General features: G+C 38.9%; 2 protein-coding genes across 4 annotated transcripts; one reads left to right on the forward strand and one right to left on the reverse strand.

Annotated features, from left to right (window-relative positions):
• Positions 1-19523: 19523 nt before the first annotated feature.
• Positions 19524-119705, reverse strand: LOC136843686 (SET and MYND domain-containing protein 4-like). Of its 3 annotated transcripts, XM_067112250.1 has the most exons (17): positions 118973-119444; positions 113726-113910; positions 110764-110863; positions 110276-110413; positions 104053-104227; positions 103322-103475; positions 96500-96655; positions 95984-96154; positions 94467-94614; positions 91717-91885; positions 90407-90512; positions 86134-86207; positions 70704-70816; positions 70185-70374; positions 36208-36354; positions 19948-20089; positions 19524-19653 (listed from the first exon to the last, which is right to left on the reverse strand). In XM_067112250.1, the coding sequence occupies exons 2-17, from the start codon at positions 113893-113895 to the stop codon at positions 19560-19562; spliced, it is 2247 nt and encodes a 748-aa protein (XP_066968351.1). In that variant the 5' UTR covers positions 113896-113910; positions 118973-119444; the 3' UTR covers positions 19524-19559. The 3 variants fall into 3 exon arrangements, with proteins under 3 accessions (XP_066968351.1, XP_066968350.1, XP_066968352.1); XM_067112249.1 differs by lacking the exon at positions 113726-113910 and having other exon boundaries at positions 118973-119705; XM_067112251.1 differs by lacking the exons at positions 36208-36354; positions 113726-113910 and having other exon boundaries at positions 118973-119506.
• A 5000-nt stretch (positions 119706-124705) lies between these two features.
• LOC136844019 (uncharacterized) lies at positions 124706-125080 on the forward strand. Its single transcript, XM_067113031.1, has one exon. The coding sequence runs from the start codon at positions 124706-124708 to the stop codon at positions 125078-125080; it is 375 nt and encodes a 124-aa protein (XP_066969132.1).
• The last annotated feature ends 13163 nt before the right edge of the window (positions 125081-138243 follow it).

The raw sequence follows: 138243 nt of genomic DNA on the forward strand, positions 1-138243 counted from the left end.
ATCAGTCACATTATGTGCCTTCCTCAGAAATATTAATCATATACAAAATATATATATATATATATATATATATATATATATATATATATATATATATATATATACCTCTATATATCTCTCTCCTATATATATATATATATATATAGTATATGCGAAATTTAAGCAAGAAATAAAATACAATAATGATTACAGTTATTTGAATAAGCTAAACATAAATACAAGTCAGCAGCCACTTAATGTTAGAAGGTGATGGTTTCTCTGTTGGTAAAAGCATTTCTGCTTTGGTTTTCTACGTTAGTTACATCAGCTGGCTAAATGGTGAAAGAATTCAGTATTCAGAGGATAGTCAGGTGAAAGAATTCCAGTATTCAGAGGATAGTCGGGTGAAAGAATTCAGTATTCTTGGGGATAGGATCGGGTGAAAGAATTCAGTATTCCAGAGGACAGTCGTGCTGACGGGAATGACATTTCAATGATTCTTTGTTAGAAGTGGTTTATTTATAATCAATTAATAGCGTTCAAATGCATGGACCCGAAACGGGACTTTAGATTTTCCAACATCTTTTGCATTACAGCAACTGCACACGTATTTACAGACTACGGATAACTGTAACAACCGAATGCTTTTCATCTTTAATAAGACTCATAAACCTAAAGAGGATAGAGTTGCCTTTCTTGAGCATCGCGGGGTTAGATGGTTAGATGAATGATCAGTGTCGTTCCGACCTTCTAATTCAGACAACTTTTATCGACGACACCTTAATTTTAAATCTAGTCACTTTGTTTCCCGGAGCATTTAAACTTTAATCAGGCAAATAGCGACAAAGAAAATTAATATTTATAGATGTACAATATGGTCTCGAATGAGGTTTTATAAACCAACCTCTGGAATCTCTCAATAAATTTCCACCTTTCATAAATAGCCGGCTTTGAAAATTTAATAAAAACTTTAGTAACAAGGGCATTGCATATTTGTCCGGATTATTTTAATGTACGTTTTTAATTTGATTGTATCAAGTGATCCTATTTCTTAATGGATTCAACACTAAATTCCCCGTCATGTATATTGGCAAAAAAACTTTAAAATTAATATCTCTGCGTCTTCCAGTGTTGATAATATTCATTGTTCCTTGCCTTACACAGATAACGTTTCTTCAAGTCCCAGAATCATCAAAACCACTATAGAATTTGTCTTCAAGTCAGTCTCAAAGTTATAAACTGGTCCAAAATATAAAACAAAAAGTTTTCAAGTTAAAAGATAGTGTACCCAAAGAAACACAGTTATCTGTGGTCTATAAATAAGTTCATAGTTGCTGTAAGGTATTTTATAATAGAAAACTGATTGCATGAGCCTATGATGCTACTCTCTTAAGTGCTGTTCCTTCTCCACGTCTTAGAACTGTGGTTATGTAACTGAACAGAGATCTGGCACGTAGCTTTGGGTCATAAAACTTAACCCTTCTAAAACTCAAAGTATGATAGTCTACCCAGAACACCTTTGCCTTTGCATCCTGATTTACATTTAAATGGCACAGTTTTAATGTCAGTGACTTAATATTCTAAGTGTAACTTTTGACAGGAAACTGACTTTTGAGAAGCATATATACAATATGGCTTTTTCTGTTTCTCAAAAAGTTGATACCTTCCAGAAATGTTTTCGAATATTTCGTGACGAAGTTATTATATCTTAGTGTTTTAAGTCTTTTCTTCCTCAGTGTGGTCTTCTGGTGCTGACTCTCATGTGAAACTCTTGGATAGAATAATGCTATAGTCATGTTTATTTTGCCAAGTCTTAATGTTGACTTGTAGCATAGATGTAAAGTGAGTTCATTGTATTTGTTGCATAAAAAGCACTACAGAGACAAACATCCTCTGCAGCCTTCTTTACCTGACCTAGCTGTTTTTGCTTTCAACACTCAGTAGACTGTTGCAGGAGTGTGGAGTTTATGTTTTATGTTTAATAGTATTAGGCCTAGTCAGTTTTATAAGTCTTATCTCGGCTACAACTAAATGTGGACAAATTTACCTAATGTAGTTGTGGAACCTTCTGGTCTCCAAATGTTTAAGAAAATAGCAATAGCAAATTCATTCCCGCTTTCTGCTGACCTCTGAATTCAGGTGTACCGGTGTTATTGTCTTTCCCTCAAATTTATTTATTTATTTATTTATCTATTTATTTATTTATTTATCTATTTATTATCTTTTCCTATAACTAGTCTCTCTCTGTAGGCTGATTTCCCTTTGGATGACTTGGGTTTGAGTTATTGACTGTCCCTAAGGGTTTTCAGGTGAAGATTTAAGGAAAGAAAGAAAAACTGAATTTTCAAAGGATTTTCAGCTGAAATTTAAAGAAATAAAGAAAGAAAATCTAAACACCAGTTTCTGGTCTCTATAATTTGAACATAAGCCGATCAATTTGAACAAACTACATATCTTAAAAGCATTTGATGTCATTCACAAACTTTCCCATTAACGACCATTCTCGAATACTGACTCTTCCTATTAGCGAGTCAGTTTACTGACACGCAAATCCCCACAATTGAGAAGCTATTTGCCATCAGAGAAAACCCATCACTTTGCAGCAATGAGTAGCCAGTCGAATTGTTTTTCTTTTAATCCTGTATCTTTCTTTAATCATTTAAATAACTTTTTATTGCATTTTATTGTATTTTATTCCTCTCTTGACTTTCACTAGTACAGGTTAAACAACATTGTTCAATTTTAACAATTAGTATCTAGTTCTGATTTTCTTAATTTTTTTTCTCTTAATACACATATGTATGTCTTTACCGGTAGTCAGCTGGAGGTTCATGAGTAGGATATATGGCTACTCTTTCAAATGGAGTTTGTGGAGGGATATTTCCCAAAGGGTACTTTTTATCTGTTCTTCCTTTGTAACAGTTGCAAGTATTGCAGCTTTTCACATGGTTGTTAACATCTTTACATATTCCTTTCCAATGGAAGGATCTTTTTACAGTCCTGACATCTCATCCTGGGTGAGCTCTTAGGGGATCATCATGCATTAATTCAATGACTTTACTACTTAAACTTAGGTACTAGCTTTGCATAGGCCACATCTTAAAATGATCTAAATGGATCAAGTTCCTGACACATCCAGATTAGTGCATCACCTATTACATCCAATTCACCAATGCGGCATCCAATCCTTTTACTTAATTCTAATTATCATTGTTGATCAAATTTCCTTTAGTTCTTCACAAATTGATAGATTTCTTTTAAATCTTCAACCTTTGCTTGTTCCCTTATGAAGTTTGACATAGAAAGCTCTTCTGTATAGTGCATAGTGAACACACTGCTTATAGGTTCACTTGATTTTAATCTTGACTGATCATATTTATACCGATTCCTTGAGGAGTGTATCTCGATAATGCGTCTGCTACCTTATTCATCTTCCCTGGAACATATTTTAATTCTATGTCATATCCTAGGGCAGTCATAAATCAACTAGCTCTATGTCAGGAAAATTTAGATTCTTGAGCATTTCTACTGCAGCAGAATGATCGGTGAAGATAGTTATCTTACAACCAAATATGATATATCTGAAGTGCTTTAAAGCGTCTATTATGGCTACAGACTCCTTGTCTGTTACTGAGTAGTTTTCTTCGGTAAGTTTTAATTTTCTACTGCAATAAAAAGCTAGCATGGTATTTATCACATCATGTCTTTGTTATGTGCTCCTGTACAACAGAGCTTCATCTATTTACTTAGGACGAATTCGCCTAAGTCTGGAAAACTAAGTACTGGTGAATGTGTTAGTCTTTCTTAAATTCATCAGATGCATTCTGTTGCATGGTTGTTGAGTGGAACAGATGGTCGCAAAATTCCTTATATACTTCCGGTAAAAACCTACTAATCCCAAGAATGACTTCACATCTTCCCTACATCCAGGTGTAGGATACTCTTTAATTGACTTAATCTTTAAGCCGTTTACTTCCACACCTCTTTCACTTAGTGTGTGTCCCAGATAGTCTATTTATCTTATAAGAAAAGTACATTTCTTTAATTTCAACTTTAGATTTGTTCTCCTCAATCTCTTTATGGCTTCTCTAACCAGCTTTATATGTTGTTCAATGGTATCTGTGGCTACTATCAAATCATCTATATAACAAGGCACACATCTTTGTAGTAAAACCAATCAAATTTTATCCATTAACCTCACAAATGTCACTGGGCTTGACATAGACCAAAAGTCATTCTTATGTACTGATATCTACCATTACTAGTGGAAAAAACAGTTAATGATTTGTAGAACTCCTTGTAGCAGATCTATTTTAGTAAAATATTTCTTGGATCCAGTGGATCTGATAAGATCTCTCATGGATGGCATTGGAAAAGGATCATTTTCTGTTATCTTGTTCAACTTCCTGAAATCTACCACTACTCGGTAAGTTTTGTCCTTTTTTGGAACTAGCAAGATTGGAAAAAGACCACGGAGATTTGGACGGTTCTATTATTCCTTCCTTTTCCATTTTTTGTTTTGGTAATTTGTGGAATATCTATTCTATGGGTTATCTCATCTGTATTGCCTAGTGTGTCTCCATATATGGCAACTATATCCTTACACTCACTCAGTAGCTCTATGAGTTTCACTCTACCATAACCTTCTTTAATATTTTTGAAGTGACTCCATATTTTAACTCTTCTCAGTTCTGTTTCATGGGTTGAATTTTCACCCTCTTTATTGATTGATGCTATAGTTTCCTTGTCTAACTTCAATAGGAGTAGTGTATGCATCTATAGACCTATTTCTGCCTTGTGTTAACATAATCTTCCCTCCTCTTTTATAACCTGCAAAGCTATTTTACCCTATCTAATTTCATGTAAGATGGAGGAGTAATATACTCCATTTACTTGTGATCTTTCTGTAAGCGTAAGAATTTCCTTCCCTTCAAAAATTGTATTTACTATACATTCTGTCTAAGCGCTTTCTCCAGGTTTAATTCTTAAATCTCTTTCTGATTTCAAGTAAGTTTCTTAATGAGAATTCCTGCTGCATATTTGATACTTTTCCTCTGTATTTTCTTTCTTTAGAATGCTTTTTAACAGAGAGTTTTGTTGAGTCTGTTTTCTTCTAGATGTCTTATAACCCTTTTTAATCACTAATTGTTCTCTAGTTAGATAACCAATTAACAAATTGGCAAATGCTAAATGTATTCCTCTTACAACTAGAACCTTCTCCTTCAGTGAAACTCTTCAGAAATTTAAAAAGAAAAATAAATTTGCCCACTATCTTGATTCCATTTTTCGTGAACTGTGATAGTACGGTCTAAAGTGATTCCAGAAGTGAGAAAAATATGTTTGATGCCTTTTCACAGGATGACTATTTAAACCAACGAATACGGGTATATAGTAGATTCATCTCTATGTTAATTTTACTAGTGTTCGTGACTTGGCTTAAGTCTAACGTTCGGTCTTACCATGAATTTGTAGGCTTGACTCCTGGTCGCCGTCTAAGCTGAATTCCATCACATACTTTTTCAGCTTGTCCTGAGGTCTTAATATTAAGCCAGGTTGACATGGCAATACCATACTCCTTCAACTATACGTATTTAGGTCCAACCTACTCCATCCTTTCAACAATTTCTAATTTCTGTTTAAGTGTAAACATATTCCTCGCCCTCTCAGGACGAGATGGAATATACACAATGCACAGCACCACACACAATACAAGCAGGACATGCAATGCTACAGGCACTGCAAAAGAAATAAAGGCTCAGGATATAGCATCGAGTACACAATCACACCGACTAGTTCAAGCAAAAATGTGCTAGAGGTTGTCCTCGATGGCACCTTCTTCCATACACTCTTAAATTGATGACGTATCCATATCAGCCAATAAAAAGCGATAAACGACGTGACATTTCACGACATGGTAAATGACATCAAGCTCTGAGCTAATAGCAGTCGCTAAAGCTAATTCTTCTTTTCTCTCTACCTCTTTTGCTCTGTGTTTGTGTGTGCTTCTTAGGGCAGTACTGTATCATGTGTTGCTTTTTTTTGTTTGCTTGATTTACTGTTATTTCATTTTTAATTACCATAAAAATATTTAAAATGTAAATTTGCACATGTAGGCAAGATCTTGTGCTATAAATAATAACTGAAGCCTTGGTACACTTGCCTCAAAGTATTCCTTTACCCCTACCCTATGTTTTATGAAAATGGTATGGTGTAACGCAGCAATAAAGCCAATTTGCTCTTGGCGACGGACGTGAATAGTCGAGCTATTGGTATGCCAACGCTCATATTTTCTAAATACTATTGTAGACAATATGTTGATGATATACGAATAATAGTTCACATTACAAGTGAAATGAGTTGTTAAATAAATAGAAAAACAGTATAGTAACAGAGTAATAAAAACAGCAATGGTAAAAATCTTATTCAGTCCTGATTAATCATATATTGTCAAACTTCGTTACATTCAGGTGTGGCAGGCGTTTGCTGAATTTCAGAGCATAATTATTTGAATGGAAGTACGCTTTCGATTTACATAATCCACCAATTTATTAAGTAATGAGATTATAAACCGCAAATTTCAAGACCTATAAATATAATTTCATAAAAGTAATTACGATATAAGTATGATACGAAGGTTTGGGGAAAAATTAATGGGCAACCGGATGTATACAGTACATCCAGAGTATCACTCATATATTTTTTTATTTTCCTAGATGGAAATTTCTCTGGGCGGTAATTGAACTAGAGTCACCCGGTCTATATAGTATTGTTTAATAATACATATGAAACTGACAGGAAATAAACCCAACCATAGTTCAGTCTCTCTCTCTCATTATATCTAAGTACTGAATTCATCGGTGGGCAACCTTATCTACCACTGACATAAAGAGCATTAGGGTGGTTAAGGTGTGTTGTTACCGCCCTGAGAAATTTCCATCCAGGCTGCTCTCTCTGGTGAGACGTGGCTCGAATAAAAAAAATATGTATGAGTGACACTGGATATACTTGTTCCTTTATGCAACAGGTTGTCTATTAATTTTTGCCCACACCTTCCATATTATAACCTGTCAATGGCTGTCATAATTGCCTTTATGAAATTATATTTTATAGGTCTTGAAATTTGCGGTTTATAATCTCATTACTTAATATGCTGATGGATTATGTAAAACGTTCCATTCGAATAATTATGTTTTGAAACTGACCCCCAATACCTACTGAACTAAAGTTGGACTTCAGCAAACGCCTGCAACACCTGAATGTAACCAAGATTGACGATGTATGACTAATCAGGACTGAATAACATTTTCACCATTGCTATTTTTATTACTCTGTTACTACATTATTTGTCTATTTATTTAAAATCAACTCATTTCACTTGTAATGTGAACTATTATTCGTATATCATTAACATATTGTCTACACTAGTGTTTTAAAAATATGAGCATTGGCATCCAATAGCTCGACCACTCACGTCCGTCGTTACAAGACAAATGGCACTCATTGCGGTGTTACCATATCATTTCATAAAACGCAGGGTAGGGGTAAAGAATAACGAAGGCAAACTACCACCAGTAAGTTCACCCAATGCCATCAGATGAGGGAGTGCGTTTGTACATACTCTGTGCACATAATTTCGTTTATGTTTTGGTTTGTAAAAATTAAAAAAATTGAAAATACGGTAAAAATACAGTAGCATAAAATATAAATAAAAAAGGGAATGAGAGTGTATGTTACTGTACTTAAGCTTCGATGTAAACATACCTCAGTTATTGTTCTCTTTTCTCCCTCCCTCTGTCTCTCTCTCTCTCTCTACTATAACTCAGTACTGTACATATCCTATAACAATATATGAATTACTGTATCATAAATATAAAAAAAAACATGAAACCAAACAACCTCCAGGAAGTTAGCCGATGCCATCAAATAAGTGCATGCCCAACACACACGTTTGCCTTTATCTTTTGGTTTGTAAAAATAAAAAATAAAAATTAGAAGATACAGTAACAATATAAATGAAACTGTAAAGCCACCTACAGAGCCGTCAGTGGAGTCTCCATCGAACGCGTCATTCGCTAAGTCTCTGCTGAGCAAGTTTTCTATGTTGGCGTCCCATTTTCTTCACCTATACAAAAAGTCACGCCTAACGTGCCAGGTCAAGTGATTTCAGTCATTTAAACTTTGTATGTATTTGTTCACCTGTTGTCCATTGTGTATCTTGTATTTCTTCGTTCCACTTGGTATCAGATTATATCCATGTTTGGAATTCCGTCTGTTTTTATATTGTAAATTGTACTTGCTCGCATATTATTGTTAATTATTATCGACCTCCGGGTCACACACAATCTCATTGTCTTTGACATAGTCTTAAGTCTGCCGCTCTATAATGCCTGGATCTCGAATAAGCAGCAGTTCTCTTTTACCCTCTCGTTTTTACCTCTTACGGTGGTGGCCACGGAGTAGTCCTGGAGCCATTAGCGGACCCATACGGCGACTCAGTCTTGTCTCCAGGAACTCACTCACGCCCTTAGCGGACTAACGACGGCGCTGTAACCAGCGTTTGGGCATGCTGACTCTCGTCGGCAAAATCACCAGCGTCATTTACGGACTCACACAGCGCGCTTCCAAGTGCATTTGATCGTGCCGACTCAGTAAGAGGGCAGGAGGCGAGCATGGGCGCCAGACATCCCCTCCCTTGTGCAGTTAACCGCGAACCTGATGGACATGCCGCGCCCATACTCTGGCCGGCAACACAGTCACGGGCCGCCCTGTCAGTAAAGCTACACGCCCGTTCACACAGGGAACCGCGTAGCTGTACAGGGTTGAGAGCAGTTCAGGATAGCGGACCTTACCGACAGTGCTGCAGGCTGACACAGTCGCCGCGCCCTGCCGGTATATAAACTGTCCCATGAAGTGTCGCTGCACCTCACATACCACATCCTGAAAGAAGGCCCTCCTCGAGACATGCTCCCTACCAATCGCCGGCGGGCATATAGCCATCGACCTGCCATCAACCGCAGCATGATCTGAATGCGGTGGAGTCATCAGGCATGATCGAGGACCTGCTCTCACTCCCAGACTTGACGGCGGCAAAAGCAGCAGAATTAAGCGCAATACGCGCGAATTCTACCTTCGCCAACTCACTCCAGTCCACTTTTAGATTCCTCACCCCTACACCATGCCCCTCAACGTCCTCATCCAACGGCAGCACCTGACGAACTGCGTGAGAACGCGGAGTGTTACCAAGCGCCACACTTCAGTGAACTCCATCAGCAGGAAGAAGCCGCGGAGCAGGAAGTCAATGTAGTCACCCTTGGGAGGTGACCACCGCCCCACAACAAATGGGTTCCCTGGGCCTATGCCACTACCACAAGTGGTTTGGCAAGGTGCCAGAACTGCCTGCCGCCCTGTTCATTTGCCCGTTCAAAAAAGCGGGGAGAGTGATACGGCCAGCAGGACGAACGCCATATTGACGAAAAACCCAGAATCACTAGGCTTCTACGTCCAGCGTAGCGACTTTGCGTCCGGCCCAGGATGATGCTGGTGACGAGGACCATTAGATCGATACCAGCATCCAAGGAGGACCTCAAGCAGGAACCGGATCCGGCTGCCTTCCTGACGGCCGCCAACGGACCCCCCATCCTCTCCTACGGCACCAGGCCCCTGTCGATCTCCATCCTTGGCCGGAGTTATTCCTGGGACTTCGTCATTGCGGACGTAGGGACCCAGCTCCTGGGTGCTGATTTCCTTGTGCACTTCGGGCTGGCAGTTGACGTCGGGCAGGAAGCGCCTCCTCGACACCGACTCCTGCCGGTCCCTCCCGTTGGCAACGGGACCCAAGGCGCCCACCATCTGAACCGTCGCCCACTTACCGGTATGCTGGCTGCTGGCGGAGTTCCGGACGTGTCTGGCGCCTTCAGGAGGCCAAAATGCGTGCAGAAATGGAGGCGAATGAGATCTGCGAAGGCCTCCAGTCCGTGGGCCTCCTATCCACATGGTGCCGAAACCGGACAGCTCCTGGAGACCCTGCGGCGACTACAGGTGTTTTCACATCGCAACGGAGCCCAACCACTACCCCCTGCCAAACATGCAGGACCTCATGGCCTCCTTTCACGGGGCCAAAATATTTACTAAATTAGACCTTCTACAATCATATTTCAGGTACGCAATGGCGCAGAGGATATACCAAAGACCGCCATCATCATACTTGCTTTCCGGGTCCCTCGCGCTACATACTCCACCTTTAGCCTGAGGAATGCGGAGGCGACCTTCCAGTGGCTCATGGACAGCATCCTGGGGACCTGAAGTTCTCGTCTGCTGCGTAGATGATATCCTCATATTTTCCAGGTCCACAGTGAGCGCAGAAAGCCATCCGGAGCGATCCTGCAGCACCTGCAGGAGAACGGCCTCATCATGCGTTTCGAAAAATGCACCTTCGGCGTCCAGAAGGCTGACTTCCTAGGCCACGAGGTATCCCCAGCAGGTGTCCACCCGCTCACATCCAAGGTCGCAGCCGTCACCAGGTTCCCCACCCTCCAACTCCGTCAAGGCCGTCCAAGAGTTCCTTGGGATGGTGAACCAGGCGGTTCATCACCGAGGATCGCACACCACGGCCCCCTGACGGAAGTTCTCCAAGGCCAACCAAAGTCCCTGTCGTGGGACCCAGCCAGCAGCAGGCCTTCTCCTGACGAAGGCACTTCGCCGAGCAACGCCTTGGCACACAGGATCCCCCAGCGCCCCCTCCAGCTGACAACGGACGCCCTTAACGTTGCCTGTGGTGCTGTCCTGGAGCAGGTCATCAACGGCGTTCCCAGTCCATCGCCTTCTTCGGCAAGCTCAACGCAGAGGCCCGCTACAACACCTTCGACAGGAGCTCTCGCGGTGTACCAACGCCCACCCCAGTCGGCGTCAGTTCCTCCTGGAGGACACCCTTCACAATCTTCACGGACCACCAGCCCTTGGTTCGCTTCACTAAGCGGGAGGCGCATGGTCTTGAGCAGCAGCGACACCTCTCAGCCGCCGCGGTGCTGGCCGTCAGGTACGCCCTGGCAAAGAAAAATCCTGTAGCGAACGCCCTCTCCAGAGTCAAGATGATCGCGGTGCAGCTCGGGGGTAAACTAGAAAACCTCGCCGAGAACGAATCGCGGACAGAAACCCCAGCCTACCGCACTGCCGTCACGTCCCTTAAGTGGAGAGGGAACGTGGCCCTCACTGGCCCAAGTCTCCTCTGTGACATCAGTAATGGCCAGCCCTGCCCCTTGGTTCCAGCCTCCGCCACCGCCAGTATTCGACATCATTCGGCCTCTCATCCCTCTGGCGGGACAACAGCGGCTATCAAAGTTCGTCTGGCACGGGTCCTGAAAGATGCCAGGTCCTGCTTGGGCGAAACAGTGCCTGCAGTGCAAACCAGCAAGGTGGGACACGTGCACACAGTCTGGGGTAGGCGGTTCAGCAGCCAGAGCGGCGCTGGCCATCCACATCGCCGTTGTCCGGGCCCCCTTCCCCATCCAGGCGGGTCCAGGCTCCTGACGGTGGTAGATCGCTCAACAAAGTGGCCTGGCGGCACGATGCTGAAGCCACCGCCAGCACGTGCCGAGGCCCTGCTTTCCAGTTGGGTCAGCCACTTCGGCGTCCCGGACCACATCACAACTGACAGGGGCCCCGCTTTCCTGTCCAAGTTATGGTCCACCCTGGCTCGGCTGCTGGGGACAACGCATCACACCACCACGGCCTACAACCCGGTGGCCAATGGCCTCAGTCGGCGGTTCACAGGTCCCCTGAAGCGTCTCATGGCCCTTCACGCCAAAGGATTGGAAATATCAGCTGCCGTGGGTCCTCCTCGGTTTTGAACCACCCCAGGTTCCCGTCCGCGCTGAAAACCTCGTGAGTCCTCGTGGTCCCGAGCGGGCTTTGTGACAGGTCGCCACAACCCGTCCAGTGCAGAGGCTTTGCGATGTGGTCGGCAAGTTCGGCCTCCTGCAAGCGTACGCCACCGACAGGTCGGCCACTGCACTGCCGGGGCTGGCATCCCACCACTCCGCGTCTTCGTCAGAATAGCGCCCGTCCACCTACAGGGCCCCTTCGTGCTGGAGGCGGAACAACAGGCGTTCCTGCTTGCACTTTCAGGAGGAACGATTGGGTTTCGATAGACCAGGTAGCCGCCTTCCTGGAGGAAAGCGCCAGATGTCACGCAGAGCAAGCCCTGCCGGCCACCCTTAGCACGCAACCGGACCCCGCGGCTTGGCGGGCGCGCAACGCCCAGAAAAAAGAAGGCGCCCTCACCGCAGTCAGGCAGCCTCACACACAGGGTGCTCCCCCATTGTCCTCACGCAGCCGTGGCAGCCTTCAGCGCCCCAGCAGATGTGCAGACTAATCAGATGTGTCCCGTCTTGGGGAAGTGTTGCAAAAAGCCACCACAAGAGCCGTCAAGCGGGTCTCCATCGAGCGATGTCATTCGCTAAGTCTCCGTGAGCAAGAGTTTTTCTATGGTGGCATCCATTCTGCTTCACCAGGTCACGCGATTTTAATCATTTTAAACTACAGCATGTATTTGTTCACCTTGTATCAATTGTGTATCTTGTATTTCTTCGTTAGCGAGCATCAAGATTATATCCATATTGGAATTCGTCTGTTTTATATTGGAAATTGTACTTGCTAAGCTGTATATTATTGTCAATTATTATCGATACTCAGGTCACACACAATCTCATTGTCTTCATGACACGGCGTAGTCTGCGCTATATAAACTGCCTGGATCTCCGAATAAAGCAGCAGTTCTCTTTACCTGCTCGTTTTGCACCTCTTACAACTGCACTTGGCATAAAATATAAATAAAACAGTGAGGGAGTGTGTGTGTTACTGTACTTGGGTTTCGATGTAATCATATCCCAGTTATTTCTTTCTCTCTATATACTGTATCTCAGTATTGTAAATATCCTTTAATAAAATATGAATTACTGTATCATAAACATAATAACAGGACACAAAGCAGGCACTCTTCACTCATCCAACACAGCATCCCCGCCCCCTCCCAACTAGGGAAACTGTTCCCCAGCTCCACCCACCTTCCAAAAGGATTATTCCAGGGGCCGTATCGGCGCATGGTCACGAGATGTTGCTTGTGGCCGCACCAAGTACAATCAATATAAAATGTGGCAATAAGGTTTCATCCTCCATAAATGGCTTAATTATAGGTACCTACAAGAAATGTCCAGTTACAAGTAATCTAAAAAATAAAAACAGAATGCAGACAATAAATTTTATATTCATCTTTTAGGTATGATTTAAAAAGAAATTCTTGTGCAGGCAATCAGTTTACTATTCATTATTCAAGCAACAGTCTTGATATTCATTTTTCAAATAACAGTTTTGAAAAAGGGAATTCTGCCATTATTCTCTCTTCTGAAACCTCAGCTAACTTCGAATTCATATCAGTCAACATTGCGATATTTATTCTTGATGAAGTGTGCAGCAATGACCTCTCACAATAAGCTGTTGTTGGAAATATTGACAATAAGGAATGCAATAGTGGCAATCTCTTTAAATGGATCCAAATTATGTAACTTTCACCAGAATTTCTCAATCGTTGTGGTCTTTTCATCATTGCGTAACTCTAACATTGAAAATTTTACATTCTGCCCGTTAATTGATGAAACACCAGGAAAAGACGATAATCTTATTTGCATTAATTTGAAATCATTAGCCTTCATTTCTTGAAAAGGAAATGAAACAAAAGACATAGCTTTAAAACTCTCTAATTCTTCAAATCTTGAAGCTCAGTAATCATAGTATGGTGATTCCCTTATTTTAGTTTTGCATGTTCTTAGTTTTACACCGCATCATCTGAAATTTCTCTCAAATAACTATCTAAGAAGGGAATCTGGAGAAGTCATTATCAATGACCTGTGAGGCAGGTCTTTAGCCGTGTTTTAAGTTTTATCAATGAAACATGGCATCAACTACTGTTAAGCTCCTATTTTGTAGCTGCTTATTAATAGAGCTAAGCCTTGGTAAAAAGTCTTTCAAAAATAGAATAGAACATCTAACATTATCATTTCTCAAAGTTTCTACTATATCATTGTGTTTCTTGGTCAATGCATGCAAAACCTCATCATATAATTCACAAAGGCATGTAACACTATGATCAAAACTTAGCCATCGAACATGATTGTAATTAAGCAGCACAGTACATTACCTTCACATAGTGATCCGAAAGAATTAAACAATACATAACTGGTGTTTTGTGCACGATAGATACTTTCCTCACGAAAATTCAACATCATCAAAATGCTTCGATAATAGTTTGTTTAACTAGAACTGTGATGAACAATGCAGTGGAGCTAAATATTTCACCTTCTGAGTCTTTACTACTAAATGAAACTGAGTACACCATTTCGTTCACTTTCATAACAGCACCACCAATGCGGTTGCAGAACACAAATTGTTCAATGAAACACTCAACTTATTCCAAGCTGTCTGTGATTGCTTCATGAATATTGACTGCATTAGCCACGTTCTACTCGTGATGTCGGAAGCTCAGAACTTCTCTGCAAAGTCTTTTCGGTCGACGTCATAATATCTTACACATATCAACATCTGATTTGTTTTTGTGATATCGTTGCTCTCATCCAAACACAGACTAAAAAATGGGCTTTTGCTAAGTGATATGCTCACATCCTTGCTTATATACATCCCAAGTTCATCCATTCTTCGCTGAATGGTGTCATTGCTGAGGGCCATATTACGAAATACTTTATTTTCAAGTTCAACTGCCATGACAACCGATTTCAAAAATTCACCTTCTGTAAATGGCTTCCTATGTTTCCCTTTCAATGATCCCAAATACAACTGATCAGCGGTTGTCAGAAAAGTAGCAAGTTTTCTTTTTCGACGAGCAAAATCAGTATTGAAGACGTTAAGAAGTTTCTTTCTCAAATCTGGAGTACAACACTTTTTTTTACTTCTTCGTCATGAGTTTATAATGGCGTTGCATTGCATATGATTTAATTTGTTTAATTTCTGTACTGCACACTACAGTTCCTCTGAGCTTCTCTGAATTTTCATGGAACGACAAGATACATTTCTTCCCATTCTTAATGGAATTTTTTTTTCTTCCAAAAAAGTACGGCTACGTTTTGCTTCTGGGAGACAGTCATCCGAAGTGGAGGGGTGTCCTTCAGAAGTGGAGGTCTTGGTTTATTGCCCTTGGAAAAAAATTTCTGATATCCATTTCAGAGATGCTTTGGGGAAAAGTAGTGACAAAGCAAATCAACTTTCTTCAAAGCAGCAGCTCCAAGCTCAGACGGCATGTCACGACTCCCCTGAACTGAAGGACCGCGTGTCAGCAGTCAATGCATTGAACAACTGGAAATCACGATTTCAACCACCAAACAGGTATGATATGCTTTTGCAAACAATGGACCAGGTGTATACAGATTAAACGGTCTCTGGTTAAAGTTAGAGATAATAATAATAATAATAATAATAATAATAATAATAATAATAATAACTAATAATAATAATAATAATAATAATAATAATAACAACAAAGCGTCAAAGCATTATGGACAGCGTATCACGACTCCACGACACTGAAGGACCGTGTCATGCGTATAAAACTAATACGATTTTAACCATCAAACGGTATGATATGCTTTGTAAACAGGACAAGTATTATACAGACTGAAACCAGGTCTTTGGTTAAGTTAAGAGATAATAATAATAATAATAATAATAATAATAATAATAATAATAATAATAATAACAACAACAACAAAATTAGCTCTCTCTCTCTCTCTAATCTGAATTCTTTTTCCATTGGATGACTAAATTTCCCTTGGTGGCCGCACTTGAGAACCACTGCTCTGCACAGACTTGCTACCCCTCCTCTTCCACGGCGGCCAGCCATCCAACCCAGCCCCTACATTGGAAACTTCTCCAGGCCTCGCTCCAGGGGCGTTCCTAGACGCGACCCACGGGGCCCGGGGGGCACAGTCCCATTTGGGGCCCCTCTTATGGGGTGGGAGGCGTGCGAAGCGAGCAAAAGCAGCTGGGGGGTCGGGGTGGGGGGGTGCTGTAAGCTCCCGGGAAAATGTTTAGAATATGACCTATTGTAGGACCAATTTAAAGGCGCTTGTAAATGCAAATTTCAGAAATTTTATTTCTTAAAACTAGGTGTACATTGAATAATTGAAGATCCACTTAATCCAGTTAAACATAATGATAAATGGTAAAAATAAGGATAACAGTAATGTACTCTGATGGCGATATGATGTGGAGGGAGTTAAATGAATCAATATTGCTGGAAGAGACTCCATTATGTGAAGGGAGGTAGATCAGAGTGAAGGGAGTTAGAACCGAGTGAATGGAGGTAGAACAGAGTGAAAAGTTAAAACAATGGAGGGAAGGTAGAACAGGGGAAGGTAAGAGAGAGGAATGAGGGGAAGGTAGAACAGTCAAAGGGAGGTAGGGCAGAGTGAAGGGAGGTAGAACAGAGTAAGTGGAGGTAGAACAGAGTGAAGGGAGGTAGAATAGAGTGAAGGGAAGGTAGAACATAGTGAAAGGGTTCAAAGGGAGGTAGAACGGAGTGATGGGAGGTAGAACGGAGTGATGGGAGGAAGAACAGAGTGATGGGAGGAAGAACAGAGTGAAGGGAGGTAGAACAGAGTAAATGGAGGTAGAAGTTAGAACAGAGTGAAATGAGGTAGAATAGAGTGAAGGGAAGGTAGAACAGAGTGATGGGAGGTAGAACAGAGTGAAGCTGTGAAGGGAGGTAGAAAAGAGTGAAGGGAAGGTAGAACAGAGTGAAGGGAGGTAGAACAGTGTGCAGGAGAAGGTAGAACAGAGTAAAGTGAAGTTAGGGAGTTAATTTAATATTGCTGGAAGGGAGAAAAGGGAGAAGAAGGACCACAGACCGCTCCCAGATTATAAACAAAACAATTTGTCAATTGATTGTGAGAGAACTCTTTTCCTATTGTTCTTACAGGGCGAGTAATTGGTTCAGCAAAAACTGAAATGTATTTTTTTATATATAATTTGTTTTTATAAGCAAATGAGCTAAGCTAGTTCATTGTGTATGATACCTATATTTTAAATTTCAGAAAAAATATATATTAATTAAAAAGAGAGATTTGGACCATGAAATGTCTTCCTAGCTTGACTTTAAAGCAGTAATCTCATTTAACTCTTGGATATTTAATGAATAGCCCACATAACCGCATTCCTTCAATACCATAACTCCTTTCTCTCTTTACAGTGAGAGAAAAGCACAGTAAATATTTAACATTTTATGCAAATACCCAAATTTTAATGAATGGTAAATTTTAGAAACTGGAAACATTGGGAATTGTCTCTCGTCATAAACTGGAAACATTGGGAATTGTCTCTCGTCATTGATCTCATTACATCCATTCTTTAATTTTTAAGTTGGTTTGTTCTCTAAAATGTACTTTTTATTCTCTGACCAAACTTACAAGCCAGGTCTAAGACTGAGTGGTGTAGTTTTAAACTGTTCAATAATGGTAATGAACACTTTCATTTGCATCCATTTAGCAGATATTAGAGTACTGTAATTCATTTTTATAGTAGATGATCATTGGATGTCGGCTAACTCTTGGAAGTTGATTTACCCTTTTACCTTTCGTAGTTGCTTATATCCGTTCTTGTGTTTTTACAACAGTGCTAAACGTTTTCCTAAAATTATTTTTCTGGAAGCTACTTGTATAAAAAAAGGTGTCAATGAGTAATAGTAGATTTTAAGCCATTTTAAATGTCTATAAGTGTAGTAGGTTATTTTAGAAAAATAGTTGTATAAATTGCATATTTTATTTTAAAATATACCACTATCTGGCACTTCTAATTTTCCCAATTATTGCAGAGTTCCTGTTGTGCTATGTAGAGCTGTTTTTAACAACTAGATGAATGGTTATGTTGTACCTTGTTCATTAGGTTACTGAATATTTTCTCTACTATTTTCAGCAGAGTATAAACTAACTCTTCATGATCTTTTATATCAGGAGAAGAAATCGGGGTCATCGTAACTGCTGAACATGGCAGCAAGATTAAGAGAGGTTAATAATTTTGTTTTGCTGTGAGCTAGCTGCAGTTATATTTTGGATGTTATACATTTAAAGGATATCAGGTTTAATGGTAAGATATGTATTAATGTACCTTAGAGACTGAAATAATAATGTTTGCTCATGTAATAGAAGTAAAATGGTTATCAAACCATTATTCTCATTTAATTAATACTCATAGCAGCACAAGTCTTGAAATGGAGAAACAAATCCACAGTTATGTATGGGTACAAAAACATTAAAAATAAATTATACAGAGTTTTCGGGAATCTGTTTGATTCCTTTTTTCAGTCGAACAGATCCCTGAAATCTCTATAGATTTATTTTTAATAAATTTGTACTCGCATAACTGCGGATTTGTTTCTTCATCATTCTGATTTATTGCAAGTCAGAGAATGATTTGAGTGGTATTAAGCTGTTCTCATTCTAATAGAATGCAAGTTCTTTGGTTAAAGTACCTTGTGTAATGAATACAGTACCAACATTTTTGTACTTATTTTAAAAAGTTTTTTAATGCAAATCTTGCCACTATATTTGATTTGATGGCAGCTCTTACATGAATGTTATAACTGTTTGTAATCTGTGTATGTTGTCAAGATACATTATAAATTTACACTGAATGATCATTGAGTAGTGAACTGTCAATAATGCCAGATTAAAATTCTCTACAATTCAATTGCATTTAGTTGTTGGAATGGAATGGAATATAAAATTTAGGCTAAAGGCAAAGTGCTAGGACCTGTGAGTTCGTTCAGCGTGGGGAAATTGAGACTAAAAGGGTTTAAAACTTAACAGGAGGAAAACCTTGCAGTTGCACTATGAAGGTATTGTTAGATGGTGGAAAGTAAGATGGAAGAAATTTACTTGCTATACATAATGGTGCTTGTGACTCAGCAGAATGAGCGAGGTTGTTAACTCACAAAGGCAAGACTTCATTTTACTTTAAAGTAAATCATTGGAAAATTACTTCCAGTATCAACGTGAACATATGAACATGCCAAGAGTTACCAGGTTCATACATGTTCTCTTTCTTCCATACTACTTTCTACCCTCTCGTAACAATTGTTTCATGATGCAATGGTGAGATTCCCTTCTGTTACACCTTGAAAACCTTTCTACTCTCAATTTCCCTTTCAGCATTGAATCATCTCCAAGGTCCCAGTGCTTGGCCTTTGACCCAAATTTTGTATTCCATTCCATTAATTGACTGGTTTATTTAACTCCTTGACCATACACTGGTCAAATTTTCAAAATGGATTTACTCTTGAAACATTCAACACAGAGTTATCAGAATGCTCCTTTGCATGTATTTTACCATCTTTATATTTTAGTTTGGGTTAAATATTGAGAAAACAAACTGCCTAATTTCTGTACATGTGGACATATTTTTTTGGCATAATAAATTTACTGTAGACAACTGATGTTATCATACATTACAGTTTGTAAATACAATATCAGGAGAATAAGACAACATTGAATTATCTAAGTTTAAAAGAAAAAATACAATACTTAGAGTCGTAAGTATTTTTTCCACAGTGGTCCATAATTTATGGTAAAAATCTTGTCAATCCTAGATGTCACCATGTGGAGTTCACCATTAAATCTGAAAAAAATTTCCATGTTTTATCACAATGCACCTAAAAGTTGAACATTTATTGTTTACAATTACTTTTAGACTGAACAATAAAGATGCTGTTACTGTATTAATGTTTATATAATCTTATAATCTTTGTATCTTAATTTTACATTCTCGTGTCAAAGTAAAAATTTGGAGTAACTCGTGAGTTTCTCATTCAAACTGGAGTACTGTAGTTCTTTCAATTATCTCTCTCAATTATCTGATATCTTTTATTTCCATTGAATATCATTTAAGCATGAAAGGGAAATTTTCACTCACCGGTCATCTTTGGCAGCAGCTTGTTCCAAAACATCAGAAAACTTCAGTAACTCATGGCCTAGCTCAACACTTTGTGTTCCATAACGATACTCCACAGACCGGACACATTCCCTCAATATATCACAACAAGCCACAAAATCACCTGTTTGTGGAGAAAGTGTTTAGTCACCTCCAAATCAAATTTAACAACAATTACATGTTAGAAAATAAATTGTGAAAACTCCAAACTGCTGTTTATGTTTTGGGGGCAATAAAAAATTCCCTGTATTCTAATTAAACAATTGCTCTACAGATTCTTTTGCCTGGTAAAAGCAAAGAAAGTGGCCAATTCAAACTGATGTATGCAATTAGTGGCAATTACCTAGGGAGGGAACACCAATGGAGGAAAACAGCAACAACAGCCAGCAATATGTTTCCAACCTTCTGACTTCTGCCATCTATGTTAAGTCAGGAGGTAAATCCCCATGACTGAAATAGTGTTGAATGAGGAAAATTTTCAGTTTTGGTTTTACTAAACACAGGTACAGGACTTCCTGTAATTCAAATGTCAAACTATACTTACGTCCCAGGTATTAAAAAAGGATATTGATAATAAAATGAGCTGTGCCTGGGCAATCCCAGGCCTCAGAGGTCTGGAAAAATGAAGTTTTCATAATAAAACTGATATTGTAATACTTACCTGAACACCAGAATTAGCCCTGGTCACCTACCAACCCGAACTATATCCCCATCGCTTTTACCCACTAAGTGGGTAATTAACTGTCAGCGTTACCAACACTTACAGGAAAATCTTGTCCAAATGAGTTACCTGAAGTACCGTTGGCAACACTGCTGCAAGTCCTGGCTGAGTGAGGCCGAGATCCCGAATTGCGTTATTCATTATTCAAATTGAAGTGGGGAGGAGGGTGGGAATCATTCAGGTGTTCAGGTAAGTATTACAATATTAGTTTTATTATGAAAACTTCATATTGCAATACAGTACACTCCCTGAACACCTGAATTAACCCGATTAACAAATAATTAAGGAGGTGGGATCAATCTAATTCAGCCCGACCTGCCAACAGGGAAAGCAGGTAACTCATTATTCACCTACTCTGTATAAATGAATGTATCCTCACCTGGTTATCCGACTCGGCAGGTGAGAATGCCTTTAGAGAGAGTACCCCCAACATCAGTCTCATGTCTAGGTACTGTCTGAGTATGAGCTACCTCTCCTGTGGTATTCAAACCTCCTCATGGATAGAGAGTAGCAAAATAAAAAAAAAAACCAACCTGTCATGTGGCTAATCACAGCCTCCCATGAGTAGTGGAGAACGACGAACCTCCCATGTGGCTAATCAAAGCACTCTCATGTATGAAGGGGTATGATGAACCTCTCATGTGTCTAATCAAAGCACTCTCGTGTATGGAGGGGTACGATGAACCTCCCATGTGGCTCATCAAAGCACTCTCATGTATGGAGGGGTACGATGAACCTCCCATGTGGCTAATCAAAGCACTTTCATGTATAGAGAAGAAGTTGAGTGCAGGATCTTCGAGTTCTTCGCCGCCTGTTGCCGCCGATGTCTACGCAGAAGAGGTTGAAGAAACCAAACCTGTCCACTGGATCTGCCTAACTTCACAGTACTAACGCCAAACTTAATACTCTATGAACCCCAACCAACAGAGAATCCAAAGTCCCTTAGACTACATTCATTACTTAAAGTTTCCCCCACCCTTGACATTACTACGTAATTATAAGATCGAGTTGGATGCCTAGACGAAGAGACAGAGAATCCTGCAGGAAAGTTGAGAGAGAAGAAGCCAAAGGAGGGAAGAGGGGAGAAGCCACACTCGGAGTAACCACCAGGGCGCCTAATGCTGACATTGGACAGATGGGGAAGGTACCAACCAGACCGAACTAAAAGGAGTTTCGAAGGGAAAGTTACGAGGTACCGAACCCAAGGTAACAGAGGAAGACAAATTACCAGCTATCCTGGAGAATGGAAAGGCTGAGGAAACTATCGTTGCTGATACACTGAACTCTGGTGCAGGCGAACTGCCGACTGTCGTAGCATCCGAAAGAATTGCAGAGGATACATTACGGTTAGCAACCCGTAAAGAATGAAAACGAGTTGCTGACGCCTCCGCACACACCTGAGAAGCAACTAGATCAGATGCCTGAAAAGCTACAGGATTCGCAAAAGGTGATAAAGACGATGGATCCCTTAAAAGTACCCCTTCCCTTAACCCCAAAGAGATAGAGGGAGCTGCTGAAGCTCTAATATCACAGGGTTGAACCAAGAAAAGCCTTTGCTCTGCTGAGTAAAAAGCCAAGAAAACAGAATGAGCAACAAAGACCCCGAAGAGCCCTCCGAAGAGTGGACTGAAAAAGAAGAATGAGAAGGGCAATGGAAAAGGGCTTAGAAGAAAATGGGGAAAAAGGGAAAATTCTGTAGCGGCCCAAGAGGCCATAGATTTCAAAGAAAGAAAATAGACTGGTTCTGTTCCCCCCGCCCCTGATAATCTTGATAGACATCATTATCAAATTCAGAAAATTCTTTAAGACATGATCATGAATATTGGAAAACTCGATCGCCAGAATTACCACCATCGCAAGATGAAAGAAATTCTAACCCCTGAAGGAAAAGGAACCTTCAAAGAAGGAGTATTCAAGGAAAAACAAAACAAATTCAGAACCAGATACTGTACATCAGAAACCAAATCTGAACGACCCTCCATGGATCTGGAAACCTTTTGTTGCACAGAGCACAAAGCAGGAAATAAAACCGATGATTGATCTAAATGAGAGACCTAAACATTAGCGACCCCAACCAAACCTGAACCTAAAGACGACTGCATGTTCAACTACTCTTCCTGAATACTTCCCAAAGTAGAATTCCTACTTGTCTGAGTGATTCCTAATTCTAAATCCACCTAGAACTTACGCTTTTAGAGGGACGGGGGGAAATCTACTGCCAACACTGCCTGCTCCGTGCCGGGGGGTGGCGGCAGATCCTACCTTCGAGGTTTGTGGTTCTCCATGACCCCCGACACCCGTTAGGGCTGGTTCTGGAACAGGCAGGGGGGCTGAAAAAGAACGATTAGTATCTACAACACTAGTACTACTATCCTTATCTCTAGTTTCCATTAATTTAGTCATAAAGCTAGAAAAAAAAATAGACTAGACATACTAGCTGGTAACTTGTCCTCTAACTTTTTGAATAACTCTTCCATCTGATCTACTGACCAACACTTGCTGCCTATCTGACTGATACTACACTGCATATTCCTACATAAAATACAAACAGAATGTCGATCGTGTTTGAGGGTACTCATCCTCGCTTGCAGGACGTGTAGGGCCGATGAGCATCAGCATCTCCAGCAGCAGAAGGATCTGTCGTTGAAGATGTAAACGAAGTGGAAGTATTGGCACTAGCAGACGGCGACGTCTTCTTGATTGACTTATCCAATCAAGTCCAAAGTACTGATCCCAAAGTCAAAATTGGGAGAGAAGTTCCAAATTCAATCAATAAAGTATCCATCCAGGAGAAAATGCGTTGAAAACAGTCCAAATCGTGATCTAATGTCCAAATTCTTAAATGGGGGTCGGGTTAAATGACCAAAAGTTCGCCTGATATGGGACACACCCACACAGCATGGCGAACAAAAAGCAATTGGGGATCTCGGCCTCACTCGGCCGGGACTTGCAACAGTGTTGCCAATGGTACTTCAGGTAACTCATTTGACAAGATTTTCCTATAAGTGTTGGTAACGCTGACAGTTAACCCTTAAACGCCGAGCCTCTATTTACAAAAGTGTCTGTCGTATGCCGGCAGCGCCTGGAGTTAAGCGCTGAGCGGAAAAAGTTTTTAAAAAATAACACGCTTAGTTTTTAAGATTATGAATTCATTTTTGGCTCCTTTTTTTTGTCATTGCTTGAAGTTTAGTATGCAACAATCAGAAATGAAAAAAATATCATATATAAATATTGGAATATATGACAGCGCGAAAAAAAAATTTCATATATAATTGTATACAAATCGTGCTGTGAGCAAAACGGTTAAAGCTAATGAGTTATTTTTTTTTGTTGTATTGTACACTAAATTGCAATGATTTTGGTATATAACAAATTGTAAAACGATCAAAGCAACACAGAAAATATTATCACAAAATGATGCATGAATTGTAAAACGGACGTAAAAAAAGTTTTTTCCAAAATTCACCATAAATCGAAATATTGTGCTACAGACTTCCCGTTTGTTGCAAAATGACGGTAATTGATTGTATATTACTAGGCCGTAAGTGTTTTAGCTTACAATTGCAGTTTTCGACCATTTCAGTCGAGTCAAAGTTGACCGGTCAAATTTTTTCTATTTATCGTGATTTATATGAAAATATTTCAAAACTGATAAAAGCTACAACCATGAGTTATTTTTTGTTGTATTCTACATGATACTGCACACATTTTCATGTATAACACTTTATGTAAGGCCTAATATAAAATGGTGCGAAAATTACGACAAGGTGACTAAAGAAATTCTGAGATTTTCAGCCGAGTTACCGCGTGCGGGCGTAAGGAAAAAGTTTCTTTAAAAAATTCACCATAAATCGAAATATTGTGCTAGAGACTTCCCGTTTGTTGCAAAATGAAGGTAAATGATTGATGGTTACTAGAATGTAGAGTTTTAGCTTACAATTGCGTTTTTCGACCATTTCGGTCGAGTCAAATTTGACTGAAGGTTGAAATTTTGGCACTTATCGTGATTTATATGAAAATATTTCAAAACTGATAAAAGCTACAACCATGGGTTGTTTTTAGTTGTATTTAACATGAAACTGCGCACATTTTCATATATAAAACTTAATGTAACAGCTAATATAAAGCGGTGCAAACATTACGACAAAAGTGACGAAAGAATTTCTGAGATTTTCGGCCGAGTTACCTCGCGTGGACATAAGGAAAAAGTTTTTTCAAAAATTCACCATAAATCGAGATATTGTGCTAGAGACTTCCACATTGTTAAAAATGAAGGTAAATGATTGAATATTACTATAATATAGGAGTTTTAGCTTACAATTATGTTTTTCGACCATTTCGGTCAAGTCAAAGTTGACCAAAGCTTGAAATTTTGGCACTTATCGTGATTTATATTAAAATATTTCAAAACTGATAAAAGCTACAACCATGGGTTGTTTTTAGTTGTATTTCATATGAAATTGTGCACATTTTCATAAAAAACTTTATGTAATGGCTAATATAAAACGGTGCAAACATTACATCAAAGTGACAAAAGAATTTCTGAGATTTTCTTTTGAGTTACACACGGACGTAAGGAAAAAGTTTTTTTTTTCAAAAATTCACCATAAATTGAAATATTGTGCTAGAGACTTCCAATTTGTTGCAAAATGAAGGTAAATCATTGAATATTACTAGAATGTAAGAGTTTTAGCTTACAATTGCATTTTTCGACCATTTCAGTCGAGTCAAAGTTGACCAAAGTTTGAAAATTTGGCACATCGTGATTTATATGAAAATATTTCAAAACTGGTAAAAGCTACAACCATGAGTTATTTTTCGTTGTATTCTACATGAAATTGCGCACATTTTCATATATAAAACTTTATGTAACGGCTAATATAAATAGTGCAAACATTACGACAAAGTGACGAAAGAATTTGAGATTTTAAATATATACAGTTACTATACGAGGGCGTAAGGAAAAAGTTTTTTCAAAAATTCACCATAAATCGAAATATTGTGCTAGAGACTTCCAAATTGTTAAAAATGAAGGTAAATGAGAATATTACTAGAATGTAAGAGTTTTAGCTTACAATTGCATTTTTCGACCATTTCGGTTGAGTCAAAGTTGACCGAAGGTTGAAATTTTGGCACTTATCGGGATTTATATGAAAATATTTCAAAACTTATGAAAGCTACAACCATGGGTTGTTTTTTGTTGTATTCTACCTGAAATTGTGCACATTTTCATATATAAAACTTTATGTAATGGCTAATATAAAACGGTGCAAAAATTACAACAAAGTGACGAAAGAATTTCTGAGATGTGTCGCTGATGCTCTGTAGTGCGAGAAGAAAGAAATTCGCGCATGCGCGGCTCGGTAACACTTGTAAACAAAACAACAGCGTGATCCGTGAACTCCCAGCATCCCTCAAGGCGCGTGATTTAAAATCTTTCGCAAACTAGGCATATAATTATTTTCCCGCGAATATTTAAAAAAACTTTTTGTAGTTGATGTACCGTACGTCCGCTCGGCACCCGACGTGCAATTTTAGTCGACGTACGATACGTCCAGTCGGCGTTTAAGGGTTAATTACCCACTTAGTGGATAAAAGCTATGGGGATGTAGTTCGGGCTGGTAGGTGACCAGGGATAATTCAGGTGTCCAGGGAGTGTATTGCAATACAATAACTAAATACGGAAGCAGGTTGAAAATTTCAGCTTATAGAAGTGGATGACAAGCTAATAAATTTGGCACTGAAAATTTTCAAGTGATATGGTCAGGAAATGATGGAACCATGAGATGTTGAAGGGCTACCAGCACCTCCGAGCAATCTTCCCTAGTTACAATGTGGCAAAGGTTTATTTGCATTACAGAGAGCTTGCCTTACTAAGGAGGTATCATATATGGCATAAGGCTTCTACAGTAGACTCTGATTTTCCTAATTCCTAAAAGTGCAATTCTCATCTGAGAGTCAAATTAGCGTGATAAATCACTGCTCACTGACAGAATGACAGCCATTTTCAAAATGACAGTAGCAGTTATTTAATAAGTGCAGTAATCCACAATGAAACTTAATAGATATCCTCCAAGTGTGAGGTTTAACCTTCTACAGCCTTGAGTAATAGCACTGAAAATGTTAAATGGCAGCCAAGCTTGAACCCTTTAATACAATAGTTTTGTAGAACAGTCAGAAGTGGTTATAAGTCTGTGGAGGGAGACTGTAATGAATCATGGCATACCTCACAGAAAAGCATCCATATCTAGCTATCAGGGAAGAAAGTCACTGAACCAGAATAATTATTATTATTATTATTATAATAGTTTAACCAGACCACTGAGCTGACCATCAGCTCTCATAGGGCTGGCCCGAAGGATTAGGATGGAATGACAAGTCTAGGCTAGAAGCCTAGCACTGGGACCTAATAAGTCACTTGTCAATGATGATGAATGAAAATGAAATTAAAGCTGTAAAAGGTATACGCTTTCATACTGGAACACACTCACACAATAAATACATTTAAACTCATGCTTCCATACATACTCACTAAAAAGGTATATAAAAATTCAAAATAAATTAGGTAAAATCATAAAATTTACTTGTTTTAAAATTCATTATTCTGATTTTTTTTTTTTTTTTATTTTTCCAATTAATTTGCAGCTTCTCATAAACATTAAAATGGGTGCTATTGAGAACGTTGAAGATTCTGACAAAATTTCTTCTATCGGTCTATTTCCAAAATTTGATAATCGCTGCAGGTTATATTTTGAACATTCACACAGTATATGCTTAACTGTTACCAGCACATTGCAATCTGGGCATTTGGGAAGAGGGCCACATGGACTGTTCATTAAGTGTCCATGTGTCAAACGAGTATGGCCTATTCAAGACGTGTCAGAATTACTTGTGCTTGTCTTTCTCTCTGATATGATGAACTCCATTTTCCAACACTGGATTTTATCTGTTTTAATTTATTATTTTCAGGTTCTTCGTTCCATATATTTTGCCATTTTTTTACAAGGACTGTTTTTATATATCTTGTATAGTCACTGATAGGGATATCTACATTTGTTCTTGTCATGTGGACCTTCTTTAGCTGCTTTATCAGCCTCTTCATTTCCCTTAATCCCTACATGGGCAGGGATCCAACATATTTCAATATTTTTTCCCTTATTATACAATTTATGGAGAGAGAACTTTATATGTTGTACAATATTATTTTTTTTATTATAGCTTTGAATAGCTTCTATAGCACTTCTGGAGTCGCTATAAATTACAAAATTATTATATGAGACTTCTCTTATTATTTTTATGGCTGATACTATTGCACATAACTCAGCTGTAAATACAGAAGCTTTGTCTGGGAGAGAGAACTGATACGTTTTGTTTTGGGATACTGCGGCATATCCCACTCCGTATTGTGACTTAGATCCGTCAGTATATATTATTATAATGCGGACCTTTTCGGATTATATGCTCTGCTGCATGTTGTCTATGGTATTCTGGAGTATATGAATGATTTTTTTGATAAATATTTCAAGTGTGTACAAATTCTCATTTTATTCATTGTCCAAGGAGGAGGCGATTTTATTATTACAGGTAATTGTATATGTATATTTAGCGACTCAAACAATCTTGTAGCTCTAATTGGGAAAGAAGGTGGATGATTGTTTATAAACACATCTCTTAATCCAAATAATTTTTGGTTGGAGAATCATTTGTCTGAATTCTCAGAGCACTCTTCATTGTTACTAGCTCTCTATGGAGAGACAGAGGTAGTTCACCACATTCAACTTGTAAAGATGATGTTGGTGATGATCGAAAAAGCTCCTGAACATATTCTAAGGCCCTCATTATGAACTGGGTCTACCGTTTTCAGCGTTGCGTCTGATGCCGAGCCATATATTTCACTTCCATAATCAACGATAGACAGCACTGTTGCTTTATACAATAAAGTAAGGGTATGTCTATCGGCTCCCAAAGTAGTGTTTGATAGTTTTTAATTAGGTTTAATGCTCTTTTACATTTTGATTTCATATATGTTATGTGGGCTTTCCAGTTCATGTGAGTATCAAATACTAATCCTAAAAATTTTGCTGTTTGGCCAATTGGTATACTATGGTTTCTGATTTTCAAGTCTATTTCTTCTCCTTTTTCCACTTTTTATTTTTATAAAACATGATTGCTTGGGTTTTATCTATGGAAAATTTAAAGCCTACAAATAAAGCCCATTCATCTATTTTTATTATGCTTTTATTAATGATTCGTTCTGCATGTTTTATTCGAGATGCTGAATAATATATGGCAAAATCATCCATATACAGGTTACTTTTAATACCAATAGGTAGATTATTACTGATATCATTGATTGCTAAAGTAAACAGCGTGCCACTAAGGACGCTTCCCTGTGGAACACCATTTTCAAGAGGAAATGTTCTAGACAGAACATCATCAATTCTCACCTGAAAACTGCGATTTGTCAAGAAGTTTTGGATAAACATAGGTAAATGTCCACGGATGTTATTTTCATGTAACGTTTTTAATGTTGCATACCTCCATGTAGTATCATATGCCTTTTCAATGTCAAAAAACACGGCTATAGTAATTTGTTTTCGTTCAAATCCTCTTCGTATGTGATCTTCTAAGTTAGATAGAGAATCCAGTGTCGATCTGTTACTTTGTGATCCAAATTGAGTGGGAGTCAAAATTTTGTTTTTTCGAATGTGCCATGTTAGTCGAGCATTTACCATTTTTTCTAGTAATTTGCATAGACAACTAGTTAAAGAAATTGGTCTGTAATTGTTTACATTACTGGGATCTTTTCCTGGTTTGGGGATAGGAATAATTATAGCTTTACGCCATTCATTAGGAAATAAATTTCCAAGCCATAAGTGGTTATAAAACTCTAATAAGTATGCCTTTGCCAAAGGTGCTAAATGGCAGATCATTTCAAAACAAATACTGTCACCTCCAGGGGCAGATTTATTGCTGTTCAACAATGCAAATTCTAACTCATCCATATTAAACTTTCTATTATAATAAATATCTTCTATGGTTTCAAAATTTATTGTTATTAACTCTATATTATTTTTCCTTGTTCGGAAATGCTCATCTAAATTTTTGCTAAACTTTCACCTATTACATTACTAATTTCTTTAGGATCAAGCATTCTTTTCCCATCTTTTATTATGGCATGTCTAGGTGGTTTAACATGGGTACCATTTATTTTCCTAAATTTTTCCCATATTTTTTGTATGGGAGTATTATTAGAGAGATCTGATACATATTTTCTCCATGAAATGATTCTTCCTTGAATTACTTCTCTTTTAAATTTTGCAGATACTTTGTTATATAGAGGTTTTAATGTATTAATTTCTAATAATAATATAGTCAGTTTTTGTAAGTTTTCTTCTAATATCGGTAATGATTTATTTATTTTACTGAATTTTCTATTCAAATTATCTAATCGTCTCCTAATTTGGTGTTTTACTTTTATTAATTCTGTTAGTTTTTCAGACCACCATGGGACTTTGTGTTTTGTTGGATGAGATTTGGATTTTGGTATTGCTTTATCAGCTGCATTTGTAATGAAATCAACAAGAAATTTATTAGTTTTATTGTGGTCTTTTGAATATTCAAATGGTGGGATATCTCTAGTGTGGAATTCATATTGCTCCCAATCTGCTTTATAAATGTTATATTGAGGGACATGCTTGGTGGGGTTATTTTGTAAAAATGAAATTAATATTGGGAAATGGTCACTTGTATGCAGGGCATCAACTGTATTCCAATCTAATCTATCTACTATTTTTGTTGTACATAGAGTTAAGTCGATTGAGGAAAATGTTCCATGTGTTTTAGAAAAACATGTGTTGATTTCGTTGTCATTTATGCAGCAAATGTCATATGAATCTATGAATTCTTCTATTTTACTCCCTGCTCTATTTGAGTCTGTACAATTACAGTCCCACATCGGGTTGTGGGCATTAAAATCACCTACTATTAATATAGGTTCTTTGGTGTTATTAAGTAATTCTTTAAGTTTGTCTAAGTCATAATTTTTATTGGGTTGGTTGTATAAATTATAAATTACATAATTATCGTTTTTATTCGTATTCTGATACTCGATATTTGCAGATCATTAAAGTTTACAGGTACTTTGTCATAACATACTTTGTTATGTACATATATAGCAGTACCTAAATTTCCTTCTTCTCTCTAGATGAAGATGTTAAGGTATATTTACCTATTGTTGATATTGTTTTGTTGACATGTTGTAAACATAATATCATAGGTTCGTATTCTTTTTAGTAATCGTTGTATTTCTCCTAGGTGTAATCTGGTCTGCAGACCATTTACGTTCCATTGTATTATATAGCTATTGAAAATATTTTATTATAACGGTCGAGTTTTACTCTCTTTTTTTGTATTATCAATTTGGATTTTTTCTAATAATTTTCTTACGACATTCATTTGTTTTTCTTTATAATATATTAAGTGCTCAACGCACATGCAACCTTTTTCATGGGTACTCAAATCTGTGGTTTCTTTTTTTCTATATTTCATAAAGTTTCTTATAATGTTTGTTAAGCCATCTTTTGTTATGTTTTTGTTATCGTTGCACAATGCAATGAAACAATCATTACATCCACAAGAGTTGTCATGTATATTTCTTTCTTTATTTGTTCTTGTTGTGTCAATTATTGGTGATGGAGTAATCTCTTCTCCTTTGACATATTCATTGTTGTCTAAGGTATGGTTGTCTCCTACTTCTTGGTATTTTGGATATCTGTATCCATTGGTTTTACTATTATTTTAGGAGATAATGGAATATTCTTAACTAGTTTTTGTTTTTGTTCTTTCTTCATATCTCTTGTTTTTGTTTTGACTGACGTTTCTCTAACAATTGTTGGTTTCTTTGTTTTGGGTGGTGTTCTTTCCAATGGCCTTTTTTTATCTTTAATTTCCAGTCTATCAGGTCCCTCCTCTGTTATTTCTGTAGTAGCATCCTCCTGTGTTGTTTCTATTTGCATTAATATTTCAAATGAATTGGATAAAATGTTATCCATATCATTTGTCCGTTTCTTTATTCTTTACCATTGTAGTTTTTATTTCTAAGGCATTAATTTCTTCCTGAGAATTACTTTTCTGTGCTCCGTTATTTCTATTTGTATGCATTTTTGTTTCATTATTGGTTTTTGTTGTTAAAGAATATGTACGTTTCTTAGACGGATCTTGAATTCTTCTTACTTTCAATTCTAATTTAGCTTCTTTTACAGACATTCCAGTTCTTTCTTGCAATATTTTCAACTCTGTATTGTATATATAGTACATACATTCTTTGGATCTTGCATGATGGTTTTGCCCACAGTTTATGCACTTTGGTTCGCTGCACTTCCATTGTGTAGCATGTTCTTCAGATCCACAATACGCGCATACAGGTTCATTTCGACAATATTTTTTCGCATGTCCATATTTACTGCAATTCTGACATTGTAGCGGCTTTGGGACGTATGGTCTTACTTCTCTGGTTTGGCCTAAAATTTTTATTTTCTGAGGTAGGTCTTGGCCTTCAAATTTTATTTTTGCAATTTTTAAGACTTGTTTATTCTTTTCTTTACTTGGCAGATCATATAGTTTGTAATCCTGTACTTTGGGGTATCTCTTTTTAAGTGAGTCTAACAGTATTTGCTTTTCAACTGGCTCGTTATTATTCTCAGGAAGTACAATAGTACCCTGAATACTGTTCATAGTATCATGTTTTTTTATTTTTATATTTATGTTATCTATATTTTTTATTGATAAATAATTTTCAGATTGACTTTTTGCCGTGGCCTCTATAAGCCAAGTCTTTTCTTTTATTTGTCTAAACGACATTTCAGTCGTAGAGTGTCTGCTTAATAAATAATTTTCCAACTTGAGTGCTCATATTTTCTGGTCAGTTTCTAGGGTTAGAAACCTTGACCAACTGTCACTCCCAAAGAGGGAGTCAAAGTGAGTCAAGGTTGGGTCAAGACAGTATTTACTTTTTACTGGTTTCCTTTGTACTGGAGCATATGGTTCCAGTGTTACTGCATTCTGAATTTGTTTTGACTTTTCTAAAGAAGGGTTGTCAGATGAGGTTCCAATGGTTGTCAACCGTGCCGATTCGCTACCATCAAAGGGTCCAGGGGTACTCAAATCCTTAAACTTACTTGTCATAAAGATTGAGAGAGAGAGAGAGAGAGAGAGAGAGAGAGAGAGAGAGAGAGAGAGAGAGAGAGAGAGAGAGTAAACCTGAAAACCTTAAAGAAATATCATCAGCCTTTCATGGAGTTCATTCCTCCACTAATGGCACAAGTGAGAACCGACTCCCAAATGTCCGCATCCCTACCCTACCCCAAAGGGGATGGCACAACATGATTAGAGTGGCTCAAGTGTAAGCCAACCCGCTTGATAGGACTGAGAGCATTACTAGAATACAATCATCCCCACCCTAATCACATTATGGGCAAACCGGACAGAATGCCGAGAGTCCTATTCCCAGAACTAGACCCCCCTGGAATCCGTGGTCCAGTCCCGTAGAATAGTTCCGCCTGAAAACTCAGGTCCGAACATTATCGGACAGTTGATGGTCCTGCCACGGTTCTCACTATTTAGCTTCGGATATAAACCCAATCCCAGCTATGATACCTTTTCCTATTTACCAGGTCCAAGAAATTTGTACGAAAGTGAAAATATCCACGCCATTTAAATCGAAAGGTTTGTAGGTGATCCGTCAGGGCCCGGGCTCTTATTCTTTGTAAGAACGAAGAAGAAAAGCCAGGGCCCTTACCCCCTCACCACTTCGAGGGGGAACCAGAATAATGAACCACTTGGAAGGGAACTTGGTTGAGAATACCTGTCCTTAAACAGATGTTTACTCTATATAAAATGAAACTTGGATTGTGTTTGTGAAGGCTACAGCCTCCTAGACTCCATGTTCCTACTGTTGATCAAGTCTTGAAGTAGATGACAAGGGTTAATGATAATGAAATCATCTAGATAGAAAAAGTGTCAGAATGAAATCTCAGATGACTTTTACCGTAAATGAAGCAAGAAAGGTATCTGGGCTTGCGAAAACTATGCAGACCAAGAGGTGTTAAAAAATGTATAGACCAAGACTTGTTAAAAAATGTATAGTTTAAATGTAAGTTGAAGCTATTAAGATTGGCTGAAAATATGTGGAGCAACACTTCGAGAAATCACACCATACAATGTAGCCAATGTTCTTTTTCATGTTAAAAGATGGACTACTGGTTGTGTAGATGCCTTTTCATATTAACCCTTAAATGCCGAGCCTCTATTTACAAAAACGTCTCCCGTATGCCAGCGGCGTTCGGGAGTTAGCGCCGAAGCGGAAAAAATTTTTTTTCAAAAAATCACACCACGCTTAGTTTTTAAGATTAAGAGTTCATTTTTGGCTCCTTTTTTTGTCTTTGCCTGAAGTTTAGTATGCAACCATCAGAAATGAAAAAAAATATCATTATCATATATAAATATTGAAATATATGACAGCGCAAAAAAAAATTTTCATATATAATTTTATACAAATCGAAGGATGCTTTCAAAACAGTTAAAACTAACGGATTATTTTTTTCTTTGTACTGTACACTAAATTGCGATGATTTTGGTATATAACAAATTGTAAAACGATCAAAGCAACACAGAGAAAATATTATCACAATATGATGCATGAATCCGTAGCGGATGTAAAAAAATTTTTTTTTTCAAAAAATTCACCATAAATCGAAATATTGTGCTGGAGACTTCCCGTTTGTTGAAAAATGAAGCTAATTGATTGAATATTACTAGACTGTAAGTGTTTTAGCTTACAATTGCAGTTTTGACCATTTCGGTCGAGTTAAAGTTGACCGAAGGTCAATTTTCTATTTATCGTAATTTATATGAAAATATTTCAAAACTGATAAAAGCTACAACCATGAGTTATTTTCTGTTGTATTCTACATGAAATTGCGCACATTTTCATATATAAAAGTTTATGTAACGACTAATATAAAACGGTGCAAACATTACGACAACGTGGCGAAAGAATTTCTGAGATGTTCGGCCGAGTTACCGCGCGGACGTAAGGAAAATGTTTTTTTTTTCAAAAATTCATCATAAATCAAAATATTGTGCTAGAGACTTCCAATTTATTGCAAAATAAAGGTAAATGATTGAATATTACTAGAATGTAAGAGTTTTAGCTTACAATTGCGTTTTTCTACCATTTCGGTTGAGTTAAAGTTGACCGAAGGTTGAAATTTTGGCAATTATCGTGATTTATGTGAAAATATTTCAAAACTGATAAAAGCTACAACCATGAGTTATTTTCTGTTGTATTCTACATGAAATTGCGCACATTTCCATATATAAAACTTTATGTAACGACTAATATAAAACGGTGCAAACATTACGACAACGTGTGAAAGAATTTCTGGCGCGGACATAAGGAAAAAGTTTTTTCAAAATTCATCATAAATCGAAATATTGTGCTAGAGACTTCCAATTTGTTGCAAAATGAAGGTACATGATTGAATATTACTAGAATGTAAGAGTTTTAGCTTATAATTGCGTTTTTTTACCATTTTGGTCGAGTTAAAGTTGACCGAAGGTTGAAATTTTGGCAGTTATCGTGATTTATATGAAAATATTTCAAAACTGATAAAAGCTACAACCATGAGTTATTTTTCGTTGTATTCTACATGAAATTGCACACATTTTCATATATAAAACTTTATGTAACGGCTAATATAACAGTGCAAAAATTACGACAAAATGGCGAAAGAATTTCTGAAATTTTCGGCAGAGTTACCGCGCGGACCGCGCGGACGTAAGGAAAAAGTTATTTTCAAAAATTCACCATAAATCGAAATATTGTGCTAGAGACTTCCAATTTGTTGCAAAATGAAGGTAAATGATTGAATATTACTAGAATGTAAGAGTTTTAGCTTACAATTGCGTTTTTCGACCATTTCGGTCGAGTTATAGTTGACCGAAGGTTGAAATTTTTTGAGGTCGACGTACGGTACGTCCACTTGGCACCCAACAGACAATTTTAGTCGACGTATGATACGTCCAGTAGGCGTTTAAGGGTTAATGGAAAGGGAGAAAAATGGTAAAGCAGGAATATTAGACAAAAAAGGTCAGAAAATCTTCCACTTTTTAAAGAACAATATGCAAATCAAAAATTACAAAGCCATAAGGGTAATTATGGACCATGTAGACCTGGACTTAGGATTAGGTAGTAGGTGAAAGTTTTCAATGAAGAGTGCTCAACTTTCCCTGCCACTTTCACAAGGGTCATGTTACTAATACAGTTTCTGTGATGTCACTGACAGACAGTGGAGTTACACAAATTCCAAGAATATTGTTTGTGAATGCTGTCTTGCATGAGACATAGGCCCATACACTTTGTGTAAATGGATTTTCACTAAAATTTCAAGAACACCCACAGAACTAGACCAAAGGATTCAGTTAATTTGTAATACAACTTGTGTCCCAAAATACTTTACCTGATTCTGCTAGCATCTTCGCAAGGGTATCTTTCAGAGTAAGGAAGAAGTGATTTTGTGATAAGTACACTTTTGATCCCAGTTTAATTGCAGTTCTGAGTTTCATGATTGCATTAGAAAGATCTCCCTTCTGCCATGCATCCTCAGCTGGATTATGTGGAAAGGGAAAAAATTAGTGAGGAATACTTCATACCAGCATTAAATATGTAAAGAATGTTTTTATCTATGACATTTTACAATTGCTCACAACAAAGTTTAAAGGTAGTGTTCCATGATTTTTACATCCAGTGTTAGCATATGCTCAGCTAAATCAACATACTTTATATTAGTAATAATCCAACATTTTTCCAGCTGTTTCAAATTGTTGTCTGGTTACAAAATTTCAACTAAAGCCAATATTCTAATTATGTATCTAATCAATCATCCTAGAATGCTGTGTTAAGAGAGGAAACACTATATTCAATGACATGGCTTGCTTTTTTGTTATTTGCTGAAGGTATTATTACAAATTAGCAATTACAATAATTGGTTTTCTTCTGCCTAAGAAATATGGCAAGCTTACTTTACATAATGAAGGTAAAGGTGTACTAAAATATTTTCATAATAAAATCAAGTTTCATATATACTTACTGAGTAATTACACAGCTAATGTTTCTACTCGTGCGGCAGCCTTTTTAAAAATTTGCTGTAGAAATTCTATTGTTTTGTGTATGTGACAAACCCCGCTCACTAACGAGGAACACTAGGAACAACCTGGCTAATACTCTCACTTTGTCTGTGACCTTGTGTCCATGAGGGGGGAGGAGAGTGGCTCCGATTCTGTAATTACTTGGTAAGTATATATGAAACTTAATTTTATTATGAAAATATTTTCATATAATTAATTCACCAAGTACTTACAATGCTGAATCCCACATTGAATGGAGATAGGATATATGGACATATGGGCTCCGATTCTGTAATTACTTGGTAAGTACATATGAAACTTTATTTTATTATGAAAATATAATTTTCATATAATTAACTCACCAAGTAATTACAATGCTGAATCCCACATTGAATGGAGATAGGATATATGGACATATTCTACTCCAAAACATTAAAGTATGGTAATAACTTTGAAATAGATAATTTGGCCAGCACTGATACAATGCATGTTGTTTCCTTACCTGGTAAGAGAGCTACTGCAGGTGAATACTACCTCTGGTTAGTGCTAATTTTAACCTGTAGTGGCGTGGCAGTCGAGCCATGGGTCACCTATACTTCAGTGGGAGCTTTGCAGCGGAGGATAGGCCTCACGGCTAGCAAAGCATACAAAAGTGCCCTGCCCTGGCCGCAGTATCAAATTAGAAACAACCAGACAATGCTGTCGCCTACTCTTGAAAACACCAGAAGCACCTGTTAGCCACTTCAATACTACATCCATGTTCCAAGAGACCAGATCGTCCTTCCTCTGCTTGGACGTATCAAAGGACTTGATAGGTCATCAAGGTCTGAGTTTGACAAAAGATCCAGGCCCATATGTATAAGAATTGAGCTAAGCATAGCTCGATACCGCATGATGGTGGAAGAAGGCAAATTTATAGAGCTCCTCAGATACAGGAGGAAATCAGCAATCTTGGTTATAGATTGCCTCAAAAAGAAGAGACATTATGGTTGATGCACCATCAACACAAGATTGCCCGCTTAGCCTGGTAGACATGCTAAAAGAGTTACGCCTGCATCATGCAATAGCCTGCAGCTCCTCTTGAAAAACCTTTCGCTCTTACAAGCTTGCGGACAGTCTGAAGTCTGTCAGAGCAAGAGCGGACAACCCTTGATGGTGTCTCTTGAAGTGGGGCTGTTTGAGTAAATGCAGTTTTTGGGGAAGAAGTTTTGGGAAATCCACCAATAACTGTAGAAGGTCCAGGAACCACTCCTTCAAGGGCCAAAACCGGGCTATGGGAGTCATAGTTATGTTGTGATGAGTTTGAAATTTATCACCTCCCTAACCATGTTGAAAGGTGGGAAGGTGTAAAGATCTAGATTGGACCAGTCTTGCAACATGGCATCTGTTGCCCATGCAAGAGGATCCGGGGCTGGAGAGCAAAAGAGAGGAAATGATGGTTCTTGGAGGTGGCAAACAGGTCTAAAGTTGGTCTGCCCCATATTTTCTACAGATCCAGGCAGACCAGGGGATCCAGGGTCCATTCGTTGGGAAGGACCTGCTTCCAACAGCTCAGCTCATCCGCCAAAACGTTTAATTTCCCCCTGGATAAACTGGGTGACTAGAGTCACTCGATTTTGATCCACCTGCAAGAGTAGATCTCTTGCTGCCTGGTAGAGAGAGAGAGGGAATGAGTGCCTCCTTGTTTCTGGATATACAGTAGGCTAAGACCGTGGTATTGTCTGCATGCACCGTCTTGCTGCGAACCATGTTCGAGAAATACTGAAGGCCTAGATGAACCACCCTCAGTTCTCTGATATTTATGTGTAGACTTTGTTGCTTTGGGGTCCACATACTGGATGCCTCCTGATTCCCTAGAAGGCCTCCCCAGCCTATGTTTGAGGCATCTGAATACCAGTCTAGGTTGGGGCTCAGAGGTTGAAGGGACTTCCCTTCTGAAAGTCTTTCTTCAGACAGTGACCGCTGTAGGTCCAATTTGGTGTCCGGGGCGATCGGAAACACGTAGGAGTCCGGCTGTGTTTTCCTGTTCCAGTTAACCTTTAGAAATAATTGAAGAACACTCATATGCAATTTGACTAGCGTGACAAACATCTCGATGGATGCTAGAATCCCTAGAAGGCTCATCCACTACTGAGCTGAGCAGGACAAGAGGGCTAGAAAACTGTGGACCATCTTAAGGCAGTTGGAAACTCTTGTGGGAGATGGAAAAGCCCGAAAAGTCAGAGTTGAGTCCCGAAAAGTCAGAGAGTTGAGTCATCCCCAAATAGAGAATCTCTTGCGACATAGTCAACTGGGACTTCTGGAGATTAATGAGAAGACACAGTTCCTGGGTGAGGAGAAGACTCGTGTGCAAGTTCTTCACACACTTTTCCTTTGATGGGGATCAAAGCAGCCAGTTGTCCAGATACAGACTGACTTTTATCCCTATTAGATGGAGCCATTTTGCAAGAGGAGCGAGGACTCGAGTAAACACTTGAGGGGCCATAGAAAGGCCAAAGCAAAGGGCCCCGAGACTGAAATATTTTCTCCTGAAAGACAAACCTTAGATACTTCCTGGAGTCTGAATGGAACAGGATGTGGAAGTAAGCATCCTGCATATCCAAGGTTATCATCCAGTTGCCCCAGTGAATGGATGAGAGGACTGATGGTTTGTCTCTTATCTTGAATTTTGTCTTCCAGACAAAGCGATTCAGGGTGCTTACATCTAGGGCTGGTCTCAGCCCCCAAAATGTTTTGGGAACCACAAAGAGATGGTTGTAGAAGCCCCGTGTTGAAGTTCTCAACTTGCTCTATGACCCTCTTCTGGATGGGGGAGGACACCTCCTCCAAATGGGCCGAATGTCTCTCTGAGCCTTCCGAGTAAGCTGACAATGTGATGGGTGAGGTGACTAAAGGGAGCTCTCCAGGAACGGGATGGCATAGCCCTCCTTTAGAACCCTGATGATCCACAGCTCTGCTCCTCAGATCATCCATTTCTCCCAAGACTGGTGTATGAAGGACTTCCATCTCACATTTTGGGCAGTCTTGGCTGGGCCCTTCTTGATGGACCTGGTTGTGAAACAGACACAGGGGCGGGTCCTAGACTGCAATCTGGGCCTATCTCCATGAAAGGGCTGCTGCTGGAGTGGAGAGGACATCTTAGGAGCAAAGGAAGTCGAATCCTTGGGATGCTTGGAGGAATGTGAAAACAAATCTTGTGTTGGCTTCTTTTGCAAATCACAATTTCCCTAACCGTGTCCTGAGGGAAGAGGTGGTGTTGGTGCAGAGGCAAACAACAGGGGTGACTTCTGTGTCTGAATGACTCCTTTAGTGGTAAAGGAGCACCAGAGTTCTCTCTATTTCAAAACACCAAGAAAAAAAAAAAAAGTGCCAAGCTCTAGAGAGTCATCCCTATTGGCCTTGTCCATGCAAGACAGACTCCCAACCAGTCCAAGGAGATATCGAATGATAATTCTTGACAATCTTCTATCTTCTTGGCCACTGCCCCCACTGTCCAGTCGAGGAAAAAAACTCCAAGCACCTTGGATAAATCTTTGACATTATCTTCACCGACAAGAACACAAAACGCCGAGAAGAGTCGATGAGGCCAGAGAGGTCCCCTTGTGAGGAGGCAGCGACTCTCAAAGAAGGAGCTTCCCTGGTGACGTAAGATGAATATCTCCTATGAACTAGGTGCGAGGGAGGAAAGGCAAAAGAAGTTTTCCCTTGTTCCCTTTTAGCGGAAAGCCAATCTTGAATCTCCTTAACAGCTTTCTTCGAGGATGAAGAAAGCACCATCTTGGGGAGCCTAGTCCGGTCATCCAGATGAGATCTCAACAAAAAGGTTGAGGCAGGCGAGACCGGGGTAGCTGGGGCGACAAAGGTGAGAAAATTCATCAACAAATACTGCATAAGAGCTGCATAGGCTGATGGAGGAGCAGGCTCTTGATAGCCTTCTTCCTTTGCTGGGGAGACCAGGGACAGGGTAGCTTCAAGAGGTGTCTTGGAAGCAGAAGGAGCTTTCTTCAGCAAGCTCATAATCTCAGCCAACTGTTATTTAATGGGAACCAATGAAGGTTCATCTTGAACCAAAGGCAAAGGCGACAGAGACCGTGGTCCCTGAGCAGACTGAAGAGAAGCAATACGTCTGGGAGTAGGGGCTTGGCGCTCAGAGGAGGGTGACGGGTACTGAAGAGTTGGCACTGGGTGCTCAGGAACTGGTGCTGGGCTCTCATGTGGGGCCGGCAGCTTGGAAAGTGGCGCCGAATGCTCGAGAAGAAGCAGGCGTTTGGATGCTGACATGGGATACCTGAGAGAGTTCGCTGGGTGCTTGGGGGCCAGGTGAGGGTGCTCAGCGGTTGGGTGCTCGGGAGAGAATGCCTCTGGACTCTCCCATGTGGAAGGAAAACGATGATGGACCGGGGCAGGGATGGAAGGGTCCACAGCAAAACTTCACGAAGGCTGTGGGCTAAAACTGGCCTTCTTAGACTGCTTAATGGGAAGCGGATCATAATGGCGACCAACATCATCTGAATGGCGCTTTAGAGGACATGACAAATCTAGGAATCGTTTGAGGTGCCTCTTTTCCTCACTGGAATTGTCGGAACTAGAAGACAATTGGTGGACATCCAATGAGACTCCTTTCCAATGGCTGTCTGTCGATACCTGGGATCATGCAACAGGCTCGACTGTGAGGGCAACTGCCCAATGGCAAACTACCCACCCCCCCTTGGACTTCCGGTATATCTTCTCCCAGGTTCAGGGGAGCAGGACAGAGACCTTTGTCTAAGAGAACCGACAGGACGATAGCCACCTCCTCCACTTGCACAACACTATCACTCATCACTTTTTTGGAGAACACTTTATCCATCGCTAATTTCAGTGATGCACCTAATTCTGCCACCATGTTCACTACAAGATTTACCTTCTGATCAAACCTAGATTCTAGACTGGCGATGGTATTAGGGTTGGAAGCAAGGGAGCCAGGCATGGGAGTAGGTGGATGAACAGTAGGAGGGCCAGTATAAGGAGAAAAAGCAGGAAAAGGAGTAGAAGGAATAGCAGGACTGGCTTCTAAACTGGGTTTAGGAGTGGTTTCTAAGTTAAGTAATCGTTTCTCAGCTCTGGAAGCTGCTTTCCTCTTCCTATCCCTTTCTAATTTATCCAAGTGAGATCTAAGCACTTTCCACTGTTTCTCATCCCAATCAGAACATTCATTACATGTTTTTTCCCTGCTGCATTCTTTCTCCCTACAATTACTGCAAACCGAATGTGGATCGTAACAAGATTTTGTCAATCTAGTTTTGCACTCTTCACTGCAAGAGCAAAAACTAGAAAAGCTAGAATCTGACATGACTATAAAACTAGGAACCTGATCCAAAAAAACTAACAGTAAACCCCCCGTATTCGCGGTCTCAAGATTCATGGACTCGTATTCGTGGATTTCTCTGTGGAACATATCTACCCATTGTTTGTGGAAAATTCGCCCATTCGAGGTATTTTTCACTGAGAAATATTAACTAATTAATGTATTTTCATATTTTCATGACTAAATGCACTTTTTGTGATAAAACTATTAAAATACTCAGGTATAAGCATTTTTAGAGGGGTTTTCTTGTGTTTAAACTATCAAAATAGGCAGTTCTAAGGGTTTTTTGAGGGGTTTTAAGTATTTGCAGATTTTAGCTATTCATGGGGGGTGTGGTATGCATCCCCAGCGAATACGGGGGTTTACTGTACATCAGAACCGGCAGAAACAAAGAGCTTACTGGCCAGGTTGTTCCTAGTGTTCCTCGTTAGTGGTCGGGGCTTGTCACATATACAAAACAACAGAATCGCTACCGCAAAGTTTTAAAAAGGCTGCCGTGCGAGTAGAAATGTTAGCTATATAATTACTTGATAAGTTACAGGCAGTTCTTGGTTACTGGCAAGGATTCTGTTCTTACCATGTGATAGCTTAAAAATACGATAACCAAAAATCATGCATTTTCGGTGACATTCTTTGCTTTTCAGTTATTGGCGCCTCTGTTAGGTATGTATTGATGCCAATAAGCATAAATCGTATATACAGCGCCAAAAATCCTCTGTCGATCTTTCGTTGCTAAACAAGACTATCATCATTAAAAACTGGATTGCCGATAACTGAGCCCACCAATAACTGGGGACTGCCTGTACTTATATGAAACCAAAAATTTATTGCAAGTGACTATTAGCACTTTGGCTCTGCAATGAAAGAATAAACTAAGTCTACAGTATAGTGCCTATACTACTCCAGCGAAGGCTTATAAATGTAGACTGCTTTGTAAACTCAATACTCAAATACTTGCCCAACTTTTGGGTTGGCTTCACCCTCAACACCATTCCCAGACAAATTTTTGAAGATCGTCTGCTGGCTGGTTAGTAGCCATAAGCAAGAGACCTCAACTCTGACCCTAGCTGGGTAATAACTAACTGCATTTGTTCATATGTCTTTTCAATATAATGTGCTTTTTCTACTGCATGCGCTTGAAGATCAGCAATTATTTGAGATCAAGTTCCCTTTAGGAAATTTTTAATATTTTCACTTATTTCAGTGCCATGCTTTCCCTCGTTGGGTGGCAATTACCTGTGATAACACTTGAATTTTTATATACTGTACATTCCTTTGTGATAACACTTGAATTTTTATATACGGTACGTTCCTTATAAGTGTAGCCTGGAGGTAAGGTTTTGTTGCTGCCTCTTGGATTATGTTTATGCTCTGTCATTTTGCCAAATAAACTTTTGCTATCAGATGTGTAATTATTTTAATGTGATTTTATGTTTCTCTTAAATTTATAAATATTACAACTGTGTGTGCCATTGTATTCTCTAGCCTTGTTTCTCCGGAGGTTATGATTCATTGAATGGTCATTAATCTTGGGAAGGAAACGACTGGTCGTCATCATCATATGGTAGCTGTCAGCCTATAATTTTCATGCATGGTACCTACAGTATATATAACCTAGGAATATTACTATTTTATATTTACTTGCACAATTTTACTAACATTATTTTACCCACATTGTTGTGACAATATTTCAAAAAGATTGTTGTAAAATTTCATAGTTCATATGCAGAACAAACCAGAGTCTCAACATTAGGATAAATCTTCTGGTGCCAGCTGGAAGCTGGTAAAAAACAATAGGAACTGTTTATGCAAGGAATTGGTGGCATCTGGCATCAGTCATGGGGATAAGGGAGGAAGCGGCCAGCGACCTAATCTCCAACCCCATGATGTATTCAGTTTTCTTCTTACCACCTTCAGAGGAGGACATGCTTTCACTCTCCTCCTTAAAGCTGGTTTTTCCTTCTTTGCCCGTGTTTCCTTGGTCTGAGATTTTTGTGTCATTGACATATATATTGTGTGTTTTGGCTTTTGATAATGAAATCCCAAAACTCATCTAAGCATTCCCTTAAGCCTCAGAGGAAATGTCCTGGTGTAGCCAAATACCTTTCTTCACGTTTTCTTGCTTTCTTTGAGACCGATACCCATTCTACATGTACTGTAGTAGATGCAGAACTAATTCTTGTAACTTAACTAACCCTTGCCCTGAGTGTCGTTCTTAGTCTCCTGAGCAATGGAGGATCTTTGCCAAGAAGCAGCAGCCTAAGAGGAAGTCAGAGATGCCATCTTGGGAAGGGTTCTCTCCTCCTTCAATGGATGTTTCTCAAGCTCCTCATTGCTCTGCTTCTCCCTTTCCCAGACCACCTCCAGTTGCTTCTTCTTCTTTGGAAGATTTTACCCCTTCCCATTCTTCCATTATGCCTTGTCCTTGGAAGTTTTGGGAGAGGGGTCAGATTTATTTCCTCATGCTGCCCACTCTTTTTCATTCCAGAAGTCCAGTCAGTCCTCAGCCCTCCAGATGTCCGTCTTACCTTCGTTCTACGTCACGTTTGCCCAAGAAAGATCGTGATTTCCCGATTCTCACGGACATGGACATGTAGTGATATGGCCAGAAAATGATGGAACCATGAGATGTTGAAGGGCTACCAGCACCTCCGGGCAATCTTCCCTAGTTACAATGTGGCAAAAGGTTTTATTTGCATTACAGAGAGCTTGCCTTGCTAAGGTATATATAGCATAAGGCTTCTAGACTCTGATTTTCCTAATTCCTAAAAGTGGATGGAAACGGCCGTGGTTCTACACCAGGTGAGTTGGGCATGCAGACTCGCCGTTCTTCGCCTCGATGACATTCCTCATCGCGATCTGCAAGGAGAGAACATGGCCGATGTTCGTCTTCCTGCAGCCGCGGACGTGACCATAGCCCTTCCAGGCCATGGGATGATGCACGTCTGTCATGCGAGAAGAGAATTTCTGCATCTCAAACTAGTGATTGAGACACTTCACTTGCTACTGCATCAGATGTTCCACTCCCACAAAAGTGTTAGGGCCTGATAAATCTTATGCCCCAGTGCTAAACCCTTTGGATTCATTGGAAGAAGTGGACAGGGATCCTTGTGACCAGGAAGCGGAGGATATGGAGAATAAAGAGTTTTATACTTCCTATGCAGTGCTTATTGATCTCATTCGAGAGTTCAATAATCTTTCTAAGAAAGCTGTGGCTCCTTCTGGGATTGTCCTTACAGGTATAGAAGCTTTGCTAGGACTGAAGAAGGACTCTAAAATGTCTTTTGAGTTACCCTACTCAAGCCATGCAGACTCCATCCTAAATCGAATCAATTCCTTGATTTCAGGCAAGGGTAACTCTCTTCTTTCTAGCAGGTCATTCAAGCTTCTTCCTCCTCCACTTCCCTGCCATAAAAGGTTTTATGCAACTCCTCTTGTGCCTCTTCTAATTAGACAAGTCAACCTCAATGTCGTTCGGTTAAAGCCAGGACCGGCCCGGATCCAGTTAGGGCAGAGGGTCCTTCCCTTACTTTTCAAGAAGCAGCAACTTTGGAGTCAACTGCCTCTTCTGCCTTCCAGACTGTCTCTTGGCTTGATTTGTGGTTGACAGCAGTGGCCAGAATTTCCTCTTCTTCATCAAGAATTACATCTAATACTGCATCTTACACCAGGTCGTTACAATCTGGTGCTAAGGCCATTTCGTACCTTACCCACTTGAGTGCTAAGTTGCTAATCTATTGCTAATGAGGATAGATGCAGCCCTTGCCATGGTGGCTCAGTCTGTCAACGTTGACTCCTTGCTATCCTTGAGGAATGGTGATAACCTAGACTCCCAGCTGCTTTTCCCTAGGGATCAGCTAGAGATGGCTATCGATAGGCATCAAGCTAATAATAACGACTGTCTTGTTCTGTGACAAAATCAGGTGGTCCCTCTCGCTCTAACGCCCCAAGACAGGAACCACAACCTCCTCCCAAGACAAGCTCCTGCAAGCAAGCCTTCTCAACCTGCTTCATCATCAGCGAAGAAACCTTCCCAGCAACATCCCTTTCAGTCCCACTCTTCCAGGCCAGGAAGAGGAGCTCGAGGCAGGGCCAGAGGAAGTAGACAGTAAAGGCCATTTCTGAGCCTATACTTGATTTAAGTCTCTGTTTTATGAACAGAGGTTTGATCTCGCTTATCCCGAGACATTGTGTGATAGCAGTAACGTGAGCCGGCATCATAAGTTATATCTTTCCCTAACTAAAATCTGAGGACTACTGGAATGAGATACTAAGTACAAAACTAAAACCCTTTATTGACAAAATCTGAAAAATAACTTCTTAAAAATTACGAAGAATGAAATCCAATGTTTCACATAACTATCAGAAAATCTTGGGGAGGAAATAATGCTCCAAAATCATAAACACTCAAATACCTAAGGGAATACAGAAAATAACTTATCTGTCAAATCATGAACAGGTCAGTCAATAAAAAAACAGGTCATCTCAAATGTCATACCACTCTCATCCTTGTAGGAGGGAGAGTAAAAAAAAATAGGAATGGAGTGGAACAGAAATACTCCACAAGTCCTCTGGGACAGACTCCATGTGAAAAATCACTCACATCTTCAGACACACAAGAATCGGATCTCACTTAGGCGTCATGATAAATTCGGAAAAGTCAATTCTTCAGCCCAGTCAAAGGATTCTTTACCTGGGAATGGTCATAGACACAGCCTCAGTGAGAGTTTTCCCATCAAACCAAAGGATAAAGAAATTCAGGACAGTGGCTCATTCCTTCCTGTCCTAACAGAAACAACCAGCATGGCAGTGGCAAGTAGTTCTAGGCCTTTTGACGTCAATGAAGAAGCTGGTTCCTCGTGGCCGTCTACATCTTTGATCCCTCCAATGGAGGCTGAAAGAATTCTGGTCCGCACCAGGGAACTCTCCTCATCTTCAGGTTCCTCTGTCGACAGAAGTAAGAAGTGACCTTCTGTGGTGGTTGAACGACGAAAACCTGACAATGAGAATGCCTCTTCATTCACCCCCTCTGGAGCTTCTCCTGTTCTTAAGATGCCTCTTACGAGGGTTGGGGAGCACATTTAGAAGATCTCCTGACTTCTGAATGTGGGGTCCTCCAAGACAGGTAACTTCACATTGTGCTACAGTTGAAAGCAGACTTCCTAGCACTTCAGGAGCTTCAGGAAAGGGTGACAGGGCACTCCATTTTTCTAATGTCAAACAACACTACAGTGGTAGCATATGTGAACATACTGGGGGGGTATTGTCGTGTCAACTTCACACGATGACAGTTCAATTGCATCGGTGGGCAATCGACAACTTAGTGGACATCACAGCCAGGTACATTCCAAGCAAGAGGGATGTAGTGGCTGACAAGCTAAGTCGTCAGGGTCAGGTCCTACGGACGAAGTGGTTTCTGCATCATGATATACCGGACAGGCTTTTTTATCTGTGGGGGTGACCAATGATAGACCTCTTCACAACAAGGTTCAAGCTAGAAGTCTATCGTTCAAGTGTTCCAGATTTCTTTGCCGTGGCAGAGGACGCCCTTCAGCATCCCTGGGACAATCTGGAAGTCGATGCATTCCCCCGCCTTTTGCCTGATCCATCACGTCCTGAACATAGTGATGATTTCTCAGATCTCAGGATGACCTTAGTAGCTCCTTTGTGGCCTCAAGCAGAATGGTTCCCAGATCTGCTATCTCTTCTTTCAGCAGTTCTGAGAGAGATCCCCTCACGGCACAACCTCCTCTGTCAGCCTCATGTAAAGAGATATCATCGATCAGTAGGGTCCCTATCTCTTCACAGCTGGAGACTATCCAGTATCTCCTGCGAGAAAGAGAGAGTCCTTTCTCGCAAGCAGCGACAGAGATGTCTGGCTACCTCAGATCTTCCTCAGCCGTGTAACAGGGAAAATGGGCAGTCTACTGTGATTGGTGTCACTGAGAGGGTTTCTCTCCTCTCAGTACATCTATTCAGCAGGTAGCTCATTTCCTGATCTTTCTCCGAACAGAAAAACGCCTTTCTGTTTCTGCCATTGACTCTTAAGGGGCAGGCTAATTATATATCATGCAACCCCCAGACCAGGCAAACTTTAAGGTTGGCCACTTTAAGAAAAGACACATCACCGGAAAGCAGAAGATATGCAAATGCACATGGTGTAAGAAAAAAATTCCAAAAAATTTTCCCTACCTTTTATGGGAAGTCGAAAGTGACTATTTACAAGCCTGTGTAGGGCCTCTTTTACAAAACACTCCTAAACTTTAGCAAGTTATACACGTTTTTTCTAATAATTTATTTTATTTTATTTTGTAAAATTATAATTACAGCTCACACAATATCATAACAGATAAGAGATAAAATCAGTAACAAATTCTGAGTATATTTGTTGTAAAATATTTACATAAATTTACTGAGATCAGGAGATGCAGTAACTTTTTTTTGGAGGTATACTGTACATGTTTTTTCTAATATTTCTTTGCACTTTTCTTTGAAAAATTACAATTATAACTGACATCCTATCATAAAAGTTAAGACCTAAAACCAACAGCAATCCCTGAGTACATTTATGAGCAAATAAGTAAAAAGACATCATGGGAGAGAGAGGAGAAAGACTTCCCCCATCGAGTCAAGAACAATACTGATCTCCCTGACATGCCCACTGACTGAGCTGAACTGAATTCTAAAGTTGCCACCATTCATTTATGGGCCACTGAAGTGATGGAAACTCTTTCCTGCTCGATGCAGCCAAATCGTATGGCGCGTAGTATTAATGCTCCTCAGAAGGGATCTGTCCACCACCCAAAACCTGTTTTAGATCCTCTCATGAGGGGATCCGTCCACTAAGGGTTAAGGGCTACAGGACTGCTTTGGGGTTAGTTCTACATCTGAAAGATGTGAACCTGACTTCCTCTTGGGAAATCTCTAAGCTGCTCAAAAGTTTTGAGCAGCTTTGTTCTCCTAGAGAACTTTAACCACCCACCTGGGATCTGACTCTGGTGCTAAGTAGTCTCACTCGAGCCCCATTGCGACGGTCATCGGACAGAAACTTGACCCTCGAGACGGTTTTTCTTCTAGCCTTGGCTTCATCAAAGAGTGGGCAAACTCCATGGTCTGACTTTTGATGTTAAACATACCTTCGAATTTGTCCCAGAATTTGTTGCTAAGACTCAAAACCCCTCGGTCTCTGATGACAGATTTGTTTCCTTCTCCATCCCTTCCCTTGGGGATTTTGTTGACAACGGTCTAGATGAGTTACTACTATGTCCTGTCAGGGCACTGCATAGTTATCTGAAAAGGACTAAACACCTCAGACCTGGGTGCCGAAGACTTTTTGTTAGCACAAGCCGGAACAAGAAAGAAGTGGCCAAGAATACCACTTCATTTTGGATATGGGAAGTGATTAGACATGCCTACAGCTCCTCATCAATTTCTACTACCAATACTGTACATGTAAGAGCACACGACATTAGGGGACTAGGCTCCTCCTTGGCATTCAAGAACAACTTATCTGTTCATAGGATTCTGAATGCGGATTCTGACTTCGCCAAACCACCTTCACATCCTTCTACCTGAAGGACGTTCCCCACTGGTCCTTGGACAGTTTTTCCTTGGGTCCGGTGGTGGCTACTCAACAAGTTGTGTAGCTCATCCAGTGCCCCTAGCTGGTCAGTTTGTATCTTGCCTAAGATGATGGTATAAAGTGAGAATGATTGAGATGGCTGGTCTTTACCCTTTTCTCTTTCCCCTTTCTTCTCTACCTATGGGCAATAAGAAGATTGATCCACCATATGTTAGAACTTGTAGATACAGGTAAGTGAAGTAGCCTGACTGTTAGCATTTAATATTCTATGCATATATACTTTTCAGCAGCAAGCCATTCCTCTTTCTAGCAAGGAGAGATAGAGGGACAATAACAAACAGATCTATGTGTCTACCTTAGTTTGTTATCTGAACCGATATAGATCTTCAACTTCCTCCTATACAATGAATCTCTGCATTGTATTTTAGCCCAGTAGTCTAACAAGTCAGAGGCTTAGGTCTCCTTCCTTTGAATTCTCTTATCCAGGAAGTGTGACCAGGTGTGCTGAACCTCCAGTCGATTCAAGATTCTCTTACCTCCCACCAAAGGTTAGTCTATCCTAAAGTTAAGAACCAGGTTTGTTCAGCATATGAACAAATGACAAATTTTTAAAAAGACATTTTTATGATAAAATAAGATTTTATATATACTTACCGAGTAATTAAAATTTTGAAATCCGTGGTAGCGATTCTTTTGTTTACGTTACGGTGTAGGTAACTGACCCCGCCCACTTTCAGGAAAAGAGGGAACAACTGAGCAGAGGGCTTCAATATGTTTATGCCCAAAGTCCTTGTGAGGGGAGACGAGTGGGCTCCCACTCTGTAATTACTTGGTAAGTATATATAAAATCTTATTTTATCATGAAGATGTAATTTTTATATAAGTAACTTACTAAGTAATTACATAGCTGATTCCCACATTGACAGGAGGTGGGATGCATGGACTGTACTTCCCCAAAACATTAAAATAAAAGTAATGAATTAAGGGAACTAATGCCTCCTAGTATTGCAAGAAATCCTTGTTGTTTCCTTGCCTGGTGAGAGAGTTGCAGCAAGAAGTTACTGCCTCTGGTTGTGCGCTCATCTTAACCGTAGAGACCTGTCTTTATGGCCAAGGGTCGTCTGCTACATCAGTGGGAGCTTCACAGCAAAGGATATTTCCAAACACTAAATGCAGTACCAAGAAAATTTGCCCCTGCCCAGGGTGCACTGCCATACAAAACCAGAAATATAACCGTGACCTACACCATAAAACATTAAAAACACCACCACCTACCACTAAAAAGACTGGTGGGTATCCAGGTACAACGTACCCCCAGACTCCCCAAGAACTCTACACCATTAATCAAGGCAAGGAGACAAGGAAGGAAGGAATGCTTCCTATATTCCCACCCCCAATACCATGCCAGCCATCGATAGAAGTCCTAGGGTACTGCAATTGTTAAAAGTCGTTTCCATATCTCGGAGGTAATGCGAAGCAAATACAGACCTGTACCTCCATTAAATCGCTTAAAGTATTGCAGAGCATGAGATTGTATTTAAAAGCTGATGAAGCTGCCACGGATCTGGCTTCATGCGCCCTTACTTTCAAGATAGGACAATCCTCCTCTCTCAATTGCGAGTGGGCTTCACGAATGGTATCCCTTCAGAAGAATGACAGAGCATTCTTTGTAAGAGGATGAGATGGATCCTTGCCCGAAGTCCAGAGGTTGCTAGGTGAACCCCTATCTTCTCCGTCCTGAGAAGGTAGAACTTTAGGGCTCTTACTGGGCAAAGTAACCCTCTCAATCTCTTCTGGTCCGAGTGTGTCTGCTAGTCCTTTAATGCTGAAGGAACGAGGCCAGGGGTTGTTTGGGTTCTCGTTCTTAGCGAGAAATCCCAAAATAAAGGAGCACAGACTGCATCACCTCCTGAAAAGCCAACCCTCTTGTTAATGGCCTGAATTTCACTGACTCTATTGGCTGTTGATAAGGCTACCAAAAATAGTGTCTTCTTCGTTAAATTTCTGAATGAGGCTACGTTCAGGGGCTCGAATGGGGGCCCGGAGAGCCACTTTAGGACTATGTCCAGATTCCAAGAAACAAGTTCCCAATGCTTTTTTTTCTCAGTGTTAAAAGACCTAATGAGGTCTGAAAGGTCTTGCTTTGAGGATATGTATAGATCCCTATATATGAACACAGAGCTCAGCATTGCTCTTAGCCTTTTAAGGTTGAAGAAGATAAATTTTTAGAGTTCCTCAAGAATAAAAGAAAGTCTGCAATCTCTGTCAAAGTTGTCTTAGAAGAAGAGATTCTATTGCTTTTGCATCAACTTCGGAAAATTTACCACTTGCTCTGGTAGATGTTAGCTGAGGATCGACGTCTACATTTTGAAATAGCCTCCGCAGCTTCTCTCGAAAAAACCTTTGCTCTGAGGAGTCTTTTGACAATTTGAATCCTGTCAGAGCCAGCGAAGATAAATCTTGATGAAAGTGTTTGAAGTGGGGTTGTCTGAGAAGCTTTTTCTTCTGAGGGAAGAGTCTTGGAAAATCCACCGGCAGATTCATTAGCTCTGGGAACCATTCCCTCACAGGCTAAAAAGGGGCTACCAGAATCATTGACACATTCTGGTGCAGGTGAAATTTGCTTAGTAGGAGGGAAGACATACAGGAACTTGTCAGACCAGTCAAGGAGCATAGCATCCATGGCCCATTCCTGGAGAGCAGAAAAGAGGCAATCAATAATTCCTCGACGTCGCAAAGAGATCCAACATCAGCTTTCCCTAAAGTCTCCATAAGTCTAGACAGACCAATGGATCGAGAGTCCACTATGTGGGAATTATTTGGTTCTGTCGGCTTAGCTGATCTGCCAACACATTCAGTTCTCCTTGGACGAATCTGGTCAGCAACTTTGTACAATTCTGTTTCGCCACTAGGAGGAGGTCCCTCGCCGCCTCGCAGAGGGAAAAAGACCAAGTTCCTCCTCCTTTGCTTATGTATGCTAGGGCCATTGTGTTGTCCGAGTGGACCGCTACCGTCCTTCTGCATACTTCTGACAAAAAGGCAATCAAACCCAAGTGAATTGCCTTTAATTCTTTGACGTTTATGTGTCAACTCATCTGATCTCTCGACCATGTACTAGGGATCTCCTTGTTTCCTATAAGTGGCCCCCAACCCAGGTCTGATGCATTGGCATAAAAGTTCAGATCTGGGCTCAGTGGAAACAGAGACTTTCCTTCCAACAACCTGCCTCTTGACTTCCACCAAAGTAGGTGCCTCTTGATTTCTTGAGTTACCGGGAACGTGAAGGAGTCTGGAAATCTTTTTCTGTCCCATTTCTTCTTTAAGAAGAACTGGAACACCCTCATATGCAGTCTCCCTAGGGAGACGAACTGTTCCATGGACACTAACGTCCCTAGGAGGCTCATCCAGTTGTTTGCTGAACACCTCTGGAGGCAAAGCATTTCGTCTATTTTCTGTAGACACGATTCTACTCTCTCCTGAGAGGAAAATGCCCGAAAAAGATGAGAACTGAGAGTCATTCCCAAATAAACTACCTCCTGTGAAGTAGTCATCTGAAACTTCTGATGGTTTATCAGTAAGCCCAAGTCTTGGGCAAGAAGCAATGTTCTCTGAGGATTCTCCATACACTGTGCCTTCGACGTGGAGCAAAGAATCCGACTGTCCAAATAAAACGCTATGTTGATGCCCATCAGGTGGAACCAACCTGCCAGGGGAGCAAGAACGCGAGTCAATGCTTGAGGGGCTGTTGGTAGCCTGAAGCACAGGGCCCGAAACTGAAACACCTAACACCTATTCCTGAAACACAAATCTTAGATATTTCCAAGTATCCAGGTGTAATGGGATGTGGAAGTAAGTGTCTTGTAGGTCTATCGAGACCATCCAGTCACCTTACTGAATGGATGAAAGGACTGAACAGGTCGTCTCCATTCGGAATTTTGTCTTCTGAACAAAGACATTTAAGGCGCTCACATCCAGAACCGGCCTCCATCCTCCTGAGGCCTTTGGGACTACAAAAAGTCAATTGTAGAATCCTTGTGAGTTGACATTTAGAACTACCTCTATCGTCTCCTTTTTGAGGAGAGATGAAACTTCTCTTGCAAGGGCCGAAAATCTCCTCGAACTCTTGGAGTAGGCAGTTAAGGCAATTGGCATCTTGACTAAGGGAGGTCCCTCTAGGAAGGGGGTTCCTCGCTGGGTGAACGGGTTCCGTTCTCAGCTACCACTCTGATGGTCGCGAGTTCGAATCTCCGACCGGCCAGTGAAGAACAAGAGGAATTTGTTTCTGGTGATAGAAATTCATGTCTCGCTATAATGTGGTTCGGATTCCACAATAAGCTGTAGGTCCCGTTGCTAGGTAACCATTTGGTTCTTAGCCATGTAAAAATAAATCTAATCCTTCGGGCCAGCCCTAGGAGAGCTGTTAATCAGCTCAGTGGTCTGGTTAAACTAAGATATACTTTTTTTTTCTAGGAAGGGGATCACATAACTGTTCCTTAACACTTCCACAACCCACTGCTCTGCCCCTCTCTTGCTCCATTTCTCCCAAAACTGAAAGAGCCTGGTACCTACTGAAGTACGGATGATACTCAAATCACTTTCTTGAGGAAGGTTTAAAGGAGGACTTTTTAACTGTGCGGGACTGAAATTGTACAGTTGGTCTTGCTGTTGAGGAGGAACTCTGCCTACTACCATGAAAGGGAACGGGTTGTAGAGGGGATGATGACTTAAAACCCCCCTGAAGGAGTTTCTTTAAGGCGCCTCCATGACTTCGCTAGGAGATCATCTGTGGATTTCTTCTGTAAAGCAGAAGAAATTTTGTTGACCACTGAAGGAGGGAACAGACTATCTCTCGAAAGGGGAGAAAAAAGAAGTGACGAAATCTGAATTAAGGTTACTCCTTTAGAGGTGTATGAACACCATAACTGCCTCTTCTTTAATACTCCCGTAGCAAACAGTGAAGCCAGCCCCTGTGCTCCATCCCTTATTCCTTTATCCATACATGAAAGAACTCCAAAGATATCTGAACAAAGAGTCACAGGTAAAGCGTCATTCGTATTATGGGCGAGGGCGCCTACCGACCAGTCCAAAAAACTTACAATCTTGAAAACTTTGAAAAGATTCTTCATTGTGTGATCCATCTCCGCTGAAGAGAACATAACTTTCATTGTAGAAAAGGGTGACCTACGGACAGAATCGATGAGGCCCGAGAAGTCCCCTTGGGAGGAGGCAGCTGCCCCCAAAGAAAGAGCTTCTCCGGTCGCGTAATACAAAATATCTTCTCTTCAAAAGCCGGCAAGGAGGATAACTAAAATTGTATTTCCCTTGTTCCTCCTTATCGACTTCATTAAGTGCTTTCCTGGCCGAAGTCGAAAGTACCATATTCAGCAGTCTTGAAGGTCCAATCGTGACATTGCTCATTTGAAAGGTGGATGCAGGAGAAGTGGGTGCAACCGGAGAGAAAAAGGAAGGGAACTTCGAAGAAGAAAATCAGCAGAGACACATAAGCTGAGGGAGGAGATTCTGATTCCTCATCTTTGCCACCTTCCTCCTCCGTCACAGATACAGTTGAAAAAGACAAGTCCTTAGATGAAGAAGAGTTCGAAGGTTTCTTCAAAATGCTTAGAATATCGGGAGCTGCTATAAAGGAGCAACCGATGGATCCACATCTAAAGTAGTCGTCATTCGTTGTAAGAGGGATGGCGCCAAAAACTCAGGAATGGAAGTCAAACGACTAGCAGAATGTACAAACAAATCTGTACCAGTGGGTGCAGCTGGCGTTTGTCCCTTGAAGAGAACTCAGACGCAAGAGATGTGCACTTCGGCGCCAATAAGTGCTCGTCGACTATTGGCCGATCGGAGGCCAGTGACGGTTCGTCCATAGAGATGTGCACTGACGTTTAAGAGCGCTTAGTCTTAGATATGGCTCTCAGAGCCAACACTTGCCTTTCTCCTTCTACCTGCACATGGGAGAATTTTTCTGGACTCTCTCAGAAGCTAAAGGAAGGCACTGCCTCATTAACTCTTTTCACTGCCACCTGAGGGGTGCAAAACTCATCAACAGCAGACCTTTTCAACGGTCTCGATTTGTTACTGCTATGCCACTTGTGTCTGATCGGAGCTGGATGCATATGAACTAGAGGAAAGGTTATGTAAACCATGGAAGACACCTTCCCTCTGACTATCTGACGCAACCTGGGAACTGGCGCCAATATGCGGGGACAGACCCCACCGACCCCCCTTGAGCTTCTGGTATAGCTTCTCCCTGGTGCCGGGAAGTATGCTAGTGACCTTTGCCTACGACAGTCGGCGGGCTGAGTAGCCAGCTACTCCACTAACACTGCACTCTCACCTGTTCCTTTCTTATTTTCCATAATGGAATGAACAGACGCCCCAGTCTGGGCCACAGTATTCACCAACATATCAAATTTACGATCAAATTTATGTTCAAGGATGGCAATGGCATTGGGTTCAGGAATAGGGGAGCTGGGTAAAGGAACAGGTAGAACAGAAGCAGGGCTAGTAAAGTGAGAAAAAGCCTAAAGAGGTAGAACTGGTAAATCGACAGAAGAATTGGCTGTATCCTGACCAACTAAACTTTTGTTGCTCTTAGATGTTGCTTTTCTCTTTCTATCTCTCTCCAACTTAGTCAAATGAGAATTCAAAGTCTTCCATTTTTTACTGTCCCAATTACTACATTCAGCACAAGACAAATCAACTGAACATACTTGACCCCTGCAAGCTGTACACTTAGTGTGGGAATAATACTTCGCTGGTGTAATTCTCGTATTGCAGCCTTCCCTGCAATAACGAATACTGTACTACTTGCACTAGTGTCGGACATCAGTACAAGCCAAACAGTTCAAAACAGTCCAAGTAAATAGTCACAATCAGGTTATTCAAGAAAACCTAAATATCTAAATTGCAGGGATACTACCAAAGCAAAATACTTCACCAAACAGTCAAAGACCATATATAGTAAAGTCTGAGGTTTCAAAACCAGCCGCAGCTCACAACCGTCGTTGTAAGCAGACAGAAACATATTGAAGCCCACTGCTCAGCTGTTCCCTCTTTTCCCGAAAGTGGGTGGGGTCAATTACCTACACCGTAATGTAAACAAAGGAATCAGTAGCGCGGATTTCAAAATTTTAGCTGCCGGTTAATAGAAAATGTTAGCTATGTACACTAACCCCTGTATTTGCGGGGGTATGCGTACCACACACCCCTGCAAATAGCTAAAATCCACGAGTACTTAAAACCCTTCTAAAAACACTTAGAACTGCCTATATTCATAGTTCAACACACAAAAAAAAACTCTAAAAATGCTTATACCTGAGTATTTTAATAGTCTTATCACAAAAAGTGCATTTAGTCATGAAAATTATATGAAAATACAGTAATTAGTAAATATTTCTGTGGAAGATACAGTAAACCCCCGTATTCGCGTTCTCACGATTCGCAGACTCACATATTCGTGGATTTCTCTGTGGAATGTATCTACCCATTATTCGCGGAAAATTCGCCCATTTGCGGTATTTTTCACTGAGAAATATTCATTAATTACTGTATTTTCATGACTAAATGTACTTTTTGTGATAAAACTATTAAAATACTCAGGTATAAGCATTTTTAGAGGGTTTTTCTTGTGTTTAAAGTATCAAAATAGGCAGTTCTAAGTGTTTTTAGAGGGGTTTTAAGTATTCGCAGATTTTAGCTATTTGCATGGGGTTTTGTGGTACGCATCCCCCAAAAATACCGGGGGTTTACTGTACCACTAATGGGCGAATTTTCCACAAATATGTATATATGTTGCACAGAGAAATCTGCAAATCGTGAGAATGCGAATACGTAGGGATTTCCTGTAATTACTTCTTAAGTTACTTATATAAAATTAATTTTTTCATAACTAACAAACCTGCAGTCCTAACATTTGCTGCCCATCTCTAGCCACCCCTCTTTTAGTTAACCCTGGGCCGGAAGAAAACTAAATACGTCAAGGGGTTGGAGATTAGGTTGCTGGCCACTTCCTCCCTTATCCCCGTGACTGATGCCAGATGCCACCAATTCCTTGCATAAACAATTACTATCATTTATTTACCGGTTTCCAGCTGGCGCCAGAAGATTTATCCTTATGTTAAGATTGCAGGTTTGTTAGCTATGAAAAATACAAATTAATCTTAAAATTTGTCATTTTCTGTTACAGTTGCATTTAGTAAAATCTCATAAAATTTGTCATTTTCTGTTACAGTTGCATTTAGTAAAATCTCATTTTTCTGTTACAGTTGTAATGTACATTCCTGAAAATTTTCTTATTTCAAAGTTATAGCTGTACAAATTATTATTTCCTGACCTCTTTCCTTCCCTACTGCTTACCGTATATTCCGGCGACCTTTTAACCTTAAAAAATCTCCCCCAAAATGGGGGATCGTCTCATACGCCGAGTATAAAAAGCAAACCTTAAATCCTGCCGAGATTTTAATGATACGCTAACCCTGAAGTGTCAATATTGTGTCAACAGTTTAACTACCATCACAACTATTGATACTGTAATAACAGTAAAAACTGTAGGTAATTCAAGTGAACCACTACTGACACAACTATCGATACTATAAATTACCATTATTAGATGTTGGGATGAGCGAGCTCTCACTTTGTTACTAGCTTTATCCAGAGTACCATTATTGTAAGGCAATAATATTAAACAATTTTGTTACTGATACTTATTATACAATGCCCTTTTAACAATGATAGATAACTTGAAGTTACCGAAAGGGTAAACCAGGGTAATCTAACTTTCTTGTTTGCAAAACACAGCCGTGTTCATAGTTCCCAGTTGTACTTGACTAACGAGCCTTGTTGTTTCCTAAAGGCCAATATTTCCTTGGTAGTATTTCATAATCAAATTAAAGGGTTCTGTGCTATCGATAGTTCCCGTTATCCTTAATATTGGGGTTCTTTCCAATTTTAAAGCAATAAATTCATGTGGATCCACTTCCGACAGGTATTACTCTGCCGACAGTGACGTCACAGGCGTTGAGCATTTGTTGTGATGTTTAATGTATATTTTTCCTAAGGGAATAAAAAAATATTTGTTCGTAATGGTGAGCTTTGCCAAACATTTTAAAATCTTGAAGACACTGACTTCACACATTTTTGCTATGATACAGTAAACCCCCCGTATTCGCGTTCTCATGATTTGCAGACTCGCATTCGCGGGTTTCTCTGTGGAACATATCTAGCCATCATTCGCGGAAAATTTGCCCATTCGCGGTATTTTCACTATGAAATATTCACTGATTACTGTATTTTCAAATAATTTTCATGAATAAATGCACTTTTTGTGATAAAACTATTTAAATACTCAGGTATATGCATTTTTACAGGGTTTTTCTGTGTTTAAACTATCAAAATGGGCAGTTCTAAGTGTTTTTAGAGGAGTTTTAAGTATTCGTGGATTTTAGCTATTTGCGGGGGGGTGTGGGACACATCCCCCCGCGAATACTGGGGGTTCACTGTAATTCCAATAATTACTCATTTTATTTAAGCCTCTAACGCCGAGCCTCTATTTACAAAACTGTCTGTCGTATGCCGGCGGCGTTCGGGAGTTAGCGCCGAAGCGGAAAAAAAGTTTTTTTCAAAAAATCACAGCACACTTAGTTTTTAAGATTGAGAGTTAATTTAATTTTTGGCTCCTTTTTTTGTCATTGCCTGAAGTTTAGTATGCAACCATCAGAAATGAAAAATATATCATTATCATATATAAATATTGAAATATATGACCGCGAAAAAAAATTTCATATGTAATTGTATACAAATCGCGCTGTGAGCAAAACGGTTAAAGCTAACGAGTTATTTTTTTCTCTTTGTATTGTATACTAAATTGCGATGATTTTGGTATATAACAAATTGTAAAACGATCAAAGCAACACAGAGAAAATATTATCACAAAATGATGCATTAATTCGTAACGCGCGGACATAAAAAAAGTTTTTTCAAAAGTTCACCATAAATCGAAATATTGTGCTAGAAACTTCCCGTTTGTTGAAAAATGAAGGTAATTGATTGATTATTACTAGACTGTAAGTGTTTTAGCTTACAATTGCAGTTTTCGACCATTTCGGTCAAGTTAAAGTTGACTGAAGGTAGAATTTTTTCTATTTATCGTGAGTTATATGAAAATATTTCAAAACTGATAAAGCTACAACCATGAGTTATTTTTTGTTGTATTCTACATGAAATTGCACACATTTTCATATATAAAACTTTATGTAACGACTAATATAAAACTGTGCAAACATTACGACAACGTGACAAAAGAATTTCTGAGATGTTGGGCCTTGTTACCGCACAGACGTACGGAAAAAGTTTTTTTCAAAAATTCACCATAAATCGAAATATTGGGCTAGAGACTTCCAATTCATTGCAAAATGAAGGTAAATGATTGAATATTACTAGAATGTAAGAGTTTTAGCTTACAATTGCGTTTTTCGACCATTTTGGTCGAGTCAAATTTGACCGAAGGTTGAAATTTTGGAACTTATCGTGATTTATATGAAAATATTTCAAAACTGATAAAAGCTACAACCATGAGTTATTTTCTGTTGTATTCTACATGAAATTGCACACATTTTCATATATAAAAGTTTATGTAACGACTAATGTAAAACGGTGCAAACATTACGACAAAGTGACGAAAGAATTTCTGAGATGTTTGGCCGAGTTACTGCGCGCAGACGTAAGGAAAAATTTTTTTTTGTTTAAATTCACCATAAATCGAAATATTGTGCTAGAGACTTCCAGTTTGTTGCAAAATGAAGGTACATGATTGAATATTACTAGAATGTAAGAGTTTTAGCTTATAATTGCGTTTTTCGACCATTTTGGTTGAGTTAAAGTTGACTGAAGGTTGAAATTTTGGCACTTATCGTGATTTATATGAAAATATTTCAAAACTGATAAAAGCTACAACCATGAGTTATTTTCTGTTGTATTCTACATGAAATTGCGCACATTTTCATATATAAAACCTTATGTAACGACTAATATAAAACGGTGCAAACATTACGACAACGTGATGAAAGAATTTCTTGCGCGGACGTAAGGAAAAAGTTTTTTCAAAAATTCACCATAAATCGAAATATTGTGCTAGAGACTTCCAATTTGTTGCACAATGAAGGTAAATGATTGAATATTACTAGAATGTAAGAGTTTTAGCTTACAATTGCGTTTTTTTACCATTTCGGTCGAGTCAAAGTTGACCGAAGGTTGAAATTTTGACACTTATGATTTATATGAAAATATTTCCAAACTAATAAAAGCTACAACCATGGGTTGCTTTTCGTTCTATTTTACATGAAATTGCGCACATTTTCATATATAAAACTTTATGTAATGGCTAATATAAAATGGTGCAAAAATTACGACAAAATGACGAAAGAATTTCTGAAATTTTCGGCCGAGTTACCGTGCGGACTTAAGGAAAAAGTTTTTTCAAAAATTCACCATAAATCGAAATATTGTGCTAGAGACTTCCAATTTGTTGCAAAATGAAGGTAAATGATTGAATATTACTAGAATGTAAGAGTTTTAGCTTACAATTGTGTTTTTCAACCATTTCGGTCGAGTCAAAGTTGACCAAAGGTTGAAATTTTTTGTAGTCGATGTACGGTACGTTCACTCGGCACCCAACAGACAATTTTAGTCGACGTACGATACGTCCAGTCAGCGTTTAAAGGTTAAATACCAAGCAACTTACATCAGCTGACAGTGTTATTAATTCAATAAATTGGGGGTCATCTTATACAGCAAACATACCTCTAAACCTACATTTTTACATGAAAAATAAGGGGTTGTCTTAAACGCAGAGTCACCTTATATGCTGGCACATACAGTACATATCAGCAAAGGAGAATTTAATTCTACAAAACTAATTATAACTCCAGAAAAATGCTACAACTATGACCCCATCTTTCAGAACATTAGGTTTTTTGCTAATCTCAAGCAAGTAAGCTCTCAATTGGGCATTTGTTCCAATCAGCTATACAGTTTCCTCTTCATCAAGTCAAGCCTCATCTCCAGTCTACATGAGCGACCTCATCTCCAGACTACGTGAGCGAGTGAGGCTGTCTCCTAGCAGGGGCCAAAGGGCTGAAGGTATGCATGTGCCATGCTGCCAACCGGCTAGAAGACACTTTAAGTTGCTTAGATAATTTTCATGATAAAATTAATTATTTGGATAATTACCCACTGTTAAAGTTAGCTTTATCTTTGCGCCATTTGGTGCAATCGGCATTAAAAAGAAAAAAAAATGCTTGGCTAACTCGCTTGGACTGTCACTCATAGTCATCTGTTTCCCACCAGATGGTGCTGGAATGTTTAGGCTCGTCATATTTCTTCATGAACGCCCACTAAGATGTGGGGAGGTTAGGTGGATTTCCTCTTCAACAGTAGGTAAGTATCTAAATAATTTATCATGAAAATTATCATTATTTGGAATGAATCTTACCTACTGCTTAAAATTAGCTGACTACCACATTGAATGAGGATGGTGGGTTAGTGCAACCAGAGAAACAGTATTCAGCCAAGCAAAGTAAAAGGTTTTTAAAAGGGGAGAAAAAAGCTTCTCAACATTCCTGCCTAATGTGTGATCCTTACTGGTAAGTACGGTCACCAAATGATGTAACTACAACCGGGTGTAAGGTCCTCATAGCAAGACTTGTCAGAGGATCCTTACAGGAGAAAAAAGGACTCGACCTCCTGGAGTATTTGTGACCTCTATACCTGAGTCGAAAGCCCATAACCAACAGTCCAAAACTAAAGACAAATACCACCATTATATAAGAAGGTGTCCTATACACCAAAAGTGTACTGTCATGTTCCCAAAATTCAATAGCAGGATTTCTAACAACCAACGATATGACAGAAAGCAAGGTTACTATCTCATTTGGTTCAGGAGCAAGAGTCCCCACTGCAACGAAAGGACTAAGGGCTGAACACCTCATGTTAAAATTTAACAGGCACAAATAATGAGGCAAAAACAGTTATAACTCCCCTGAGCTGCAGGACAACCTTTTCTAGAAGAAGGTTTTAAAGGAAATAAAGACATGTTTACAGGACGGAAGCCATGAGGATTATTTCCAAAAATGGTAAAAACTCAGGAATCTACTCTGTGTGCATAGGCATTAGCCATCTTGGACATAGGAGTGATTGGCCTTCTAACACCATAGATAAATTCTTAAGTTCTCCTCTTACAGGTTTATGAATGTCCAGGTAAACCCTTAAGAGTTCCAACTGCACATAAGACAGCCATTAAGGGGATCGGCCGGTTTCCGACTTTTTTAACGACAGGTTGTTGATATATAGGGGGTTTGTTAAAGGATATTGTGTGGAACTTCTGGGGAAAAAATTTTTGTTCAGTGACCTTAGGTTTTGTGACGCCAGAGCATTTTTCGGCCAAAAATGGCCATTTTCAAAATGCATCTCCTCCTTTGCTTTTTGGTTTTAAGGGATGAGATTTGAACCACGTATAAAACACATATGGACCTTCGATACAAAGCCGGGGGTTTTTGATTTTTCAATTATTTTTCGAGATATGAATTTTTTTTTTTTTTTTATGAAATTTTCCCGGAAAAATTACAGAAAAAAAATTGCCAAAAATAAGAAACTCAAAATATTAAAAATTCCCGGCTTTGTTTTAATCTACCATGTTTCCCCATGCTATATTTAAAATTTCATTTAGATTGGTCCAATACTAAGGAGGAGATGCATTTTAAAGGCGAAAAACTTATGTTTTGAGAAACGGGCCTTCAAAGTTTTAGTTACATAAAAAAAGTAAAAGGGACTTCAAAGACTGTGTTACAATTAATTCTATGGTTTTAATTTTTATTTTTGGGTATTAATTAATGCAAAATGATTATAAATAAGAATATTAATTGATTACTTATGTGCCTAAGACACATTCTTATAAATTTTAGGTTCCTGGTCCCCCCCTGTCTGATCTTGCTGCAAGGTATTACTCTAGGGTATCATAGTTGCCTACACTTTTTTATTAGTGTCTCGAATCCATCCCTTGCCAAATGGATCCTGGGAATTACTTTACATTCACAATTAGGGATTCGTGATTCAAGTAATTCATCAAGTCTTGCTTCACTTATTATGATCATTTTATTTTCAGGATCGTCTATAATATCAGCCTCCGAGCTACTGCTTTCTTTTTCTAAAATATCTTTGCCCTTTGGTAGTGACGAACAAATAAAAAGGCGTTTAGGGGTGGATGTGGTTGGTCTCTGGTCAGCAGAGATCGCTGCCTGCGCCGTTTGATGGGCGACAGCTCTCTCTCTCCGTCGCTCCATTCCCTCTATGGCACTAATTTCTTGAACTCTTTCTTCTACTTCTCGCCTGGACTTTTCCACTTGGCTTTTCCGCATTCTAGAAGCATGAAGTGAACTCATGGACCTTTTAGGCACGGTGAAAAAACAAAAACACCGCAGAAAATACAGAGTTCAGTCAAGGCTAGCGAGCATGAAAAACGTGTCCTTCTAGCTTGGAAGTTTATAGGCAACTCTAAAGCACAATCGGGCGTCATGGTATGACGTGTGCGTTGTCATGGCTAGGAATAACTAAAAGGTGCCGAGTAGGATATTATTGACATTATACATTTCATTTCAAAGGAAGTTTTCGTAATATATATCGCAAAAACTATACCAGACTAAATCATTTGCGCTACTGGTGTTTTATGGGTATATAGTTATTGTTACATTTTAGGCCATAACTAGAGAAATACGGCAAATTTTAGCATAATATTTCGTGGACACATTCTTGAACCCTATACGAAGCCATAGAATTTTTTTCAGCAAATCGAATTTTTTAAAGATTATTGGGTTTTATTAGGCGGCCGATCCCCTTAATCCATTGCTACCGAAGCAGTTAAATTAGGCACTGTCATAAATCTGGGAAGGGCTTACAATTCTCAGTCTTTCCTCTAAGCAGTGAAGGAGAAGAGAGAGGTTGCCACTAGAGCAAAGCCAAAGAACAAGATAGGACTTGAAGCTCACTACTATAACCTCTTACTAGGTCTAATCTGGACATAAAGACAGCCACTTCTTCACTGTCTACCAAAGTAGCTAGATTAGGCTCTCTAACAAAACTGGGAAGGGCTTCCTCCTCTATATCTTTTCTCTGTGCTAAGAAAGAAAAGAGAGGGGTTGCCACTAAAACAAAGTCCCCATACAAGGAAGGGCTTGAAGCCCACTATTACACTTAGCCATAACAAGAACTAAAAGAAAAGTGTCTTCAAAGTTCTTAAGTGATGCCTTATCAAAGGGCTTAATTGAGGTTATGTTAACATCTGAAGGCTTAAGTCTAAATTTCACCATAAAACATGATTGGAAGATGAAATTCCCAGCACGAAAGATTGAAAGCCTTTTCAAGCTTAAATCGTGAGCAACACTCCAGTCAGCATGGTGTAGAACTGAAAGCAATGAAAAGTGGTACCTTGGATCGCTGTGACAGAAAACTGCTTTGCATATCTGAGATACTGGCAGAGCTTAAATCCAGATATCTAGTGGAACATGTGCTGGATATCACTCATAACAAGCACCAAGATCAAAAACTAACTACTGTCATAGATACACAAGTCTAACAGTGGGGCCCCTTCTAGATTTAAGGATTGCTTCTTTGGCCATTCTAGAAGTGCCCTTAGCTTAGCTTATAACAGGCAAATGACAATCTCCACATGGTGAGATGAAGTACGTGGAGGATTGATGGAATCTTCTTGAATAAGACTGTCTGAAAAGATCCTTCCTGGATGAAAGAAGACCAGGAACATCTATCACCAGTAAAGTAAGTTGGGGGAACCATTCCCTTGGGGTCACGAATGCACTAACAAAATCATCCTTGTGATCTGCAGTGTTCACAACTTGTTGAGTATTTCCTCAAAAACAGCCAAAAGAGGAAAACCTAAAGGTCTAAATTTAACCATCTAGAAGGAAGGCATCCACTGCCCATGCCTGAGGATCCTGGCTTGGGGGGCAGTAAACTGGCATAGTAGTGTTTTGGGCAGTCACGAACAAATGGGTGTTGGGTCTCCCTCAAGGTTCCAAAACTTCTGGCAAACCTGAGGCAGAGAAGACTGTTTGACTGGAGACCTTGCCCTTACTGGTGAGCAATACCAAGGTTTCTTCTTTGGACAAAATGAGGAAATGGAATGACATTGCTGGACTCTGTCCAAAGAAAAAGTTTCTTTGTTAGCCTGAACAAAATTCTTGAACTGTCTCTCCTCCTTGTCTTGTGTAGGAATTGAGACTTGCATAAAACTATTCTAAACTGTCAAGAGCTGTAGGATGAATACACTTCCATTTCTGACCTCAAATGTTTCTCAGACTAGCCCCTCAATCTGCCTCTGAGACACCTGAGGACAGTGTAAAGGTTCTTGAGGTCTACAGGCCAACGCAAATAGTTAAAAACTGTAGAGAATTGTTGTCCTTCTACCTGCTGGAAAAAAAAAAAAAAAACTTTCAGCAAGAGATAGTTGATCCTCATCCTCAAATAAACAACTGATTATGTTAGAAAAGCATAGTCAACCGTGAAAAAATGTTCACTCCTAAGGCTAGACATAAAACATAATTCTAATCATAACAAATTGTTGTGAAACGAACCAGTCACCCAAATATGGGAGAACTACAGTACTCTGATACCAAGCAGATGAATCCATACTGCTAAGCCTTCAACTCACAGAATACTTTAATTCAACTGAAGGAGTACTGGAAAGTGGAAGTATGTGTCCTACAAGTTGACAGAGCTTATCCTTTTCTCTTCTGAAAAGCTGCCAGGACCCAACTGAATAACTCACAGAAAAGGGAGTAATATGAATAACCTTGTTGAGACAGGACATACCCAATGCTTGATGGCCTTGTTGCAAAACAACTATCCAAACTACCCTTCCAAACTCTGAACTTTTGTGTGAAGAGAAGGATATTAGGAATTTGATGGGGGGTAAAATATAACAAAAAGTACACAATATCTTTCCCTGAGAACCATCACTACCAAATGCTTTACTTGACACTATGCCAGACACTTTTGAAAATCTGAGGATCCACACATCCTACTTGAACTGAGAGTTCAAAACTTCAGTTAAGGTTACACGTGTAAAATTTTCACTGAGAATGTGAGCTAGAACTCTGCCGAAGCAGAACTCAAGAGCAAATTGGGAAATTCTTCATGGAACTTTAGTGCTGATGGCCTTAACACTTAGGGGTTAAGGAGACAATGATGGACCACTCTCAAAAACAGCTGCTAAGGGTTGAGCAGGGCTACCTACATGATTTTACACAACTGTTTCTGTTACTTTACAACAGAGTTGCAAGTAGAAAAAGACATTCCTCCCATTAGCCTTGGAAGTAGGTCTATCATCTTCAGGACTACTATATTATCATCATCCTATCTTAAATGTATTATGTATTATTTATCTGTTATATACTGATACATCCACCTCTACATCCCAAATTTGGCCACAAAGCCATTAGACCAGTATTTATACTTATGTATGAAAGCCTAACCTATGGCATTTAGGCCTACTTTACCCTAGCCTAAGGTATAGTAAACATGGGATAGCTTAACCTACAGATATCATTATATCTACATCGTATACAGTATACATAAAGAACGAAATACCGCATTCAAAGGTACTTTCACCTCACAATTAGACCAAATTACCTTACCTATTAGAGGAGTCTACACTTCCTAGGTCCAAGAACTAGAAACTGCAAGTTGAACAGAGGAAGGTGAAAAACATGTAACGTATGTAAGACCTCACCCTGCTCTAAGCAGCTTCAAAACTGGAAAAAGATGCAGTGACATCCGAGAACCATCATACACTAAACAGTTTCCATTTTTCTTCGACTGTTCATCCATTTCCCAAAGGCTCTACATTTATGATAATTCACCCTACCAAAATTAGTACTGACTTATTTAACAGGAGCCAAGGTAGAATAAACTAAAGAGCACCAGTTACCGGATTCAGCTTTGCAAGAGGAAGCAAAAACGGAACAAGAGCTATGCATCGCTTAAATACTAAATAAGAATTAACCAAATCATGGTTGAAACAATACCACCATGAAACTCCTCAAGTCTAAATGGAGGACCATGTAACGTAATGTCAGCAAAGACGTCACAGGATGCCAGTAGTAAGTAACACAGGTGGGGAAGGAAGACGATTCTTGCATGATGTCACCACGTAGCCCTTTGACAGGCGGAGGCGCCTGTATGAGTAAAGAAGGTAAAGGGAACCTACATGACATCACCATGTAACCTAGACGATAGAGGTGTCATCTGCACAGATGGGGAAAGAGAGGTCTCGTGTGATGTCATCACAAAACCGTGAATCCATCTGAAAGGCGAATACTTGAGAAGCGAGAGTTGATCTATCACCAGGCTAACTCACTCTAGCTAAGTAACTGGTGGAAAAGGTAGAGCCGCTATATGAAAAGGAATAAATGCCACAATGTATCGAATATGAGACGACAGAGAGGAAAACTCAGTAAGGGGGGGATGGGTTATTGTCTGCTTGGGGACAATACCAGGAGGAAGGGGAAAAAAAAAAAAAAAAAAGCAGAACTGACACATGACTCAGAATGACTGAGGCAAATGTAATATGTCTAAATTCCTAACTCTACTATCTGCCTACATCACCATACTCTCTCCAAAAGTGAAGGAATAGGATCCAGCCAAAGTTGCCAACTTAGGAGGAAAAACCTCTACGTTTCGCAGATTTCAGGTCGTCACAGTTGGCAACACTGGAGCCCACGAATGAGAGAGAGAAACTCTGAACCCAGCCAGAGTTGTTTGGCTCTGAACTCGAACCGGAAAAATTGGTCGAGAAAGAGGTGTCGAAGGGCACAGAACCTTGGTCCCGAGACACGCCTTGGTTCCCTGTCAGCGGAGACAACCAACTAACACAGGGCAGTCCAGAGGGTGGGCTACAGACAAATGCCAAGGATCCAACACCTTCTCTCTCGCAGGGGGAGGAGGGGCAATCTGGCCCTAATATTTTTGATCGAAATCCTAACTAATAAAAGAATATGTCAATTATTATTTTTCTCCTAAACCTCATTGGGAGCAAAAGATGGCAGAGCAGAATGAGAGTGGAATTAACCTGGGCTATCAGGTAGGTCAATGGTGGAAAACCACCACCAGAAGACAAAAGGAAAAGATTGAGTAAGCTTCTGGTGTGCCCTAACTAATTGTCTACATAAATATTGGCCTCCAACATCTTCCAATACTACACAAAATTTACATCCTCTCATCAGTTCACTCAAAATCTACATATCAAGGGAACCACACTCATGCCAAAGCAGCTAGTCTAACATAGACTAAGCAGTCATCTTACCTAAACATTCGATGTTCACAAACTTTTTCCTATACAGCCTAATGCTTTCATCTCTGCTTGTTGTAGATGACATAAAGCAAAAACAGAAACAAGCACAACACTGTACTGGAGAAAATTAGCCAGAAATCACCTGAATATTACTGACATTTCGGTACTATACCGAATGTCAGTATAGTAGGTCGACATGAAGAAATATGACAAGAGCTTAAACATTCCAGCACCATCTGGTGGGAAATAGATGACTACAGTGACAGTCTGAGCGGGTTAGCCAAGCGTATGTATTTTGATTTTTTAATGCCGATCACACCAAATGGCGTGAAGATAAAGGTAACTTAACAGTAGGTAAGATTCATTCCAAATAAAAAAAGTTTTAAAACTTTACTTAGATTGCTGAAAAATTGTAGTGGGTAAATGTAATTTTCAACTGTGTTAGGAGTATTCAAAACAACTCAGATGATGTGTATAAAATAAAAGAATGTGCACTGGAAGAGCAAATTTAATACTAGCTCTACCTAAAATTTGCTGTCATGTAGCTCACCTGAATAATAATAAATGTGACCTTTAGACTACAACCTTACACTTCAATAATCAAATGTAATAAGACAACAATTTTTCCTTTATACTTAAGAAAACACACTAAGGACCACTACTAATTACTGTGTCTTACTCTTTCCTATTTTCATTTTTTGTTACAAACATTTAATACATCACTGCAATTAACTAACCAGAAAATGGACATTGTAAATTTCTGGAAATATATTTTCAATCTGTGCACATACGCATCTAGTGAGGCGAGTTTTGAGTCAAATTAATTTAGCATTTCTTTAAAAAATTTTCATGTACAGATGAAAATGGCTAGTCTATCTCCTTAAACATGTGGCTATATTAATACAAGTTATCATATTGTTTTAGCACATGATTTTGTTGGCTATTAAAAACTCCTAAACAGGTATTTTTAGTACAGCACAGGAAAAGTAAAAGAATATTTTACTCAACTCACCATCCTCATGTAAGGCACTGACTTTTGTACAAATCTGCACAAGTTCGTGAGAAGGTTTTTCCATCCTGTGACATTCTAGACAAGCCATAAGGCCATGATTACTTGAGGAATCATCTGTAGTTCTCTTTCCATTCACAGTCCAAGTTGATATGCCTTTGCAAGATTCACAGTGGAATCCACTCCACGCAGCCTAGATAACATGAACACTAAATTATCATTAATTTCAACAAGTACATATAATAGACTTACTACACAGTCAACAAAATTCTAAAATGGTCTTCCATACTTCTACCATGTATTTCTTAAAGTTACTATAACTGTTTGTTTTCTCACTTTTATTTTTCAGTTTGCAAATATTCATATGAAATACCATGAAAAGGACAAGTGAAACTATAATTTGCAGAAACAGAAATAATTTAGCTATGGCACATGCAGTTTACATACTGTAAAAGACAGAACAAAACAACACATACAATAGCACTTATAATTAGGAGAATAAGATAAGGTACATACACATACCTCTCTTAGTCTATACTGCGGCTGAGAACAGGGACCACAAAGGCAGAGAAAGAAATATTGATGTTTCAGTATTTCTTGTCGTTCTTTGTAAGTCTGTCTGCAATAATGGGGACCTGAGGGGGAAAAAAAGGGGAGAACCTCAGTTAAAAAGACGAAATAAATTTCATGATGGATATTTTATGTGCAATTTTACTTGTATTTTACCTCAGTTGCTACAATATGCTTCTTTATCAAACACATTTTGGTATGAATAGTACTGCTTTTAAACATGACATTTTTATAATAAAGTTTTACATATACTTACCCAGTAATTACATAGCTATAGTTTTCCATGTACGGCAGCCTACATTCAAATTTTGCGGGTAGCGCTTCAATTGCTCAGTGTAGGTGCACAGTACTGCCCCCTGAAGGCAACACTAGGAATGACTTGGCTAACCACCTCATTCTGTTTTATGCCTAATGTCCATCAGAGGGGAGGAGGGAGGGCTCAGATCATGTAATTACTGGGTAAGTATATGTAAAAATTTATTTTATTATATAAAAATATCATTTTTATGTAAGTGACTTACCCAGTAATTACATAACAGATTCCACATTGATAGAAGGTGGGATCATGGACATATTCTACTCCAAAACAATAAGTCATGTAATGAATTTGAAATAGAAAAGTTGCTAGCACTGAAAACAATGCTTGTCATTTCCTATCAGTTAAGAGACCTTCTGCAGGTGGATACTACCTCTGGTTGGTGATCATCTGAACTCATAGTGGCATGGCGGTATAGCCAAGGGTTGCCTTCTACTTACGGGGAACGTCGCAGCTAGGGAAGTGCTCCGATGGCTAGCAAAGCATGATAGGTGCCCGCCCTTGCCCTGGGCGCAGCACCAAAATAAAAACAACCAGATAACACTGACAGCTACACTGAAATAAAACAACAACAAATCCACTGAGAGTGGTGGGTGTTCCAGGTATGTTGTACTCCCAGGCTCTCCAAAACTCAGCACCTTACTGGAAAGGTGAAGAGATAGCAGGATAACACCCTGTGCTTCCTTTCGTGATGCCATGCCAGTCACTAAATATGGTCTCGAGGTACTGGAAAATTTCGACACCGTTTACGCTTTCATAAAAATAGTGAGAAGCAAAGATCGCTTACACTTCCAGTATGTCGATAGTAGAATGGATGTGAAGAGCATATAGCGTCTGAAAACTAAGGAGGTAGAGACTGTTCTGACGTCCTTAGCTTTGCTTCAAAGTAGGCAAAATGCACTCTTAAAAAAGATGGAGGACAACACTTCTAGACAGAGGAAGAGACGGGTTCTTGTCATAACTCCCTAGGTTATGCAAGGTCCTCTGATTTCTGGTTCAGCTCAGGGAATTTCTGGAAAAAAAACACCTCCAACTGGAAAGAGAGCTCCCTATACTACTTCTGAGCTGGGGAGCGCTGCTAGGCGCTTGTAACAAGAGTTGGAGCCAGACAAGCTGGGTGCCAGGCGAGCTTGGGGGTCGGGAGCTGGCAGACACTCGAACCATGAGATGGCGCCAGAGGAGCTGAGTGCCAGGAAAGCTTGGAGTTCGGGAGCTAGCGGACACTCAGAACTTGGGAGCTGGCGCCAGAGGAGCTGGGCGCCAGGAAAGGTAGGAGTTCGGGAGCTGGCGGACACTCAGAACTTGGGAGCTGGTGCCAGAGGAGCTGGACGCCAGGCGAGCTCAGAGTTTGGGAGCTGGTGGACACTCGGAGCATGAGCTGGCATCAGGCTGTAGCTGGTACCAAAGGAGCTGTCGCCAGGCGAGTTAGATAATGAGATGTTGGGTGTTCCTGAAAGTCAAGGGAGTCCGTAACAATCTAAAAGGAGAAAGAATGGATCCAGGTCTGGGATGGGACCTTGAACTTGGCTAAAATACCCAAGGGTAACGAACAATCCGAGACAATTTCTTCCTTGCTTGGCTGGGTAGAGGACTTGACGAGGGGCGGAGATTCGGAATAAATCTAGGGCCCTGTGCTTAAACTTGAGTTACGCATAGCTCTATACTTGTAAATGGAGGGCCCTGTGCTTAAACTTGAGTTAAGCATAGCTCTATACTTGTAAATGGAGGAGTGCTAAAGAACCTAGACCTCCTTAGATAAGAGGTAAATTCCCATTGGGTCAGAGATGTCTCAAAAGGGGAGACAAAGTGTCTGAGGTAAAAGTTACGGAAAACTGACCCCTTAGTCTGGTAAGATGAAGCTAAAAGATTGACATTTGCATGCCACAGTCTTTCCAACATGTATAAAACCTTTTCGACTGACAAGCCTCTGGATCGCCTGAAGCCTGTCTGGGCAAGAGTGGACATCTTTAGCGGTATCTCTTGAGGGAAGTTGATGGAGGAGAAACGGTTGGGGAAGTAACCTGGAGGGTCCACCAATGACCGTCGCAGATTTAGGAGTCATTCTACATAGGGCAGAACGTGTTATGAGGGTCCTCGTAACATTACAATGAGCCTGATAGTTAAGGCTTCCCTGAACCATAAGAATGTATAAGGCGAGGGGAACCAAGAAGGATCGGTCTGTATATGGCGACTGTTGCCCTTACTAGAGAATTTGGGACTGGAGAATCCAAGGTAGGAGGCGAAGGGTCCTTGCAGTGACAGACAGGCCCAAAGTCGTCTCACCTCATAGAGTCCACAGATCCTGAGACCCCAGGGGATCGAAGGCCCACTCTGAAAGAAGGACACTCTTCTGACGGCTTAATACGACTGCCAGACCTTCAGAGCTGATTTGCCCACTGAAGTTCTATTGTTGTTAGAGGATCACAGTGCAAACTGCAGACAAAGTGCGAACTTGCTGTCGACTCTGCTGCCCATGTGGACTGACAGTACCTCGTACAGCCTGAAGCACATGTGGAGCTGTATGTGGAACAGAACTTATATCTGGCAAACTTAAAAAAAGGCAGCAAAGTCCATAATCTACCAAAATCTAGGCACAGCAAAAAACAGAGGCCTAGTCCAAAAGCAGGCCATTATCAATTCTATATATCAAACACAATCCTCTAAAAAAAGAAAAAAACTAGCCCGTGAGAGGGTGTTAGGCGCTCAGCGGTGGAAACCGAGCACCAATGGAGCCAAGTGCTCTGGAAGAGGGGGGGGGGGAGCAGGCATTTGGGAGTTGTCACCCAGTGCTAGCTGATTGGTACTAGGAGGCTGGAAGCTGAATCCAGATGTGAAGGTAGAAGTGATGGAGGGAACCAAAGCGAAAATGTAGGAAGGCCGAGAGATGAGGCTCGAGTGAGGGGATGACCACCCGTATGTAAACCCCCGATCTCCCTTGGACCTCCAGTTTGTCTTCTCCCCAGTGTGGGGGAGCGGGACAGGGACCTTCGTCTAGGAGCATCCGGAGCGAGTAGACACCACCTCCATTGCACAACACTTCACTGTTATAATGGTTAAATTCATGATAATTGAAATATAAGGCTGGCAAAAGCATGGGAAGGAAACGAAGGACCCAGGCACAGGAACAAGTCGATAAAATAGGAGGGCTAGTAACAGGAGAGAACTGGCACCAGGCGGACATGAGCTGGTGCTGGGTGCTGCGTGCTCTGAGCTGGGTCCAGGAGGCAGGAGGAGGATGGAGGCTAGTGGTGGGCGTTTCACTGATTTTTGGTAATTGTGGTTACCGATTACTTTCATGAAAAATAATCGATTAGTAATCGATTACTAACTACTTTTTTATATCTATATAGCAATTTCTGGTATCTGAGCATAAAAACATGCATAAAATGTATGAATAACATTAGCATTTTATATGTTCAGTAATATATGCATTTTAAAATAACAAATGTATGTGTATCTTCTAAAACAATGATGAATTAACATTAAAAAGTAGTTTACCACAGCCGTCTGCACATGCGCGCCTAAGGATACTTCTATCATATGGTGTTGGGTTTGTATGTTAAGAAAAATACAAATTATTGTTGTATTTGTCATATTAATATCAAAAAGTAGTTTTAGCAATAAAGTATCAAAGCAAATCCGACTCTAATATTCTAGAACATATGTGTTTTTATTCTCTAATTAGTGATCGGATCCAGTAACCGATTACGCCCATCACTAACGTTCACAACTGAGTGATACCAGGAAAAACACCTCTGTACGCTGGGCCCATTCGAACCTTCTCTGTAACTTCCAAAGTACTGCCAAAGCAAGAGCTGGTAGCCAAAACTCGTTCACCGCAGTCAAACATTTGCACCAATCTCTCCTTACTACATTCCAGCCACTAAACTTTTCAGTTTTCTGCAAAGGAAAGTGTGATGAGTAGCCCAGGCCCAGTAAACGAAACAAATTACAAACGTTTTGGCCTAAAGGAATTGCGTAATATTTAAGAATTACTTTAAAATAATTTACCGGAGGCTTGCAAGATACATAGGCCCGATAAACAAACAATAATTCGCAAATGTTTTGTCTAAAGGAATGGCATAACATTCAAGAGTTACTTTAAAGGCTATCACTTACCAGTGGCTGGGTGCAGCATATGCCCAGTATATAAATCATGAATGCAAAAGTTTTTGGCCTAATGGAATAGTCTAAGCCCGGTAAGCAAAACATAAATGTAAAAGTTTTGCCCTAACAGAATGGTGTAACATTCGAGAACTACTTTTAAGGCCAAAATGTTACCGGCTTGTTGATGAATCTAAATCAAGGTGTAAAAAAAAAAAAAAAAAAAAAAAAAAAAAAAAAAAAAAAAAAACTCGTCCTGAAAGAACTCTGCTCGAAGGCTATGAAATATGCGTTCCGTTGGTTGTGTAATACTACCGAAATCTGGTGAAATAACCAGAAAATATGTATAAGCTGCAGTAAGCACTCGATGTTTAGTCGAGTACGGCAGAAAACAGAATGAGGTGGATAGCTAACTCATTCTTAGCACTGCTGTTAGGAGGCAGTGCTGTGCATCTACACTGAGCAATCAAAGCGCTACCCGTGAAATTTGAATTTTGCCTGCCGTATGTGGAAAACTACAGCTATGTAATTAGTGGGTAAGTCACTTATATAAAAACTAAATATAATTTGATTATTCAAATCATTTTTATTACAGATAGGTACAATCAGACTAAACTGTGTTGTTCTAACCTAATTATAAATACTTATAAGATTTATTTTTTAAATACTTACCTCTCCATTATATAGCTTTTACTTCTGCGGCAGTTCAAAAGATTGAAAAAAAAAAAAAACCAAGAACACTCGGTTTTCTATGAATACCTGCCTCCTACCCATCTACTTCCCCCACCCCCACCAGGGGACCGATAGGTACAAACACTCGCAGCCAGTCAGTCAGTCTGTCCACTTTGAATGTGAGAAGTTAGGGAGGGCAATATAATGGAAAGGTAAGTATTTCAAATAAAAAATATATAAAATAAAAAAATATATCTTAAATTAAGTATTAATATTTCTGAAATGAACCTTACCTCTCCATTATCTAGCCGATTCCCACATTTGAAAAAGGAGGTGGGCAAAGTGCAAATCAGCCAACCCTTTAAAGGCTACTTAGTAACAAAATATTTTGTACAAACCAAGTGTTTGTTTTAACCAGTGAACTCAATCCTTAAGCTATTACTGCCACCTTAGAATTGTCACTCAGGTACAAGATCCTCATCAAGAAGATAGCTGAGGTCTCTTTGGAGGATTCCCCCTTCAGCAAAAGGATGGGCAGGGTTACTGTGCCAAACCCTAGAGAGCCAACAATAAATAACTAACGAGTACATCTATACAAAAGGACACTTCTAATACTCAACACTGAGTACCTCCAAGCTTCCGAAAATCCACAACAAGGTTTAAAAAGCAGTAGACTAAAAAAGGTTACCTATCGATTCAGGACATAATATTCCCTGCACAAACCAGAGGAGTTAATGCTCTGCAATAATCGTATTTAATCTCCACACCGTGAGGATAAACCTAACGAATACAAGATTACCATGCCACTGAGTGACTCCAATATTTTATCCAAGGATAAGTTCTTTCCAAATTTAAAAGTTGTAGCCTGTATGAAAGAAAATGGATGTACAGTACTTGAAAATAGGGGTAACTTGAATAGTTTTCACACTTAGCTGTAAGCCATATAGTTTTAAGGGTCATGTTGTAAGATAACTTTGAAGTGATATTAAAGTGTTTTAGAAAATAGTTTAAGGTATATCCTGTGTAGGATGATGGTTTAAGGTATGAGAAAATGGATGTACTTGAAAATAGGGGTAACTTGAATAGCTTTCACACTTACCTGTAAGCCATATATTTTTAAGGGTAATGTTGTAAGATGACTTATAAATGATATTAAAGTGTTTTAGATGATAGTTTAAGGTATATATTTGTGTCTGAATTATTAAAATAAGCAGTTATGTTTTTAGAGGGGTCTGGTCTTTTTAACTGTTTAAATAGCCAGTTACAAGCATTTTCAGAGGGGGACGTCAAATATTCATGGATTTTTCGCGGGTGTTTGTGGTCCCTATCCCTGCGAATACTGGGGGTTGACTGTATCTGGAAAGACACCCTTAGATTACAATGTAGTTCTCGTTCACCAATATATGGCAGCAACAATGAAAAACCTTAGTGGAGGCTCCCTTTACAGGCAGTCCCCAGTCGGGTAAGGGCAGGGGTTCCATTCCCGGCTGAGTGCTGCTAACCGAACATCTGCGATAATAGCAATAATAACCAGCTTAACAGCGCTGTTAACTGGATATTGGCACCGCTAAATGGAGATCTTCTCCGGTAACCGGAGACCGGTGTCGAAAATCCAGTTAACTGTGTCACTAGACAAGCACCGAAAAACCAGATTGCCGTTAACCAATGCTGCCAGTAAGCGAGGACAGCCTGTACATGAACTGCATTAAAGTCTTGAACATACACAAGCCAAATTTAATGAAATACAGCTCAAAATGACAAATTTATTTTTAAAGTAATTTCTATTTTTCCTAACATACAAACTTTTGGTCTTTACATATGGGATTAACTTTCAGCGCAAGCTGAAGCTAGCCATTTAATTAAAAAAACAAGGTGGTTACTAGTAGTTGGTACCGATGGTAGGGGAGGAAGCCTGCCATCCAGTTGGTACACATCCACTTTTCCTTTTGGCTGCAGTCTGAAAGTTCTATTTCCACAATTTCATATGTTAACCTCTCCTTACAGAAAGCAATTAACCTCTCCAGAAAAGAAATTGTAACTACTTATACACTGGTTGATTATCAGACACTTGATTCATCAATCAACAGAAGCACAAGCAATTGCCCTCCTGCCACAGAAAAGGCAGGATAAGTCTTAGCTACCAAAAATACACCAAAGAGACTGTGACAAAGACTATCACGCTCAATGATGAAGAGCAGTAGATGACTGCACTAAACTAACTCCTGATAAGCTTCCACCAAGGGTTAAAAACTCCTCTTTCATTACCACCGACAAAACAACTTGCTCATAACCAACTGTTTACCAATAGAAACTTCCGCAACTAGTGAAGGAGTCAAAATCCCCTAAACAGAATGGTGAGACTACTAAAGGCAGCCACCTGCCTAGTTAAATAGAAACTGAAACAATAGTGCATGCCAAAATTCTCTATAGGAAGGCGATAGTCAAGCAAGAGACAAGTGCACAGGCGACAGGAGCACATGCGATAAGGGAGCAATCAAAAAAATCTCAAGTGAAAAGCACACAGGTGATAGGCAATACAAGCGCAAGCTATAGGCACGCAAGTGATAGGCGTACAAGCCACAGGCACGCAAGCAATAGGTGCAAGAGCCATAGGCGAGCATGTGATGGGCGCACAAGCCATGGGTGAGCACATGATAGGCAAAAGCCATAGGCGCCCACGTTAAAAGGCATACAAGCCTTAGAAGCACACACGATAAGCGCACAGGCCAAGGGTGAGAACACGATAGGCACATAAACCATAGGTGCGCATGCGACAGACACATGCTACTGGTGCATCAAAACTGTGAGGCACATTATCGCCCTGGCCGAAAAAAATTCTACAATGCAGTGTGTACATGGGAAAGCCAAAAACAGTCAAGACTTCTCACTAGAACCTAACTGATACTTATTCTAGCCTTAAATCGTGAACAATCCTTAGCCACAAGGGACTGGGCTAAGGGACTGAAGTGAAAATGATCGAAGCAAAAGGTAAGTTTCCTCGGCAAGGCAGCTTAAACTTGCTTAAATAGTACCAAAAAGAGACAAAACATCACTGCTACCCAAGCCGATCCGATACAGTAAAATCAAAGAGGGAAAAACGTTGGGAGACTCCTCTTATTCTTACCCATGTGATCTTATCAGAGAACGAATTCTGGTGCTAGAACTGGCGCCACTAATGCCGGACCTGGTGACCTACCACATAAAACAGAGAAAGGAGACAACAGGCACAGATCCGCACCGCTTTCTGACAAGTCCCAGCTCCCTGTCACTCCAAGCCATGAGGGAATAAGACAGAACATGCCAAGGACAAGGCAAGAAAATGAGGGGCGCTGACCCTTCCTCCAATGCGGGAAACAACTCGAACTTACCAAGACTCTTGGGAGGGTAGCTCAGAAAAGAAAACACTACCGATAATAATAACATAACTCGAAACTTACACCAACTGAACATCAAAAATGACTCCATCCTATCAAATCTAATGCCCTGAATCAATGGGAAGTTCAAGAGAAGCAGCAGTAGTTGTTTCTACAACCTAACAAGCTCTCTCCATTCGCGACCAAATACTGCACTTCGTTCATATAAGCTTTCCCTCAGCAAAAACATATCATGAGGGTCAATAAAACTGGAGTAATGCCTATTACGGCAACTCTTACCTTACAGGTTCTTACCGAATGAATATTAAAAAAATAAAAGAGCCTCCAAAAACAAACCAACAAAAACTAAGTACGATCTGTCGAACCCCTACCGATACTGAAACCAGCAACAGAAGTAGACTGACCAGCTACGAGCGTTTGTACCTATCAGTACCCTGGTCGGAGGTGGGAGAAGTAGGTGGATAGAAGAGATATATTCATAGAAAACTGAGTGTTCTCGTTCTTTTTGTTTCAGTCTGCTGAACTACCACTGGAACAGAAGTAAAAACTATATAATGGAAAGGTAATGTTCATTTCAAAATAAATATTTACAGCATTCTATTCATAATTATTGATTTAATAGCATAAAAATGACATTTTTATAATAAAAAAATTTTTATATATACTTACCAAGTAATTACAGTAAACCCCCCATATTCATGGGGGATGCGTACCACAGCCCCCGCAAATAGCTAAATTCCGTGAATACTTAAAAACCCTCTAAAAACACTTAGAACTGCCTATTTTGATAGTTCAAACAAAAAAAAAAATACTCTAAAAATGCTTATACCCGAGCATTTTAATAGTTTTATCATAAAAAGTGCATTTAGTCATGAAAATTATATGAAAATACGGTAATTAATGAATATTTCTCAGTGAAAAATACAGCGAATGGGCGAATTTTCCGTGAATAACGTGTATATATGTTCCACAGAGAAATCCATGAATAGGTGAGTCCGCGAATCGTGAGAATGCGAATACAGGGGGTTTACTGTACATAGCTATTAGTTCCTACTTTTCGTGGTAGCGCTCATATTGTTTTGGTGTAGGTAATAGACCCCACCCACTTTCGGGGAATAGGTACAACTGGCTCAGGTATTCAATTCGTTCATGCATGATGTCCATTACAGGGGAGGTGGGAGGGCTCCGAACATGTAATTACTTGGTAAGTATATATAAAACTTTATTTTATTATAAATGTGTCATTTTTATATAAGTAACCTACCAAGTACTTACACTGCTGAATCCCACAGAGAAAGGAGGTGGGATACATGGACACTAACTACTCTAAAACACTCAGTAATGGAGGTGAACTTGAAATAAACAAGTAGCCAGCATTGGACAATGCTTGTTGTAACCGTACCTGTTGAGAGAACTACTGCAGAAGGGTACTGCCTCTGGTTGGTGCTCATCATCAATTTGTAATGGCGCAGCAGTAAAGCTGAGAATTGCCTCTACTTTAGTGGGTGCTTTGCTGCCAAGGAGTACTCCGATGGTTGCCAAAGTGTTATACAAAAGAATACTGTATGCCCTTGCCCTGGGCGCAGTACAGGAAAAATTTTTTCAACCGAGTATTGTTAACTATACCTTACATAAAATACCAAACCCAACCAAAAGGAGATAATGACTGGTGGGTACTCCAGGTACATAGTAACCCCAGGCTCCCGTAACTAGATCACCTAAAATCAAGACGAGGAGATAGAGATAAAGGAGACATGTTCCTACCCTTCCTCCCCCCATACCAAGCCAGCCACAGAGAACAGTCCTAATGTACTGCAGTTTTCATAAGTGGTTTCTACATTACACAAATAACGAGAGGCAAACACAGATCTGCATTTTCAGTACATAGATTGAAATATAGCCAAGAGTGACAGATTGCATTTACAAGCCAATGAAGTGGCGACTGCCTGGACTTTGTGGGATTTAACTCTCAAAAAAGGTAAGGCCTCTCCTGAATTCCCCTGTGGGATTCAGAGATCACTTCTCTAAGAAAGAAGGTTAACGCGTTCTTGGACATAGAACGGGATGGGTTCTTTACAGAACACCAGAGGTTACAAGAGGAACCTCTGATGCTCTTAGTCCTCTCCAAGTAACATTTTAAGGCTCTGACTGAACAGAGGACTGTCTCCTGGTCTGTAGGTCCCAAGATATCTGTAAGGTTCTTGATAGAGAACGAACAGGGCCAAGGATTGGCTGGGGTTTCGTTCTTCGCAAGAAACCCAAGGATTAATATGCAGACCGCATCACCTTGTGAAAAGCCAACCTGCTTGTCCAAGACCTGTAATTCACTAACTCTTTTGGCTGTTGCTAGAGCAACCAAAAAGAGAGTCTTCCTCGTTAAGTCTCTCAAGGAAGATGTATGAAGAGGCTCGAAGGGAGGTCCTGAGAGCCAACGAAGCACAACGTCTAGGTTCCAAGGAATAGAAGGTGGCCTGTGTTCCCTTGAAGTATCAAAAGATTTAGTCAAGTCACTAAGATCCTGACTTGTTGCAAGATCCAAACTTCTGTGCCTAAAGACAGAATTGAGCATGGATCTATAGCCTTTAATAGTCAAAGTCGCTAGTCCCCGAGAAGACTTCAGGAAGATTAAAAAATCAAGTATTTGAGCTAAAGTGGCCTGAGAAGATGAGATACTGTGTCCTTGACACCAGTCACAAAAAAAACTGACCACTTAGCCTGGTAGATGTTGGGTGAAGATTATTGTCTGCAGTTGGCAATAACCTTCACACGTGCCTTTGAAAACCCCTTTCGCTCTGACAAGCTTCCTGACAATCTGAAGCCTGTCAGAGCGAGAGTGGACAAACCTTGGTGATAGCGGAGGAAATGAGGTTGTTTGTGCAGGCTTCAACGCTGTGGAAGAAGTCTTGGGAAGTCCACTAAGAGGATTAGAAGGTCCGGGGACCATTCCCTCTATGGCCAAAACGGGGCCACTAGCGTCATAGACAAGTTGCTGTGACACTGAAATTTGTTAATGACTTCCCTCATCATACTGAATGGCGGGAAGGCATACACGTCCAGGTCGGACCAGTCCCTGATCACTGCATCTGTTGCCCAAGCCAGAGGTTCCGGAACTGGCAAGCAAAACAGGGGAAGACGATGATTCTTCGACGCCTGCAAGAACGTTCTTCTTGTCCTGAATGAAGCGGGTGACGATCCGAGTACAGTTGTTCTGGGCCCAAATGAGAAGATCTCTGGCCGCCTGGCAAAGGGAGAAAGAGTGCGTGCCTCCCTGGTTCCTTATGTAGGGCAGCGCCATCATGTTGTCTAAGTGGACTGCAATTATTTTGTGGTGTGTCACTACAGCAAAATGCTTTCAGCTCCTTTACATTGATGTGGAGCAATCTTTCTTCTTGTGACCATGTCCCTGCAACTTCCAAGTCCTGTAAATAAGCTCCCCATCCCAGGTCTGAAGCATCTGAGAACAAGGTTAGGCTTGGGTTCAGAGGGAATAAAGACTTCCCTACCAGGAGCTCCTCTTCTCCCAGCCACCACCGAAGGTCCTCCTTGATTTTGGGAGTAATGGGGAAGACAAATGAGTCCTGAGACGTCTTCCTGCACCAGCTGGCCTTTAGGAAGAACTGCAGGGGTCTCAAGTACAGTCTCCCTAATGGCACAAACTTCTTTATGAATGAAAGAGTGCCCAAGAGGCTCATCCACACTTTGGCTGAGCAGGAAGGAAGAATGCGAAATTTCTCAATCGTCGGCAGGCAGGAAAGAATTCTCTGTGACGGAAAAGCCTGAAAACTCAGAGTCGATCATCATCCATAAACAGGAGATTGACTGAGTCGGGACTAGTTGTGACTTGGAAAAGTTGATCAGAAGGCCCAGATCCTGGGCAAGGGAAAGCCTTCTGTAAGTCCTCTGTGCAATGGTTTCTTGACAGGGAGCGTAGGAGCCAGTCATAAAGATACAGGCATATATTGATACCCATCAAATGGAGCCACTTTGCTACTGGGGCAAGAACCCTGGTGAAGACCTGTGGGGCTGTTGAAAGATTGAAACAGAGGGCTCAAAACTGGTAGATCCTGCCCTGGAACACAAATCTCAAGTAATTTCTGGATTCCGGGTGGACTGGAACATGAAAGTATGTCTATCGTAACCATTCAATCCCCTTGATGAATGGAGGACAGCACTGACTAATTGGTTTCCATCCTGAATTTCGTGGTCTTTACGAAAAAATTCAGAGCACTTAAGTCCAAGAAAGGTCTCCACCCTCCCAATGACTTGGGTACGATGAGGAGGCAGTTGTAAAATCCTTCGAGTTCATGTCTATCACAACTTCTATGGCCCCTTTTATGAGCAGAGAGGTAACCTCCTTTGACATGGCCAAAAACCTCTGTGAGCCTACGGAGTAGGCTGTCATGGTCATGGGTGCCGACGTCAATGGGGGCTTTGCGTTCAATGGGATTGAGTACCCCTCTCTCAAAACTTCTATCCCTCATGGTTATGCACTCTTGACTTCCCATTTCCTCCAAAGATGGAGAAATCTTGCTCCCACCGGCACACGGAAGACCGTCTGGTAGATGACTTGATGACCTGTGCGCATCGCATAAGGCTTGGTACATGGTCAGGACTGATACCATGCTCTCCCACCACGAAAAGGCCGCTGCTGCAAAGGAGAGGCCACCCTTACACTAACAGGTGCCGCAGGTGTCCGAATCGGCTGCTTTGGGCGTTTAGTGGACTGTGTTAGCAAGTCCTGGGTAGTCTTCTTCTGAAGCTCCGAAACTACATGCTCCAAAGTAGCCCTGGGAAACAGACTACCTCGGTCCAACAGGACGAAGAGCAGAGATGATTTCTGAGAAGGAGTGACCCCTTCAGTGACAAACGAACACCCCAGCTACCTCTTCTTCAATACGCCTAAGGCAAAGAGAGCAGCCAATTCTTGTGATCCACCAAGAACTGCCTTGTCCTCACAGGATAAAACTCCTAGCCAGTCTGCAGTAAAATTGTCCGGTAGAGCTGTGCAATCTTCAATCTTCTTTGTCACAGCTCCCACTGTCCAATCAAGGAAGCTGGATATTTCAGTCCTTGCATAAATCTTTCACTAAATGATCAAACTCCGTTGACAAAAAGCCTATCTTGGCCGAAGGACGAGATTGAAGAAGAAGCTAAGTCCTTTTGTTCTTACACTGTAGTCCAAGGGTTCTTTAAAAGCCTCAAGATGTTATCGAGATGACATTGAATCAGTTCCAGAGAGGGGTCTTGTGCCACCGGAATGCTGACACTAGTTGAAACTGGCTGCGATGGACGATCAGCAGTAGTGGTATGAGATGTAAAACGCTGTAAGGATGTGGCGCCAAACAAGGCAGTGAGTGCGGCAACTGGGTCTGGTGAGACGTCCCAGAAGAAGTCACCAAAACCGATGAACCATCAAAGTCCTGAGAACACTCGGTTGAAGTCTGATCTGGCACAAAATGCTTCCTGGTAAGAGGTCGTTTAGCAGGGCAAACTCATGTAGGATGATCAGTGCCAAATGATGGTCGGAGCGTTCGGCTCAGACAGAGCGCTCTCCTCCACTCGGACGCTCGTAATTCACTGCACCAACATACGTCACTGGGCATTTGAGTGCTACTGAAAGGTGCAATTGCATCTGCCTTTGCAGATGAATTCTGACTAGCTAAAGCTTTACTAGATTCCCTAGCAATAGCTTTCCTCTTCCTGTCTCTAGCTAGTTTCTTAAGGTGTGAATCTAAAGTCTTCCACTTCTTTAAATCCCAGTTGCTACACTCCTTGCAACGTCAATCCACTGAACATGTTTGTCCCCTACTATGAACACAAACAGTGTGAGAGTCGTACGATTCTTTAGTCAGTCTAGTAGTGCAGCCTTTGCTACAATACCTAATACTAGAACTACTGTCAGACATCCTGGAAAATTCTAAGACAAGTCCAAAAAACAGGCAAAAAGTCGTAAACCAATGATCAAAACTTGCCTAACACTATCTTAATTATGCCGAAAGGCTACGAAAATCAATACTTCACCAATCGAAGATAGAGCAAACAACCAACAAAGTATAAATTTCAAAATTCAAGCTGCTGCCAACCACAGCCAGCAGAAACAAATTGACGCTCTTTGCTATATTGTACCTCTTCTTACACCTGAAAGTAGGCGGGGCATGTTGCCATAACAAACACAAATTAGCGTGACCCACAGTTTCAAAATTTTAAACTGCCGGTTAAAAGAAACTAATAGCTATGTAATTACTGGGTAAGTTACTTATATAAAAGTAAGAACTAATAGCAAAGTAATTACTTGGTAAGTTACTTATATAAAACAAAGTTTTAAAGTGACCTTTACTGCAAAGAGTTAATTTACTGAAAATGAACAGTCATGGAAGAGTGGACATTTATTTGCTAAGTATTCTTCTGTTTCGACTAAAAGGATTACTCTTCACATATTTCTAAAATTATGTTGATTACTGTCACACAAAGTCTAAGCCATTACATTTTGGTGTTAAGAAATAATGCCCTACAGATACACTTAAAAAATATAATTAAAAGCCTTAAACTACTAACAGTAATCGGATATTCACAATCAAAACTAGACTGTAGTCATTTCAATAAAAAGATGTGACAAGTTAAACCAAAGTCAGTTACTGCTGGATACTGCCATAAGATGCATTTGATTTATGCACAGTTTCATTAAAGCTCGTTCTAGAAAATGCCTCTTCGTGTACTAGCAAACAAACCTTTTTGATATATTAAATTTTCCATAAACCAATAAGGATCCTGTTTTCACAATACAAAAATGTAATTGGTGCCACTCTTTCTGACATGGTAAATCATAAAATATGAGTAACCTAAGAGGTCTCATACACCCTTTCATCACAGTATGCACTGAACCATTTTCTGGCTATGCTGAACACCTGACTCTTACCATAGCAATTATAAACTTGTTCTCCTTGTTTAACGTCTTGAATTGTCCTTACCACCAGCCATTCATTAATGAAGCTAGGGAAGAAAAGAGGAAATCTGGGTCACAGAATCGCTAACGACTAAACACAGGCACTGGAAATGAATAACTGAAAGTTAGTCAAAGCATGGTTCATTATTTCACTCTGTAAAAAAAGAAATTTAACATAAAGAGCAACTTTTAATAAAAAAAACTTTTCTTAACAAAAAAGAACAGGATGCATCCGTAATCTCACAACAGTTTTAACAAAAAGTCTAACTGCTATATACAGCTTTATGAATTGTTACTCTCTGTCCATTCTATTGCTGGATTAGTATCCTCTAAACTACAGCCCATCTGATAACTATAAAAGTAAACTTCATTAAACTTTGTTGAAAAATGCTCTATATGGCAAAATCCCTCCACACTGAATAGATGACATAAAAGTTCTTTGCTACGTTTTTCAGCCATTTCCCTTGCATGCACTCTTGGTGTCTTCCTACTTGACTGTCTGACATTTTTGCCTTTATCTGCTATACCATTCATCTACAGTACCGTTCTTTGAATGAACCTCATGAGAGTGACGAATTGACTTCATGGTCTTGTTTAAACTTCTTAACCCTTTCATGCCGACTGGACGTATTTTACGTCGACAAAAAGTTGTCTGTCGGGTACCGAGTGGACGTAAAATACGTCGACTACAAAAGTTTTTTAAAAATTCGCGGAAAAATACTTATAGGCATCGTTTGCGAAAAATTTTAAATCGCGCGCCTTGAGGGATGCCGGGAGTTCACGGATCACGCTCTTGTTTTGTTTGCAAGCATGGCCCAGCTGCGCATGCGCAAATTTCTTTCTTATCCCAAAAGAAAGCATCAGCTAACTCTGCTGAAAATCTCAGAAATTCTTTAGTCACTTTGTCGTAATTTTTGCACCATTTTCTATTAGCCTTTACATAAAGTTTTATATATGAAAATGCACACAATTTCATGTAGAATACAACAAATAATAACTCATGGTTGTAGCTTTAATCAATTTTGACATATTTTCATATAAATCACAATAAGTGCCAAAATTTCAACCTTCGGTCAACTTTGACTCGACTCGACTGAAATGGTCGAAAAATGCAACTGTAAGCTAAAACTCTTACATACTAGTAATATTCAATCATTTACCTTCATTTTGCAACAAACGAGAAGTCTCTAGCACAATATTTCGATTTATAGTGAATTTTTGAAAAAAACTTTTCCTTACGTCCGCACTAACTCTGCTGAAAATCTCAGAAATTCTTTAGTCACTTTGTCGTAATTTTTGCACCATTTTATATTAGCCGTTACATAAAGTTTTATATATGAAAATGTGTGCAATATCATGTAGAATACAACAAAAAATAATTCATGGTTGTAGCTTTTATCAATTTTGACATATTTTCATATAAATCACAATAAGTGCCAAAATTTCAACCTTCGGTCAACTTTGACTCGACCGAAATGGTCGAAAAATGCAATTGTAAGCTAAAAATCTTACATTATAGTAATATTCAATCATTTACCTTCATTTTGCAACACACAAGAAGTCTCTAGCACAATATTTCAATTTATGGTGAATTTTTGAAAAAAACTTTTTCCTTACGTCCACGCTAACTCTGCTGAAAATCTTGTAAGAGCCTGACGCCGTATCTTCCAAACACGTGTGTGTTCGTGTGTTCGTCATCCATCAGAGTGGACAAGACAACAAGAGCATCTCATTTTCTTTCTCTAAAGGAATGCGATTTCAACCATACAATATTTCCATCTGTTTCTCCCTAACCATTGTTGTCTTGATGTATGTACAATCACCACTACTTGCATTGCCATGCAAGCATTCTAATCATGTACTCATAATGTTCCAACGAATCTTCTGTATCAAACTGTGTGTATGTTTCTGTTTGTGAAGATGTCAAACATCTCGCCACTCCGATGAACGACGAACACACACACGTGTTTGGAAGAGACGGCGTCAGGCTCTTACAATCTCAGAAATTCTTTAGTCACTTTGTCGTAATTTTTGCACAGTTTTCTATTAGCCTTTGCATAAAGTTTTATATATGAAAATGTGCACAATTTCATGTAGAATACAACAAATAATAACTCATGGTTGTAGCTTTAATCAATTTTGACATTTTCATATAAATCACGATGTGCCAAAATTTCAACCTTCGGTCAACTTTGACTCGACCGAAATGGTCGAAAAATGCAATTGTAAGCTAAAACTCTTACACTCTAGTAATATTCAATCATTTACCTTCATTTTGCAAAAAATTATAAGTCTCTAGCACAATATTTCGATTTATGGTGAATTTTTGGAAAAAACTTTTTCCTTACCTCCGCACGCACTAACTCTGCTGAAAATCTCAGAATTTCTTTAGTCACTTTGTCGTATTTTTTGCACCGTTTTATATTAGCTGTTACATAAAGTTTTATATATGAAAATGTGCACAATTTCATGTAGAATGCATCAAAAAATAACTCATGGTTGTAGCTTTTATCAGTTTTAAAATATTTTCATATAAATCACGATAAGTGCCAAAATTTCAATCTTTGGTCAACTTTGACTCGACCGAAATGGTCGAAAAATGCAATTGTAAGCTAAAACTCTTACATTCTAGTAATATTCAATCATTTACCTTCATTTTGCAACAAACGGGAAGTCTCTAGCACAATATTTCGATTTATGGTGAATTTTTAAAAAAAACTTTTTTTATGTCCGCGTGTTACGAATTCATGCACCATATTGTGATAATATTTTCTATGTGTTGCTTTGATCGTTTTACAATTTGTTATATTTCAAAATCATCGAAATTTAGTGTACAATACAACGAAAAAAAAAACTCATTAGCTTTAACCATTTTGCTCACAGCGCGATTTGTATACAATTATATATGAAATTTTTTTCACGCTACCAATATTCCAATACTTATATATGATGATATTTTTTTTTCATTTCTGATGGTTGCATACTAAACTTCAGGCAATGAGAAAAAAGGAACCAAAAATGAACTCTTAATCTTAAAAACTAAGCATGCTGTAATTTTTTGAAAAAAACTTTCTTTCTGCTTCGGCGCTAACTCTCAAAGCCCGTCGGCATACGGCAGACACTTTTGTAAATAAAGGCTCGGCGTTTAAGGGTTAAGTCTCTAAACTACCATAAACATATAAATAATGCTACTGTATATCAAATCACTTAAAAATTGATAACTGCTCATTTCTGTTTATAACTGGCATACAGTAAGTATAGTGCACGATAAATTAAGATGAAAGACTCTAAAACTTGGCACAATCCCAAAGCTGAATCAGGAGAAAAAAAATTGCATCCAATCTTTTACACACTGTTTCATATAGAGGTAATTTTCTTTAGATAAAAACCAAATAGCAATTAAAAAAATAAAATTGGCATGAATGCAGCTCTTGCTTCCATTTCTCTGAAATAAAGATTCGGGTTATTAGATACAGTATATTTGTGTTCAACACACAACAAAATGTTTGGAACCAGGGATATGCATTACTACTTTCACACAATATTAAGTAACATTAAGAGCTTACTAATGGTGGCAGGATATACATGGTCTATGAGATCAGAGAAAATTAATATAATTTATGATTTCATCACTCGAACCTTTAAATATCCCTGTCAGCCACTATGACTGCACCACTGGAATTTTAAAGAAACCTGCCAAGTCACTAGGCCTTTGGAGGCCACTGGAACTTCAAATAACCCTTTCAAGTCACTAGGCCTTTGGAAGTCCTCTGTGATAAGCATTATTTTACTCTAAGTTGTCTGCAGTTACTACTGATGATACAATACTCATTCTGTGTCATATTAAAACAGGAATCTTGTACTTTATTGTAGTATGGTTAAAAAAATCACGATAGATTTAAAATGGCCAAAAAAAATACATCAGATGCACTGTTTATTTACCTGTATTCAGTAAGACTTCTATACAGAACAGTTTTGTTTTATCTTGTGACACAATCACAAAAAATCTTTTTGTTTACAATTTTAATGCAAATGAAGAGCATGTGAATATAGTCTTTGCTAAATATTTTTGGTTCGTTTTTATTTACCCAACTTGCATTGTGATGCAAAAGAGGCGACAAAATTATATTGAGAAGACAGTGACTTCCTCCAAATCCTAATTTCACACCCCAACGCATTCTATACTAAACACATGACGAATGCTTTTGTTGAACAAGATGCCAACTGGTGTATGAGTATCACATACCTGTTGATAATGGTGGGCTGACAGGAGTGATTCATTAAGCTAGCTGTTGGGTAGATGGCTGAAGCTATTCTCTTTTGAGCTACTGTTTCAAAATGTGAAGATTCATCTGAAATTTTATAAAGGTTTCAGGAATAAAAACAAACTGAACATGACTAACAACTTGTGATAGTGTGCAATAACACTCATACTGTGTAACAGTACAGGGTAGAAGAAAATGAAAATGAAAAACAATGACAAAACTTGGTAGTAGAGAGAAACATACACTGTATTGTGTAATTTCATGACCAGGATATACACACTTTCCTAAAAGTATGTTACAATCTGCTTTTTCCTTATCTGCACTTTGCATTTAACCACCTGGTGTATCTTTACTAACGTAGGCTATGATTAGAGGTTTTACAGCCCATCCTGTCACGATAAGTGAGACTGACAAGACAGAGCCGGTGAAGCAATATAGCTTCATATTAAAATATTCACACATACAAATTACTCCGAGTCTCATGCTTATAGAGTATAACCTAACCTAAGCTAACTATACACTTAGGATTTGCCAATTTTCTAGTGGACCAGAGGTGCGCCTTTGACTTTCATCAATTCTATCACCATCACAAACATTGTTACATCTGCTTTTTCCTTCAGGGGTTAGACATAAAATGAATTTCTATGCTATACTGTACTGTACTTTTAATCTGAACTCTTATCAGATGTGTCAACAGTTTCCTTTCTCCATGATTTCCTGAAACTTGTTGCATTTTTTACCAAATGTTCCTAAATCTTTCCCATCACATGTCCATCCAAACCACCTCAATCTTTGTGATCTGTCTTTTTTCCAACCTCTTGATATCACTTTCCTCCACCAACTCGTAGCACGATCTTCCCACTGTACTCTGGCCATGAATTTTACTATGCTATGTTACATTTTTTCAAAACCTCAACTTTCCTTGTCAGTGTCCATGCTTCTGTTGTACAGAGTAGCGCATGACTTACATACCATTCAAAGTCTTTGCTGTCTCCACTAATGGGACTTTTTATATATCAGTACTTGAACTCACTTGTAATACATCTTGAGCTTTGAAAATCTCTAATGCTTGTATATTTTCTAATCTTGAGCACCTAATGACACCTGCTAAAAAATTTTTAGTTATATATCAAGACCTTTATTCAATAGTTAATTTTTAAACAGGGACCAAATTTTTTATGCCATACACCAAACCTCCATGATTTGGAGACAGATTACCGACACATTTACTAAGTATAATATCCACAAAGGAACCCAAAGAACACCTATTCTTTAATAAAACTGTACTTGCCTGGTCTTTCAGATACAACTTGAGTGATAGCATGTGCATTGGCAACTAGCTGAGCGATGTGCCTCATAACGGCTGTAGCAAGCTGAATAACAGTAATGTCTTGACCATCATTCTTCTGTTTTGAAAAAAGTGTCTTATCCAGAACTGCAGATGACAAAAGGAGAGCAGCCTGAAAGCAAAGAATACCATTAGAATGCTTATTCCCACTGTTTTAGAGTTTTAAGCATATGATAATTCATTACATAATAATCGTTTCTACTTTTGTTCTGAACATATACCATCATCAAAACAGGTACCATCAGACGTCATGGTTACTGTCACTCTCCTGTGTCATCTCATTTTTATTTCAGTTTAGTTAAAATTTACTTCCGAAAAAGCCACTAACAGTGCTGCACCTAACATCTGAAGAGTTTGCTTTTAATAACATTTGACATTACAGCAAATATGAGTATTAAGTGTTTTGAACAGCAAACATTTGCACAAAATGCATAGTTAAAGTTGCAAACTATGATTTAAAAAGAAATAATTTACATTGTTGGTAGACAGCATTAATGCTTTGAAGTCATTCTCTGAATCAGCCTGAAATCACAGAAAGCATCAAATACAGTAGTCAAGAATTATTAAGCTATACAAAACAAAATGAAATAAAATGAAATGCACATAAAACATACAGGAATTCATATAAACCTTCATATTCTATGAAGGTAGTTGACAATGATGGTAAATGAGGAGGACAATCCACAAACACAATAATACGGCATAAAAAAAGAGGACAGTTTGCTTTAGGATCCTAAAATTTAAGTGAGAAGGACACTAACTGCAGTTACATTATTTTTCCTAACAAACCTTAGTTTACATATAATTTTTTAACAGCTGCCTTACCTACTTATCAATCAGCTCCAGTACAAAAAAGTAACATCCAATCCAAAATTAGAAAATCAATTCCTCAATGAATCAAAGAGTACACATAACATCAGTTTGGGATTGTCAGTCTTAAGATGTGTACATCCAAAACAATCTAAACAACACATACCTTGACTTCACTTTGATCTACAAAAATTGTCTTTCTATCTTACTGTCACTTGAAACATGAACACCTTGCCCTATTGTGTCTTTGCCTTCTATCTCTGATCATTATTCAATTTTCCTTGGAAGGTGGGAGGTTCACTGTCACAGTGTGATCATTTGGGGCCTCTCCTCCCTTAATGACTATACAGGGTAAACATCCTAAGCTGATGGCTTCTTGGCTAGTTGACAAATAGCTCCCAGCAGGAAGAAGTTGAGTACAGTATGCAATTACAGAGTAACAATATCACAGTGGTTCACTTACAAAAATATAAGGCAAAGTAAAACTGATGCCCCTAAAAGACCTATACCTAATAATTACAGATTTCTAAAATAAGTCAGTGCTGGTCCTAACTGAAGATGAAAAAGCACAGGCTACAACTTCCACCAGATGTTTAGTTGATCAAGGGGAGACTATTAGCAATTAATCTTACTATGCAACTTACTCAAAAAGTCTCTCCTTAGCAGCAACGACAACTCTCTGCTAAACAAAACAATTACATACATCAATCACGTAATCATTAAAACAAGAATAACTCCCTTTTACCTCTGCTATTTACATAATTGCATTTATTAATTCTACTACTATTACTAACTTTTTACATCTGCTTTTCCCTTCGGTGGGTTAGACGTAAAATAAGTTCTTTATGCTACATCAATTCAGTAACCATGAAAATATGTATTCTAGATTCAGAATAGGTCAGTATGAATCATCCCAACACATGGTATACCAAAGATTCTGCACACTTTATGCAAAAATCTATTTGTTAATTATTCCATGATGTGATAATCATTAAGTAGTTTAATCAGAGCAATAAGCCATTATTCTCACCTATCAATGAAGTAGCCTACTATAGGGGAAGAGACACGACACTGACATGTACGGTTAAAAATAAACCATTAAAAATGGGGAATCTCTGGGTTATATGGAATGATAAAACTTAATTCCCAGCATTACTTCACTGAAAGGCATTCTAACAAGAAGTGGTGACTGACACAGTAAAGATACAAACCCTGAAACTGTATCATGATCTACAAGAAAGATGCAAGCTTCCCTAATTTAAAAGCAAATATGCTCTATTCTTTTAACATCTGGATAAATATCAGAATGAAGATTTTTTTTCACCCTTTTATGTAATAACACACTATACCACTACCCTTTATTCCATAATATTTTGTTTTAAGGTTTAGTTGTTAAGGTTCTCTAAAAGGTGTTCAATTATCTTTATCCATGAAGTACTGGCTATGTTTAATGCATGCTTGTGGCTAAAATCTGGTAACTCTCAATATACCACTACTTGGTTTTGGTACACATCATTAATTTTAATCTATTATGTGATCTGTTCAGGTATTTACCTTTCAGAAATGGAATCTGTATATTTTGTAACTATTTTCTCAAAAAAGAATCTAACTCCTTCATGAAAATGGTTCACTACATCTTCGAACTTCTTCAATCACTTGTAATATCTACTGATCAAGTAACCATGTGTTGCTAGCCCAAATACCAGAGTGCATACATTTACATTAGTGGAGTAAAAATATAGTTTTTAGCATTCTGTAAATACTCAACTACACAAAACCATACTAGATGCATTGTTTTTCCATCAGTTACTGTTAATGGTAAATGGAAATAGAGTAACTGAAAAAAATAATTAAAAGAAGTGTATACAGTCACAGTAACTTACCAAACAATACTGTAGTTGGTCTTCTGGACAGCTAGTGTCAAGGTGCGGCATCAGGTGGTAAACTGCACGATAAGCATCTGTAGGATTTCTACCACCATAGACTCTATGATTATTAAGGCCTGGTATTCTATCCTTGACATCCTCAGTACTGAAAGGTACAAATAATGTAAAAAAAAGTGCTTCATAAGGCTATCTTCACCATCATTTTTATCACGATTACATATCAAATTTAATATTTTGGCCTTCAGTACCTAGATTAGCCAATGAGATAAAGTGACAAAAATATGACTTCGTAGCATGCTACATCTTGACATGTAATATATTAGGTCACATCTACATTTAAAAATATACTGTATTATGAAAACCCTACATTTTTAAACCAGTTTAATGTTTCCTACAATATAAACTTGTAGTCATCTGTTATTATCTGGACCAGAGGGAAGATGGTTTATAATTAAAACTGGTACATCTGCCATTATATTAATCAAATCTGTGGTGTTGGGTGATATGTGAAAGAGTGGTGTTTCACAGGGTTTACTTGAAGTTAGCTTCTTATGAAATTTAACATGAACAAAACATATGAGCTTATAATTTTTTCTTTTTATATATACCATATATCAATGACCATTCTAGTTTCAAGTAGAATAATACTTGTACACTAAAGAATAGTACACATGCTAAAAACCTCAAGAGATTTTACACACTCAACAAAGAAAACTAGGCATGTAAAATGTTGCTGTTACAAATGTTACCACCTGTCATTTATATAATACAGCTCCCTTACCTCAGGGTAAAAAAGGAATACTGCACTGTAGATATAAGGAGCACCAATTACTATTGTTTAACAGTTGCATTTATAACTATTAAATGAAATGACATAAGTAGAATACTAAGCTGTGCTTCCTATATATATGTAATATGTTTATGATACAATAAAGTTTCAGACATTTACCAATGTGCCTCATCAGCTGGCAGATGTCCAAAAGCTCCTATTTTGGCATCATTATTTTAAGTATACTTACATACAAATATAGAGTACATAACTGTGGGCTTCTATTTAAAACTTATATCTAGTGGAGGACTGCAGTAATAACAACAACCCATTACAAATGAAGGATCCAAGGGGTGACTCTCATATCTTGTACTTTAAGGTGCAGTAATTTGATTGTTCACAGATTAAGGAATAAATCAAAACATCTCTCAACCCTTTTTCCTCAAGTATCTATTATCAATAAGACTGATATTCATAAACACAAAGCACCCTGTACAGTCCCTTTAACAGAAATATTTACCTTAAAATTTGTAAACCTTAAAAAAATTACTCCATATATTAGTACACTATTAAGAGTAAATTTTTATTAAAAAAAAAAATTTAAATATGTACTACCATGCCCAAGGCTAAAATGTGTAAAAATACAACTTGAATGATTTTTAAAATAAACATTTTTCTCTCCCCTAGAAGTGACCAATCATATGTTATATGATTAGCAACATATAAAGTACAAGCTATTCTGTACCTGATTTTAGAGTAAACCTTCCATCCGGTGACGAGAATCACTCGAAGTGCCAAGTGAGCAATACCAACAGCAGACAGAATGTGAAGAATACCACATTCATATTGGTGCCACACATGTGCCTTCTCTCGGCATTCTTCATTACAAAATATGGCATCACGGCAAGAACGACACCTACAAAATAAAATGTGGAAATAGGTGATTATTGAATGATGATTCACACATTCTTGATCACACCATCCAATCGGCTAAGCCTATTTACGAGTGATAATCAGTCAGACTCATAAATTAACTTCAACAGGGTCTTGGTTTTCGGAAAAGTGCACACAGAATTAACACCACTTTTGTGAAGTACAGTAACTGAATGCTGTTTTCTCTTTTGGTCACTTCATTCACCCATTCTTTGCATTCTCAGAGTTTGATAAGAGATGGAAGGTAGTCTTAAAGGTTCTTCTTATGTGTGTAAGATTACTTTTAATACCACACATATACCACTCCACAATTACACTTTTAACTTACGGTATAGGATTAGCAGTTGGCATAAAACAGCTGTGACAGTGAGTACGATGGTATTCCGGCAAGAGGATTGCTGCATATGGCTTCTCTACAAAAACAACTGATCCCCTCTGGATTGGCTCTGCTGCAACAACATACCGTCCAAATGGTTCATTCACCCTGTGAACAAAGAGTGGCTATTTTGAGCTTAAACCTTACATTAGCATAGTGTGATAACTATCATATTCAGGAATACATTTTAGATAGGTAAATAAACTTTCACTATACTTCTGACTTGCATTTGTGTGTGCATAAATGTTGCTATTATAAGATCTACCATCATCATGCTGAAATGGCACACAAGAATAATCCTTAATGATGATACACATATGAGACTACATTCTGTACAAAAATGATATTTTTATGATAAAATAAGGTTTTACTTATACTTACCTGGTAGTTACATATAGCTGTCGTCTCTGACGCTTGTGGCAGAATTTTAAATTTTCGCGCTAGCGCTAAAAACACCTAGGTGATCCTCTACCAGCGCCCTCTATAGGTAACAAGGAACTATCCCAACAATGTTCTAGAACCCATTAAGTTTTAAGCCCACTTGACATGAGGGGAGGTGGGCGGGGACTCATGTAACTACCAGGTAAGTATAAGTAAAACCTTATTTTATCATAAAAATATCATTTTTACTTATAGGACTTACCTGGTAGTTACATATAGCTGATTGGCACCTTTAGAGGGGGTGGGATCATGTCAGCCACATATATTGTTAGAAATCAAAACATGAATTTTAGTTCCTTACCTTGAAGGATTGCTGACTCAGTGGTTACTGCCTCTGTAGTCTGCTTATCCCTCGATTGTATAGACAGGATATAAAGGATCCGGGTGTCAGATACAATCTGTTAGTACTTGCCGTAGAGGACAACGCCGTGACGGACAAGACTTAGTATGCCCTTGCTCTGGGCGCAGAACCAAATTAACAATAAGGATCACCTCCATCACCAAAATATAAAATTAAAAACTTTCAACCATAAAATTAAAAGATTGTAGGTACTCCTAAACCAACAACATAGTACCTACAAACGACGCAACCAAACTCAATTTCCAACTTCAAGGAGAAAATGTTAGTCGGATAGGGTTGCCCCTCTTTCTCCCTCACCCACCACCGTGTCAGTAACTACTAAAGGCCCTAAGGTACTGCCATTGTCAAAATCAGTCTTCAATTCTGACAAGTAATGCGATGCGAAGATCGACTTACATCGCCAAAATGTAGAATTCACAATCTTTTGCACTGAGAGGTTGTGCCTGAAAGCCAAAGAAGTAGCTACAGCTCTTATCTCATGTGCTCTCACTTTCAGAGTTCCCGTGTCCGAGTCCTGACAATTCACATGGGCTTTGAAATAACTTCTCTTAAGAAGAAAGCAAGAGCATTCTTAGAAAGTGGTCTTGACGGGTTTCTCACAGAACACCACAAGTTCTCCGAAGAGCCCCTGATACCTTTTGTTCGGTGAATATAGAACTTTAAGGCTCTCACCGGGCACAACAATCTCTCTTGTTCTCCTTCTCCCACAAGATCTGAAAGGCTCTTAATGCTGAAAGACCTCGGCCATGGTCTGACGCATCTTCGTTCTTCGCTAAGAACCTAAGAGAGGAAGAACAAACAGCTTTTCCTTGAGAGAAACCAATAGTTTTGTCCAATGCATGAACCTCACTCACCCTCCTGGCTGTTGCGAGTGTTACTAGAAAAATAGTTTTCTTAGTCAAGTTTCTCAGCGATGCATTTGCCAAAGGCTCGAATTGATCTGAACAAATCCATTTAAGGACGATGTCCAAATTCCATGCTATTTGTTTAGGAACTTTCGTCTTCGAGGTATTAAAAGACTTAAGTAAATCTGTTAGATCCTGATTGTTCGAGATGTCTAGACCTCTGTGCTTAAATACCGAAGCAAGCATTGATCGATACCCCTTAATCGTGCTCAAAGACAATCCTTTCTCCTTAAAAAGGGATAGCAAGAACTTCGCTATTTGATTTAGAGAGGTTTTAGAAGACGAAACTCCATGTCTATTGCACCAGGTTCTAAACTGATTCCATCTAGCCTGGTATACTGCGTCGGAAGACTTTCTTCTGGGTCGCGCAATAGCGCTTGCAACCTCCTTTGAAAAACCTCTCTTCCTGAGGAGTCGCTCGACAGTCTGCAGGCGACAAGCCGTAGAGCGGACAAGTTCTGATGGAACCTCAGGAAGTGGGGTTGTCTGAGTAGATCTTTCCTCGACGGGAGGATCCTCGGAAAATCTCAAGAGGAGGAGGAGAAGATCTGGGAACCATTCCTCGATGGCCAGAAAGGAACGATTAGAGTCATCTTGGTGTTCTTGTGGTTCCTGAACTTTTCCAAGACCTTCCTGATAATTTTGAACGGTGGAAAAGCGTAAAGATCTAGGCAATCCCAACTCATTGTCATTGCATCCACCCAAAGTGCCTTGTCGTCCGGATCTGGGGAGCAATATACTGGGAGGCGTTTTGTTCTGTCTGTTGCAAATAGGTCTACTAGCGGACAACCCCACAGATTCCACAATCGTTTGCAAACCTGCGGATGTAAGGTCCATTCCGTGGGCAAGACTTGGTTCTTCCTGCTTAAAAGATCCGCTGTTACATTCCTCTCGCCTTTTATGAACCTGGTCAATAACGTGACCTCGTTCTCTTCCGACCATTCTAAAAGTTCCTTGGTCGTCTGATACAGGGAGAAGGAATGAGTGCCCCTTGCCTCTTGATATAAGCAAGAGCTGTCGTGTTGTCCGACTGAACTAGAATAACCTTGCCTTTTACTTCTTGCTGAAATTGTATCAGGGCTAGATGTACCGCTTTCAGTTCTTTCACATTTATGTGCAGTTCTTTTCTGCTCTTCCTGCCACAGGCCCGAACATTCCTTGTTGTCTAAAGTCGCTCCCACCCCTGATCCAAGCGTCTGACAAGAGTGTGAGGTCTGGGTTCTTGATAAAGAGAAATTCCCTCCTGTAGCCTTTCCTTGAATTCCACCAGAACAGCTCCTTCTTGATCTGATCTGAGATCTTGAAAAGAAAGGAACCGGATGGGTTTTATGTGGCCATTGGCTTTGTAGATAAAACTGCAGAGGCCTCATCTTGAGTCTCCCCAGTTTTACGAACTTCCATCGAGGCTAAGGTCCCCAGTAAGCTCATCCACTGGTTGGCTGAGCAAACCTCGCGATGTAGAAAGTCATCTATCATGCTTAGACAAGACTCTACTCTCCGTATTGATGGAGAAGCCCGAAAAGTCAGAGAGTCCATTCTCACTCCCAAATAAACTATCTGCTGTGATGGTGACAGGGACGATTTCGAACATTGACTAGTAGGCCTAGTTCCTTTACCAGAGATAATGTCTTCATTAGGTCCTCCACACATTTGGCTTTGGAGTGTGCTTTCAGAAGCCAGTCGTCCAGATACATTGACATCCTTATTCCTTGTAAGTGAAGATTCTTCGCCACCGTTGACAGAACTCTTGTAAACACTTGAGGTGCAGTTGACAGTCCGAAACAAAGAGCTCTGAACTGGAAAACTTTGCTTTGGAAAACAAACCTCAGGAACTTCCTTGATTCCTGATGGATAGGAACGTGGAAGTACGCATCCTGGAGGTCTATCGAGACCATCCAGTCGCCCGGTTGAAGAGATGCTAACACTGACTCTGTCGTTTCCATCGAAAATTTCGTCTTCTTTACGAAAACGTTCAATGCGCTCACGTCTAGAACCGGCCTCCAACCTCCCGACGCCTTTGAAACTAAAAAGAGACGGTTGTAAAACCCCGGAGAGCATGGGGTCGGCACTAACTCGATGGCTTGTTTCCTTAGTAGTGCTTCTACTTCTTCTCGAAGGGCGCAAAACTTCTGAGAGTCGTTGGAGTATGTTGGAAAAACGACTGGAGCGTCCGATAGAGGGGGCTTTTGTTGGAATGGGATGGAGTACCCCTCTCGGATCACCTGTAAGGTCCAAGGATCTTGAGTGACCTTTTGCCAGGCTTCCGAGAACGACTGGAGTCTGGCACCTACTGCTATGTGGAGGACAGCACACTCATTTCTTTTGTTGAAAATTGGAAGGTCGAGTAGAAGATTTTCCTTTCCCACGAAACTTGGAAAAGGGCCGAGAAGCAGACTTGCCCTGAACGTCTTGGAAGTGTCCGAAAACACTGAAGTTTTGGTGGAAGTAGCTACCGGAGTAGTCTTCTTCGGCTTCTTTGCTGACTGAGCCAACAGGTCCTGTGTAGCTTTTTGTGTGAGAGCTTCAGCAGTCTCTCGAACTAATTCCTTCGGGAACAAGTGGTCCTTCGACAAAGGAGCAAAGAGGAGAGCAGACCTCTGGCTGCGGGAAACACCTTCGCCAAAAAAAAAAAAAGAGCACCAGAGTTGTCGTTTCTTCAGAACTCCGGTTGCAAAAACCGGTTAGCTCCAAGGCACAATCGCATACCCCTTGTCTATGCAGTCGACTACCGAAGTGAAATCCGTCGACTGCGCATCCGAAAGTCCGAATTCTTTGACTTTCCTAGCCAGAGCCGCCACTGACCAATCAAGGAAACTGATGACCTCCACAACAGCGAAAATACTCTTGAGAAGATGATCCAACTCTGACTGCGTGAAAAAGATCTTCGCTGATTGAAGAGCTGTGTGACGACTTGAATCCACTAGACTGGAGAAGTCTCCTTGAGCGGAGGCAGACACACCCAAAGAAAACGTTCTCCAGTCTCGCGTACCACATGCGGCTGCGATGAGCCAATCTGGAGGGTGGAAGACAAAACATACTCTTGCCTTGCTCTCTCTTGTCTGAGAGCCAGGAATTAATTTTCTTGATAGCCTTCTTGGCCGAAATCGCCAAAACTAGGCGTGTAAAAGGAGCTGGATCCGAGGCGTTATCCCTCTTAAACTGCGATCTGGGAGAAGCCGGAGTCGAAGGCTTAAAAGAGTCCCCAAAGTTTTCCACGAAAAACTTGAGTAACTCCTTATAACCCGAAGATTTCTCCTTGATTCCTGGAAAGTCCTCTTCTATTTCTACATCTTCTTCGATTTCTTCGTCTACAGAAGACACAGGAGACAATTGGTGCACAGGAACAGTATCCTGACGAAAAGTAGGTCGTGCGGAATCTAAAGTCTTACGACCATGCCGATGTGGCGCCGAATCCGTCAAGTGTGGCGCCGAATCCGTCAAGTGTGGCGCCGCGCCAAGCTGAAGTGGCGCTGCGCCAAGCTGAAGTGGCGCCGCGCCATGCTGAAGTGGCGCTACGTCAACCGAACGTGGCGAATCCGAGCCAGAGAAGAATGCTGAAGCGTCTGGTTGAGCCTCTTCATTGGTGCATGCGGTGGGAGGCTCTTGAGTCAAGACTTGTGGCGCATTCGGAAGGAAGTGTCTCCGCAACAGGTGCTCCCGAAGCAGCACGAGCGCCACAAAAGAACTGAATAAGATCCGTCAATTTGTCCGTGACTTGAGCGACAAAACGGGGATCTTGTTGACCGGTAGTAGGAGGAGGCACTATCTGCGATGAGGCTGGACGAGATGTAGACGCTCCTGGAACGGAAACACGCTTATTACGGGCAATAGTACGCGTAGGTTCCTTCCGACGAGGGGGCTGATCTACCGAAGAGGAGGAGGAAAAAGGTTCAGGATCCTCCCAGAAGCTACAGCCCGCATGCGGATCCGTCAACGATCTTTTCTTCGGAATCGCTGCAGAGAGACGGGCGCGAGACCTCTTGAGAGGGCGAGAAGAATGCTTGAAGCGCCCACTTCGGGAGGAAGAGTCAACGAATCATCACCACTAGAAGACACATCCCCAGCAGCGCCTTTACTATGGCGTGCGGAAGCATCCTGGGAATGCACAACAGGAATACTTGAGGGGGTGACTGCTCGGGAGCAAGCCCCACTCGCCTCCTTTCGGTTTTCGACATGCCCTCTCCTGAACCAGGGGAGTCCGACAGAGGTCTAGACCTGGGAGAACGAGTGGGCCGAACAGACACCTCCTCCACTAACACTTCACTTCGAGGAGCCAATTTTTTCAATGGCTTGGCCCATCGTCTGGATGGCTGAAAGCACAGCTGAAAATTTAGTGTCCATTTGGACTTTTAACTCTGACACGGTGATAGGATTGGGATCAACAGGGTCGGACAAAGGAGAGTTAATAGGAGAGGGGTTAACAGATTGAATTACCTGCCCTACAGACTTAGCAGATGATGACCTCTGTAAGCTTTCCTAACTCTGTCCTTTTCTAACTTCCGTAGATATTTTTCTAAGGCTGACCATTCATCCGTTGTTAGATGCATACATTCCTCACATGTATTCTCTGAATTACAAAATTTACCCCTACATGAAGAGCAAACTGAATGGGGGTCGATAGCCGCCTTAGGCAAACGAGTCCTACAGCCTAAAGCACAATATCTATACTGGGAACCAGAATCAGACATATTGTACAAAGAATTAAATCCGACCACAAAAGCAAAGCGCTAGCTAGCAAAAAACCACAAAGAAATACTTAAGTATATATTGCAGACAAAAAATTCAACCACAAAACGAGACCGTGTTACCGGTCTCTCGGCAGAAAACTTAATGGGTTCTAGAACATTGTTGGGATAGTTCCTTGTTACCTATAGAGGGCGCTGGTAGAGGGATCACCTAGGTGTTTTTAGCGCTAGCGCGAAATTTAAAATTCTGCCGCGCGTCAGAGACGACAGCTATATGTAACTACCAGGTAAGTCCTATAAGTAAAATCAGGAGTTTAATAAATAAAAGAATAAAACACTGATAAAGAAAATACTTTACAATAAAGGAAAACTACTACATTACCTCATCTCTAAGGCACAAGACATGTATGTGACATTTGAGCTTTCTCCTTTGTAGAGGGCTGGCAATGGTAATGGTTCATCAGGCTTTGCAATTATGCCAGGCTGCAATTCTTTAACCTTCTTTTCCAAATCCTGGAGGGTTTTCTGATATTTCTCTGAAACCATAAAGTACAATGCCATGCATAATACATCTCTTTCCAGTTATGAAACAGAAACCTAAAGTAAGGTAGTGAATCGATTCTAAAAAATGAAAATATGCCACACAAGTAATCAACAGGTGATGCAAAATGTAAAAATTTTTATATTACATCATCAATATATTTTTGGTAAGTTTTCTGTTCTCATACAACGAATTACATTAATAACAGATACAAATCTTTCATAAACGCAAATGAAATAGGAAGATACCAATATTAGAATATTAAAAATGCCAACAAAATCTCTATGGGCCCAAAAGTATAACAACAAATGCTCTAAATGCTATTATTGTACGCCTCCTTCAATATGAGCATTAATGAAAGGGAATGAGATTTCTCCTAATGTTTCCAAGTGTAAACAGAAGCATCTCAAGCTATCAGATACTTCAAGGGTCTAACTCTGGGAAATAACAAAGACCCTACAGTATAGCCAGCAATTCTACACACACTTTAATACCGAAACTAACTTGTACTTTATACTTGACATTCAATTTCTAGCAAATTTACTAAGAGCTACTGAAAACAGCTTGCATACCTTTGGCTTCATTAGGAATGACTGACACATGCTTCTTGCATAGCTCAAGAGCTGCTTCTGCACGAATCTTGTCGCCCAGCTTTATAAAGCATAAACATCGGCGTGGTAACAACTTGTGCAAAATTGAATTTGGATATCCACTCTCAACTGCTCTCTTGATGTCTGTAAGAGCCTCCTGAAAAATTAAAAGAAAAACAAAAACAGTATAATGTACCTAGTACAGTATCTTCTGATTCCTTAGTATTAAGTAGTTTAATAACAATGTTGAGACACTTTGGAATCTTATAGGCCTTGCCAAAGAATCTATTCTTGAGCAGTTTACTGGACCGGTGGGACCAAAGGAATGGATAAAAAACAAAGTAAAAAAAAAGTCTTCAATATTACAGAAACTCTGAGAGTATCAATGTTAACCTAATATCTTGTTTCACTACCAGCCACCAGAAGGAGAGGCCGTTTCACTACCAGCCACCAGGAGGAGAGGCCATCATGAAAGCTGAAACTGGTCACTATCTACGTAAAACTGGCAGTAAGGTGTATGTCTGTTATTTGTTTAACAATTTCGGGGAGTTCCTGGCTAGTTAAACCATAAGATTGAGTGTGGGGCTATAACGAGGCGGCAAGCAAGAGACAGATTCAAGGTATTCTGATTTATTGACACAAAATCTCTGACAGGTCAAGAACTCTTGCAAGCGTAAAAGTAGCATTTGACATTAGAGGAAAAGAGAGGGACATCCATATACAGTTAGATGGTTCTCACACCTGAAGAATGGTTAACAATTCTATATACAGTTTAGGAAGAGATTTCAAATACATATGGTTGGAAAGCTTCCAATGCCTTACATACATTAGTAATTACAGTTCTAACAAGGACATAAAGTATCCTCTGAAAAATGCATAAAAGATCATTTGAATCAGGAGCGCTGGATCTGTGTTTTCAGAGAGTACTTGGTGAGTCACGTAGATTTTATTTTGAAGCAAGGATGCCCTGAGGGTCCTGGTGACAGGTCGGGACCTCACAGGCCATTACATTAAAATTAATATACAGTACCACACCAAGATAACAGACCGTGGTATGTCGTACTTACGGATATACAGTCATACCCTGAATTATGCGAGGTTAGGTCCCAGAACCCCTTGCACAAGGCGAATTTTTTAGTAAGCTTGGCACGGTCTCTAAAAATGCTAAAAAATGCTTATTTCTAGAGTTTAAACACTAAATATGACCATAGTCACGCTCCCAAATTATTAAGACAACTTTTAAATTAAATTAGTTACTGTAATTACATTTAAAATTTAGCTTAATACATTACCCTTAAAAAAAGAAATAAATGGTTGACATAAAAATAGAGAGTTGGAAGAGAATTTCTCTCTCTACCCTTCTGAATTATCTACTTTTAGAAGTCTTCTCAACCTCGCTTTTAAGAACTTCTTTATTCTACGTCTCTTTCTCTTTGTTCTGAAATGCTTTTTCATGAACAAACAGTATTTTTTATTTGGACTAATACAACTCAGTTATTATGTCTCTATGTTTTAGAGCGTATCTGCCACACTCGCACATTTACAGTTCGTAGACGGTACAGGTAAAATTAGATCAATTTAAACTATCTATTGTGCAGGTAAAGACGTACAGAGAAATAATAAGCGAGATAAGGGTTGTCTTTACTTAAGAGAGTGAAATTATTTATCAAATTGATTGAGAGAGAGAGAGAGAGAGAGAGAGAGAGAGAGAGAGAGAGAGAGAGAGAGAGAGAGAGAGAGAGAGAGAGAGAGAGTCCTTACTTAAAATATCAAGTTAAATTATTTATGAATTATTACGGAGACAGAGATAATAACATGAGAGAGAAAGTTATTCTTGTGTTAGATATCAAAAGATGGAAATTCAAGATTTATGAAGGAAAAAGGAAAAAGAGAGAGAGAGACGCTGTGGGCAATGATTAACATATTTGACAGCTTTGCCCTCGGCCCTCTCTTCAAAGTTTCACAAAAGCTAGGGAAATGATATTTGTTTGTTTAAAATATCACATAATTTACTATAGAAATATATAAATTTTGTAATTACAGTTATATTATTACTATTATTATTATTTAATCTTATTAATCTTATTAATATTTGAATATTATTATTTATTACTAGGTAAATCATTTATCATACAAAACAAACATACATGTGTAACCATAAAAATTCTCTCATCTCTTACCGAAATGAGAGAATTTTTATGGTTACATGTATATGTTTATTTGTTTTTTATGATAAATAAATGAATTACCTAATAAGTACTAATTTTCAAATAATAATAATAATAATAATAATAATAATAATAATAATAATAATAATAATAATAATAATATAACTGTAATTACAAAATTTATACATTTCTATAGTAAATTATGTGACATTTTAAACAAATATCATTTCCCGATCTCTTGTGAAACCTTTGAAGAGAGGGGCAAGGGCAAAGCTGTCAAATATGTCAATCATTGCCCACAGCTGTCAAAAGATTTCTAGTCTCTCTCTCTCTCTCTCTCTCTTTCTTTTTCCTTCATAAATCATGAATTTCCATCTTTTGATATCTAACATAAGAATAACTTCCCCTCTCTCTCTCTCTCCATAATAATTGATAAATAATTTAATTTTCTTAAGTAAGGACAACCCTTACCTCTCTCTCCTCTCTCAGGATTCACAAATGTCGCGTGTCTGTGAGAAAATTGCATAGGACAATTAGTTAGGTTCCAACGAAAAAGTTCGCGTGTCTGTGCACTCGCGCAACTCAAATCGTGTAAGATCGAGGTATTGCTGTATCGGTGTGAAATGGAAATATCGATTTGAGGGTTTTCACCTCTGGATCAAGCGCCAACCTGTTTTTTTCAAATCAGGCACTACTAGTGGGTGCACCACTCATTTACCAGCATCCCTTGTGTGTTAACACTTCTGACTTGCGCTCGCTTTATCTCAAGCCTTTGTGTACAGCATATGGTGTCCATTCGCTTTTTTATAATCATAAGCGATTTGTGCAATGGCTCCTCCCCATGAAAAGCATTCAAGGAACTGTTTAAGCATCCGGGAAAAGCTGGATGCTATTACAAAAGTAGAAAGTAGGTTAGTCTCAAAAAAGTGTGGCTGAACATTATGGTATCCATGCACAGACAATATCTGACATTATGAGAGCTAAGGGTAAACTTGCAGCATTTAAGAATAAAGGCTATGATATTGAACATGGAGGGGACAAAGCTGGTGCTCCTTGAAAATCTGAGGGTATTGGACAACAACAAACTTGAGGAAATGGTACATGCAGCACCATACAGCAGGGGTCAGCATTAGTGCTGAACAGCTCATCGAGGCTGCTAAGAAACTGAGCATTCATGCTGAACCAAAAGAATTCACAGCGTCGATTGGTTGGGCTTTTCGCTTTAAATGCAGGCATGGCGTAGGCCGAAAAGTAAAAGTGTCAGGAGAAACGCTGTCTGCTGACGAAGATTCTGCTGCAAAAATTCAGAGAAAAGATTTGCCAGTTGACTGAGGATGAAGGTTTGCTGCTATCTCAAGAGGAGTTACAGGTGGAGGATACTGAAGAGTGGATGGAGGAAACGACAGCTGATCCTGGTTACAAGACACTCACAGAGGAAGAGATAGCTGAGTAGGTAATGCATGAAGGTGCTGCTGCAGAAGGCGACAACAACAACGAGGAGGAGGAAGAAGAGCCTCAGTGAAACAAGGTGCTGCTGGGTGAGATGGCTCAATACCTGGACGTACTAATGGGCTTTGTGAAGGACCGTACTGAGCCACACATCTGCGGTCTCTACTAGCCCCTCTGTCAGCCAAAAAAAAAAGACTTTGTGCTAGATCTTCCTCTGCAGGGCTTTGGAAGAAAGCAGACAAAGATTGACATCTTTTTTTAGGCCCAAGACACCAGTGACAAGTCCTACTGCTAGCCCTTCCTCCACTCCCCAGCTATCCACGTCCTTTGCCTCGTCATTGATAACACCGAGGAAGATGATTGATGTGAGACCCTCCCTGAACATTTCAAGTACTCTGAGGGCAGTGATTCTGAATAAATCGCTGCCCTTCACCTGCCATTACCACAAGGGAATTTGTCCTTCGCCTGCCACTACCACAGAGGGACTTATGATCTTCATTCCACTTTCGAAGTGAGTGCAGCCATTATAAAATAGCCTAAGCCTAGGCTAATTTCATTCATTTTTATTTATTACTTTACTCAAATATTTTCCAAGTTTATTGTACAGCTAGGTAAAAATTTTTATTGTTACTGTTTCTTTATTAATTTAAATTGCTTTCAACTCTAAAAATTATGCTACACCTTTTACTATCCTGCAGTTTATATTAATAATAAGGCTTTTATGTTACTTTATGGGTACTGTTTGTTTATATAAATATATCCTTTATAGCAAAAAGGAAAACGGAACGACTTCAATACTATGCAAGAAAACAACTCTGTTTCCATATACAAGGGTAACTTGATTAGTTATCACACTTCCGTATGACAGATTTATTTAATTTGTATTATATAGATATTTTGCTGTGTTAACATTAACACTAATATTTTAAAATTAGTAAATCATTGTTATAAGCATTTTAGGGTGCATATACTTAAGAGTAACAGTTACAGGAGAGTAATGTAAGATGACACTGGGTGTTTTGAGATGATGGTTTGAGATGAATTTTCATTTGAAATATTAAATTATTTTAGTATGATAATTTAAGGTTATACTTTTGTTATTAAATCAGGCAGTGAACTGTCAAAATAAGCAGTTATAAGCGTTTCAGTTTAAGGGGTGCAGAGTATATACTTTATAGCAAAAACACACATTCACGCATATATACGATATATCAGAGTTTCTTTTTTATTGGTGTAGACTCGGACACTTTTAACTGTTATCACAGCGTGCTACTGTATATTGTGTGTGCTTTGTTATATTATACTATGCACTACTCATAATATTTGCAGCTTTTTCAAGGTTTCCAGCAAAACTCAAAAAACATTACTAGAATTGCTTGTTTTTACACTCACTGCTAAAAATGAATCTCCTTAGTATTGTTCCCGAAAAAACTCAAGCCTTCTACAAATTCCTTAGTCTGCTTGAAGTTTGAGGATGTAGCCTTAGTGTATATTGCATTATGAACCCTTTACAGATAAGCTTAAATCAAGACCCACTTCCTCTGCTATTTGCTTCTGTAATTTACCACAGTTTTAGAATGTCTTTTCCTGTAAATGAAAGTGGGCCATGCTTTACAAATAGGGCAGTTACTGGAAGTGACTCTTTGTGGTGGCTGTATGCTGGCTGGTTTAATACATTAACTTATTAATTTTCTTGACGTGTTTATGTAGTTTTCTTCAAGTATGACACTGTTCTCCCTCATGTCAAGATTAATGGGAACCTTTCTCATTTCAAGTCTGATGTGGGGAGAGTTTACTCAACAGAGAACTTGATAATGATTGTGGTACTCAAGCAGCAGTGTTGGCCACTGTTTGTGGAAGACTGCAGCGCACTGCCACACATTGTGATGGAACTTATTGTCCAGTTTATGAGTACTTTCATAAATTTTCTATCTGCAATCCTCATGCTAATTGCATAAAATTTTGCATTATCCACATATGCAAGCCAGTACTAACAACAGATCTTTTTGAGCGCTTGCAGTGGTAGGTGGTGGAGTCTGTGCAGCTCTCTTGTATTTCTAATGCTTGTGTGCTGGAACCTCACAAAGTGATTCATTACACAGATTAAATAATACAGATAAAATAAATCGAGTTGTTGGCCTATTGGGTTCTTAGGTATTTAGGAAGCTTAGTTACTGGTAGGGAGGGTTGTCCAGTAAAGTACTGTCTACAGGAATCTGAAGTTAATGACCTGTACATACTGGAAATTTTGTAAATAAACTAGTGGTAACTGAATCTATAGGTTAAGTAGTGATTGTTTGATTTTGCTCCCCAAGACTGTTGAACTAGTCTATTGCTCTCACCCTACACCACTCAATATCATAACTTGTCCCTAAGAGAAAAAAACCACACCTTCACATTTCTGGACTCATACCTTTTAAATATTTTCCTGTTTTTCAGAATTATAAAACATACATAGAATATTAAGGAATGGGACCACATTGCACATACACAAACATCATATGCAGATTAATGCAGCATATAAAAACATAGATACTGTAAAATTTGTATAGTACAAGAGCTAAAGAGTGGCTAGAATAATGATATACCTTGTATTTTTTCAGCTGGAAGAGAACAGCAGAACGATTGCCATATGCAAGGGGAAGAACAGGGGAATCTTCAGGAGCCAATCTTAGACTTTCTGTGAAGCTATGCTGAGCATCAACATCCTTCTTCTTCACGTATTCCTGAAAAACATTAGGATGACAAAATGTTAAAAACTGTTTTCACTGAACACATATCATGTTAATTTTGAATAGCAGTTTAACTTTATCACACAAACTGGGTGTAGTTACAGATATAGCACCTGACTATTTATAAGAATGTTACGATATCTGGAGCTAAAATAAATTCCTGCTACTGTATTACGCCCCAAAATTACATAATTCTTATTTTGTCTGGTCATCAAGCCTGACCTCTACTCCTGAGGAAGAACAATTTGTGAATATCCTTTTGTCGACAAAGGTTTCAATGAACTTTTAAAATACAACATCAAGAACATTGGTTTTTCTACACTAAGAAATAATGATGTTCCTACCTTTGATCCCTTTTCTTTAGCCTCCAGTGCCAATTCTTCTGATTTGCCATGATCGTCACATTTTTTATACAAGATCTTTAGAATCTGCTGAAGCTCATTTCTGAAAAACAAAAATTGTGTTAATAATAAGATGTAACCCCCATTAATGAAGAAGACTACCATGGTGATATATATTAAAATAAACTGTATATAAATAGCTAAGCTTTTCAATAAGAATGAAAAAATACCTAGGTAGATACCTAGAAAACAAGTGATTGAAAGTCAGGTACAGCACCTACCTGAAACCTACAATATTTAACTTGACTATTAACTGACCCCTGGCTCTAACCTCTCAAAAAATCCTAACTGGTGAATGTTATACTGATGATCACTGTTTCCTGGTACCATGACCAAACTGCCACAACTACAATCAATCAGTAAGATATGAGTATTATGTAATAAAATGTGCATAGTTCAAGATGGAGAAATGTAAAAAATTTCTTAATTTCTACAAACTAATGCAAGCCCTTGTTATACAGGAACTAAGAAGAAAGTTGGACATGCCTCTGTGTTGTCTGGCATGCAATGGAAAATAGAATAACTCATTCTTCCATGCAGATGGAAAATAGGAAAACCCATTCTTCCAAGACAACAGATATGAATGAAATCATGAAATTTACACTGTAAAGCCAAGCACTGGGACACTTTCAGCCATTCAGCACTCAAGATGGTCAACAGAGGGAGTTAAGAGTGGTTGGACTGCAAGATAGAGAGATCTAGGGAAAAAAAATGCTTGAAGTACATGGAACTATTCAGCCACGATAACATCAATCTGCCCAATTCATTTTGTTACTTATAAAAAGAAATTATAATATCTACAGGTCCTGAAATTCTTACCTTGTATAATAAGGAAATACTATGCGTAAAACAGGAAAAGAAGCAAAGATGAAAAGTTGCCTACTCCCAACTACATTATCAGTACCATTATAATCTTAGACATGTTTATCTGCAATTTTTGTGGCTGATGTTGAAATGACAAAGAAACCCACCTTCACTTAAGTCTCAGTCAGCAACACAACTCAATGAAAATAGTGTCCACAAACCTATGGATAACCCAGCTATGTTGAATGAAGGTAAACATCTTTTGAACTAAAAGGAACCGGTCTTGAGAATTGGATTCTTCAAAGGTGCATCATCATGATCACTAAAGTTTTAAATTTAAAGTGTTTCATCATGATCACTAATGTTTTAACTTAAAAGTGTTTCATCTTATAAACAGGTGAAAAATGACTTCCATCTGATAGTACTCCTGTTGAAATTCCTCACAACACTCTACAGATGCAAGAAATCACAGTACAGTATTGTATCCACACTACAATTCCCTCACACTTTGCAGGGAAACTTAAAGAGCTCAGACATGAAAAGATTATTGGTCAGTCTGCTTCCTTTCAGCCTATAACTAAAACTCAAAAGGACACTCAAAAAGCTTTGTCATCCTGAGACCTGAATATTAATATAGTCCAAACACAATGGACAATTTGACTAATTTAAAGTGAACACAAACCTCAGTGACACAAACACAGCTAAGAAAGCAATCTTGATAATCAATTCTTTCTTAAAACATTATTTAAGATTTATATTTATATGAGCAAATCTTCAAACTGATAAACACTAAAACTTTGGGCATCTCAAAAGTCATCTCTGGTACAGAACACTTTAACTGATTATGGACATAGCAATGCTTTCCTTTAACTGATCACCGTGAATATATTTCCTTGGTAAAAAGATGATTTTAGAGACATTTCAAGATGAATACCTATAATTTATTGTAAGATTAAATTAAAACCAATGGAAATAAAATATGAAAACAAGTTGAAAGTTTGCTGAAAAATTTCAGATATCAGCTGATATTACTGTAATCTTTAGGGTTGGGAATATTATGACATCAATGGAATCTCAAAGAGTTAAACTCCATGTTGGGTCTATATTTTTGTGGTTCAAATGGCTTGAGAATGAAACCCCCCTATCTCTTCTGGCTTGAGCCTCAATCTTTCAGTCTTAACTGAGGTTGAAAAGGTAAAGGAAGACTAACCTCTTCCATTTTACATAACACTTCTGGGAACCTGAGAACAACGGAAGTAGATTTCATTGATCTTAGTTCATTCCTGTAGAATGAACAAATACTGATGGTTACCTTTAGGGAAAGATGTGATCTTTTTCACAGAGACAACCCTGAAGCAAAAATAGCCTTCAAAAAAGATGAAACACAAGAGTAAAATGATCAATGGACAAGTCACAAATAAGATAGTAAGCTAATAAAACAAGTGAGCACATAAGCAAACTGAAAACTAAAGAAAGACATGAAAGTACTCTCAAACCCCTACCTTTACTTATTCAAGGGGAAAAAAATAAAATGCAAGTTGCCTGGGACAATAATCTAAGTATAAAAGGGCATGGTGCAACTGACTCCATGAATATCAGCACACATCATTTCAATCCATGCTTACCAAATGCCAAAGTTCATGGGTATCACAGGCTGCCATACGTTTCCATACCATTCTGTGATGTATACCAAAATTCACAGAGCCAACTGTACAATATGAAGTAGAGAAGAAAATGGTAGGTGACTTAGAAGCAGTTACAAGTAAAAAGTGAAGTTAACTTTGCATAAGCCAAGAACTGAATGGCAGTAACTGTCTGCATTGGCATGTAAATAGCATAAAATCAAATGCAGCTCTAAACACCTGTAACTGACTAGGCCTAATGTGATTTCTAGTAGTTAGTAAAGCAAAATTATACAACTTAAAAGTATCTACTTTTTAAAAATCAAGTAGACTGTGTTTTCAACCGAATAAAAAGTGCATTAACAGCAGTGAACATAAAACAAGAAACCTACTTCAACAAATGTTTGCCTAAAAAATCAATCATTACAAATAGCTCTACAGCATACAAAATCTGGTTGCTTTACCACAGCTTTGCCTACCTACAAGCTGTGTTTTCAAACATCCGTTTCAAGGAATTGACGAACTGGCCCTTGTCAAGGAAAATTGATTTTACCTTAGAAAGGCAGAAAAAGGCAAAGAAGATATTGTACTTCATGGAGATAGAGCAGTGAGAATCAACATCCAGACAGTAAGAAGTTAGAAGTCTCATCTAAACTGCAGAGCACTGAAAAGTAAAAGCACATTGTTCATCTCAACTTGAATGATTCAAAAGCAGTAAGATGTTTGAATACATTTCCTGATCTTTCTTTAAATTTTACCCCAGCATGAATATCTAAGATGCTAATGTTTCCTAACATACAAACCACTGTTTTTCACAGTAAGTGGGGTTCTAAGGTAAAGTACAGCAACTGGGCAGCCATATGTCTATCAAGGAGATGTTTAGGCTATATGGTGAAAAGAATCAGATTCAAATAATTTAAAATAACCCTATCTATGCATTCCTTTCTACAAAGTGCTCCTGACCAGCTCAAAAAGTCAAGAAAAACTTCTTTGCATAACTACTTCTAATAAGCATCCGTCTCAGCATTTGCTCTCAGTCTCTTCTCAGCGTTTCATAACTATGACTCCAAAGCACCACAAGAACAACATCCCCTCACTTTCAGGTACTTCACGAAAAAAGCGGATGATGGAGCATGATTTTGAAACAGGAAGGTGTATCATATGGCACCATGAGGGAAGGAAAAGTGTAAATGTGATTTTGTTTACAATCTTTATTCTAACATTATTTCAATCATCCTTACAGATACAGAGAGTATAAAATAAAACGGTAGCCAGGAAATCCACCATAACAAAACAACAGGAAGCGCCTATCCAGAGAGAGAGAGAGAGAGAGAGAGAGAGAGAGAGAGAGAGAGAGAGAGAGAGAGAGAGAGAGAGAGAGAGAGAGAGAGAGGGGGAGCTAGGCTAGGTTAGACAAGGGCCAGATTCACAAATTTATTCTGCATAGCCTTCTAAACTATTGTCTAGGTAAAGGCTAGGAATACCTTTATATCCTCAAAAGATGAGCTGGTAAGGGGTAAGGAATACAAAACTAATTTCACAGCAAGTCATTTATGGTTTACCTGACAAGATCGTTCAACTTACATACTGTGCAGGTATTTAAGTTGAAAAGGCATTGTGAAGATGTCCTAGGAGAAAAGTTTCAGAAGATTAATGCACAGGAAGGGTACTTGCACAATGCAGATAATAAAAGTGTTGGAATAAATAAACTTATACATGTACGAAAAGAACCACGCACAAAGAAGGGCTTTAAGGTTTGTCAGGACTACATAATGATGATGCTACCATGAGGTACCATGTCACAATTGAAGCTGAAGCTTTTCCTTTTTTATAGCACAGACTCCAGGTATCTTAAAAAATATCAATGTCCAATGCTCTACATTTAACAGCAGTCAAACCCAAAGCCATGAATAATCTGATCACTGTTCAAGGCTGATTTTTTAAGTGATTTATTCTAAAGCTTGTAAGTATCATTTGCAGAATGGCAGTCCATGCAAGAAAACTATTACTGAGAGAGAGAGAGAGAGAGAGAGAGAGAGAGAGAGAGAGAGAGAGAGAGTGTGTGTGTGTGTGTGTGTGTGTGTGTGTGTGTGTGTCAGTCGTTATAACATATCAGCATATAACATTTAAAACACCAAAAATTATTTCACCAAGCAAAAAGACTGCAATGATGGACCAAGGAGTGAGTGCTACTTTTAAAAGTCAAATAATGTACTAAATTATAATTAAACATTCAACCAAGGTACACGTGTAACGGGTAGTTGTGAAGTAAAGTGGGAATTTTAAAGGGTACAAACATCTGAAATAATACGTACATACAAATTCAAAACCACAATTTGACGATGAGGAAGGAAAAATTCTACTACTGGGGGTGAGTGTGAAAGCTGCTGAAGTTACAAGTACTGATGACGAGCATGACGTACAGAAAAAAGAAAAACAAGGCACTAAAAAATTCAGTTTGGAGCTTTGCACATTTTTCATCAATAAATAAGACTTTAGCATTCCAAAGAAAATTATCAGAACATAAGTGTTAGTACAATTTATCAATACAGGATGCCTTATGGTAAAATGAAATCTACAAAGTAAACAAGGAAAGAGAGGAGCAAAGAAGAGGAAACAATTTTATGCATATGACTTTCTCTTCAACCCATGAAACCTTGACATCGGAAGTAGCTAGCTACACAAAGACCACAGACCTCTTCCAAACTAACCAGTGAGTCATATCACACCAGAAAATAATCTCACAAAATAAAGGATTCAGTGATACCTCTCAACAAGAACCCAGAGTCAACAAAACCTGAAGAGGACCCATTATTAACAGATAATAACCTGAGCTACGTACTAAATCAGAGAAAACATTCAAAAGATTTTAGTGATAAATTTACATATATCCATAAGTCGATGCACATTGAATAAATGGGTACATCTTACATTAAGTAAAAAATATGTGGCATCACTTGCATAAGCATCTGTTGATCCTTACCTAACTGATCTTGAAATGCTGTGTCCTATCTAATCAATCTTACGCCTTCCACTCGTGGGGACTTTACCTCCTTGACCCTACATATTTAATGTGATTCAATCTTGCGGAAAGATTAAATATTTTTTAACATAAAAAAATATAAGCACTTCCATAAGGACCTTCTGCAACAGCCTGTAGTCTGGTGCATGTAACATATATACAGTAGTTGTTCTTTATAAAAGTTGAATATGCCATGTAAGAAAAAATTCAACTATTCTATAGGAAATGACGCAAACAGCAACTTGAGTAATTAAAGGTGCTGAATGATTGATTAGGCCATGGCAAAGTCATGTTGTAGAATAGCTCAGTGAGGCTGTAAGTGTGGTAACAAAATTGTTTCTCGCAGAGGCTAATCCAAATAACCTACCACTAAAACTTCTCAAGTTCCACTTATGATGGCAAGTCTCGAGTGTACAAAAGGCTTTCCACAAGGCTGGCTTAGGTTTTCCTGAAATACTGTATACCTATGTACCAGTACTTCTGACTGTCTAATTCTTAGCCTCTAAGAAAATTTATGCTATGCATTTTCCTATGGAGAAAAAAAAAAAACATACAGACACAATGGAGACCATACATTTCAGAGTCTAGCCTAATCTATCATAAAGTTGATGTATTGATGTTCCAGTCATAAGACTACCTTTAGCATCCTTACTTAGCCATTACAAAGCAAAATGGGAAGAGCAGATATGAAATGGACAGATGCCTCTCTGTTATATGAAATAGCCTGAAGCTTACCGAAATAATGAGAAACTTATTTTATGTTTTTAAATAGATGCTGCTGGTACTAAACACAAGGTCACATGGATCTTCTACATAAAACTTTCTCAAGTTATCTCACCTGGAAAGCATCATACACACCCTATTCTATATTGTTCAGTTAAAAAATTTCACTAATAAACAATATCTCTGTGGAGAGCTCATCCTTACGATTACCGAAATAAATACTGGAATAACAAAACACAGCATTCACAGTTTATAAATACTGGAATAACATAACACAGCATTCACAGTTTATTAAATAGCATATTTAGAAAGCATAACCGGCAGAAAAATGTAAATAAAACATGGAGATATTACAGAGCGATATGGACACTGTAGAACGACAGACTAATTTCATATACTGTAGAGTAATTCAGTATGAAATAGACTGTAATGAACACAAACCAAATTTTCAGTAATGAACACAAACCAAATTTCAGTCCTTACTTAAATTGAAGCAGGATACATCCTCTCCTAACTTTACCTAACATAACCTTGGGTGCTGTGACCAACCTCAGTTATGGGGCAAAAGGCTATTAACCTTACCCAAGAAATTATACAAGTAATGACAGGGATACAATGTAACCCATTCTAACCTAACTTTGGGAACGTTGACGTGGTATGTCTACAGTTAAAGGTATATGTATATTAGATAATAAAGGGGTAAATGTAATGGAGACGGCCACACAAGGATACAGTTTATCAATATAAGTTTTTAACTAAAGAACCAAAGATATATTTTATTAATAGTATAATTTTTTGACTGAAGAAGGGTGTATGTAATGCAAGAGAGGCAAGATAATTTGAGAAATGTACCAAAATAAAAAGAAATTTACTGTCTTTTGTTTACAGCTTTACTTTCATCCCTGAGGGGCTGGTGGTAGTAAGTGTAAAGCCCGGCAGAGCTTAGCCACATTTGGTACCAGCCCTTCAGTTTTAACTTATAAACATGAACAAAAAACGGTAAATTTCTCTATCTCACCTCTACTGCATTACATTCACCATTTTCTTTAATTAAACAAAGAATTATTTTAATACACGATACCTTCGTGCAGCTGACTTCTTTACATTTACCACTAAAGGCACATAGGCTAAATAAATTTATTCTGACAGAATGGCGACCAAGTCCTCTGCAGCCGTCTGCCAGTTTGTATGTTACTGCCTACATGGCTCATGGCCAAAACAATTAGGAACCCCCCCCATATAGCATGAAACAAGAAAAAGTCCTAGCCTACCATATTAGTCTAGCCTTGATTTTTTAGCAGAGAAAACAATCACTTCATGATGCTAAGAAAAAATCTTGTGTAGGGCAGCCTAACTTATCACAACATACAACAGGCTAACCAGCATGCCTAGGTTAATGTAAAGTAACCTACTTGTACATTTAAATGTAAAGTAACCTACTTGTACATTTATAATACAAAAAGGTTACAACTGTTACAGTTTTAGTAAAATCTGGGTAGGTTTGGCTAGTCTAGCTACAAAATCAAGCCGAGAAAACACAGTGGGACCCAAAGTGTCAAAAAATCTAACCTTACCTCCAATAATCAAAGCCTAACCTAGCCTATCTGCAGTTTATTATAAAAAAGGGTATACCTGTCATAGTTTTAATAAAATAAGTTAGGCCTTGTTAGTCTAGCTATACAATCAATCCAAGAAAGCACAGAGGATCCAAAGGGTCAAAAATGCCTAACCTAACTTTGGACAATCAAAGCCTACATTAATGTAGCCTAACCGACCTGTACATTCAAAATGAAAAATGCCACACCTGCTACAGTTTTAATAAAACAGCTACAAAATAAAGCCCAACAAAACTAAGGGGGCCCAAACTGTCAAAATAGCATAACCTCGGACAACCAAAGATTAGGAGGCTACGTCCACAACCTCATCTAGACCAGGAGTGATTTTTGCCTCCATTAGCGACCAACTAATGGACGTAACTTACTTAAAACTAATCCTGAGCCCCTTGTCATAGACGACGCTGATGTTCCAGCAGAACTTGACCTTGTCTATCAGATTCCTTTTCCTGGCGAAGCGGTGCAGGGAGCCCGTTTTCACGGCTACGTGGGTCAACTTGTCAAAGAGGGGCTGGGCGCTGTACGGGTCCGATACCTGCATCATTTGGACGATCACTAAGCAACAACATTAAAACACTATAATAAGGAGGAGGAGATGCCCATGGAGGTGGCGCGGAAGGAAGAGGAGGACGACGACGAAGAACTGACTCTCTTGACGGGGGAATTGACTGACAGCAGCAGCGGAGGAGAACCGTGTCAGCCGCTGTCGATGGGCCCTGGACTCGCGGGCGTAATTAAACACTATAATAAGGAGGAGATGCCCACGATCTGCATGGAGGAGGCGCGAAGAAGGGCGAAATGGCTCCCGAGTTGACGGGGCAATTGACTGACAGCAGCAGCGGAGGAAAACCGATTCGGTCGCTGTCGGTGCGCCCTGGACGCCCTGGAATCGCCGCGGCCGTAAACGAGAAGAAGAAGAATTGAAGAATTCATAGAAAATTACAAAATCAAAGCGATTTTCTTCATGATCTCTAATTATATCAACGACTGCTGGTGATCACAACGACTGCCGAATGCGATACTTCCGGGGAATTTTTTTACGAGGAGCAGGAGAAGGAGGAAAGGGTGTGTTTGCCCCCCTTTTGTGTTACCGGAAACAATGGCGTACGCCCAGTGCGTGATTTGACCCCAGGTCAGATCGACGGAAGGAAATCGATTGTCCAAGATTCCGTGTAAGACTGAAGAAGTATATAGTATACTACGTTTAATTTACTAATAAATATAGCTGAAACTCCTCGTTATTTGCAACCCTGCATTATTACGCATTACATATAGGAAATTTTCGCCTCACGGTAGCCTATATATCGTTATTACTGCTTCTAAGCATTTGCAAATATTTGTTTCCTATTTTGACCTTTGTTTGAGTAAAGCTATTTCCTATGACCTATTTCCGACAAATATCACGAATTCCGTAAGTTTAATTATCAAGGTTCATGGCAACATGAAATGCCAAAGTAATTTTTACATATAATGCTTACACTGATTTATCAGATACTGAGTGTTTTATTTCCAAATAAAGGATACGATCCACAAATTCGTTTGCTTTGATAAACTGAAATAATACATTGTTTATTCTTCATCCTTGAATACTACTTAGTTAGATAACTACTTTGGTAAATTATAAAACAAATACAATGGCCTTGGGCTAGCAGCGTCATAAAGAGGATAAAAAAAGAGGCCTGATTTGGACCTCTGGACGCAACTTGCCTGACAGAGACGTATGTAAACATGCAACGCAAGAGAACCGAGAAGCACACAAAAATTGCATTACCCGGATCGACTTCACAATAAAGGAGAGATGTCGATAGACTTTGTCCCCCTCGTTCTAGACACTCGACTGACCCGGAATCAAAAAACGACTACTTTCGGCGACAGAATTGAGCCTATGAACAAAATAAATAGATAGATAAATAAAATAAAGAGTGTAAAACAAAGTAAATAAAATTTCGATCCCGATAGGTCTGTGCGTGTCTTAACTATAAAGCTATCGTCAGTTTGTGTGTGATGAATATGGATAAATGGCATATTTTGCAAGATGACTACATACAGTACATACACAAATTATATATACTGTATATATATATATATATATATATATATATATATATATATATATATATATATATATATATATATATATATATATATATATATATAATATATATATTTCGTTAGTAAACTCTAGACTGACTCCCATGTTGCGACCACTTGTTGCTTCTTACACCAACTCAGACACTCAGCTAGTTGGAACTGCCTTCTTTTATTTGTTTCATTACATTCATCGAGGCAGGGCTATTAGTTTAGCCCTAGCATCAAAATAAAAATTATACCTTCCGTTGGGTGTTAAGAATCCAGCACTCGCAAGCGTCATCTCTCGGTAAATCGTAACTTCATCCATGGACTATTTCTCCAAGTTTCACAGATAGTAAATTTACTTTGTCAATTTTTTTACTTCAGTTTCAATAATAATAATAATAATAATAATAATAATAATAATAATAATAATAATAATAATCTCCAGAGTCGCGTTCTGTCATCAATTCGAATTCAAGGGTTATGATAATTAACCATTTATAATATCAATGAGACAGAATCCCAGATTTACGGTATTGGGGTATTTTCAGAATTTTTCGCTAGATGGGGCTGTTTAGTCCTTCCTCAAAATATAACATAAACGGAACACATCGTTTGCATTTTTTTTATATGTAATATTTTCAAGAATTTCTAAAATTCATTTCGATTTCTGTGATCCAATAGCTATTGGATATGATTCTGTTGGGCACTGCCCATTTAGTTACTGAGAATTTTGTACATAAACAGTTAATTTTTATCTAAAAAAAAAAAAAACCTGAGTCCTCAGCACTAGTGATGAGTATGGGTTTCATTGGCTTAGATTAAACTGGCTTATGCCAGCACGGGGCCTTGCTCAAAGTGAGCTAAGATGCAAAAAGGGTTAAGGAAGCCTGATGTAGACCTCCGGACTCTGTCCATAATAACAGAGGCGTTTCAGGTTTTAAGCAATAGCAGATACGAGTATCTTTGTATACCTAATTTTTTTTGTTATTGTCCCTACGTGTATTTCATTAACTAACGTTTTGTGTTTTGCAGACATTTCATGACATATGTTACCGTTTACAACATCAAAAATAGAAGGAATAAGACGACCAGATAAATTTGTTCTCCGAGAATGATACCAATTAGCTTCACGCTGATCTTGTAAGATCATTTTAAAGGCGAATACAAGATTGGGGACCAGGGATGCAACAGGTGTTTGTTTTGGTCCTCTGCCGAAACCAGGTAACAGTGCTGCAGGCTATCACCATTCAATTTCCAAGTATTTTCTGGGAGATGACACATTAAATCTGGAATAGGAATTCTGGGGAATCATTACGACAGACTGCTTCGTTAATTAACCGTTGCTTTTGGCTTCGAAAGCATTTGCTTGATTAAACTGGCCTGCAGTGTTTTGCTTTCGCTGTCTGGATATAATACAGAGATCCTTTGCCAAAGACCCTTAAGTTTTAAACATTCCCATTGAAGTATGCTAGGTTTTTCATGAAATGGGTTACTGCTAACTCTTATTTGGATTAGAGAGACAACTGACAAAATATCTAAATTTGCTTTTCAGTTCAGAACCATTTAAATGAGGAAAACTACCCATTTCAGACATCCAGCTTCAATCGAGTTTTTGGCGCTCATAGCAACACGGGTAACACAAACCCCTTAAATGTCAAGTACATAACGTTTTGTTTAACCAATCGTAAGGGTGCATTAAATAAGCAACGTAACTTTAATGCCTTTAACGACTTAGCTTATTCTTTAATAACAGTAAAATAACGGATCCAATAACAATCTTGTAATTCATAAACTAATATCACATTAAAGAATTTCAACTCAAGGTATAATTATAAATTCCACAAAGATCAAGGAAGTCTTCCTTAAGGATAGGCCACAGCAATTTGTTGTGAGAGAGAGAGAGAGAGAGAGAGAGAGAGAGAGAGAGAGAGAGAGAGAGAGAGAGAGAGAGAGAGAGAGAGAGAGAGAGAGAGAGAGAGGGCGAGCTCGAATGCGGTATAATGATAATGTAAGTCTTATCGTGTTTCAGAAAACTCGATAAAACAGTAAAGAGACTATAAAGAAAGAATATAGTTACGTATCCCTTTCAACGTTCTCTTTTCTCGTAAGAAGATTGAAAAGAAAACGGAGATACTCGGAATAACTCCGATCAATTATTGTGCAACAGGAAGTCTCACCCAGAACGCAACAGGGTCTCCATTGCAAAAGGAGGCAGATTCGTCTTTTTTTTTCATTGCAGCACATTTCTCTGCTATTAGATTTATCCAGAGTATGATACCGAATTCAGCATAACTGGGAAACTGATAATGAAAACGAATCGGGAGTATCAATATTTTCTACTTTATAATATATTGTCACCTGTATTTTATGTCATTACGAAATTTCAATCACTGTTAAGATTGAGATGGTAATCAAAATAAGTAAAAAATCCAAGCTGTGAGAAACCATTTAATTATGTCTATTATCAACCTCCTACCCTGTAAAAAAAAAAAATTAAATGGGCATGAAGAGGTGTTTTAGGTCCAAAAATTTAAGAAGATAATTTCAAAGGTTTAATTTTTCAATACTTTGATTTGATCTCAGGAATATGATATTACCACCATCGTTGTTATATATATATATATATATATATATATATATATATATATATATATATATATATATGTGTGTGTGTGTGTGTGTGTGTGTATTATATATATATATATATATATATATATATATATATATATATATATATATATATATATATATGTGTGTGTGTGTGTGTGTGTGTGTGTGTATGTGTGTATTGTGTGCTACTTACTTTGTAGAATATCAGTATTCACGTTCCATTAAGGCACTATAATATTTCACCGACCAGTACCTCAGAATATTTTCTACTTTTTTTTCTGTAACTGTAACATTGTGGAATAGTTTACCAGGCAGGGCTATGAATATCAGTGTCCACAAATTTTCGATATATATATATATATATGTATATATATATATATATATATATATATATATATATATATATATATATATATATATATATGGGAAAAGTATGAACAGCAAGAGGATAAGGAGAGGTACCAAAGAATAAGAAACAAGTAAAGAAGGCAGTTGTACTAAAAAAGGCAAAAGCATAAGATGACATGTACGAAGAGCTGGAAACATCTGAGGGGGAGAACAAAATTCACAAAATTGCAAAGTCGAGGGACAAGAACACCAAAGACTACTCCCATATAAAACAGGTTAAGGATGGGAATGGGGTGGTTTTATGCAACGAGGATAAGATAAAGAAGAGGTGGAAAGAATATTATGAAAACCTGTTAAAGGAAGAAAATCCTAGAAAATTCTTTGAAGATGGATTCCAGAACCTTGGTATGACACACACTATTAGCAGGAAGGAAGTAAAGAAGGCACTAAAGAAGATGAAAAATGGTAAAGCAATAGGACTAGATGGAATTCCTGCAGAGGTGTGGAAGAGCCTGGGAGAAGGAATAGACAAGCTGTGGGATTTAGCAAAGAAAATATACAGTCAGGAAAAGATACCAAAAGAATGGAGAGAAAGCCTTGTTGTGCTTATCTATAAAGAGAAGGGTGACATCCAGGATTGTGCAAACTACAGAGGAATAAAGCTAATGTCTCACACCATGAAAATCTGAGAAAGAATAATGGATCAAAGAGTTAGAGAAGAAACATCTGTAGGTGAAGAACAGTTTGGTTTCATGCCAGGAAGAGGAACGGTAGATGCAGTGTTTGCCCTCCGACAGATGATGGAAAAACACCGGGAAAAGCAGAAAAGACTGCACATAGTATTCATAGATCTGATGGAAAAGGCATACGATAGAGTACCATGCCAATAGGTTTGGAGGTGCATTCGAGTAAAGGGAACACCGGAGAAGTATGTGAGGTTGGTCCAAGATATGTATGAAGGAGCAAAAACGCAGGTTAGAAGCAGTGTTGGGTTAACTGAATGGAAACCAGTAAGAGTTGGTTTACACCAGGGATCTGCTTAAAGTCATTATCTTTTTGACCTGATAATGGATGTGCTATCTCAAGGAGTAAGAGACCAATCCCCCTGGTGCATGCTGTTTGCTGATGACATCGTGTTATGCACCAGCAACAGAGGGGTAGTGGAGTCAAAACTAGAGCAATGGAGGAAAGTACTGGAATACAGAGGTTTAAAGATCAGTAGGAAGAAGGCTGAATACCTAAGTTTTAGTGAAGATCAAGGCTCCGAAATTAGTATGGCAGGGACAAGGTTGAACCGAGTAGAAAAATATAAGTATCTTGGTTCATCAGTGGCTGATGATAGAAATTTGGATGTAGAAATAACACGCAGTGCAGGCTGGATGGAAAAATTGGAGAAAGATGTCAGGTGTCTTGAGCGACAGCAGAATCAATATAAAGGTTAAAGGAAGAGTGTATAAGACAGGAGTGAGACCAGATTTGATGTATGGAACAGAAACATGGCCGGCAAAGAGAATGCAAGACAAAAAATTGGATGTGGTAGAGATGAAAATGCTCAGGTGGATGTGTGGAGTAACAAAAATAGACAGGATAAAAAATGAAAGAATAAAAGGAACTACTAAAGTCGTAGACTATCAAAGAAGGCCCAGGAAAGAAGACTGCAGTGGTATGGCCATGTGATGAGAAGGGATGAGACATGTACGGAGGAAAGTGATGCAGATGGAGGTGCCTTGTTGGAGAGCGAGAGGAAGACCGAAGCGAAGGTGGATGGATGTAGTTAGAGAAGACCTGAGAGACAAAAAATTGTCAGAGGACGATGTGTTTGACGAGCCAGGTGGAGGAAAGCTGTCAGAAACATCGACCCCACACAGAACGGGAAAAGACGCAGAGAAAGAAGATACAGTCACAGCAAAAAAACTCCAAACACCCCTTTAAATGAACAAAAATCAGAGCAACGTTATAAAAACGGAAAATAATAGGCAAAATTTTTGTTTTATTACTTTTTATTCAATATTTTGGCATTTCTCTATTATTTTTAAGTACTGTCATGCACAAAAGTCCGTTTCCTTAGCCATCCAATGAGTGAACACGGATCCGGTGTCAATGAAACACCGAAACAGTTGAGCAAGTAACTAATGTCGCACCGTAAGGGCAAATGGGAACGGGAAGGAGGAGTGGGAAGCAGGTGTTTATCTTGAGCCTAGAGTAGTCTCCCTATTCTAATATCGTTAAGAAAATGATCGTTAAAGTTTTTGTTGTTGACGATACTGGGTTTGAGTGTAAAATGTGCCGTTAAGGAAATATGCGAAATAAATCTGAGAATAAGTGCTTAGGAAGCCAGTATTCATGAATTAGTATTTCCTATAAATTATCGTATTTTATCAACCGTAAGCACTGATGCTGAAATGTTTTGTATTTGTCTTGTCGACAGGCATGTCTGTTGATAAGATACGATAATCTACAGGAAACACTAATTCATGAATACTGACTTCCTAAGCACTTTTATTCTCAGATTTATTTCGCATATTTCCTTAACGGCACATTTTACACTCAAACCCAGTATCGTTAACAACAAAAACTTTAACGATCACTTTCTTAACGATATTAGAATAGGGAGACTACTCTATGCTCAAGAAAAACACTGCTTCCCACTCCTCCTTCCCGTTCCCATATGCAGTTACGGTGCGACATTAGTTACTTGCTCAACTGCTTCGGTGTTCCATAGACACCGGATCCGTGTTCACAATGGATGGCTAAGGGGACGGACTTTTGCGCATGACAGTACTTAAAGATAATGGAGAAATGTTCAAAATAATGAATAAAAGGTAATAAAACAAAAACATTGCCTATTATTTTCCATTTTTATAACGTTGTTTTGATTTTTGATCATTTAAAGGGGTGTTCGGAGTTTTTTTGGTGACTATATATATATATATATATATATATATATATATATATATATATATATATATATATATATATATATATACAGTATATATATGTCTGTATGTATATACATAAATATATATATATGTATACATATATATGTATATGTATAATTTTATATATATGTATATATACATAAATATATATATAATTATAAATATATATATATATATATATATATATATATATATATATATATATATATATATATATATATATATATATAGACGGAGGTTAAGAAAAAACAGGTATTTTTCTAAGAGCCATTATCGCTACAGCCAATCGTAAATTTTTCGACATTGATATTCATAGCTCTGCCTGGTAAACTGTTTCACAATGTTACATTTACAGAAAAAAGTAGAAATAGTCTGAGGTATTGGGCGGCAAAACATCATAGTGCCTTAACAGGACGTGAATACTGATATTCTACAAAACTAGTAACATAAAATACCTTTGGAGGAAATGCGGGGACCAAAGGACACAGTGAACGTTCCTTAGAAGAAAAAAGACAAAATAGCTTTTTTGAAAAAATGTTTCAAATCAGGCATTTCTTTTGGCGGGACATGAAACCACTTTCTTCAGTCATCTTATGTACCATGAAAGGTAATAACCTTGGATGTTTCTGCTCTCCAGACAGGAGAACATTGGCTTAGTAACTATGATATAACCAACGTTTCCATAGATATGGTATGCCTTAGGATAACTTCCAATTTTCTGATACAAGAATATCTCCAAATACTTATGCTATAATCTCCACAAATTTCCCGTTGCCTTGTCCTCAATTTCATTCATACTTTAACAGTTTTCTTTATAGATCTTTCTATCATATATGTATATATATATATATATATATATATATATATATATATATATATATATATATATATATATATATATATATATATATATATATATACACATCTACCAACATACATACGTGCGTATTTGTACACACACACGCATATACACATAAATATGATTGTGTTTACAAAGCTTTTCCTCCTTTGCACATTTTATCTATGACAGATAATCTTAACGGCTGAAAAAAAACAAGTCCATAAAGAACTAGGATTTCCTTTGTAATGCCTCTTCTACTGTAAACAAATTTCCGTTTCCTCTCCTTAGATTTATGTTATGCTACTACTACTACTACTACTACTACTACTACTACTACTACTACTACTACTACTACTACTACTACTACTACTGAGGTTGTGCGGCTCTTCCTACTTTGAAAATAAAATAGATCGTAATTATGATGGAGTTCTCTCGACAATGCCCACCCCAAGTCCTCCAAGTAACTGAAAAGAATAAGTCTTTTTCCCTCCTTGATGTTCAATTACCCTTGGATGAGCCCGGCTGGGTGACGCAGGTTTTATATCTAGAATTAATCAATCAATCAATAGTTTTCATATAAATATTTTATCACAATGAAGCTGGGAACGCACTGAATGCTTATATAATAGAAGTCTTTAAAGTCAGTTACATTTCACCTGTTTAATATATCTACTACTACTACTACTACTACTACTACTACTACTACTACTAAAAATAATAATAATAATAATAATAATAATAATAATAATAATAATAATAATAATAATAATAATATTTAAAACAAAAGGTTCAGGTATTCTTAAGTGAGATAGCAACTGAAACGAATTGTTCATTCCATATTACTTTTGGTGATAAAAAATGAACTGGCTTCCTCTGACCGTTGATGATATGTAGTAAGAATTCTGAATATTGAAAATAGACATATGTATGTATAATTTGTGCATCTATGTGTAATTACATAACCATAAACTGAAGTATTTTGAATTATGGCAAAGCAATGCGTGAATGCCGAAGCAATGTCTCTGATTTGTTATTGATGATAACTCACTTGATGGAGTTTTTTCTTTTTTATTCAAGAGAAAATGCTACAAGAATTTGTCACCCGAGTTTCTGAGTTGTTTGTCATTTATCAGTGACAAGTCAGTTGTCATGCACCAATTCTAAAAGAAAGAAAGGAAATACGGGATGAAGAGAAAGAGGAATAAATGAGGAAAAATTGGACAAATGAAGGGAGGAGAAGAAAGAGTAAGAAATGAGGAGGTTTTGGTGACAGGAAGGGAGGAGGAGGAGGAGGAGGAGGAGGAGGAGGAGGAGGAGGAGGAGGAGGAGGAGGAGGAGGAAATGAGGAGAAATTGGAAAAAGGAGCTAAGGAGGATAAGGCGGAAGAAATGAGGAGAAATAGGAGGAAGGAGGGAAGGAGGAGAAGGCGGAAGAAATGAGGAGAAATAGGAGGAAGGAGGGAAGGAGGAGAAGGCGGAAGAAATGAGGAGCAATAGGAGAAAGGAGAGGAGAAGAAGGAGGAAGACGTGAGGAGAAGGTATAGAAAGGAGGGGAGGCGGAAATAGGAATACTGTGATGGAGATAGAAGAGGAAATAAGAAGACTTTGGGGGAGGAAGGGGAAGATATAATAAGGTGGAGAATAAAGGCGGAAGAGTAAGAGGAGAAAGAAGGAAGAGAAGGAGGAAAAATCAAAGAAGATGAAATGATGAGAGGATGAAGAAAGCAGGAGGAGGAGGGAGATGATAGAGAAAGAAGGAGAAGAAGAAAGGAGAGAAGGAAGACAGGAGAAGACGTTCACTAAGAATTCCCATATAAAGAATAGAAACAAGAGGAAAGACAGTGAGGAAGCTGCCCATTACTTTTATTCAGGCCGAATTGAGTCTTGTGAAAACAAATGAGAAAGGAATGGAAATTCTTCTGATTAATCCCACAAAAATGTAAAATAAAGCAAAGCAATTTAAAGACAAAGAAGAAAACAGAAAATCGAAAATCCGGATATCACTTCGTGTCATCACCGACGCAAAGGACTTGGCAAAGGTGCCGGCGAGCGCAATAAACATTGATTAAAGGTGCAATAATAACAGCATCAACGAGGCGCATTATTAGAGATCACGCCTGCAACCATTTCACAAAAGGGTTGAGCAAGACGTCGACTTTCTGAGCGTTTAACCGTTCATGTCTTGCGTGATCATTTTATAAGCTTGGCTATGGTTATGATCATTGACGAATTATTCAGTTGATGCACAGTAGGTGGTCGTGATTTTTATCGACATGAAATACCTGAGAGATTATATATATATATATATATATATATATATATATATATATATATATATATATATATATATATGTATACATATATTATATATACATATATATATATATATATATATATATATATATATATATATATATATATATATATATATATATATATATATATATATATATATATATATATATATATGTGTGTGTGTGTGTGTGTGTGTGTGTGTGTGTGTGTGTGTGTGTGTGTGTGTGTGTGTGGATAAGCATTCACATTCGCAAACGGCCACACGACTCACATTCATCAATTATTTCTCGATGATCTGAAAGGTAAACGCGATATCCGGCTAGTGGACCCCTCATGAGACCTATAGTTTATGTTAGCTGCTCAGGAGCAAATACCCCGCCCCCCCTCCCCACAGCTGGCGTAAGTAGAGTCTATTGTAACAACAACTTACACTTGTGGAATTCCTGCAAAGTAGCCTGCTATAGTACCACTTAGCAGAAGTTATAACTTGGGTTGAAAAGTCTATCTTTCAAGTGTCGGAGCCTCGAAGTTTGTTGTGGAGGAAAAGTTTTAGAAGTCTGGGAGAGAGAGAGAGAGAGAGAGAGAGAGAGAGAGAGCTGCTGGGTAAAAGAAGACTCTGTATTCATTACGTGGGGATTAATAAAAACGCCAGGGGCGTGATCCAGAGGCCGATGGAGCAGGCAAACTAAAGCCCTTACCATACCCAAGGTGGCTAATCCAACCTTGGTCAAACCCAGGCCCTACGTAAGGGAAAACGAGAGCTGATAGTGAATTCTAGAGCAGGGCAGTTGTTAGAAAGAATAAGTGCAACATGACAACTTTTATATGTTTTTTTATAATAAATATAAATATTCAAATCTACGCAGGTCGAAAATAGATCTTTGTTGCATATGTATACTGTACACTGCATGCTGCAGGCTATACAAACCCACCCACACACACAGATTATAAATATATATACTATATATATGTATACGAGTATATATATATGTATATATATATATATATATATATATGTGTGTGTGTGTGTGTGTGTATGTATGTGTGTGTGTGTGCATGTGTATGAATATATAGATACACTTATAATGAGTTTTGAGTTTATCTATTCATGACGAAGTAATAAAACAGCTTTGTCTTGCAACAAAATATAAACGCTATTACTACTTCTGTCTCTACAACAACAGCAACAACTATTACTACTATTATCACTATAGGCTAACTGCTGTTACTGATGACTACTGGTATTATAATAGTGAATTTTTTCCACTTCAATTTTTCCTGCCAGTGATCATGCAAGTTTTGGGTCAGCAACCCCCGCCCCCGCCCCAGAAAAGAAGAGCAGCCACGGAATGAATCTGACGTATATATACTCAGCGAAGTGAAAAAGCCTTTGACATTACTGCAAGACCTTTGGGCTTAAAAGGTAAGTTTAAAGGGGAAACGGCTGTGTTGTTTTGTTGTTTACACGATGCTGAAAGGAATCTGCTCTTCGGGTCGTAAATGATCGGTTAACTTAAGAATCGAGATAGGGTCTTTTGTTGATCAGTGTGGTTTACCTGGTTTTGTCCGCAGAATTGGATTTCGACGAGATTTGACCAGTGGTGGGCCTCGCGACTGGCAACAGGTGATAGAGATTTTGTGAAAGATAGAAAAGTAACTTTTAGGGAGGAGGGACCTTTTGGTGGGTGGATCCTTCAGCCCTGGAGGAGGCTTGCTGTCTCCTTATGCTTTCGTTATTGTCACTTATAATTGCTTTTATAATTTTATTTCTCACAATGTCAAATAGATATTCTTAGGTACGTTATCCAGGCCATATGAAAAATAACGTAGTTAAGTTTTGCCCAGTCAAACGAATTAAAAAGAAAGCTAGACAGGATAACGTTTTTTAGGGGTCGAGGAAAGATTCAGCAATAAAAAAAACCTGCAAAAAAGGTCGTTCTTGCAAGTAATTAGATCAGTGGCCATGGTAGTGGACAAATGTTAAAGCGAATTATCGTCGCCTAAAATACAATAACATTTTCTTGCATCAGTTTTCACATTTTAAATGATCGTTCAATCTTCGCAATTCTGCTTCTCGTATTCTTTCGTCCTTCGTCAAGCCGAGTTCCTTCTTTATCTCACTTTGACTTATCCATGGCCACCGGGAGAAGAAGGCCTGTTCATGCTGGGCGCTTGCCTTCTCCCGGTGGCAATGCTTATCCCCAGCCCGCTCTAGACCTTTCTCTCCCATAAGCACAACAACAACAAACCTTGACCCAGCGGGATTTTGGGACGATGGGAGGGGGAGGGAAGCCTGGGGAGTAGGAGGTTCATAACATACTTTTGTGGGGGTAGGAGGTTCACACCTTCCTTTTGCGGGGGTAGGAGGTTCCAAGGAGGCTAGGGGAGGTTCATACCATCCTCTGGGGGTTGGGGTCAAACCAACTTTTCCAATAACCTTAATACCAAGACTTCAGCTTTTGCCACTCTCGTTACTGGGGATGATTACAGCTCGGTTGTGTTGTCAATTTAGAACGAAATGAAAGAGCGGGGAACCCGAATTTCGCCGTAATGTTCGCGGATGTGTTTTGCTCCACGACGGGAGAATGGGATGTAATGATCTGTCTCTGTTCGACCCTCCAGGCCTGGCCAAGGTATAAGCAATGCTATCGAGAGACAGAGTTGAATGTTGTTTTTGTTGTCATTGTTGTTGATAGATCAAAATAGCCTTATATCAGCTTAAGGTCTAATTCTTTTAAATAATTAGTTAGTCAACGAAATATAAATGATAGGATGAAAAGATGGGCGAATTTTTCTCGGCTTTAGATTTTTGCATATAACTGCGCTGAAAGTCATATCCCTATCCTCTCAAATATTGCTCATACATAACCATCGACTTGCATAAAAAATCTTGAGATGCATAATTCAGATGAAATAGGCTACTCGTGACAGAGATGCAGGGTAGCAGAGAGAGAGTAGCTTTTGCAATGTAGTCAGATTATGACGTTGTGTGTAGACGTACAAATATGTTAGTACAAGGAATGAATGGGTTACATCACATAAACAAGAAAAATACGTTGTAAAGTGAGCGTACATTGTCTAGAATTTGAAAACGGAGAGTGAAATAGAAATTTTAATGAGTTCGAAGTTGACTGGAATTGGAGGAGAAAGAACGGTTTTGCTGGGTAATGTGAATGCAAAAGTACGGGATGGAATGAAGGGGATAGCTATAGTAAGTCTGTTGTGCCGGGAGTGAAAGAGAATTGAGCTCAATCGTGTGGACATTTGTTCCGGAAGGCGAGTTCATTATCGGGAATATGTAGTTTCAATATAGGATTATTTATAAGTATACTTGGAAGGAGAAAATGGCTAGGAGAAACCTTTTAGATTACGTGATGGTATAAAGTAATTACAGTTAAGTTAGCAGGTGGAATGGTGAGAAAAGGAGTGACTGGTAGTAAGTATATCTGAGCATTACCTAGTTGAGGCAAAAATGGATACAGAACAGTTTTAGTTGGAGAGGAATGTCACGGAATGAAGCTACAAATGCGACAGATGAAAAATGAGATAAAAATGAAGAAACTGAAGCAGAAAAGAATTTAAGATGGGGTATACAAAATTCAATGATTAGGCCATTAAGTAGTTTATGGGTTCTAGCGCATCGGCAGGAGGAATGGAAAATTGTATGGAGGGATAATGAAATGAGTGGCCCTGTGGAAGAAAAAATAATTCGACAGCAGATGCAGAAAGAAGAGAATTTTTAAAGAGATCTACTACACGATGTGTAAGGGTATTAAAAAAAAATAAAATATTTGGGTGTTCATGAAGGTTTCTGGATGAATATGAATAAGTAAACTGCTGAAGAGAAGATAATAAGTTGACTGGAGGGAAGTAAATGGGAAAAAAGAAAGATCAGTGATTAACTGAATGAATTTTTGAGATGACACATGAACATGGAGAGATCTTGTCTTAAGTAAATTAATGAAATCTTGTGTCAGAACGGGTAAGATTTGAGTTGATGAATTTCAATGGAAATTCGTGGGCACTCGCTATATATAGATTTGAAGAAAAGAATGTTTGCGTATGATGAGAGAGAGAGAGAGAGAGAGAGAGAGAGAGAGAGAGAGAGAGAGAGAGAGAGAGAGAGAGAGAGAGAGAGAAAGTGTTGAACAAACTAACCTAATAATCAGGACTATGGTTTCGGTGAAAAAGGAAAAGACATGGGCATAATTTCTTTCAGTGCACAATAAAGTAAATACATAAAATCCCAAATCGTTTGACGAAGACAGCGGTAAATCAAATCGCCTCGTAGGAAGCTCGTTTGATCTCCCCAGCAAGTTTGCTGCCTCTGTCCCGACCTACACTTAAACGAGAAGTCCAGAAACTTTGCCAAAGCGACTCTGAACGCCAGACTTCCATTCTATGCCTTCCTTTCCTTCACTAAAGCTGAAAGAAGAAGAGAAGCTGAGACGAATCCCCGACCATAGACCGCAGACGGGTAGGCCCTCCAAGGCCTCTCCTTTAATTTGGGAGAGACAAATGGAGCTCTTCAGATAATAGGGAATATTTCAAGTTAATATCATTAGTGGAAGCTCGCTATCGTTCGTCCTCTAACCCCCACCCCCTTTCTCGACAGTCCTCCTTTAAACGCTGGGGCGCGCTGCATTGTGGGTAAAGCCAGTGAAAAGGAATAACATAAGGAGAGAGAGAGAGAGAGAGAGAGAGAGAGAGAGAGAGAGAGAGAGAGAGAGAGACTTGGCTGGTGTGGATGTTGTGGGGGTCTGGGAGTGTCTGGGTGGGTGGATTCAACTCAATTACCAATCCAATTAATGACATTTACATCTCATTAACATAAGTTGCGTGTTCCGGACCGTGCGTATGCAACAATCAGGTCTTCGGGATGGGGTACTTTCCCAGGTTTTAACGGTTTAAACTGAGGTGTGGAATTAAGGGGTGAGGAACTTGAAAAATCTGAGTTTTCTCTCCTTTTCTCTCTCTCTCATTGAGTGTTAATATTTGTCTGTCTGTCAGTCTGTCTAGCTCGCTCTATATGAAAAACTAATTTTGTAATATTTTTTTTGTATTGATGAAAGTCACTTCAGTTAATTAATAATGATGATGGTCCAAATGATATTTGCAATTCTCTCTCTCTCTCTCTCTCTCTCTCTCTCTCTTTTCTCTCTCTCTCTCTCTCTCTCTCTCTCTCTCTCTCTCTCAGTAAAGAGCTAGATACACTTACTTCACGTAAAATACTATATTTTTTTGTTCTGAGAAGAGGAAGTACTGATAACCGTCCGATAGTAGTGAATCAAATGACACTGGTAAACAGAATAAACATATCTTTTTGGTTTTGGATTTACCAATAAGCTAAAAATAAAAACACAATATTCAAATTTGATTAGATTTGGCCTTCTCAAAGTAGCAAAAGCTACAAATTCTATATCAGAGAATCTTGCCCTGAGGAATTTGATTTTCTTCTTTTATAAAAAAAAAAAACTAACCGGAATGGGACACACACAAAAATTCATGATTTAGATTATTCTCTCTTGGAGGATTTCCATATTTGTTAAGAGAATGAAACCAAAAAGTCACTGGGAGAACAAACAGATTCAAGCTCCTTCTGGGAAGGCGAGAGGCGCAGCCTTCAGTAAACAAGACACACGCACGCACTCTGCTCCTTCCTAAGACAAAAGAAAAAAGAAAGAAGGAGGAACTGACTCCCAATCCCATACGTATCTTCCAGTGAGATCAACGAAAGCATCTGGCGACCTGTTATGGCCCGGGGTCAGTGGTCATGGCGTAATCTTAATGGTCTCACACCCAAGCCTCTACATTCTCTGGGTCCAGGATTTCTGGCGCCACTTTTATTTCTTTCTTTTTATGTTGGGCGTCTCGTTCCCTCTTCCCTTTTTCCAGTTTCCATTTCCTTCCTCGGCAGTTCTTTTAATCCTTCCCTGCAATTTCTAATTTTTTTTTTTTACCAACTCCATTTTCTATTATGTCCATTATCTAGGTCTGTCTTTACTCTTGTCTTGTCTCCGGACTTTCTCCGTTTAGGTTATAACTTTTCCTTTTCTAATTGCGCTTAATATATTTCTTTCTTATTTCATGAATTTTAACACTCATGGGGTTTCGAGGACAGATGATTTCTTATTTCTTGTTTCACTTCGGTCTGGGTTCGATTTGCACACCAGGTTACAAGTCCTATCCATACTGTATCTGCATAAAAAAAAACCCTTTAACGTAGTTTTACAAACGATTAGTTTCTCCATTTTCCAAAGTTATTGATATTAAGAGTCACTATTTTTCACTTCATGTATGTATGTATGTATGAACCTTACTGGCACACATAATTCCTCATGTATATTGATATATACATATGTTTTGAAAGTAATATTCCTCAATCACTCTGTATCTATATATGCATACAAACATCGTCGGATGCTTTTGAACAATGTGTGTTCTCCATACGATTCAAATCACTGCTTGCCTTGAATATCAATATACCAAATTTTTGAACACTGACGGAATTCGTATTAGGAAACTCCTAAAAAATGGGTGAATTTTAGATTTCCTCGACTGTATGATTAAAATCAATAGGAACTCTCTGATTTATATATTTACTAATGTTCACGTAATCAATATTTAACATTTTACCGATGCTTATGTTTTCAGCAACATCCAATTACGCTCGTCTCTTCTCTCTCTCTCTCTCTCTCTCTCTCTCTCTCTCTCTCCCTTCAGTAATAACCATAGATAATGCAGATAGTGCAAACACGGCCTCTAGTCCCTGTCGTAATGTGGTACGAAGAATTTCTGGGCATGGCACTGCCTAGGGCAGCGTAGGATAACAAGGGGCGCCATAACAAGAGACTTCCATTTATCTTATAAATGTACGAGAGGCCTTTCTCTCTCTTTTCCCAGTCTCTCCTGAATTGACGATTATCTCTTTTCCTCGAATCCCTCCTCACCTGAGCCTCGCTCTCTTCTTTTTTCTTTTCCATAAACATTTTCCCAAACCGAGCTGACAGGAGAGGCCTCTTCTGCCTCTGGGGTATAGAATTGACGCCCGTTTCGTTGTCAGACCTATTTCTTAAAAGGTATTTATTTCTTTTTCTTTTTTTCATGTGGGGGTTAAAACCAGTTGGACGTGAAATCTAATTCCCTCTTCTAACCTCCGAGTGAAGAAGAAATGAAAAGTAGGAAGAATGGAGGTGCTCATCCAAGGAGGAGGCGACAGGTATTCCTGTTAGAAGAGTCAGGAAAACAGGAGCAGGAAGACAACTCCGCAAAATCTTGTAAATTCCACCAAGTATTCTCCAGTCAATTTTTCTCCTTTTTTCCAAATATCTCTTTCTAAATTCAGATGAAAAGATGAGTCCTCTTTTAGTCCAACTTGTTTCCTCTGTAGCTAAATGGTAACGTGTGTTTCTCATCATATTCCTATTAGAATGATCTTGGGCTAAATAGGAATTTTCTGACTATTTAAGATTTTCTAGTGGCTTTATCAGCAAGCCATTAATCTGGTATGAAAGAACTTGAGAACGTGATTGCAGGATTTCGCATAATTATGGTTGGCTTAAGTGGATCGTACGTATGGTATGGTGCTATGCGGGGTAAAAGGCCTGTTGTGGACCTCTGGACTCAACCAGATAACTGAGACCGTCGCAAAATAAGGCATTGCACTCGCAGTCATGCGTATTGAACATACGCCAGCCACAGATCTTATTTCATTCTGTTCTGTGGGAGATTCAATACTTTCCGTTCGTCGTATACGAATGTAAATGTAAATGTAAATGAAAATGTAAATGTAAATAATAATAATAATAATAATAATAATAATAATAATAATAATAATAATAATAATAATAATAATAATAATAATAATAGTTAACATTATTATTATTATTATTATTATTATCATTATCATTATTATTATTATTATTATTATTATTATTATTATTATTATTACTATTATGCAAGTAAGTACCTTTCACCTAAAAAGAATATAAAATAAATGTACTCCATTTTTCTCCTTTTACTCTACTTCGTGATTTCTTTTCACAGATCTTGAATCGTTTCTATTCTACACTTACTATCTCTCTCTCTCTCTCTCTCTCTCTCTCTAGCTTATATTTTTTTTTAATTCTCCTTTGGGTTTTTACATTTTGACTTGCGTGAACATCCAGAGTTGAATATCTAAAGCCATTCAACTAAAAACTCACTTTACCTTTGGAGGTTCAATGTGTCTCGACTTTAAAAAATGTCTGTTTGATCCTTACCTATGCCGGAAGCTGCCCAGGCCAATGCAATATTTTACATAGTTTGAATAATTTCTTTGGAATTTTATTTGTTAATAATTTATAGTTCTGCTATTTTATTAATTTGTTATAGTGTCATCTTTATTTTTAGCGATGAAAGTAATATATGTATATATATATACATATATAGAAATCATCAACACACAATCACGTGTGGAACAGAAATAAATTTCTGACTCACGTCGGGATCGAACCCAGGTCTCTCAGGTGGAAAGCAAGGGCGTTACCCAC

Source organism: Macrobrachium rosenbergii, chromosome 12 (assembly GCF_040412425.1).
Source record: "Macrobrachium rosenbergii isolate ZJJX-2024 chromosome 12, ASM4041242v1, whole genome shotgun sequence".
Taxonomy (NCBI): Eukaryota; Metazoa; Arthropoda; class Malacostraca; order Decapoda; family Palaemonidae; genus Macrobrachium; species Macrobrachium rosenbergii.

Excerpts from the sequence above, each read along its gene's own strand:
- LOC136843686 (XM_067112249.1), bottom strand. The coding sequence starts at position 119,148 with ATGATGCAGGTATCGGACCCGTACAGCGCCCAGCCCCTCTTTGACAAG. Across the intron at positions 94,615-95,983 it reads AAGGTTTACTCTAAAATCAG|TACTGAGGATGTCAAGGATA; the intron begins GTACAGAATAGC and ends TGTACCTTTCAG. Across the intron at positions 90,513-91,716 it reads AGTTGTATCTGAAAGACCAG|ATGAATCTTCACATTTTGAA; the intron begins GCAAGTACAGTT and ends ATAAAATTTCAG.
- LOC136844019 (XM_067113031.1), top strand. The coding sequence starts at position 124,706 with ATGGATGTGCTATCTCAAGGAGTAAGAGACCAATCCCCCTGGTGCATG.